General features: G+C 47.8%; 1 long non-coding RNA gene across 3 annotated transcripts; it reads left to right on the top strand.

The window, feature by feature from the left end:
* Window positions 1-53,961: 53,961 nt before the first annotated feature.
* LOC135051100 (uncharacterized) lies at window positions 53,962-122,968 on the top strand. 3 transcript variants are annotated; one of them, XR_010242035.1, is made up of 4 exons: window positions 53,962-54,010; window positions 121,959-122,151; window positions 122,421-122,548; window positions 122,824-122,968. It is a non-coding gene; the product is annotated as an uncharacterized LOC135051100 (long non-coding RNA). The 3 variants fall into 3 exon arrangements; XR_010242034.1 differs by lacking the exon at window positions 53,962-54,010 and adding an exon at window positions 54,052-54,220; XR_010242036.1 differs by lacking the exons at window positions 53,962-54,010; window positions 121,959-122,151; window positions 122,421-122,548; window positions 122,824-122,968 and adding exons at window positions 54,052-54,220; window positions 54,483-54,546; window positions 54,643-54,714; window positions 54,892-55,040.
* Window positions 122,969-144,179: the final 21,211 nt, after the last annotated feature.

Genomic DNA, 144,179 nt, shown 5'->3' with positions numbered 1-144,179 from the left:
ATATATATATATATATATATATATATAGCGCTCTGGTGTGTGCTGGCAAGCTCTCCCTCTGTCTCCCCAAAGGGCTAGTGGGGTCCTGTCCTCTATCAGAGCATTCCCTGTGTGTGTGCTGTGTGTCGGTACGTTTGTGTCGACATGTATGAGGAGAAAAATGATGTGGAGACGGAGCAGATTGCCTGTAATAGTGATGTCACCCCCTAGGGGGTCGACACCTGAGTGGATGAACTGTTGGAAGGAATTACGTGACAGTGTCAGCTCTGTATAAAAGACAGTGGTTGACATGAGACAGCCGGCTACTCAGCTTGTGCCTGTCCAGACGTCTCTTAGGCCGTCAGGGGCTCTAAAGCGCCCGTTACCTCAGATGGCAGATATAGACGCCGACACGGATACTGACTCCAGTGTCGACTGTGAAGAGACAAATTTGACTTCCAGTAGGGCCACACGTTACATGATTGAGGCAATGAAAAATGTTTTACACATTTCTGATAATACGAGTACCACCAAAAAGGGGTATTATGTTCGGTGAGGAAAAACTACCTGTAGTTTTCCTGAATCTGAGAAATTAAATGAGGTGTGTGTGATGATGCGTGGGTTTCCCCCGATAACAACTGATAATTTCTAAAATGTTATTGGCATTATATCCTTTCCCGCCAGAGGTTAGGGTGCGTTGGGAAACACCCCCTAGGGTGGATAAAGCGCTCACACGCTTGTAAGAACAAGGGCTCTACCCTCTCCTGAGATGGCCGCCCTTAAGGATCCTGCTGATAGAAAGCAGGAGGGTATCCTAAAATGTATTTACACACATACTGGTGTTATACTGCGACCAGCAATCGCCTCAGCCTGGATGTGCAGTGCTGGGTTGGCGTGGTCGGATTCCCTGACTGAAAATATTGATACCCTAGATAGGGACAGTATATTATTGCCTATAGAGCATTTAAAAGATGCATTTCTATATATGCGTGATGCACAGCGGAATATTTGCCGACTGGCATCAAGTCTAAGTGCGTTGTCCATTTCTGCCAGTAGAGGGTTATGGACACGACAGTGGTCAGGTGATGCGGATTCCAAACGGCATTTGGAAGTATTGCCTTATTAAGGGGAGGAGTTATTTGGGGTCGGTCTTTCAGACCTGGTGGCCACGGCAACAGCTGGGAAATCCATGTTTGTACCCCAGGTCGCCTCTCAACATAAAAGACGCCGTATTATCTGGCGCAGTCTTTTCGTGGGCAAGCGGGCAAAAGGTTCCTCATTTCTGCCCCGTGACAGAGGGAGAGGAAAAAGGCTGCAGAAATCAGCCAGTTCCCAGGAACAGAAGCCCCCTCCCGCCTCTGCCAAGCCCTCAGTATGACGCTGGGGCTTTACAAGCATGAATTTCAGCGCGCAGTGGGCTCACTCGCAAGTAGACCCCTGGATCCTTCAGGTGATATCTCAGGGGTACAAATTGGAATTCGAGACGTCTCCCCCTCGCCGTTTCCTAAAGTCGGCTTTACCGATGTCTCCTTCTGACAGGGAGGCAGTTTTGGAAGCCATTCACAAGCTGTATTCCCAGCAGGTGATAATCAAGGTACCCCTCCTGCAACAGGGAACGGGATATTATTCCACACTGTTGTGGTACCGAAGCCGGACGGCTCGGTGAGACCGATTCTAAATCTAAAATCTTGAACACTTACATACGGAGGTTCAAATTCAAGATTGAGTCACTCAGAGCAGTGATTGCGAACCTGGAAGAAGGGGACTACATGATGTCTCGGGACATCAAGGATGCTTACCTTCATGTCCCAATTTACCCTTCTCACCAAGGGTACCTCAGGTTTATGGTACAGAACTGTCACTATCAGTTTCAGACGCTGCCGTATGGATGGTCCACGGCACCCCGGGTCTTTACCAAGGTAATGGCCGAAATGATGATACTCCTTCGAAGGAAGGGAATTTTAGTTATCCCTTACTTGGACGATTCCCTGATAAGGGTAAGATCCAGGGAACAGTTGGAGGTCGGTGTAGCACTATCTCAGGTAGTGCTGCGGCAGCACGATTGGATTCTCAATATTCCAAAATCGCAGCTGATTCCGACGACTCGTCGTCTGTTCCTAGGGATGATCCTGGACACAGTCCAGAAAAAGGTGTTTCTCCCGGAGGAGAAAGTCAGGGAGTTATCCGAGCTAGTCGGGAACCTCCTATAACCGAGCCAAGTCTCAGTACATCAATGAAAGGGTTCTGGGAAAAATGGTGGCTTCCTACGAAGCAATCCCATTCGGCAGATTCCACGCAAGAACTTTCCAGTGGGACCTGCTGGACAAATGGTCCGGGTCGCATCTTCAGATGCATCAGCGGATAACCCTGTCACCAAGCACAAGGGTGTCTCTCCTGTGGTGGTTGCAGAGTGCTCATCTTCTAGAGGGTCGCAGATTCGACATTCAGGACTGGGTCCTGGTGACCACGGATGCCAGCCTGCGAGGCTGGGGAGCAGTCACACAGGGAAGGAATTTCCAGAGCTTATGGTCAAGCCTGGAGACATCACTTCACATAAATATCCTGAAGCTAAGGGCCATTTACAATGCTCTAAGCTCAGCAAGACCTCTGCTTCAAGGTCACCCGGAGTTGATCCATTCGGACAACATCACGGCAGTCACCCACGTAAACAGACAGGGTGACACAAGAAGCAGGAGGGCAATGGCAGAAGCTGCAAGGATTCTTCGCTGGGCGGAAAATCATGTGATAGCACTGTCAGCAAGTGGGGACTTCACCCAGAAGTCTTCCACATGTTTATAAAACTCGACAAGTATTGCGCCGGGTCAAGGGACCCTCCGGCAATAGCTGTAGACGCTCTGGTAACACCGTGGGTGTACCAGTCAGTGTATGTGTTCCCTCCTCTGCCTCTCATACCCAAAGTACTGAGAATTATAAGATGGAGAGGAGTAAGCACTATATTCGGGCTCCGGATTGGCCAAGAAGGACTTGGTAACCGGAACTTCAAGAGATGCTCACGGAGGATCCGTGGCCTCTACCTCTAAGAAGGGACCTGCTCCAGCAAGGACCCTGTCTGTTCCAAGACTTACCGCGACTGCGTTTGACGGCATGGCGGTTGAACGCCGGATCCTGAAGGAGAAAGGCATTCCGAATGAAGTCATTCCTATCCTGATCAAAGCCAGGAAAGATATAACCGCAAAACATTATCACCGCATTTGGCGAAAATATGTTGCGTGGTGCGAGGCCAGTAAGGCCCCGACGGAGGAATTTTCAACTAGGTCGATTCCTACATTTCCTGCAAACAGGAGTGTCTATGGGCCTGAAATGGGGGTCCATTAAGGTTCAAATTTCGGCCCTGTCGATTTTCTTCCAAAAAGAACTAGCTTCAGTCCCTGAAGTTCAGACGTTTGTGAAAGGGGTACTGTATATACAGCCTCCTTTTGTGCCTCCAGTGGCACCTTGGGATCTAAATGTAGTTTTTGGGTTCCAAAAGTCACATTGGTTTGAACCACTTAAATATGTGGAGTTAAAATATCTCACATGGAAAGTGGTCATGCTGTTGGCCCTGGCCTGGGCCAGGTGCGTGTCAGAATTGGCGGCTTTATCCTGTAAAAGCCCTCATCTGATTTTCCATTCGGACAGGGCGGAATTGAGGACTTGTTCTCAGTTTCTCCCTAAGGTGGTTTTCAGCGTTTCACCTGAATCAACCTATTGTGGTGCCTGCGGCTACTAGGGACTTGGAGGACTCCAAGTTGCTAGACGTTGTCAGGGCCCTGGAAATATAGGTTTCCAGGACGGCTGGAGTCAGAAAATCTGACTCGTTGTTTATTCTGTATGCACCCAACAAGCTGGGTGCTCCTGCTTCTAAGCAGACTATTGCTCATTGGATTTGTAGTACAATTCAGCTTGCACATTCTGTGGCAGGCCTGCCACAGACAAAATCTGTTAAAGCCCATTCCACAAGGAAGGTGGGCTCATCTTGGGCGGCTGCCCGAGGGGTCTCGGCCTTACAACTTTGCCGAGCAGTTACTTGGTCAGGAGCAAATACGTTTGTAAAATTCTACAAATTTGATACCCTGGCTGAGGAGGACCTGGAGTTCTCTCATTTGGTGCTGCAGAGTCATCCGCACTCTCCCGCCCGTTTGGGAGCTTTGGTATAATCCCTATGGTCCTTACGGAGTCCCCAGCATCCACTAGGACGTCAGAGAAAATAAGAATTTACTTACCGATAATTCTATTTCTCGTAGTCCGTAGTGGATGCTGGGCACCCATCCCAAGTGCGGATTGTCTGCAATACTGGTACATAGTTATTGTTACCAAAAAAAAAAAAAATTGGGTTATTGCTGTAGTGAGCCATCTTTTCTAGAGGCTCCTCTGTTATCATGCTGTTAACTGGGTTTAGATCACAAGTTATATGGTGTGGCTGGTATGAGTATTACCCGGGATTCAAAATCCTTCCTTATTGTGTACGCTCGTCCGGGCACAGTATCCTAACTGAGGCTTGGAGGAGGGTCATGGGGGGAGGAGCCAGTGCACACCAGGTAGTTCTAAAGCTTTACTTTTGTGCCCAGTCTCCTGCGGAGCCGCTATTCCCCATGGTCCTTACGGAGTCCCCAGCATCCACTACGGACTACGAGAAATAGAATTATCGGTAAGTAAATTCTTATTTTCGCTTGGGCTGTCTTAACCCGACGACCTCTGGGGCTGCGACAGTGACAGGTGAACATGAAATCCTACGGGGCAGAGATGGTTCAGGGGAAGGAACTTTCTGCAGGATTTCTTGAACCATTGGAGGTAAGTCCACTTTTCTTTCTTCTACTACTGCCTCAGCTCCAAGACGGACCTTTACCGGTCTTTCCTTTAGATCTTTCCGTACCCTTTCAGGCTTCCGACTCCACACGGGCGATATCTCCGTCGCCAGGGGATCTCAGGGTAACAGGTTGAAGCAGAGGCTCAGCATCCTCGGTCCAGTCTGATTTTAGGTCATCCTATACACCCACTACAGGTTAGACCTTCTTACCACCTGGAGGGTCCCAGGGTAGGCGCAGGTCAGTGGTCCCACGGGGAGAACTGAGAAGGCTTGGGCGGTTACAGACTAGATTTTGGAGTACAGCTGTCTCAGGAGTCCTTCGGCATGGGTCAGCCGATTTACAAGGACAAGAGAGTCATAATGCAGGCGGCGCTCCATATGCTTCTAACCGCAAAGGGTGTTGATCCCTGTTTCTTTATCATCCACTAGGGGTCACTGGAGTACTCTTGGGATATGGACGGGCTTCCGTAGGAACAGCACTGAATATTTAAATTTAGAACACTCCACCCCTCCATATCCCCGAGTACCTCTCAGTGTTTTTTCTGTGCTCGAAGTAGTAACAGCTCTGTGGCTCAGGTCACAATTACTTTGAATATTTTTATTTTTATATTTCTCTATTTTTATACATCCCTTTCCCCCTTCCAAAAGGCAGGGTCAGGGATAGTGCAGCTGCTGATAGCAGCAGGGGCGTGTCGGGCCTCTCTGAAAGAGCTCCCTCACTGCCACACACACACATCCTGCAGGCTGGCCGGCGCTTAACTAAGAAGCCCCGTCGGAGCCTCATCACAGACAACAATTGCAGGTATGTGAGGGGGGAGAACGGGGCGGTCAGCTTCCGCTGCCGCCCCGACGTGTGGGGAAGGCGCGCAGCGGCTCCGGCCGCAGGATAACATAGCCGCTCAACTGCTCTGGCCGCCGGGTCTCATAACGCGCTGCTCCGGCGCTTCTCACAGCCCATCCGCTCCCCGCGTCTCTGAAGTCGCCGCTGGTCCGGCCGCCGCTTCTCCCGATGCTCCGGCCGCCGCTTGTATCAGCTGCGGCCCGGTACATAGCGCAAACACGCGCTCCCAGTCTTCCAGGTCCCGGCGCAGGGGTGCCCGATGCCCGGCCCGCACTGCACGCTATGAGCAGATGCGAGGGGGGGGGAGAAGGGACAGCAGCAACATCAGGCTGTTGGTAGTATAGCACACATTTATATAGATATATAATGATATAAAATTGGGGGGATAGGGGTACCGGCGACGTGTGGCTAAAAACTATGTTTTTAAAGCTTAAAGTTAGGAGCCAAAAAATGTTTCTTTTAAAATTTAAAATTTTTTAATATATATGAGAGTAAAAACAGTTTCCAAGAATGGTTAAAAAACAAGCATAAAAAAACTTTTTGTCCATAAATAAGCAGTAAAAATACACTTAAAAGGATAGGAATTCAAAAAACTTAGCTTGTAAAATGTGGGTGGTCAGTATAGGCCCAACGCGTTTCGTCTCAACAGACTTCTTCAAGGGGGCCTATACTATTTTAAGTGTATTTTTACTGCTTATTTATGGACAAAAAGTTTTTTTTATGCTTGTTTTTTTAACCATTCTTGGAAACTGTTTTTACTCTCATATATATTAAAAAATTTTAAAAGAAACATTTTTTGGCTCCTAACTTTAAGCTTTAAAAACATAGTTTTTAGCCACACTCGTCGCCGGTACCCCTATCCCCCCAATTTTATACCTTTTTAACATTACCATACCAGTTTTGTATTTTTAGGGGTGGGCTGACACCTTTTTAAGGTTAAGTGGGCGTAAAGCTTTTATAACGGAAGTTTTTAAACACAATCGTATAGTTTTTACTGAGATTTTAACCTCACAAGTGGCGCTGTACTATCTCTTTTTTACAGATATATAATGATGTTTATGCTGGCAGGGAGACTGTTTATAAGATCAGTATGAAATGCACTGTGATTATATGTATAAGCATGGCAGCCATTTTAACCATGCTTCCTGTGTCTTCCTGCTGTGATTCCAGAACGTTCCAGTACTACATCTCTACTCCACCGGAGGCGCAGGGGTGTTAGTGGGAATTTTGGATCACATTTCATAGTACTGGCCACGTGTACTGCACTTGGCCAGATATATATACAGAGACACCTTACTGCTATTTTACTGAGTCGTGCAAGTGTCTGTTTTTGTGTATTGTATTGTCTGTCGCCATAATGAGTAAGGCACCAGCAAAAACTAAAAAGCATAATTGCAAAGTCTGTAGCAGTGTTACCGGATGGATCTACCACATGTACAGTATGTTTTGTGGATTCGGTTCAGAATACCATTTCTGCTCCAGTTTTACAACCAATGTCCTCACCGGACCCTCCGTGGGGTATGTTAGTAAATGTACTGGATAGGTTACAATCAGAATTGACCGCCGCTCGTCAGGAGCTGGAAACGGCAAGATCTGAGTCTAGGGTGAGACCGCCAGAACTATCGGAGGCGTCTCAGCCTTGCGTAAGGTCCAAATCCATTTTGGGTAAACGGGATAAATTTCATATGTCTTATGATTTTCCAATTTCTGCTATGTTGCATTCTGACGATTCCGTGCCAGACCTCACGGAACAAGATGAGGGTGAGGAGGGCGAAGTGGAGTCAGATGGCGAGGATTTTAACAGTTCCGGCATTGATGATCTCATCAGAGCGGTACGTCAGTCTCTGAAGTTAACTGAAACTGAAGAGCCTCTCACAAATGATCAGGTCGTATTTACGAAACGACGAAAAACGCCAATAAGTTTTCCTGTGTCGGAATCTCTTAATCAGATGTTAGTAGAAACACGACAGAATCCAGATAAACTGTTTTCTATACCTCGCAGATTTAAGTCTAGTTATCCGTTTCCAGACTCGGTAACGTGTACATGGGAGAATCCACCAATAGTTGATTCTTCAGTGTCCAAGCTTACCAAGAAATTAACCATACCAGTGCCAGCAGCTACTACGCTTAAAGACGCTTCAGATCGCAAGATAGAAACTATGCTAAAATCCATGTATGTAGCAGCTGGTGTGATGCTGAGACCTGGATTGGTTGGCATTTGGGTCACTAAGGCGCTCATAATATGGCTTACAGAACTCAAATCTGCTTTACATGACGAAAACCTGATACTTCTTGTAAATCAAATGAGTGAGGCTGTAGAGTATCTCTGCACAGCGTCTACTGACGTCTGTCAGCTCACTTCTCGTATTTCATCGTCGCTAGTAACGGCACGAAGAGCACTCTGGCTGCGTGCTTATCATGCGGAGGCAGAGGTCAAACGAGGGATAGAGGCGTTGCCTTACGATGGCAAGAAGTTGTTTGGTCCTGAATTGGACGCATGGATTGCTGAGGCTACGGGAGGTAAGTCTGTTTTCTTACCATTGCCTCCACCGGTAGCAAGAAGAAGGTACGCTGGACCTTCGTTCAAATCTTTTAGACCTCAGCCCTTTCGAGGACGTGGCAGAGGAACAGCCACGCCTGCTAGACGTGGTCGAGGACGTGGTTTTCAACAAACCAACACAACTCGCCAGGACGCTAAGGTTACCGACAAGCCAGTGGCATGACGGGCTACCAGCCCATCTCGGTTCTCCGATTGTGGGAGCACGCCTTCAGACGTTCCATTTGGCGTGGTTCCACACATCCGCGGATGGGTGGATCCGCAATTTAGTGTTAAAAGGTTACAAAATAGAGTTCGACTGTCTTCCGCCTCTGCGGTTTTTCAAGACAGGATTGCCTCTGTCGGACGACAAGAGGACGGTTCTGAAAATTGCCATTCAGTCCCTACTGGATTCGGCAGTTTTGATTCCGGTCCCTGTACACCAACAGGGTCAGGGTTATTATTCAAGTCTGTTTGTGGTACCGAAGCCGGATGGCTCAGTCAGACCAATATTGAACTTAAAAGGTCTCAATCAGTACGTAACTTACTACAGATTCAAAATGGAGTCTCTGCGTTCGGTGATTGCGGGTTTAGAGCCAAAGGAATTTATGATTGCGCTAGATCTCAAAGATGCGTACTTACACATTCCAATTTGGCAGCCTCATCAGAAATTCTTACGGTTTGCAATACGCCAGAAACATTACCAGTTTCAGGCTCTACCGTTTGGCCTGTCATCAGCGCCTCGGGTATTCACCAAAGTGATGTCTGTGATGATAGCTCATCTCAGATCCCTGGGAGTGACAATAGTTCCGTATTTAGACGATCTGCTCATCAAAGCTTCGTCTCAACAGATACTTCTCCAACATGCGCTGCTAACATACGATGTACTGGTTCACCACGGTTGGATTGTCAACTTCAAGAAATCACATCTAATTCCGTCTCAACGCCTTCAATTCCTAGGTATGATTCTCGATACGGTCAATCAAAGAATTTACCTACCACAGCAGAAAGTACAAATTCTACGCCATCTAGTACAATTAGTGCTCAAGCCATGCACAGTGTCGGTACACTTGTGCATTCGCCTCTTAGGCACAATGGTGGCAGCTTTCGAAGCGCTTCAGTTCGGAAGATTTCACTCGCGTCCATTTCAACTGAATGTGCTCGCCCAGTGGTCGGGCTCGCATCTGCAGATTCACCACAGGGTGAGGTTGTCGCCAAGGGCAAGAGTATCTCTGCTCTGGTGGCTCAAGGAACACCATTTAACCGCAGGAAGACGGTTCGGAGGCTGGAATTGGATAATTCTAACTACGGACGCCAGTCTCAGAGGTTGGGGAGCGGTAATTCAAAATTGTCAGCTCCAGGGTCTCTGGGCGGATCACGAAAAATTGCTGTCTATAAATGTCCTAGAACTCCGCGCAATTTACAATGCGCTACGACAAGCAGTGCACATGCTTCGCTCTCAGCCTGTCCAAGTGCAGTCGGACAATGCGACGGCGGTCGCATACATCAACAAACAAGGAGGAACAAGAAGCCGCATGGCAATGCGGGAAGTAGCTTGTATCCTCAATTGGGCGGAATGCCACCAGGTGATATTGTCGGCAGTGTTCATTCCGGGAGTGGACAACTGGGAAGCGGATTATCTCAGTCGTCGGGATTTTCATCCAGGCGAATGGGCATTAAATCCAGAAGTGTTTCACATGTTGGTTCAGAGATGGGGTTATCCTCAGGTGGACCTGATGGCGTCTCGACACAATCACCAAACGTCCCAGTATGTGTCCAGAACAAGAGATCCAAAGGCAGTGGCGGTGGATGCTCTCACTGTCGCGTGGCCGTACAGTCTTGTGTATCTGTTTCCACCGTTTCCGTTGCTCCCTCTGGTGCTAAAACGGATCAAAAGAGAGTCTGTCAGTCATACTAGTGGCGCCTCATTGGCCTCGGAGAGCTTGGTTCTCGGATCTCCGAGGACTACTCGCAGACGATCCTTGGCCGCTCCCACTGCGTCCAGACCTGTTACAACAGGGTCCGTTCCTTTACCCCGATTTAGCGCGGCTGCGTTTGACGGGGTGGCTGTTGAGACCGCCCTCTTAAGAAGAGAGGGCATAACAGATTCGGTTATACCAACCATGTTACGAGCTAGGAAGCCGGTTACGGCAGCTCATTATTACAGAATATGGCGTGCCTATATAGGTTGGTGTGAAGCTCGGAAGTTTCCGACATCATCTTTCAAGTTATCCCGCCTTTTGTTGTTTCTACAAACAGGGTTAGATGGAGGACTGCGTTTATCTACACTAAAGGTGCAGGTATCTGCTTTGTCAATTTACTTTCAAAGACGATTGGCTCTATTGCCGTCTATACGCACTTTTCTCCAAGGTGTCCTCAGAGTACAGCCTCCATTCATTCCACCTACAGCGCCATGGGACTTGAATCTGGTTTTTAGAGTTCTTACAGTCTTCATATTTTGAACCCTTACAGCAAGTGGATATAAAGTTTCTCACTTGGAAAACAATTTTTCTTCTAGCCTTAGCTTCGGCAAGGCGTGTTTCGGATTTGGGTGCCTTGTCATGCAAGTCACCGTATTTGGTATTTCATGATGACAGAGCGGAACTTCGGACGAATCCCGCTTTCTTACCAAAGGTAGTGTCATCTTTTCACATCAATCAACCAATAGTAGTTCCTGTGTTGACAGCACATTCTGGAACTCTGGATGTGGTACGCGCATTACGCGTTTATGTATCCCGAACGTCTTCAGTTCGTAAGACGGATACGTTGTTTGTTCTCTATGATGCTGCCAAGATGGGTTGGCCAGCGTCTAAACAAACCTTATCCAGATGGATAAAATTGACCATACGTCAGGCTTACCTTCATGCTAGGTTACAACCGCCTACGTCAGTAACCGCTCATTCCACACATTCTGTGGGAACTTCATGGGCAGCTGGTCGGGGAGCTTCTACGACGCAGCTTTGCCGTGCGGCTACATGGTCTTCAGTGCACACGTTTGTGCGCTTTTACAAGTTTGATACGTTTGCGGCATCAGCATCTAGCTTTGGCCGCCTAGTGTTACAAGTGCCAAACAGCTCTCCCGTCCACGGGGGAAGCTTTGGTACGTCCCAAGAGTACTCCAGTGACCCCTAGTGGATGATAAAGAAAATAGGATTTTGGTACTTACCAGGTAAATCCTTTTCTTTGAATCCATAGGGGGCACTGGACGCCCACCCAGAGCAGTTTTACCTAGTTGTGGTGAGTTCTGAGGATCTTATGGTAACACACTTTCACCGACTGGTTCAAATTACAAGTGCTGGTTAGGGTGTCAACTGTTTAGTTGTCAGTAACGTTATGTGTCAACTTCGTTATTGTCCATTATGTTATATGTAATAATCCAAACCTCTCTCTAGTTCCTGTTCAGGTCAGTAAAAAACACTGAGAGGTACTCGGGGATATGGAGGGGTGGAGTGTTCTAAATTTAAATATTCAGTGCTGTTCCTACGGAAGCCCGTCTATATCCCAAGAGTACTCCAGTGCCCCCTATGGATTCAAAGAAAAGGATTTACCTGGTAAGTACCAAAATCCTATTTTTTCACATATCATTTGAATCGGGACAGTTCTCAGGCCTTTGTTTTCTTTTCGTTCCGAAGCCAGTTGGCTCGACCAGGCCTATTTTGTCCTTAGAATCCTTTCAGTCTGTGATTGCTAGTTTAAAAAAAAAAGGGGTTTTACGCGTCCCTTATCTTCAGGGATGCCTGTTTACTGATTTCCGTTGGGTTTCCTCATCGGGCTTTTCTCAGATTCGCATTACAGGATACTCATTTTCACTGTCAGTCCTTTCCATTCAGTCTCTCTTCCGCTCCCACAGGGTTCAGGAAGATCACAGAATAACTCTTTTTCAAGGGAAGGAAGTGACGTTTGTTCCCTAATGGGACAATCTACTGCTACAATCCCACTCTGTACATTAGGTGGCTTCTGAATTTCCGGAGGATCCAGGAGCTTCTGGTTCGACACGGATCCAATTTATGCTCCTCGTAGACTTTTCTCAACACGGCCCGCCAGAGGATTTTTCATTCCTCGGCACCAGGTACTCTATTTCTTAAGTCAGATTGCGATGCAATGAGTGGTCGCCTACACTCCCCTCTGAGCGAAGGACAAAAATCTTCTTTCCAGGTCAAGCCGCCAGGTCAGACTCATGCGTGAGGGGACATTTCCCGGAGTTTTCTCAGCTGGTCCGCTGTTGGCGGAGATTTCGGATCGACCTCAGGGCGTTCTGTGTGACTCTTTAACCCTTTACTACTCTCGGACGTGAGCTCTGGCGGTAGTAGCCGAGGATGCCCTCAGGGCTCCTTGGAGTTTCGGGTTTTTCTATCCTGCCTCCTTTGTTTGTTCATACCTCACTTCGATAACACAGGACGGGAATATGCGCGCTAGTCCTCTTGGTGGCTCCGGTTGGGCCGCGCATGACTTGAAGATACAGCTACACCTGTTGTCAGTACAGGAGCCTTGGCTCCTACCTCGACTAGACTGTCTACTTCAACAGGGTCCTTTTCTTTGTTCATCTTAAACTGGTTTCGTTTAACCGTGTGACTGTTCACGAGACCTCAGAAGGGAGGAGTTCCCTAGTTCGGTTATGCCTACTGGGCCCCGATTTCTGAAGTCTGTTACCTCTTCTCGCTTTTGCCTCTTTTGGAAAACTTTATAGGGCATAGTGAGGATAACAAGGGTTTTCCCCTTCTTTCAGTTACCATTCAGCCGTCATCTTTGGTTTCTCTGGGAAGTTTTGCTCGGCTGCGCTTCAAAATACATTGACCTGAAATCTAGGTGTCTGCCCTTTCGGTTTTCTTCCAAAAGAGATCAGCCTGCCGGCCGTAAGTTCGGGCTCTCTTTCAGGGAGTACTCTATTGGCAACTCCCCCGGCTAAGCTTCAGACTCAGCGGTCGTTTCTTCCAGAGGGGATGTCCGTTTTTCCTACAAATCTGACCCCAGTGTTTTCGGCCCTCTTTGAAGGTGGTCAGGGCTCGCCGACTCTCTCTACAGAGATCTTAGGCTATTCGACGAATTTTTTCTTCCCTCTTCTGTACGATGCTCCCGTACTAAATAGCCGGGGTCCCAGCATACCCTGGGCCGTTGGATACATCTAACCATCAGACAGTCTTCTTGGCGGTTGCTCGGGAGCCTCCGTTTTCCATTTCAGCGCACTCTACGCGCGTTGTGGAACCTTCATGGGCGGCTGCCCGTGGGGTCTCCATGAATACTTTGTCGGGCGGCTACTTGGTCGGTCCGACATTCGTTTTGTCAAATTCTATAAGTTTGACACTTTTGCGGCCTCTGCATCACAGTTTGGCCGAGCGGTTTTTACAGGACTCTCAGCGCTCTCCCACCCGTTTTGGGTGCTCTGGGACGTCCCCATTGTAACCAGTGTTTGCAAAAACGCGCTATAGCGCGTTTTTTACCCGGTATTGATGTTCAGGGACTCACTTTTCCAACATGTGTGAGTCCTCTGGGACGCGCTCCGCTGCAGCCAATCGCTAGCCTGTCAGATTGGCGTGGCGGCCCGGCGGCAGGCTTTAAAAACAGGAGGTGGAGCCTTGCCAGTCAGGACATGACAGCGCAGCGTGGTAGCGATCCTCTGTGACATTGGGTAACCCGCGGCTGGGGAGGGGGTTTGGCTTCTGAGTGCTGCCAGTGGTCCGTGGCAGGGGAGAGGGGGGGGGGTCGGGTGCACGGTAAGAGCTCGTTATAAGTGGCGTGGGGAGAGGGGGGCTGTCTGTTCCCGCGGTGGGGGCTGGTTCAGGGACGGCATTACAATGAGTCTCACTGACTCATTAAATGCCGCGACCAGCGCTGCGCCTGTTCGCCCGCCCACCGCCAGTGTCCCAGAGCCTGTGTATGAAGACGGCCACTGCACAGCCAGTCACTCGGGTCCTGTCTCCCGGCCAGTAAAAGGTCCGCTCTTTCTCCTCCCACTCAAATGCTGCCTGTGTCTTACTGTACCTATTTTACTAATCTAAACTCCCCCTCTATTGCTGCTGACACGGACACCGGGCTGGAAGGGGAGGACTGGGGTCGCTCTCACAGCCCTTGCCTACTTCTATTACACCCCTGTCCTAACCGTCCCCGGCGCCAAAAGTCCGTCGGAGGAATGTGCAGAGGCACTGTCAGCCGTGTCAATGCACAGTAGCAGCCCTAGATTATATACACCACTGACAAGCAATGCTACAGTAGTACAAGCCCCTCTCTCAATCACTCCCTTTCCTCTGCCTCCATTTATCCCCTCTCTCTCTCTGTCTTTCCCCCCCTCTTTCCATCTCCCCCCTTTCTCTGTCCAATCTCCCCCCTCCCCTTTCTCTCTCGCTCTTTCAGTCTCGTTCCCTCTCTCGTTCCCTCTCTCTCTCTCTCTCTCTCTCTCTCTCTCTCTCTCTGTCCGTCCGTCTCGTTTCCTCCCTCTCTCTCTGTCCGTCTCCTCGTTCTCTCTCTCTGTCCGTCTCCTCGTTCTCTCTGTCCGTCTCCTCGTTCTCTCTCTCTGTCCGTCTCCTCGTTCTCTCTCTCTGTCCGTCTCCTCGTTCTCTCTCTCTCTGTCCGTCTCCTCGTTCTCTCTCTCTCTGTCCGTCTCCTCGTTCTCTCTCTCTCTGTCCGTCTCCTCGTTCTCTCTCTCTCTGTCCGTCTCCTCGTTTTCTCTCTCTCTCTGTCCGTCTCCTCGTTTTCTCTCTCTCTCTGTCCGTCTCCTCGTTTTCTCTCTCTCTCTCTGTCCGTCTCCTCGTTTTCTCTCTCTCTCTCTGTCCGTCTCCTCGTTTTCTCTCTCTCTCTCTGTCCGTCTCCTCGTTTTCTCTCTCTCTCTCTCTGTCCGTCTCCTCGTTTTCTCTCTCTGTCCGTCTCCTCGTTTTCTCTCTCTCTCTGTCCGTCTCCTCGTTCTCTCTCTCTCTCTGTCCGTCTCCTCGTTCTCTCTCTCTCTCTCTGTCCGTCTCCTCGTTCTCTCTCTCTCTCTCTGTCCGTCTCCTCGTTCTCTCTCTCTCTCTCTGTCCGTCTCCTCGTTCTCTCTCTCTCTCTCTGTCCGTCTCCTCGTTCTCTCTCTCTCTGTCCGTCTCCTCGTTCTCTCTCTCTGTCCGTCTCCTCGTTCTCTCTCTCTCTCTCTCTCTCTCTCTGTCCGTCTCCTCGTTCGCTCTCTCTCTCTCTGTCCGTCTCCTCGTTCTCTCTCTCTCTCTCTCTCTCTCTCTGTCCGTCTCCTCGTTCGCTCTCTCTCTCTCTGTCCGTCTCCTCGTTCGCTCTCTCTCTCTCTGTCCGTCTCCTCGTTCGCTCTCTCTCTCTCTCTGTCCGTCTCCTCGCTCGCTCTCTCTCTCTCTGTCTGTCCGTCTCCTCGCTCGCTCTCTCTCTCTCTGTCTGTCCGTCTCCTCGCTCGCTCTCTCTCTCTCTCTGTCCGTCTCCTCGTTCGCTCTCTCTCTCTCTCTGTCCGTCTCCTCGTTCGCTCTCTCTCTCTCTCTGTCCGTCTCCTCGTTCGCTCTCTCTCTCTCTCTGTCCGTCTCCTCGTTCGCTCTCTCTCTCTCTCTGTCCGTCTCCTCGTTCGCTCTCTCTCTCTCTCTCTCTGTCCGTCTCCTCGTTCGCTCTCTCTCTCTCTCTCTCTGTCCGTCTCCTCGTTCGCTCTCTCTCTCTCTCTGTCCGTCTCCTCGTTCGCTCTCTCTCTCTCTCTGTCCGTCTCCTCGTTCGCTCTCTCTCTCTCTCTCTCTGTCCGTCTCCTCGTTCGCTCTCTCTCTCTCTCTCTCTGTCCGTCTCCTCGTTCGCTCTCTCTCTCTCTCTGTCCGTCTCCTCGTTCGCTCTCTCTCTCTCTCTCTCTGTCCGTCTCCTCGTTCGCTCTCTCTCTCTCTCTCTCTGTCCGTCTCCTCGTTCGCTCTCTCTCTCTGTCCGTCTCCTCGTTCGCTCTCTCTCTCTCTGTCCGTCTCCTCGTTCGCTCTCTCTCTCTCTGTCCGTCTCCTCGTTCGCTCTCTCTCTCTCTGTCCGTCTCCTCGTTCGCTCTCTCTCTCTCTGTCCGTCTCCTCGTTCGCTCTCTCTCTCTCTGTCCGTCTCCTCGTTCGCTCGCTCTCTCTCTGTCCGTCTCCTCGTTCGCTCGCTCTCTCTCTCTCTGTCCGTCTCCTCGTTCGCTCGCTCTCTCTCTCTCTGTCCGTCTCCTCGTTCGCTCGCTCTCTCTCTCTCTGTCCGTCTCCTCGTTCGCTCGCTCTCTCTCTGTCCGTCTCCTCGTTCGCTCGCTCTCTCTCTGTCCGTCTCCTCGTTCGCTCTCTCGCTCTCTCTCTGTCCGTCTCCTCGTTCGCTCTCTCTCTCTCTCTCTGTCCGTCTCCTCGTTCGCTCTCTCTCTCTCTCTCTGTCCGTCTCCTCGTTCGCTCTCTCTCTCTCTCTCTGTCCGTCTCCTCGTTCGCTCTCTCTCTCTCTCTCTGTCCGTCTCCTCGTTCGCTCTCTCTCTCTCTGTCCGTCTCCTCGTTCGCTCTCTCTCTCTCTCTCTGTCCGTCTCCTCGTTCGCTCTCTCTCTCTCTCTCTCTCTCTCTGTCCGTCTCCTCGTTCGCTCTCTCTCTCTCTGTCCGTCTCCTCGTTCGCTCTCTCTCTCTCTCTCTCTGTCCGTCTCCTCGTTCGCTCTCTCTCTCTCTCTGTCCGTCTCCTCGTTCGCTCGCTCTCTCTCTCTCTGTCCGTCTCCTCGTTCGCTCGCTCTCTCTCTCTCTCTGTCCGTCTCCTCGCTCGCTCGCTCTCTCTCTCTCTCTGTCCGTCTCCTCGCTCGCTCGCTCTCTCTCTCTCTCTCTGTCCGTCTCCTCGCTCGCTCGCTCTCTCTCTGTCCGTCTCCTCGTTCGCTCGCTCTCTCTCTCTCTGTCCGTCTCCTCGTTCGCTCGCTCTCTCTCTCTCTCTGTCCGTCTCCTCGTTCGCTCGCTCTCTCTCTCTCTCTGTCCGTCTCCTCGCTCGCTCTCTCTCTCTCTGTCCGTCTCCTCGTTCGCTCGCTCTCTCTGTCAGTCTCCTCGTTCGCTCTCTCTCTCTCTGTCCGTCTCCTCGTTCGCTCTCTCTCTCTCTCTGTCCGTCTCCTCGTTCGCTCTCTCTCTGTCCGTCTCCTCGTTCGCTCTCTCTCTCTCTGTCCGTCTCCTCGTTCGCTCTCTCTCTCTCTCTGTCCGTCTCCTCGTTCGCTCTCTCTCTCTCTCTGTCCGTCTCCTCGTTCGCTCTCTCTCTCTCTCTGTCCGTCTCCTCGTTCGCTCTCTCTCTCTCTCTGTCCGTCTCCTCGTTCGCTCTCTCTCTCTCTCTGTCCGTCTCCTCGTTCGCTCTCTCTCTCTCTCTCTCTGTCCGTCTCCTCGTTCGCTCTCTCTCTCTGTCCGTCTCCTCGTTCGCTCTCTCTCTTGATAAAGCTAAATATTTATCTTCTATAAAACCCTTTATGAGGTCTAAGAACACTGTACGCTATTTACGTATGGAGTACCGTAAGGGTACGCTCGTTGCGTAACGATCGCTTAGCCGTGGTCGAGACGCTCAAGCGTCACGTTCGCTCACGGCCAAGAGATCACAGGCAGGCACGCTATTGGCTGCCGACTAACGTAATGATTCGCTATAGCGTAGCGGACGCTCGGGACCACGAGGAGATCACCAGCGGCGCTGACGCTCACAATGTTAAACCTTTGTATCTAAACCATAAACAGTGTATTGTGCAGTAAAACCTTAGTGTAATTGATAGAGTGTAAATGCAACACAGTATAACCTTATTACCTTTAAAGCTGTTCTAGCGTCACCGACGCTCTGAGAATACTTAACACTATAAGAAATACACAGATACCTGGGCTTAGGGTCCAACGCCTAATATATATATATATATTATGAATGATATACTTGCAAAAGAATTAATACAAATACAAATCATACACTACAATATAACATAGACTACCTAACCAGATAACTACACAGGAAATATAATACAATTACTATTTAAGGGAAAAAAAGAGGAGAAGAGAGAGAGAGAGAAATTGGCCCACAATAACAAGAAGATCAATATAGTTGCGGAGAAAAACTTACGCACAAAGGAAACGATCGCATGCGCCTCTGGACATCCAGCTCCCGATTTTCAGCAATGATAACCGTTGAAGAGTGAGAGCTGGATGTGATCGGCCTGTCTATTTATGCCCCACACACAATGCAATTCAATAGTCCCTACAATCTCATTGTTCATTGGACACAGGAATTCCTCCTCGCATTATAACAAAAGGTCATAGGTTGATTCATACAGGTGGGCCGTGACTATTTCCAACAGCTCAGGTGGGAAGGAAACTGGGTTTCCCGCCGCATGGATAAGTAAGTGCAAATACAGTAAATGTTCATAAACTTCTTATGTCCATAACTATTCGCACGAGCGATTAATCCGCTTCAAACCAACACCGGAATATTGCTAATTAAATACTCTTCCGATGGGTACTAAACACCACTGTATTACTCCTGTCTGACCCTTCGTATCAAACAAAGAGGGATTTCTCTGTTCACGAACATTCTATATTAACCAAACTTTCAGAATCTATCAAAGGGACCATGGTCTACAAAATACATTATATAGTGAAAATATGTAACGATTGAGTCGCACGCTACGATCACATAAACTCTACCGTAAATACGCATACCGTGCGCCTGCGGGTGCCCGCGACTGTGAGTATGCGCACGTACGGGAGAGCGTACGCATGCGCAGCACGGACCTGTGTGAGGTGCAAATATGGTAGTGTGCATAGAGATATTTTTCTGACTTTGACAGTCCACCCTTTGGCAGTCAACAATAACTGCCACCTTCTAAAACATTTCAAAAAGAGAAAAATATATGTCAGGGGTTAATACATTTACATGGTTGGGTAGGGGAGGAGAGGAGAAGGTAGGAAAAGGGTATGACCTAGTGAGATAGCAGAAGCATGTGTGTATGAATCCGTGCTTGGGGGTCATGTATCATCATGCCGTACGTGTTTTAAATCAAGCTTCGAGGTATTGCGAAGTATACATTTGAATTCCTTCTTATCCCGTGGTACGGGTCTGTGGATGGGCTGTCAAACTTTACCGAGCTCTTTTCGGCTTTGGTTGTAACAAAATTGGGGAGCACATTTTAGTTGATGATACATGAATGGGGGAGATATGTGATTGCTGATATCTGTGCCTGTATTCCCTATCGACTATGTGTGTCATTACCTGAGGGTTGTAGAAATGAAGAAAAGACATAATTACGGTAAATGCGGTGGTATTCTATGTCAGGTAAATGTACATTCGTCGATTGAGGTCTTGTTTGGTGTCTGTTGAATGCAGTCTTCTTTGTGCTTTTGCCCATAAGGTGCGAGCAAAAGCTGTCAATGTCCATAGATTTACAAAAGTGTTGGACTAGCGTAATTTTAAAATTTCTAGGGAAACTGGGGATCCATGGCATAGTTCATCAAAAATCTGTGTATCAGGTTGTCAAAACTTCTTCTTTAATCCATCTGTTGTCTGTATATCGGCTCATCAAACTCCTCGTCCAAGTGGGTCTTTTTACCTTGGAGGAAACGGAAAAACAGGTGAAAGAAACGGACCGTAGAAATCGCATTTTCATCACATCATTGTTTCTACCGTTGGGTCATAAATCAAGTCCATTGGAATTACAGTTTCCTCACTCCTCAAACTCATTACCCTGGTACGGTGTTTGCACTTCATTAAAGCCTGACCGCATCTAAATATCAAACCAATTGATATGACAACACCTAAGATACATAGGAGAAACTTCCCAACATCCATTATGACTCCTTGAGCCCAGTCTCCTAAACCAGAGAACCAATTTCGCGGGTTCAACCATGACACCCAACCAGTCAGCTCATTACCTACAGCAGCAAGAGTGAGATTGTGTCTCCTGCGAAATTCCCACTTCAGTTGGAGAATATCGTCCATCTTTTGGTCTATGACCTCGACCGGGTCCTCGGTGCTATTCGTAATATATGTGCAACATTTCACGCCGTATTGTGTTGCCAGTGTGACACAATATCCGCCTGTCACTGCTGTGAGGTAATTAAGAACCATTCTATGCTGTACCAGTTCTGTTTTATAAGCCTGAAGTTCTCTTCCAGTATACCTAAACGTGTCATCATACATTTCAGTGATATTATCTAACAAATTTGCAAGCGCAGATATGTATTTATAATTCAACACTCCTCTGGCGGTGCGAGTGATGTCTAACGCGATTAGAAACTGAATCCCGGTGGATTCATGGATCATGTCAGAGGCCGGATGCTCTGTTCTTTCTATCAGGTGCCGTTTAACTACGTGCTCGTAATGGGTGTGAGTATAAGGAGTTTGGGCAACACGGTGTATGTCTTTCATTTTGTCATGTGATAGTCATTACTTCAGGCAGTACTTTTCCAATATAACACAATCCTTCAGAGTTTGGGGCAAGCCACTTATACGCCTTTCTCCCGCATATGAAATATGCATCATCGGGGAGAACATATGGGACGGAGTAGGACATAACCATATTACACACCTTCCATGTGAAATCTCCTAACCCTAATTCTTCCATCTGCTTAGTACACGTATCAGGTTGTACGATATGTGCACAGTATCCTGGTGATACCTCTCCAACTCTCGTAATCCTATTTCCTAAGGTATACCTATATCGGAAAGATTTTCCTCTACTGGCTATGTGGCGTATAAGCTCTGTATCTGTAGGCATTCTATCTGCTCTATGCGAAAAGGTCATGGTTTGATTACTCCATGACACTTCCCAATTTCCCGGCTTTCGGGGATTGGAGATGTTAAAACATAATAGGGACCTATCCACATGGTATTGGTGGAGCTTCAAACTAGGAGGGCTGGAGATATTAAACCTCCTGTCCACCGGTCTCCCACCACTTAACTCAAGTACCTCCCCTAACGTTAAAGGAAATGGTACTAGCCCTGATTTGCTATGACCTTGAGGTACTTGAGAGCATACCCAACAATCTGTTTTATTTAACACACTACCCACTAAGGAGTGATAGTCGCTCAATGGATGCCGGTCCATATGGATATTAAAACTGGATTGGCATTTCTTTATGCACCCATCCTCAATGACATTGTTACAGAGCCGACAGATACAGTTTTCTTCAGCTAACAATCCTTCACAATTCCTTCTATGGTCAATGCTATCGGATCGTTTTCTGATACTCGCCTTTGCTTGTTGATTATGTTGTTCTTGGAAAACTACGCCTCCATCTCTGTCATCAGAACCCATTCCAGAACCTCTCTCGACCTCCATGGTACTCTCGCCGGAACAGACTGCTCTAGTCAACATCATGGTCAACAGGAAAATCCGGATCACAGTCTCTTGGGGCAAGTCCATCTTGTAGGAGGAAACGGAGAAGAATGAGAAGGGGGAAAAAATAATTTGAGGGAGAGGGGATGGGAAGTTGGAGAAAAACAATAAAAGGGAACAGGGGATCGACAACTGCTTTTGGTCTTGTGATTTTCAATGCTCAGGTGCCGCCTCAATCTTCCTGGAACAGACACTCCAGTGATACAACCTCTACCGTCTGTTCCTTATCACGGGACCTCTCTGGATCAGCAACCTTTTTACAGTTGGACGAATGAACCCAAGTCTCTCTCTCAGCAACCTTCAATGCTGTAGTGCTAGTCAATAAAACCTGGTATGGTCCTTCCCATCTGTCAATAAGGCAACCTGAGCGTAGAAAATTCCGTATCATTACATAATCCCCAGGTTCAATGTCATGACAATTACTATCTGGTAAATCAGGAATCACTAACTTCAGATTATCATTTTGATTCCTTAACTGTTTACTCATGTTAATCAAGTATTTTACAGTCACTTCATTGTTACACTTCAAATCATCCTGAGGGTTAATCATAACATGCGGTTGTCGACCAAACAAGATTTCAAAGGGAGATAGATTAAGAGGGGACCTGGGAGTGGTTCTGATGCTGTACAGTACAATGGGTAAAGCTTCTGGCCATGTCAATCCTGTCTCTGCCATCACTTTACTCAGTTTATTTTTAATAGTGCTGTTCACTCTTTCCACTTTCGCACTCGCCTGTGGACGGTATGGAGTGTGCAGCTTGCTATCAATTCCCATCAATTTACACATTCCTTGAAAGACATCACCTGTAAAATGGGTACCCCTATCACTTTCGATGATTCTAGGGATACCATATCTACATACAAATTCCTGCACAATTTTCTTAGCAGTAAACATAGCGGTATTTGTGGCCGCCGGAAATGCTTCGACCCAATTTGAAAAAACATCTATACAAACAAGTACATATTTCAAATTTCGACAAGGGGGTAATTGAATAAAGTCAATCTGTATTACCTGGAAAGGGCCGCCGGCAGGTGGGATATGAGATGGTTCTGTAGGTATTGCCTTTCCGATGTTCTTTCTCAGACAGGTAAGGCATGACATTGCCCTTTTACTCGCATGAGATGAAAATCCTGGGGCACACCAATATGCTCTTACCAACTTGCACATCCCTTCCTTGCCCAGATGAGTCAGCCCGTGAGCTGCCTCAGCTAAACATGGAAGGTATGCTCTGGGGGCCACTGGTTTACCGTGTCCATCCGTCCAGAGTCCTGAGGACTCCTGGCCATATCCTTTTGCCTTCCAGACTGCCTTTTCCTGTGTGGAACACAAATTTTGCATCTCACACAACTTCTGGGTGTTGATGGTATTAAATACCATCAGTTGTGTGGTGTCTGTCTGTCTGGGGGTAGCAGCTGCTAACTTAGCAGCTTCGTCTGCTCGGCTTTTACCAAGTGATACTGGGTCTTGGCTATATGTGTGTGCTTTACATTTGATAACAGCCACTCTGTCGGGTTCCTGTATCGCTGTTAGAAGCCTTTTTATGTGAGCTGCATGCGCTACCGGTGTACCAGCTGCCGTCATGAAATTTCTGAGGCGCCATAGGGCTCCGAAATCATGGACTACCCCGAATGCGTATCTAGAATCGGTGTAGATATTGGCTGATTTGCCCTTAGCCAATTCACATGCTCTGGTTAGGGCGACCAGTTCAGCAACCTGGGCTGAGTGAGGTGGGCCTAGCGGTTCCACTTCTATGGTGCCTTGGTCATCTACGACTGCGTATCCAGTACACAAGTCTCCCGAGTCTGACTGTCTATGACAACTACCGTCCGTGTAGAACGTAAGTTCTACATCTTCCAGTGGGTTGTCACTGATGTCAGGCCTTGCGGTAAAATTTTGGGTCAAATATTCCATACAATCATGTGTGTCTTCCTTTGTATTAAATCCTCCTTCCCCACCACTCTCATCCTCCACCCTTTGTGCCTGTCCAGGCACACCTGGGAGATATGTTGCAGGATTTAATGCACTGCATCTCCTTATGGTGATGTTTACGGGGGCCATTAGTGCCAATTCCCATCTTGTAAACCGCGCTGATGAGACGTGTCTGGTTTGGGCAGAATTTAACAAGGCTGACACTGCATGTGGTGTATGAATTGTGAGGTTGTGACCTAGCACAACGTCTTCGCTTTTCGTTACTAGTAATGCTATCGCAGCAACGCTTCGCAAGCATGTGTGGAGGGATCGCGCTACCGTATCTAGCTGAGCGCTGTAATATGCTACTGGCCTGCTGGCATCACCGTGCTTTTGGGTTAGTACGCCTGCCGCGCAACCAGCACTTTCTGTTCCGTATAGTTCAAAGGGTTTCCCATAGTCTGGCATACCTAATGCTGGTGCCTGCGTTAGGCACTGTTTAAGTCTCTCAAATGCTGTCTCAGACTCGTCTGTATGTATCAGGTTTGTTTGAGGAGACCATCTCCTGCAAGGGTAACGCTAGAATGGAAAACCCTGGGATCCAGTTACGGCAATACCCACACATTCCTAAAAATGTTCTGATCTGTTGCTGGGTTTGTGGTAGAGTCATGTCTCTAATTGCTTGAATTCTATCAGCGGTCAGGTGTCTCAGTCCTTGTGTTAGACAGTGTCCCAAATATTTTACCTTAGTTTGGCATAATTGCAACTTGTCTTTGGAAACCTTGTGTCCTGTGTCTGAAAGATGAAACAGGAGCTGTTTCGTATCCTTCAGGGATGCTTCCAATGAATCAGAACACAGTAGTAGATCATCCACGTACTGTATTAATACTGATCCACTCACTGGTTGGAAAGACTGTAAACAATCATGCAAAGCCTGGGAAAATATACTTGGACTATCTATGAATCCTTGTGGTAATCGAGTCCATGTGTATTGGACTCCTCTGTATGTAAATGCAAACAAATATTGACTGTCAGGGTGCAGAGGTACCGAAAAGAAAGCGGAGCAGAGGTCAATAACAGTGAAAAATTTCGCAGTGGGAGGGATTTGCATTAGGATGACAGCTGGATTTGGCACTACGGGGAACTGACTCTCAACTATTTTGTTAATCCCCCTTAGATCCTGCACCAGCCGGTAACCCCTCCCCCCACTCTTTTTAACAGGGAAGATGGACTATTGGCAGTGCTGGACGTTCTTACCAGAATGCCCTGTTGTAGCAAGCGCTCTATTACGGGATACACTCCTAACTCCACCTCTGGCTTCAGAGGGTACTGTGGGATTTTTGGAGCTATCCTACCATCTTTTACTTGTACAACTACCGGAGCTATGTTTGCCATTAATCCAGTGTCCTGTCCATCTTTAGTCCAAAGTGACTCTGGTATCTGAGATGTCATTTCTTCTACTTGGGAGGGAGTCCTATTTGTCATAATGGTATGTGACATTAATTTTGACGGGGAGTCTAACATGTCTCGCACTTCCTGAGCGTGATTCTCAGGTATGTCCAAGAATACACCTTCAGGAGTACAATAAATGACGCACCCCATTTTACACAGTAAGTCTCTTCCCAGGAGATTAGTCGGTGCCGATGCAGCCAGCAAAAAGGAATGCTTGGTATGTAAAGGCCCTACTGTAATCTCGGCTGGTTTGCTAACAGGGTAGTGCTGGACTACTCCCGTTACCCCTATGGCTGGAATTGTCTTACCAGTGGTTCTCATGCCCACTGTCGAATTTATCACTGATTTGGCCGCCCCTGTGTCTACAAGAAAGTTTAATGATTTACCAGCTACATTGATTGCAATTTCTGGTTCACTTCCAAGGCTTGCAATCAATTTTACTGGCTGCAGATTACAGGTATGGCCACACCCCTATTGGGTATGGTGACCTCCCTGAATCCCGCTGGCAGCAACTACTTGTGATGGAGTTAATTGGGAGCTACCAGAGGCTTGCCAGTCTCTGTTCGGGGGATATCTTTTTGTTTCCCCTGTATGTGGCTCATAACTCCGTTTCTGCGGACCCTGATCCCAATGTCGTGTGTCGTGTCGTTGTCTAGGGGGTTGGTATGAGTTTCGTGAATTCTTCACTCTACAATCTCGTGCCATGTGTCCCTGTTTATGACAAGAATAACAAGTAACCACATTTGACTTACCCACAGGGTTTGGTGATATAAACAAAGGCTGCCTTGTGGTCAGGGCCTGTATACTTACTGCCATTAACTTATCACCTTGTTGTTCCCTGTGTCTGGTGATGTTCCTATCGTGATCAATAGCAGCCTCTCTCAAAGTAGCCACAGACAGACCTCGCCAACATGGTTGTGTGGTCTGTACCCTAGTCTTCAATGACTCTTTTAAACCATCCATCAGTACCGATACTGCTACTTCTCGATGGTTTATGTTTGTTTTAATGTCCTCTATGCCTGTGTATTTTGCCATTTCTGATAATGCTCTGTGAAAATACTCTGCAGCTGTTTCTGACTCCTTCTGTTTAATGGAGAATATTTTGTTCCATTTAACTACGGCTGGGAAATACTCCTTTAACTGTAAACTTATTCTTTTTACATTGTCTTTGTTGTACACTTCTGTAAGAGGTACATCCTGATCTAATCCACAGTCAGCTAAAAATTGAGTTGCGTCAACATTGGAGGGTAAACATGCTCTCAGCAATATCTGCCAGTCTTTATTGTTGGGCTCTACAGTGTTACCTAGGTCTCTGATGTATTTTTGGCTGGCAACTAAGTCTTTTCTAGGGTCAGGGAATTCAGACACTATGGTCCTTAATTCCATTCGGGAAAATGGGCTATACATGGCAATGTTCCTAACAGGAGTGACTCCTGAAGTGTCTGTTTTCCCATTTGGAACTACTATTACCTTAACAGGATTAACTCTAACAACCTCATTCTGTGTAGATTCTACAGGCTGTGGTGAAATAGTTTCAGCATAGTGTATGGTGCCGTACTTACCCGTTGATACGACCTCACCTATCCCTCCGCTAGGGGCTTTCGTTACTAATCTCGGGGGTGGAGCTGTGCCTACTGTGGTCTCTGCTATGGTGGCTGCTAGAGAGAGCGCTGAAATTGTTGCCGATTCGTCCTCTTGATCACACTCCTGAGGAAAGTTCAAAACAGGGTACAACTTGCACGGGTTAATACTTGCATTGGTTAATTGGTTAACATTATCTTTAACATTTACACAGTTGCTAAGTGTTTGTTTGTTACACCTTAATGCGTCATTCTCCGCAACCAATTTTTCTCCCGATATATATGGTGGCGGTGGGGCCGTGGCGATCAGTTTCCTGATAGAGCCAGATCCCGCCGCCTGAGCCAATCCTCTCTGTATGTCACCCTCCTGTTGCCACAACTGTAAATAATCATAATGCTTGATTCGTCTCTTTGCTGATTTAATGAGACATATCCTTCTCCTTAAATTCGTTAACACTTCTGTGCTGAAGCTACCTACTCTTGGGAATTTCTCCCCGTCATGTACCGTCATTCTCTCCCATTCATCACATAAAGCTTCTGTGTGACTTCCGTATTTCTCACACATTACGTACCTTGCCGACCCGACTGGTCGGTTCACTGAATCAACCCGAACCGAGGTTGATCGCCCCCTACCTGAACAAGTGGCCCCCATAGTTCGAAGGTGTTGCTTTATTCAGCCAACCCTTACGCAAACCAAAATGTTCAAAATAGGCTGACGGTGGCGGTTTACCGAGTACCCCACTCACTCGCCCACGCCGACCAATACGACCTGATCACACTGATATAGTGCTGGCGTACTCGACCCAGGGCCCCTGCGACCTGAACCTCTATTTACTGGAACCTGCGAGGGTTATCCGAAGAACACTTACTCTTTCCAGTAACTATTGGTTGTTGGATAGTTCCTGAGTGAGCAGCGAACCTCCCTTAAAATAAAAAAAATTACAGAAATCACGTTAGAATGTACAAATAGCGTTTATGACCTTCGTACACAAATAGTACCGGTCAGGTTTACTAATGCACACAATTACGTGCGGTACAATCGTTCAGCACATAAGCAACTAATCTTATGTACGGAGCGACCAGTGGAATCGAAAATTACGGCTGCGAATTCCTTCAGCCAGAGCTTGTATGGCCTATATGGGTGTTGCACCAACCCTTTTAGGTGTTGTGCCTGTGGACTGTATAGCGGACTTCCTTGTCTGCTGTACCTGAACCTGCTGGTCTGCTATGACCTCCTGGTCTGTTACAGTATGACCTCCTGGTCTGCTACACTCTAATGCTCAAATTGTATGTTTTAACCAGGGATGCCTCCCTAGCCACCATGTACGTCACTTACACGCATGTACCTCACGAGAACTCGACTTTTCTTGTGGTTCAACCTCAAAAATTGTAAAAAACAAACACTCACTCACCACATATACACTTTTGTTTCTATTTCTATTTCTGCGCAGAAATTTTCTTTAGACCAGATGTGTTACCAATTAGGAGAAGGATCTGTTAATTTAAATTTCGAATGTTAAAATAGATTTGCGCGATTTATCGCCTTGCGTTATTTACCGCGTTGCGCTATTTATCGCGTTGAAATTTTTTTTAACACTTGTGATTTGAGTTACGTGGGCGTACCCGTACGCTCCGTTGCGTAATATACGCTGCGTGCGTCGGCCCTTGGGTTGCGTACGCAAGTCTCAGTCCTTTGTTAGAGACACGTGTACGCAAAGCAAAGATCCACCGTAACACAATTTATACGTTTATCAATGTAGATGATCCTTTATCATCTACCGCGCACCACACTGACTTCGCCTTGTCTCTCAGGCACAGCTGTGTTTGTCTATACTTTAACTATATTACCTTTTTACTCTTAAACTATAAAATAGCAGCAAATCTCTCTTAGCACGTTTTATCAATTATACAATGGCAAACAGGAGAGTGATATATGAAAATACACGAATGAAAAGAAATGCAGATATGCGTGCGTGTGTACGCAAGACAGAAATAAACAGTTTTAAAAAGACACTATTGTTTTGTTCTTACCTCCGGTTCCCGGATTCCTTCAGCACCCTTTACTAAGCGAAGCAGACGCTTATCCAAACAGCACTACGAGGAATATGATCTCCCGCCCTTTGCTGCTGGATAATGTCTGCTGAAATTACCTAGTGCAGATATGTGAAGGACGGGCGAGCCGCCAATTGATAAAGCTAAATATTTATCTTCTATAAAACCCTTTATGAGGTCTAAGAACACTGTACGCTATTTACGTATGGAGTACCGTAAGGGTACGCTCGTTGCGTAACGATCGCTTAGCCGTGGTCGAGACGCTCAAGCGTCACGTTCGCTCACGGCCAAGAGATCACAGGCAGGCACGCTATTGGCTGCCGACTAACGTAATGATTCGCTATAGCGTAGCGGATGCTCGGGACCACGAGGAGATCACCAGCGGCGCTGACGCTCACAATGTTAAACCTTTGTATCTAAACCATAAACAGTGTATTGTGCAGTAAAACCTTAGTGTAATTGATAGTGTAAATGCAACACAGTATAACCTTATTACCTTTAAAGCTGTTCTAGCGTCACCGACGCTCTGAGAATACTTAACACTATAAGAAATACACAGATACCTGGGCTTAGGGTCCAACGCCTAATATATATATATATATTATGAATGATATACTTGCAAAAGAATTAATACAAATACAAATCATACACTACAATATAACATAGACTACCTAACCAGATAACTACACAGGAAATATAATACAATTACTATTTAAGGGAAAATAAGAGAAAAAGAGGAGAAGAGAGAGAGAGAGAGAAATTGGCCCACAATAACAAGAAGATCAATATAGTTGCGGAGAAAAACTTACGCACAAAGGAAACGATCGCATGCGCCTCTGGACATCCAGCTCCCGATTTTCAGCAATGATAACCGTTGAAGAGTGAGAGCTGGATGTGATCGGCCTGTCTATTTATGCCCCACACACAATGCAATTCAATAGTCCCTACAATCTCATTGTTCATTGGACACAGGAATTCCTCCTCGCATTATAACAAAAGGTCATAGGTTGATTCATACAGGGGGGCCGTGACTATTTCCAACAGCTCAGGTGGGAGGGAAACTGGGTTTCCCGCCGCATGGATAAGTAAGTGCAAATACAGTAAATGTTCATAAACTTCTTATGTCCATAACTATTCGCACGAGCGATTAATCCGCTTCAAACCAACACCGGAATATTGCTAATTAAATACTCTTCCAATGGGTACTAAACACCACTGTATTACTCCTGTCTGACCCTTCGTATCAAACAAAGAGGGATTTCTCTGTTCACGAACATTCTATATTAACCAAACTTTCAGAATCTATCAAAGGGACCATGGTCTACAAAATACATTATATAGTGAAAATATGTAACGATTGAGTCGCACGCTACGATCACATAAACTCTACCGTAAATACGCATACCGTGCGCCTGCGGGTGCCCGCGACTGAGTATGCGCACGTACGGGAGAGCGTACGCATGCGCAGCACGGACATGTGTGAGGTGCAAATATGGTAGTGTGCATAGAGATATTTTTCTGACTTTGACACTCTCTCTGTCCGTCTCCTCGTTCTCTCTCTCTCTCTATCCGTCTCCTCGTTCTCTCTGTCCGTCTCCTCGTTCTCTCTGTCTCTCTCCGTCTCCTCGTTCTCTCCCTCTCTCCGTCTCCTCGTTCTCTCCGTCTCCTCGTTCTCTCTCTCTCTCCGTCTCCTCGTTCTCTCTCTCTCTGTCCGTCTCCTCGTTCTCTCTCTGTCCATCTCCTCGTTCTCTCCGTCTCCTCGTTCTCTCTCTCTCTCTGTCCGTCTCCTCGTTCTCTCTCTCTCTCTGTCCGTCTCCTCGTTCTCTCTCTCTCTCTGTCCGTCTCCTCGTTCTCTCTCTCTCTCTGTCCGTCTCCTCGTTCTCTCTCTCTCTCTGTCCGTCTCCTCGTTCTCTCTCTCTCTCTGTCCGTCTCCTCGTTCTCTCTCTCTCTCTGTCCGTCTCCTCGTTCTCTCTCTCTCTGTCCGTCTCCTCGTTCTCTCTCTCTCTCTCTCTCTCTCTCTGTCCGTCTCCTCGTTCTCTCTCTCTCTCTCTCTCTCTCTCTGTCCGTCTCCTCGTTCTCTCTTTCTATCTGTCCGTCTCCTCGTTCTCTCTCTCTCTCTGTCCGTCTCCTCGTTCTCTCTCTCTCTCTGTCCGTCTCCTCGTTCTCTCTCTCTCTCTCTGTCCGTCTCCTCGTTCTCTCTCTCTGTCCGTCTCCTCGTTCTCTCTCTCTCTGTCCGTCTCCTCGTTCTCTCTCTCTCTCTGTCCGTCTCCTCGTTCTCTCTCTCTCTCTGTCCGTCTCCTCGTTCTCTCTCTCTCTCTCTGTCCGTCTCCTCGTTCTCTCTCTCTCTCTCTGTCCGTCTCCTCGTTCTCTCTCTCTCTCTCTCTGTCCGTCTCCTCGTTCTCTCTCTCTCTCTCTGTCCGTCTCCTCGTTCTCTCTCTCTCTGTCCGTCTCCTCGTTCTCTCTCTCTCTCTCTCTGTCCGTCTCCTCGTTCTCTCTCTCTCTCTCTCTGTCCGTCTCCTCGTTCTCTCTCTCTCTCTCTCTGTCCGTCTCCTCGTTCTCTCTCTCTCTCTCTCTGTCCGTCTCCTCGTTCTCTCTCTCTCTCTCTCTGTCCGTCTCCTCGTTCTCTCTCTCTCTCTCTCTGTCCGTCTCCTCGTTCTCTCTCTCTCTCTCTCTGTCCGTCTCCTCGTTCTCTCTCTCTCTCTCTCTGTCCGTCTCCTCGTTCTCTCTCTCTCCCCACCTCTGTCTGTCCGTCTCTCTTCCCCTCTGTCAACCCGCTCTCAGTCAGTTTCTCTCTTCCCCCTACACCCACCTCACTCTCTTCCCACTACACCCAGTGATCACAAAATATGCGCTATAGCGCGTTTTACGCACTGCAAGCAGAGAGGTCTCTAAGTGACCAGTGTGTCTCTGCTAATAATACTGTTTCAGTGCCTCTCTTGCCATCAAATCACCACCGGTAGCTTCTCCCCATTCAATCGCGCTGCCAGCAGCTTCTCCCCGTCCAAAGTGTATAACGTGCTCTGCCTGGCTCAGTGTGTGTATAGGTGGTTCTACCTGGCGCAATGTATATAACGTGCTCTGCCTGGCGCAATGTGTATAACGTGCTCTGCCTGGCGCAATGTGTATAACGTGCTCTGCCTGGCGCAATGTGTATAACGTGCTCTGCCTGGCGCAATGTGTGTATAGCTGGTTCTACCTGGCGCAAAATGTATAATGTGCTCTGCCTGGCACAATGTGTATAACGTGCTCTGCCTGGCACAATGTGTATAGGTGGTTCTGTGCAATGTGTATAATGTGCTCTACCTGGTGCAATGTGTATAATGTGCTCTGCCTGGCGCAAAGTGTATAACGTGCTCTGCCTGGCGCAAAGTGTATAACGTGCTCTGCCTGGCACAAAGTGTATAACGTGCTCTGCCTGGCGCAATTTGTATAGCGTGCTCTGCCTGGCGCAATTTGTATAACGTGCTCTGCCTGGCGCAATTTGTATAACGTGCTCTGCCTGGCGCAAAGTGTATAATGTGCTCTGCCTGGCGCAAAGTGTATAACGTGCTCTGCCTGGAGCAAAGTGTATAACGTGCTCTGCCTGGCGCAATGTGTATAATGTGCTCTGCCTGGCGCAATGTGTATAGGTGGTTCTGCTTGGTGCAATGTGTATAATGTGCTCTACCTGGTGCAGTGTGTATAGGAGGTACTACCTGGTGCAACGTGCTCTGCCTGGCGCAATGTATATAACGTGCTCTGCCTGGCGCAATGTGTATAACGTGCTCTGCTTGGCTCAGTGTGTATAGCTGGTTCTACCTGGCGCAAAATGTATAATGTGCTCTGCCTGGCACAATGTGTATAACGTGCTCTGCCTGGCACAATGTGTATAGGTGGTTCTGCTTGGTGCAATGTGTATAATGTGCTCTACCTGGTGCAATGTGTATAATGTGCTCTGCCTGGCGCAAAGTGTATAACGTGCTCTGCCTGGCGCAAAGTGTATAACGTGCTCTGCCTGGTGCAAAGTGTATAACGTGCTCTGCCTGGCGCAAAGTGTATAACGTGCTCTGCCTGGCGCAAAGTGTATAACGTGCTCTGCCTGGCGCAAAGTGTATAACGTGCTCTGCCTGGCGCAAAGTGTATAACGTGCTCTGCCTGGCGCAATGTGTATAATGTGCTCTGCCTGGCGCAATGTGTATAATGTGCTCTGCCTGGCGCAATGTGTATAGGTGGTTCTGCTTGGTGCAATGTGTATAATGTGCTCTACCTGGTGCAGTGTGTATAGGAGGTACTACCTGGTGCAATGTGTATAAGCGGCACTACTGTGTGGTGTAATGTGAATTGGCACTATTATGTGGCCAAGCCCCTTCCCCACAAAGCCTTCGGCGCGCACTATCCATGCTTTGGAGTATGAGAGGGGGAGCACCAATTCACTTTCTGCCAAAAGGGCACCAAAATGTCTAGTTACAGCTTTGGTGCAGGATGTCCTGTATGCTACACAGCCCAGCAGCATCGTCATCCCATCCTCCCCCTTGCAACACTTTTGTTGTGTCCAAATCAAGTCCGTGTTTTTATATTTAAATCATTAATAAGAACCTTCATTCCGATGAGACCCAGAAAAGGACAGTTAGGACCCCAATTTTTAAAAGTGAGGGGTCCCTGGGACCCACTTTTTTTTTCGGTTCAGCGCGATCACTGGTAACTACGCTCCAGTGGCCCCTAGTGGATGAAGGAGAAATCAGGATTTTGGTACTTACCGATAAATCCCTTTCTCCGATTCCACAGGGGCCACTGGACGCCCACCCAGCGCTGTTCCTCCTTGTTTTTTGCTTAACGGTTTGCTGATCACCATATGACTGCTGGCTGAGTTTGGGCTAGCCTGTTGTTTGTTAGGTTCTGTTCCAGGGGTGGGTTGTGTTATCCTGGTTTACAGGGCGTCATTAACCTCCTCTACCTTAAGGTTTTGTTTATTCCAGCTCTCCTCGGGCACAGTTTTACGTAGACTGGCTTGGAGGGAAGATAGTGGGGGAGGAGCTAGCCACAGTGTGAGAGTTTTAAAGTGCCAGCTCCCAATTACTGCCTACTATTTCCCCATTGTAACTACGCTCCAGTGGCCCCTGTGGAATCGGAGAAAGGGATTTATCGGTAAGTACCAAAATCCTGATATATACATATATATATATATATATATATATATATGTATGTGTGTGTGTGTGTATGTATGTATGTATGTATGTATATATACATATATATATATATATATATATATATATATATATATATATATATATATATATATAAAATTGTGTGTGTATATATATATATATACACACACACACACACACACACACGCACACACACACACACACACACACACACACACATATATATATATACACACTGCTCAAAAAAAAAAGGGAACACTAAAATAACACATCCTATTGAATGAATGAAATATTCTTATTAAATACTTTGTTCTTTACATAGTTGAATGTGCTGACGACAAAATCACACAAAAATCATCAATGGAAATCAAATTTATTAACCCACGGACGTATGGATCTGGAGTCACCCTCAAAATTAAAGTGGAAAAACACACTACAGGCTGATCCAACTTTGATGTAATGTCCTTAAAAAAAGTCAAAATGAGGCTCGGTAGTGTATGTGGCCTCCACGTGCCTGTATGACCTCCCTACAACCCACACAAGTGGCTCAGGTAGTGCAGCTCATCCAGGATGGCACATCAATGTGAGCTGTGGCAAGAAGGTTTGCTGTGTCTGTCAGCGTAGTGTCCAGAGCATGGAGGCGCTACCAGGAGACGGGCCAGTACATCAGGAGATGTGGAGGAGGCCGTAGGAGGGCAACAACCCAGCAGCAGGACCGCTACCTCCGCCTTTGTGCAAGGAGGAACAGGAGGAGCACTGCCAGAGCCCTGCAAAATGACCTCCAGCAAGCCACAAATGTGCATGTGTCTACTCAAACGATCAGAAACAGACTCCATGAGGGTGGTGTGAGGGCCTGACACCCACAGGTGGGGGTTGTGCTTACAGCCCTACACCGTGCAGGATGTTTGGCATTTGCCAGAGAACACCAAGATTGGCAAATTCGCCACTGGCGCCCTGTGCTCTTCACAGATGAAAGCAGGTTCTCACTGAGCACATGTGACAGACGTGACAGAGTCTGGAGATACCAAGGAGAATATTCTGCTGCCTGCAACATCCTCCAGCATGACCGGTTTGGTAGTGGGTCAGTAATGGTGTGGGGTGGCATTTCTTTAGGGGGCCGCACAGCCCTCCATGTGCTCGCCAGAGGTAGCCTGACTGCCATTAGGTACCGAGATGAGATCCTCAGACCCCTTGTGAGACAATATGCTGGTGCGGTTGGCCCTGGGTTCCTCCTAATGCAAGACAATGCTAGACCTCATGTGGCTGGAGTATGTCAGCAGTTCCTGCAAGATAAAGGCATTGATGCTATGGACTGGCCCGCCCGTTCCCCAGACCTGAATCCAATTGAGCACATCTGGGATATCATGTCTCGCTCCATCCACCAATGCCACGTTGCACCACAGACTGTCGAGGAGTTGGCGGATGCTTTAGTCCAGGTCTGGGAGGAAATCCCTCAGGAGACCATCCGCCACCTCATCAGGAGCATGCCCAGGCATTGTAGGGAGGTCATTCAGGCACGTAGAGGCCACACACACTACTGAGCCTCATTTTGACTTGTTTTAAGGACATTACATCAAAGTTGGATCAGCATGTAGTGTTTTTCCACTTTAATTTTGAGGGTGACTCCAAATCCAGACTTCCATGGGTTAATAAATTTGCTTTCCATTGATAATTTTTGTGTGATTTTGATGTCCGTACATTCAACTATGTAAAGAACAAAGTATTTAATAAGAATATTTCATTCATTCAGATCTAGGATGTGTTATTTTAGTGTTCCCTTTATTTTTTTGAGCACGTACGTGTGTGTATGTATGTATGTATGTATGTATGTATGTATGTGTGTGTATATGTGTATATATATATATATATATATATATATATATATATATATATATATATATATATATATATATATATATATATATATATATATAATCTCCAGCAAATTGAATCAGAGGGCGCTCTCAATCACTTAAACTGGTTACCAACTAAAAATTGACCAAATGATTATGGCTTTACACAATTTATTAAAAGCAAAGTATTGCCCAATCTAGACAGAGGTAACCCTTTTTCACAATTACAGATCACAATATATGTCAAATGTACAATAGTGTAGGGTTTCTTTTCTCTGTCTTCAACCCTGACGCGTTTCGTCCTTCGTGGACTTCTTCAGAGGGATGGTCAACACAGCAAATGGTCAGTCCATGAAGCAACCATATATGAATTCAATGGGTTGAAACACACTAATGCTCAATAGTGTTGAACACTTTAGACTAAATTAGCAATGGACCTCTTTCCAAAAAACACGCTGGTCCAAATGGTATATGGGTAAATATCCCACTTTGGGTGAGCCTCAAAATAATGATGTGTGAGAGAAATAGGCCACAGATACAGCAGTAGTTCCTATGTGCTCTCCCAAGTGCAATTAGCACCATCTTGTCCAATTCCTCCTCCAGGAGGTCAGGTTGGCTGTTGATTCGAGCTGCCCTCATCATTTGGGATCTGGGAAGACCCAGTTTCAGTGATTGCGGATGGTGGCTATTGGCCCGCAGGAGAGTGTTTTTGTCGGTGGGTTTATTATATACGCTGGTTTGTAGACTGCCCGCCTTGATGGCAACCTGGACATCCAGGTAATTAATGGATGACATGGACCAGTGAAAGGTGATTTTGAGTGTCGAAGGTCTGTCATTGATGGATTCCAACAGTGATTTCAAAGCTGGTTCACCTCCTGTCCAAATGATGAACAGGTCGTCTATGTACCTGGTAAATAGTGTTATATAATGAACAATGGACTGATCTTGGAAGAACATGAGGACCTCTTCCTGGAACATGTACACGTTAGCGTATGACGGTGCCACGTTGCTTCCCATCGCGCACCCGGTTCTCTGTTGGTAGAATCGGCCGTCAAAAATAAAGTAATTTCGTGTAAGAGTTAATTCCAATAGTGTCATGAAGAGGTCCAGGTCGACATCCTCCATCTTCTCTTTCACCAGGAAGGTTCTCATGGCTTCTAGACCCCCGACATGCGGGATGCTGGTATACAGACTGCAGATGTCCACCGTGCAGAGGATTGCTCCCTCGGGGACTGTGCCATAGCTGTCCAATCTCTATATTTTTATATACTATCAGTGACGTACGGTTCACGGCCTCGCATGTTACCTGCCCATGTACACACAGGGTTGCTCCTAACGGGCTTATACAACCCACCCTTTCCCCCCCCCCCTCTCCCCTTTTTTCCTTCATTGTCAGGATTGGTTGTTTTTCATGTTACTCTAGATGCCTTTACTATGTCTTTCTAAGGGTCCTGGGGTGGTCGCTTTGCACTGATCTTTGTTATTATGCCCAGGTCACGTGCACGCATCCCGTCCTCGGCGTCCCGACTGCTGCCTAGCAACGGAGCAGCCACGTCATCACGAGCCGCGCACGCATGTCATCACACAGCACCGCTCTGCGCACCGGGAATATGGACGGTCACTCACTGGCGGTTTGGCGGGTTTCTTCGCTTTATAGGTAAGTCACCCACAGCACTTTTTTCACTCTCTCACATCTTGACAACGGGGTTAGATACCCCGAAACGTTGATGTTCTCTGCTATGTATTTTTAATACATCTTTATACTTATACAAGACCCTGAGTGCCGCAGTCTTTTTTCTGACTATCCACTAATATTGCTGAGGGCACCGGGGCGCTATGTTCAGAGGAGGAGTGCCGGGCCATACATGATAGATAGATAGATAGATATATATATATATATATATATATATATATATATATATATATATATATATATATAGTGTCACGGACGGCACTCCAGTAAACAAATAAAACCACAGAAGCCACTACACCAGTGGCTTCTGTGGTTTTATTTGTTTACTGGAGTGCCGTCCGTGACACCATATTCCTGCATTACCTTTTGGAAAGGCACCCAGACAGGTTGCTAGTGGCTGCATTGGAGTGCCGGACATCTTCTGGGTTCTATATATGTATGTATGTATGTGTATATGTGTGTGTATATATATATATATATATATATATATATATATATGCGCGCACACACGCTGTTTTGTCTGGGAATTTGGTTTCCAGGGTCAGTTAGCGCTGGGTATGTGCTGGCATACACTCTCTCTGTCTCTCCAAAGGGCCTTATTGGGGAACTGTCTCCATATGGATATATCCCTGAGTGTGTAGGGGTGTCGGTACGCGTGTGTCGGCATGTCTGAAGCGGAAGGCTCATCTAAGGAGGAGGTGGAGCAGATGATTGTGGTGTCTCCGTCGGCAACACAGACACATAATTGGATGGATATGCTGAATGTTATAAATGCAAATGTGTCTTTATTACATCAGAGATTGGACAAAGCAGAGTCCAGGGATAGAACAGGGAGTCGGTCCATGGCTTGGGCTGTGTCACAGGGCCCTTCAGGGTCTCAGAAACGTCCCCTGTCCCAAGTAGCAGACACTGATACCGACACGGATTCTGATTCCAGTGTCAACTACAATGATGCGAGGTTACACCCAAGGGTGGCCAAAAGTATTCATTATATGATTATTGCAATAAAGGATGTTTTACATATCACTGATGACCCCTCTGTCCCTGACAAGAGGGTACACATGTTTAAGGAAAAGAAACCTGAGGTAATCTTTCCCCCATCTCATGAGCTGAACGCGTTATTTGAAAAGGCTTGGGAAACTCCAGACAAGAAACTGCAGATTCCCAAAAGAATTCTTATGGCGTATCCTTTCCCTGCGCGGACAGGTTACGGTGTGAATCCTCACCCAGGGTGGACAAGGCGTTAACACGCTTGTCCAAAAAGGTGGCGCTGCCGTCTCCAGACACGGCCGCCCTCAAGGATCCTGCTGATCGCAGACAGGAAACTACCTTAAAATTTATTTATACACATACGAAGGTGAGGATTTATTTGGGGAAGGTCTCGCGGACCTGGTTTCCACAGCTACCGCGGGCAAATCTACTTTTTTACCTTATGTTTCCCCACAGCAAAAGAAAACACCGCAATATCAGATGCAGTCCTTTCGGTCGCTTAAGTCCAGAAGAGGTCGGGGCTCTTCCTTCCTCACCAGAGGTAGGGGAAGAGGGAAAAAGCAGCCTGCTACGGCTAGTTCCCAGGAGCAGAAGTACTCCCCGGCTTCTACGAAATCCACCGCATAACGCTGGGGCTCCACTGAGGGAGTCTGCGCCGGTGGGGGCACGTCTTCGACTCTTCAGCCACGTCTGGGTTCAGTCAGAGGTGGATCCTTGGGCAATGGAAATTGTGTCCCAAGGTTACAAACTGGAATTCGAAGAGGTGCCTCCTCGCCGGTTTTTCAAATCGGCCTTACCAGCTTCTTCCCCAGAAAGGGAGATAGTTTTAGCTGCTATTCAAAAACTGTGTCAACAACAAGTGGTTGTCAAGGTTCCCCTACTTCAGCAGGGGCAGGGTATTCAACCCTGTTTGTGGTCCCGAAACCAGATGGCTCGGTCAGACCCATTCTAAATTTAAAATCCCTAAACCTGTACTTGAAAAAGTTCAAATTCAAGATGGAATCGCTCCGGGCAGTTATCTCCAGCCTGGAAGGGGGGAATTTTATGGTGTTACTAGACATTTAAGGATACATACCTTCATGTCCCCATATATCCCCTTCATCAGGCATACCTGAGATTCGCTGTACAGGAATGTCATTACCAGTTTCAGACATTGCCGTTTGGGCTTTCCACGGCCCCAAGGATTTTCACCAAGGTAATGGCGGAAATGATGGTGCTCCTGTGTTGGCAGGGAGTTACGATTATACCGTACTTGGACGGTCTCCTGATAAAAGCGAGATCGAGAGAACAGTTGCTGAAAAGCGTGTCGCGCTCCCTGAGAGTGCTGCAGCAACATGGCTGGATTCTCAATCTACCAAAGTCACAGTTGGTTCCAACGACTCGGCTATCTTTCTTGGGCATGATTCTGGACACAGAACGAAAGAGGGTTTTTCTCCCGATGGAAAAAGCCCGGGTACTCCAGAACATGGTCAGAGACCTGTTGAAACCGAAAAGGGTGTCAGTTCATCAATGCACTCGAGTACTGGGGAAAATGGTGGCGTCCTACGAGGCCATCCCCTTCGGCAGGTTTCATTCGGGGACTTTTCAGTGGGATCTTCTGGAGAAGTGGTCTGGGTCCCATCTTCACATTCATTAGAAGTTCAACCTGTCCCCCAGGGCCAGGGTGTGTCTCCTGTGGTGGCTGCAGAGTGCTCACCTACTGGTGGGTTGCAGGTTCGGCATTCAGGACAGGGTTCTGGTGACCACGGACGCGAGCCTCCGAGGATGGGGAGCAGTCACGCAAAGAAAAAAAAAATTTTTTTCAGGGACTATGGTCAAGCCAGGAGGCTTGTCTACACATCAACGTACTGGAATTGAGGGCCATATACAATGGCCTGCGTCAAGCGGAGAATCTTCTTCGCGGCCTACCGGTTCTGATTCAATCAGACGTCACAGCCGTGGCTCATGTGAACCGACAAGGCGGAACAAGGAGCAGAGTGGCAATGGCGGAAGCCACCAGGATTCTTCGCTGGGCGGATAATCATGTAAGCGCTTTGACAGCAGTCTTCATTTCGGGAGTGGACAACTGGGAAGCAGACTTCCTCAGGAGATACGATCTCCATCCAGGAGAGTGGGGACTTCATCAAGAAGTTTTTGCAGAGTTAACAAGTCATTGGGGACTTCCTCAAATAGACATGATGGCGTCACGCCTCAACAAGAAACTTCAGAGGTATTGTGCCAGGTTGAGGGACCCTCAGGCAGTAGCGGTGGACGAAGGGCCTGGTATTCAGATCTTCAGGAAATGCTCACAGAAGATCCGTGGCCTCTTCCTCTCAGAGAGGACCTGTTGCAACAGGGGCCCTGCGTGTTCCAAGACTTACCGCGGTTACGTTTGATGGCATGGCGGTTGAACACCGAATCCTAGCTGGAAAAGGCATTCCGGAAGAAGTCATCCCTACTCTGATAAGGGCTAGGAAGGAGGTGACGGCAAAGCATTATCACCGTATCAGCAGAAAGTATGTATCTTGGTGTGAGGCCAAGAATGCTCCTACAGAAGATTTCCATCTGGGCCGTTTTCTCCTCTTTCTGCAGACAGGAGTGGATATGGGCCAGAAATTAGGCTCCATTAAGGTACTGATTTCGACCCTATCAATTTTCTTTCAGAAAGAATTGGCTTCTCTCCCGGAAGTCCAGAGTTTTGTAAAGTGAGTGCTGCACATACAGCCTCCTTTTGTGCCTCCAGTGGCACCATGGGACCTTAACGTGGTGTTACAGTTCTTAAAATCTCACTGGTTTGAACCTCTTCAAACGGTGAAATTAAAATTTCTCACTTGGAAGGTGGTCATGTTGTTGGCCTTGGCATCTGCAAGGCAGGTGTCCGAATTGGCGGCCTTGTCTCACGAGCCCCTATCTGATTTTTCCATGTGGATAAAAGGTCCTAAATTTTTGCCTAAGGTGGTTTCATCGTTTCATATGAACCAACCTATTGTGGTGCCTGTGGAGGATTCCAAGTCCCTTGATGTTGTCAGGGCCTTGAAAATTTATGTAGCCCGGACGGCTCGGGTTAGGAAAACAGAGGCTCTGTTTGTCCTGTATGCAGCCAACAAGGTTAGCGCTCCTGCTTCTAAGCAGACTATTGCTCGCTGGATCTGTAACACGATTCAGCAGGCTCATTCTACGGCTGGATTGCCGTTACCAAATTAGGTTAAGGCCCATTCCACTAGGAAGGTGGGCTCTTCTAGGGCGGCTGCCCGAGGCGTCTCGGCATTACAGCTTTGCCAAGTGGCGACTTGGTCGGGTTCAAACACTTTTGCCAAATTCTACAAGTTTGATACTCTGGCTGATGAGGACCTCATGTTTGCTCAATCAGTGCTGCAGAGTCATCCGCACTCTCCCGCCCGGTCTGGAGCTTTGGTATAATCCCCATGGTCCTTACGGAGTCCCCAGCATCCTCTAGGACGTAAGAGAAAATAAGATTTTAAACCTACTGGTAAATCTTTTTCTCCTAGTCCGTAGAGGATGCTGGGCGCCCGTCCCAGTGCGGACTAAATTCTGCAAGACTTGTATATAGTTTTTGCTTACATATGGGTTATGTGTCCGTTTTGATCAGTCTCGGGCTGATGCTGTTTTGTTTCATACTGTTAACTGGTTCGTATATTCCATGTTATTCGGTGTGGATGGTATGGGCTGGTATGAATCTTGCCCTTAGATTAACAAAAATCCTTTCCTCGTACTGTCCGTCTCCTCTAGGCACAGTTTCTCTAACGGAGGTCTGGAGGAGGGGCATAGAGGGAGGAGCCAGTGCACACCCATTCTAAAGTTCTTTATAGTGCCCATGTCTCCTGCGGAGCCCGTCTATACCCCATGGTCCTTACGGAGTCCCCAGCATCCTCTACGGACTAGGAGAAAAAGATTTAGGTTTAAAATCTTATTTCTCTAACGTCCTAGTGGATGCTGGGGACTCCGTAAGGACCATGGGGAATAGACGGGCTCCGCAGGAGACAGGGCACGCTAAGAAAGAATTAGGACTACTGGTGTGCACTGGCTCCTCCCTCTGTCCATCCTCCAGACCTCCGTTAGAATCTGTGCCCAGACGGAGCTGGGTGCATTTTAGTGAGCTCTCCTGAGTTTGCTAATAAGAAAGTATTTTGTTAGGATTTTTTTATTTTCAGAGAGATCTGCTGGCAACAGACTCTCTGCTACGTGGGACTGAGGGGAGAGAAGCAAACCTACTAACTGCGGATAGGTTGCACTTCTTAGGCTACTGGACACCATTAGCTCCAGAGGGATCGAACACAGGAACTCACCCTTGGTCGTCCGTTCCCGGAGCCGCGCCGCCGTCCCCCTCGCAGAGCCAGAAGACAGAAGCCGGCGAGTGAAGCAAGAAGACGTCAAAATCGTCAGCAGAAGACTCCTGTCTTCATATGAGGTAGCGCACAGCACTGCAGCTGTGCGCCATTGCTCCCACACTAACCCACACACTCTGGTCACTGTAGGGTGCAGGGCGCAGGGGGGGGCGCCCTGGTCAGCATTTCAGTACCTCTTGGCAGAAAATGAGCAGATATACAGTTGGGCACTGTATATATGCATGAGCCCCCGCCATTATTTTACACAAAATCGCGGGACAGAAGCCCGCCGCTGAGGGGGCGGGGCTTCTTCCTCAGCACTCACCAGCGCCATTTTTCTCTGCACAACTCCATTGAGAGGAAGCTCCCCAGGCTCTCCCCTGCAGAAACACGATAGAAGAGGGTGAAAAAGAGGGGGGGGGGGGAAATTTGGCGTAAAAACAATATATACAGCAGCTACTGGGTTAACACTAAGTTACTATGTGATTCCTGGGTCATATAGCGCTGGGGTGTGTGCTGGCATACTCTCTCTCTGTCTCTCCAAAGGTCCTTGTGGGGGAACTGTCTTCAAATAGAGCATCCCCTGTGTGTGTGGTGTGTCGGTATGTGTGTCGACATGTCTGAGGTAAAAGGCTCCCCTAAGGAGGAGATGGAGCTAATGTGTGTGAGAGGGTGTCTCCGTCGACAACGCCGACACCTGTTTGGATATGTGTAAGTGCTAAGGTGATTTATTGCACAAAAGATTAGAGAACAGACAGGAAATCGACCCATGTCTGTCCCTATGGCGCAGAGACCTTCAGAGTCTCACAATGCTCACTATCCAAAATAATAGACATTAATATCGACACGGAGTTTGACTCCAGTGTCGACTACGATAATGCAAAGTTACAGCCAAAATGGCAGAAAAGTATTGAATATATGATTATTGTAATAAAGATGATTTGCATATCACTGATGACTCATCTGTCCCTGACACAAGGGTACACATTTTAAGGGGAAGAAGGCTGAGATAAATTTCCCTCCTCTCATGAGGAAAAAGAGCGGGAATCTCCAGACAAGAGACTGCAGCTTCCCACAAAGAATTCTCAGACAGTATCCTTTCCCCACTAGGGCCAGGATGTGATGGGAATCTTCCCCTAGGGTGTCACGTTTGCCCAAAAGGTAGCCTTAGCTATTCTCAGGGATCCTGCAGATAGCGTGCACATTTTGGTACACTACTCAGACCGGCGATTGTGTCGGCATGGGTTTATAGCGCTGTGGCGGCGTGGACAGTACCTTATCAACAGAAATTGAGACCCTAGTAGATAGATATATATATATATATATATATATATATATCCAGGATTCCACAAAGTGGAAGGGGCACTAGGAGATCTAGGAAAGATATAGAACATGAAAAGACACACTCAGTGCCTCCCAGGCCCCGTTGTTGCAAAACAAACACTTAATTACAACTATATGCACAGTCATCCATTACACCTTAAGCCCAGTGAGTATATACAACCATACTGTTGTGGCCACCCATAATGCGTCAATACATCAAAGGCTTACATGAACATAACTCTCTCTAGGAGAAATCCAAGCGGCGCCTGTCCAATCAAAAAGTAGGCAATCTGCGGATCTCCAATGATATATTGGGTACAGGTGTATGATTATGCCTTTGCCTTATCCGACACCCATCTCTATACGAGTATCTGGTTAGGAGTAGAACTTTGGACACACTTGTGTGGTGTGTATTTAACGCCCTATATTCTTTGATCATCTACTTTTAGGGTAATCACCATTATGGCACAGGGAGGTACATACCTGTTGGATGATGGTTTATTATCTCAAGCAGAACAGGGGACCGTAACTTATACTGATGATGAAGAGGACAAATTGTTGTTTGATAAACTAGACTTTGATTCATTGCCGGCAGAGACTGCGGCTGATGTTTTCTATAAACTACTCAAACTCCGTCAACGCGAAGTTGAGCTGCAACTCCATGGCCAATTCCTTTCGGAATATCATAGGCGCAAGCAGATCCCACGGGGATTCCATTTGAATAACATACCTACCCTTGATAGAAACAACCCCGTGTTCTGCAGTAAGTGGTGTGGCATTTTGAATAAATGTTCGTTTGACCTTATTGCATTAGTCATCGAAGAAGTTGGGAGTGATCTCAAGAAAGTGAAAATTGACATTGAAACAGCCAATGCTACTACTGTACCCCTGTTACGTGATAAGTCTAGTAATTGGTTGGATAGACTGCAGACACAGATGGATACATTCCGTAACGAGTTGATCTCGTTTAAAAGGAAAAAATTAACAGCGGTGACGTTAGATTACCAGAACCATACGGTTTACCGTTGGCTGCTGGGGAATTCAGGACAGGAGGGGTATGACCGATATTACCGACCCCATTATAAACGCCGGTATACACCAGTTACCAACAACCCTGGATCATCTTACTCCACGTCTGACACACACACAGGGGAAGTACAGCAGGAGCGTACACATTTTTTAGGCGCAGGTATTCCTATGTCCACAGCACTTTTAGACGATCCAAGAGTCACCGGCCGCACACGAGGCGGGGTGGCCACTCGAAGAAGGAGACGACGTTAGATTCCGTGTTCAATCTATCGGATTATCGACTAAGTGATTCCGAAATTGCACTTTTGTCAAAGGGTCTGACGTTTGTCCCGACGACCAAACACAGCAAGTTCCAGAATACGGTTGAATTATATAGGTTTAGTCGTAATCTTAGGTTGAAAGAATTTTTTGGTAATAGACCACTAGACACTGAGGCATCAGTGTTTAGGCCTAAGTCGCAGTTTGACCCGGTGTCTGCCAATGCTAGTATTAAAACGTTTACACGTGTTGTCCAGAAGGACATCAATGAATGTCAGGTTCCAAGAATCTGACAATTTGTCCTCAGATGAGCGAGATGCTTTGAATAGACTATGAGACAATCCCCATATAGTTATCCGTCCTGCGGATAAGGGGGGAGCGGTGGTGGTCCAGAATTGGACCGATTATGATACTGAAATTTTGTCCCAACTTTCTGATTCTAATACTTACTTAAAACTTGATCATAACCCGGTGATAGGGATTAAGTCTCAAGTTGATGGTTCCTTGAAACGAGGACTCGATAGTGGATGGCTGGATCCAGAGTTATGTGTTTCTTACGGTTGATTTCCCAAAATGTCCCATTATTTATACCCTCCCTAAGGTACACAAAACCCTAAATAAACCACCTGGGAGGCCTATTATAGTGGCCGAGGGATCGGTATTACAACCGTTAGCCATATACATTGATAGTTTACTTCAACCTATAGTGTCAGAGAGTAAGAGTTATGTTCGAGACTCCAATGATTTCCTCAGGTCTATTCGGGCTTATACTCTGTTGGATGAACCATTGGTGCTGGCTACAATGGATGTGAGCTCTCTATACACAATTATCCCGCATGACATAGGTCTGGAGGCCGTGAGTGTTGCTTTACAAAAATCAATGAATCTGAAACAGCCTGTTGAATATATTTTGGAGCTGGTCAGACTTGTTTTAAGTCTGAATCATTTTTCATCTAAAGATTCATATTTTATGCAAAAATCAGGAACAGCCATGGGTTCGAACCTGGCACCGTCATATGCCAATATATATATGACACATTATGAAGAAACATACATTTACCCGAAATATGGAAGCTTTATACGCATGTATAAGCGATTTATTGATGACGTTTTCATATTATGGGCTGGTTCCGAACAGATGTTTGTTAGTATGGTCAAAGATCTAAATCGGTTGGCAAACCCTGTTAGATTTACATATACGGTGTCAACTGACGAGATCAGTTTTTTGGACATTAGGGTATTAGTCCGAGAGGGGAGATTAGTGACAACACTCTTTCGGAAGGCTACTGATCGGAACACTACACTGTTAGCTAGTAGCCATCATCCACCGTCATTAAAAGATAACTTGCCAGTATCTCAGTACCTCAGAGTTATGCGTATAAATTCAGGAGCGATGGATACACAGCTTGCAGAAATGACTGCCAGATTCATTGATAGGGGCTATAAGCACAGGGTTCTGAAGGGTTGCTTAAGGAAGGCAACGAGGATATTCAAAGGAGAAGTTGGAGCAAAACGAGCAAATACTAACAGAATGATATTCCCCACTACATATAATGGTATGTCTGGTTGCGTCCGAAGATCTATTAATAGACATTGGCCAATTGTGACTTCAGATGTAGCGTTGCCCTTTACCAATATGCCTAGACCAATGATGGCATATGGTAGGGGACCTAACTTAATACAACTCCTGATGCGCCCTACTTTATACCCTGGTGATAACTCTGACACGACCCTTATTATGAAAAAGAAACCTGATTGTTTCTCTTGCGGGAGTTGTGTGACCTGTAGGTCCATGGTGGTGGGTCCCAATATAATTCATCCTCAAACTGGGAAGAAAATACGGATCGCATATCACCTACATTGTCGGCTTGATCACGTTATTTATATATTAATTTGTCCCTGTGGTTTATATTATGTGGGGCTCACCACGAGGGCCTTTAGAGATCGAATGGCCAACCACCGCACCACCATACGTGCAGCTTTTGATGTCTGGTACTCTGATAAACCAGTGGCTCGACACTTTTTTGAGAACAGACATCAGGTCTCCAGCTTGAGATGTAAACTGATAGATTGGGTCTAACCTAAATTGGGTGGGGGAGACCTTAAATAGCGCGAGAGCTATTGGATTTACACTCTGGACACTGTCGCACCTAAGGGTATGAATGAATATAATCCACTGTATCTCTTTATTAAGAGGTAGACCCTGTTAGAGCTCATTTTGGTGATTGTATCCCATTATCTCTCTGTCTAATTTTGATATTTATAGACCAGTTGGTGCATCGACTTATTAGTTTAGAAGGGTAAAAGTGGTTGTTATGATAGTGAATCACCAACCGAGTATTATGATCCTATTCGGAGATGCATGTCCCTATTACATATGTCTCTGGTTTCACCCTCTGGTCCGATTTTTAAAAATTTTGATTATTGTATAATAAGGAATTGAATAGTATGGAATGATCTTATATGCTCATATTCTATGCAACATTAAATGTATGATTTATGTGTCACCCCCTGCTGGAATGTACACGGATTGTGATATATTAATACTGTATGTATAGTCTGTTTATTATGATTTTGTGTTTTTGATAATGTATTTTCCGTGTAAGGTTCTGGGGGGGTGTGAGACCCCCTTTGGGGATCTATGACCAGTGGATTATCTTTATGATTTTTCTGTTGCACAATGAATGGAATATTGATTATTATATGCATAATATTGATTTGAACTGTTAATCCTGTAGGTTTGGTCCAGAGGGCGGGACAGGCGGGAGGTATGCCCCACACTGAGTCCTCAGGTCCTATTGTTGCAATCTTTATGAATATCATAATATTTTATGAATAAAAAAAACGCATTTTTTTTCACAAACATTTCTCTATCGTCCTAGTGGATGCTGGGGTTCCTGAAAGGACCATGGGGAATAGCGGCTCCGCAGGAGACAGGGCACAAAAGTAAAGCTTTCCGATCAGGTGGTGTGCACTGGCTCCTCCCCCTATGACCCTCCTCCAAGCCAGTTAGATTTTTGTGCCCGGCCGAGAAGGGTGCAATCTAGGTGGCTCTCCTAAAGAGCTGCTTAGAGAAAGTTTAGCTTAGGTTTTTTATTTTACAGTGAGTCCTGCTGGCAACAGGATCACTGCAACGAGGGACTTAGGGGAGAAGAAGTGAACTCACCTGCGTGCAGGATGGATTGGCTTCTTGGCTACTGGACATCAGCTCCAGAGGGACGATCACAGGTACAGCCTGGATGGTCACCGGAGCCTCGCCGCCGGCCCCCTTGCAGATGCTGAAACATGAAGAGGTCCAGAATCGGCGGCAGAAGACTCCTCAGTCTTCTAAAGGTAGCGCACAGCACTGCAGCTGTGCGCCATTTTCCTCTCAGCACACTTCACACGGCAGTCACTGAGGGTGCAGGGCGCTGGGAGGGGAGCGCCCTGGGAGGCAAATGAAAACCTATTTGGCTAAAAAATACCTCACATATAGCCTCCGGGGCTATATGGAGATATTTAACCCCTGCCAGAATACACTAAAGAGCGGGAGACGAGCCCGCCGGAAAAGGGGCGGGGCCTATCTCCTCAGCACACAGCGCCATTTTCCTTACACAGCTCCGCTGGTCAGGACGGCTCCCAGGTCTCTCCCCTGCACTGCACTACAGAAACAGGGTAAAACAAGAGAGGGGGGGCAAAATAGTGGCAAAAATTATATTATAAAAGCAGCTATACAGGGAGCACTTATTATAAGGCTATCCCTGTCATATATAGCGCTTTTGGTGTGTGCTGGCAAACTCTCCCTCTGTCTCCCCAAAGGGCTAGTGGGGTCCTGTCTTCGTTAAGAGCATTCCCTGTGTGTCTGCTGTGTGTCGGTACGTGTGTGTCGACATGTATGAGGACGATATTGGTGTGGAGGCGGAGCAATTGCCAAATATGGGGATGTCACCTCCTAGGGGGTCGACACCAGAATGGATGCCTTTATTTATGGAATTACGGGATAGTGTCAACACGCTAAAGCAGTCGTTTGTCGACATGAGACGGCCGGACAATCAGTTAGTGCCTGTCCAGGCGCCTCAAACACCGTCAGGGGCTGTAAAACGCCCTTTGCCTCAGTCGGTCGACACAGACCCAGACACAGGCACTGATTCCAGTGGCGACGGTGACGAATCAACCGTATTTTCCAGTAGGGCCACACGTTATATGATTTTGGCAATGAAGGAGGCGTTACATTTAGCTGATACTACTGGTACCACTAAACAGGGTATTATGTGGGGTGTGAAAAAACTACCTATAGTTTTTCCTGAATCAGAAGAACTAAATGATGTATGTGATGAAGCGTGGGTTGCCCCCAATAAAAAGATGCTAATTTCAAAGAAGTTATTAGCTTTATACCCTTTCCCGTCAGAGGTTAGGGCGCGCTGGGAAACACCTCCTAGGGTGGATAAGGCGCTCACACGCTTATCTAAACAAGTGGCGTTACCCTCTCCTGAGACGGCCGCACTTAAAGATCCAACAGATAGGAGGATGGAAAATATCCAAAAAAGTATATACACACATACAGGTGTTATACTACGACCAGCTATAGCGTCAGCCTGGATGTGCAGTGCTGGAGTAGTTTGGTCAGAGTCCCTGATTGAAAATATTGATACCCTGGATAGGGACAATGTTTTACTGTCTTTAGAGCAAATAAAGGATGCATTTCTTTATATGCGTGATGCACAGAGGGATATCTGCACACTGGCATCACGGGTAAGTGCTATGTCCATTTCGGCCAGAAGAAGTTTATGGACGCGACAGTGGTCAGGCGATGCGGACTCAAAACGGCATATGGAAGTTTTGCCGTATAAAGGGGAGGAGTTATTTGGAGTCGGTCTATCAGATTTGGTGGCCACGGCTACAGCCGGGAAATCCACCTTTTTACCTCAAGCTACTCCCCAACAGAAAAAGACACCGACTTTTCAACCGCAGTCCTTTCGTTCCTTTAAAAACAAGAGAGCAAAGGGATATTCATATCTGCCACGAGGCAGAGGAAGGGGGAAGAGACACCAACAGGCAGCTCCTTCCCAGGAACAGAAGCCCTCCCCCGCTTCTACAAAAGCCTCAGCATGACGCTGGGGCTTCTCAAGCGGACTCGGGGGCGGTGGGCGGTCGTCTCAAGCATTTCAGCGCGCAGTGGGCTCACTCGCAGGTAGATCCCTGGATCCTGCAGATAATATCTCAGGGGTACAGGTTGGAACTAGAGACAGATCCGCCTCGCCGTTTCCTGAAGTCTGCTTTACCAACGTCCCCCTCCGAAAGGGAGACGGTTTTGGAAGCCATTCACAAGCTGTACTCTCAGCAGGTGATAGTCAAGGTACCTCTTCTACAACAGGGAAAGGGGTATTATTCCACTCTATTTGTGGTACCGAAGCCGGACGGCTCGGTAAGACCTATTCTAAATCTGAAGTCCTTGAACCTGTACATAAAGAAGTTCAAGTTCAAAATGGAGTCACTCAGAGCAGTGATAGCGAACCTGGAAGAAGGGGACTTTATGGTGTCCTTGGACATCAAGGATGCGTACCTCCACGTTCCAATTTACCCCTCACACCAGGGGTACCTCAGGTTCGTTGTACAAAACTGTCACTATCAGTTTCAGACGCTGCCGTTCGGATTGTCCACGGCACCTCGGGTCTTTACAAAGGTAATGGCCGAGATGATGATTCTTCTTCGAAGAAAAGGCGTATTAATTATCCCATACTTGGACGATCTCCTAATAAGGGCAAGGTCCAGAGAACAGCTAGAGAGGGGATTAGCACTGTCTCAAGAAGTGCTAAAACAACACGGCTGGATTCTGAATATTCCAAAATCCCAGTTAATGCCGACAACTCGTCTGCTGTTCCTAGGGATGATTCTGGACACGGTTCAGAAAAAGGTTTTTCTCCCGGAGGAAAAAGCCAAGGAGTTGTCCGAGCTTGTCAGGAACCTCCTAAAACCAGGAAAGGTGTCTGTACATCAATGCACAAGAGTCCTGGGAAAAATGGTGGCTTCTTACGAAGCAATTCCATTCGGCAGATTCCATGCACGAATTTTCCAGAGGGATCTGTTAGACAAATGGTCAGGGTCGCATCTTCAGATGCACCAGCGGATAACCCGGTCTCCAAGGACAAGGGTATCTCTTCTGTGGTGGGTGCAGAGTGCTCATCTATTGGAGGGCCGCAGATTCGGCATACAGGATTGGATCCTGGTGACCACGGACGCCAGCCTGAGAGGCTGGGGAGCAGTCACACACGGAAGAAACTTCCAGGGAGTGTGGACGAGCCTGGAAACGTCTCTTCACATAAACATTCTGGAACTAAGAGCAATCTACAATGCTCTAAGCCAGGCAGAACCTCTGCTTCAAGGAAAACCGGTGTTGATCCAGTCGGACAACATCACGGCAGTCGCCCATGTGAACAGACAGGGCGGCACAAGAAGCAGGAGTGCAATGGCAGAAGCTGCAAGGATTCTTCGCTGGGCAGAGAATCATGTGATAGCACTGTCAGCAGTGTTCATCCCGGGAGTGGACAACTGGGAAGCAGACTTCCTCAGCAGACACGACCTTCACCCGGGAGAGTGGGGACTTCATCCGGAAGTCTTCCACATGCTGGTAACCCGTTGGGAAAGACCAATGGTGGACATGATGGCGTCTCGCCTCAACAAAAAACTGGACAGGTATTGCGCCAGGTCAAGAGATCCGCAGGCAATAGCTGTGGACGCGCTGGTAACGCCTTGGGTGTACCAGTCGGTGTATGTGTTTCCTCCTCTGCCTCTCATACCAAAAGTATTGAGAATTATACGGCAAAGAGGCGTAAGAACGATACTAGTGGTTCCGGATTGGCCAAGAAGGACTTGGTACCCGGAACTTCAAGAGATGATCACGGAAGATCCGTGGCCTCTACCTCTAAGGAGGGACTTGCTTCAGCAGGGTCCCTGTCTGTTTCAAGACTTACCGCGGCTGCGTTTGACGGCATGGCGGTTGAACGCCGGATCCTAAAGGAAAAAGGCATGCCGGAAGAAGTCATTCCTACTTTGATTAAAGCAAGAAAGGAAGTAACCGTGCAACACTATCACCGCATTTGGCGAAGATATGTTGCGTGGTGCGAGGATCGGAGTGCTCCGACGGAGGAATTTCAACTGGGTCGATTCCTACATTTCCTGCAATCAGGATTGTCTATGGGTCTCAAATTGGGATCTATTAAGGTTCAAATTTCGGCCCTGTCGATTTTCTTTCAAAAAGAATTGGCTTCAGTTCCTGAAGTCCAGACTTTTGTTAAGGGAGTGCTGCATATACAGCCTCCTGTGGTGCCTCCAGTGGCACCGTGGGATCTCAATGTGGTTTTGGAATTTCTAAAATCTCATTGGTTTGAACCACTAAAAAAGGTGGATTTAAAATATCTCACATGGAAAGTGACCATGTTACTAGCCCTGGCTTCGGCCAGGAGAGTGTCAGAACTGGCAGCTTTATCTTACAAAAGCCCATATCTGATTTTCCATTCGGACAGGGCAGAACTGCGGACTCGTCCGCATTTTCTCCCTAAGGTGGTGTCGGCATTTCATCTGAACCAGCCTATTGTAGTGCCTGCGGCTACAAGTGACTTGGAGGACTCCAAGTTACTGGACGTTGTCAGAGCATTAAAAATATATATTGCAAGGACAGCTGGAGTCAGAAAATCTGACTCGTTGTTTATATTGTATGCACCCAACAAGATGGGTGCTCCTGCGTCTAAGCAGACGATTGCTCGTTGGATCTGTAGCACAATCCAACTTGCACATTCTGTGGCAGGCCTGCCACAGCCTAAATCTGTAAAGGCCCACTCCACAAGGAAGGTGGGCTCATCTTGGGCGGCTGCCCGAGGGGTCTCGGCATTACAACTTTGCCGAGCAGCTACGTGGTCAGGGGAGAACACGTTTGTAAAATTTTACAAATTTGATACTCTGGCTAAGGAGGACCTGGAGTTCTCTCATTCGGTGCTGCAGAGTCATCCGCACTCTCCCGCCCGTTTGGGAGCTTTGGTATAATCCCCATGGTCCTTTCAGGAACCCCAGCATCCACTAGGACGATAGAGAAAATAAGAATTTACTTACCGATAATTCTTTTTCTCGGAGTCCGTAGTGGATGCTGGGCGCCCATCCCAAGTGCGGATTATCTGCAATAATTGTACATAGTTATTGTTAACTAATTCGGGTTATTGTTAAGAAGCCATCTTTCAGAGGCTCCTCTGTTATCATACTGTTAACTGGTTTTGATCACAAGTTGTACGGTGTGATTGGTGTGGCTGGTATGAGTCTTACCCGGGATTCAAAATTCCTCCCTTATTGTGTACGCTCGTCCGGGCACAGTACCTAACTGGCTTGGAGGAGGGTCATAGGGGGAGGAGCCAGTGCACACCACCTGATCGGAAAGCTTTACTTTTGTGCCCTGTCTCCTGCGGAGCCGCTATTCCCCATGGTCCTTTCAGGAACCCCAGCATCCACTACGGACTCCGAGAAATAGAATTATCGGTAAGTAAATTCTTATTTTATATATAAATAAATAATTATGAAAAATTACAATAAAGCATAAAATCATGCATGGTTTATTAAGTATACATTCCCTTTTTGGAATGTAATGCTTATTTTATTGGTATAGCATCCTCTGAGCCCAGTTAGTATACTTGAGTGTTTCAGCACTGATCTACATTTCGTTTTGTTATGGTGATCCTGGTATTGGGTTTGTTTTGTTGCTATGTAAGTGTAGATAATGGCCGGTAAAACCCATGTGAGTAACTTTTGCCTCTGGCTTTAGCTTATTGATTGTGAAGGGAGCGATGCGTCTCACCGTTTTTCGGTGGAACGCATGATTTACTTCCGGGAGGCGGAACGCATGACGCGTCCCGGATCACGTTGAGAGTGATATTTTCGGTCCGTGGAACGCATAGTGCGTCTCGGACCGTGACACTGCTGGACCCGATGAAAGGGTAGGTTACATTGGAGGGATCTATATCACGGTGGCTGGCGGCATTGTCTAAGAGGTGAGGAGTTGGCCCAGTTGATATGTGATGGACTATTTGAGAGATCGAATGAACGGAAGTGACGTCTCCGCTTCCAGGTGCTCGGGTTTAAAACTCCTGGCGCCGGGATAGTGTTTATGTAGCCATGTGCAGGAGGACAGTTTTGACTTCAGCTGTGTGAGTATCCACTTTAGTGGTGGTGTTTATTATTTGTCGTTCTATCTCTGGTATTTAATGGCTAATATATAGTGTTTTATATTTCTAGTGTTCCCTATGACCTATTTGAGGACCCACTAAGTTGCTAGCTTGGATCTATGCAAATGTGGTCTGATTAGGCCATGTTAATATAGTGCGTGAACGTCTATTATTAGCATTTTTTATGCTTATTGTGTATATACATTTAGTGATTGGCTAATCGTATTCCCTCCTTTGTTCTTAGAGAGAGCCTATAGTAGTAATTAGAGGAACAATAGGTTGACTGATGAAGAAGCACGGCTATCACAGTATGTGGTCTTTTATGTTTATCTGATTTATTGCAATTTAGTGATGTCCTCTTTATACATAGCTGACCCTTTTATTTATGTATACATTGATTGCAGAAGTCTGCGGATTGCCTACTTTTTGATTGGACAGGCGCCGCTTGGATTTCTCCTAGAGAGAGTTATGTTCATGTAAGCCTTTGATGTATTGACGCATTATGGGTGGCCACAACAGTATGGTTGTATATACTCACTGGGCTTAAGGTGTAATGGATGACTGTGCATATAGTTGTAATTAAGTGTTTGTTTTGCAACAACGGGGCCTGGGAGGCACTGAGTGTGTCTTTTCATGTTCTATATCTTTCCTAGATCTCCACTGATGTTGTAACATTTATGTCTGTGAACTCTTTGAATCTTCACCGAATCTGCCTATCTTGAAAAAGACCCAGGATTAGGGTCGAAACGTCGATTAAAGGGCGAGTTGGTGTAATAGAAGATCCAACTATTAAACTATGATAGTTTATGAAATGTGATTTTTTTTTTTTGTATGATTTTGAGATTGTGAGTGCCCCTTCCACTTTGTGGAATCCTGGTTCTGTATTTGTGGCTGACTTAGTCAGTTCCACTGGGTGCACCCAAGCATGTGTATATTTTATTTTTGATGTGAGTGCGGATCTCCAATGAGAGATAGATAGATAGATATAGATATATATATATATATATATATATATATATATATATATATATATATATTTATTAGAGAGAGAGATATATATATAGATATAGAGATGCTGTCTTAAGAAATATATATCATAAAACATGCCCAAAGAGACATGAGTATACTGGGTCCTAGAGTCAAAGCTATGTCGATTGCTGCTTGATGTATCCTGTAAAAAATGCAATGGACAGTTGATGCCAACTTAAGTGGCATATGGAAGGCTGAGGATTGTGTAGAAAAGGGTTCTCGGACCTGGTCTCCACAGCTATAGCTGGTAATCCTGATATTTCTCTGACGTCCTAGTGGATGCTGGGGACTCCGTAAGGACCATGGGGAATAGCGGCTCCGCAGGAGACTGGGCACAGCTAAGAAAGATTTAGGACTACCTGGTGTGCACTGGCTCCTCCCACTATGACCCTCCTCCAGACTTCAGTTAGAATCCTGTGCCCGGCTGAGCTGGATGCACACAAGGGGCTCTCCTGAGCTCCTAGAGAGAAAATATATTTTAGGTTTTTTATTTTACAGTGAGATCTGCTGGCAACAGACTCACTGCAGCGAGGGACTAAGGGGAGAAGAAGCGAACCTACCTAACTGGTGGTAGCTTGAGCTTCTTAGGCTACTGGACACCATTAGCTCCAGAGGGATCGACCGCATGGAACCGGCCATTGGTGTTCGGTCCCGGAGCCGCGCCGCCGGCCCCCTTACAGAGTCAGAAGCAAGAAGAATCCGGAAAATCGGCGGCAGAAGACATCAGTCTTCACCAAGGTAGCGCACAGCACTGCAGCTGTGCGCCATTGCTCCTCATACACACTTCACACTCCGGTCACTGAGGGTGCAGGGCGCTGGGGGGGGCGCCCTGAGCAGCAATAACACCTTGGCTGGCAAATATATCACAATATATAGCCCCAGAGGCTATATATGTGATAAATAACCCTGCCAGAATCCATAAAAAAGCGGGAGAAAAGTCCGCGAAAAAGGGGCGGAGACATCTCCCTCAGCACACTGGCGCCATTTTCTCTTCACAGTGCAGCTGGAAGACAGCTCCCCAGGCTCTCCCCTGTAGTTTTCAGGCTCAAAGGGTTAAAAAGAGAGGTGGGGCACTAAATTTAGGCGCAATATTGTTTATACAAGCAGCTATTGGGGGAAAAATCACTCAGTTATAGTGTTAATCCCTGCATTATATAGCGCTCTGGTGTGTGCTGGCATACTCTCTCTCTGTCTCCCCAAAGGACTTTGTGGGGTCCTGTCCTCAGTCAGAGCATTCCCTGTGTGTGTGTTGTGTGTCGGAACGGCTGTGTCGACATGTGGGATGAGGAAGGTTACGTGGAGGTGGAGCAGAGGCCGATAAATGGGATATCGTCCCCTGTGGGGCCGACACCAGAGTGGATGGATAGGTGGAAGGTATTAACCGACAATGTCAACTCCTTACAAGGCTGGATGACGTAAAACAGCTGTGGGACAGCCGGCTTCTCAGCCCGCGCCTGCAATGCCATCAGATGGCAGACACAGATGTCGACACGGAGTCTGACTCCAGTGTCGACGAGGTTGAGACATATACACAATCCACTAGGAACATCCGTTACATGATCTCGGCAATGAAAAATGTGTTACGCATTTCTGACATGAACCCAAGTACCACATAAAAGGGGTTTTATTTTTGGGGAGAAAAAGCAGCCAGTGTTTTGTTCCCCCATCAGATGAATGAATGAAGTGTGTAAAGTAGCGTGGGTTCCCCCAATAAGAAACTGGTAATTTCTAAAAAGTTACTGATGGCGTACCCTTTCCCGCCAGAGGATAGGTCACGTGGGGAGATATCCCTTAGGGTGAATAAGGCGCTCACACGTTTGTCAAAAAAGGTGGTACTGCCGTCTTAGGATACGGCCACCTTGAAGGAGCCTGCTGATAAAAAACAGGAGGCTATCCTGAAGTCTGTATATACACACTCAGGTTATATACTGAGACCTGCAATTACCTCAGCATAAATAGTGCTGCTGCAGCGTGGTCTGATACCCTGTCAGATAATATTAATACTCTAAGACAGGGATAATAGTTTGCTAACATAGAGCATATTAAAGACGTTGTCTTATATATAAAGGATGCACAGAGGGATATTTGCCGGCTGGCATCCAGAATAAATGCAATGTCCATTCTGCCAGGAGGGTATTAGAAACCCGGCAGTGGACAGGTGATGCTGCCTATAAAAGGCACATGGAGATTCTGCCTTATAAGGGTGAGGAATTGTTTAAAGATGGTCTCTGGGACCTCGTATCCACAGCAACAGCTGGGAAGGAAAAAATTTTACCTCAGGTTTCCTCACAGCCCAAGAAAGCACCGTATTTTCAGGTACAGTCCTTTCGGCTTCAGAAAAGCAAGCGGGTCAAAGGCGCTTCCTTTCTGCACAGAGACAAGGGAAGAAGGAAAAAGCTGCACCAGCAGCCAGTTCCCAGGATCAAAAATCTTCCCCCGCTTCCTCTGAGTCCACCGCTTGACGTTGGGGCTCCACAGGTGGAGACAGGTGCGGTAGGGGCGCGTCTCGGGAACTTCAGGGACCAGTGGGTTTGCCCACAGGTGGATCCCTAGGTTCTGCAAATAGTATCACAGGGATACAGGCTGGAGTTCGAGGCGACTCCCCCTCGCCGTTACCTCACCTCAGCCTTGCCTGCTGCCCTCGGAGAAAGTTAGTACTGGCGGCAATTCGCAAGCTGCACTTCCAGCAGGTGAAATCAAGGTACCCCTCCTTCAAGGCCGGGGTTACTATTCCAAAATGTTGTGGTACCGAAACCAGACTGTTCGGTGAGACCCATTCTAAAATTGAAAGCCTTGAACACTTATATACGAAGGTTCAAGTTCGAAATGGAATCGCTCAGGGCGATTATTGCAAGCCTGGAGAATTTCATGGTATCACTGGACATCAAGGATGCTTACCTGCATGTCCCTATTTACCCTCTTCACCAGGAGTACCTCAAAATTGTGGTACAGGATTGTCATTACCAATTCCAGACGTTGCCGTTGGTCTGTCCCCGGCACCGAGGTATTTACCAAGGTAATGGCCGAAATAATTATCCCGTACTTGGACGATCTCCTTATAAAGGCGAGGTCCAGGGAGCAGTTGTTCGGCGGAGTAGCACTATCTCGGGAAGTGCTACAACAGCACGGCTGGATTCTGAATATCCAAAGTCGCAGCTGGTTCCTACGACGCGTCTACTGTTCCTGAGTATGGTTCTGGACACAGAACAGGATAAAAAGGGTTTCTCCCGGAGGAGAAGTCCAAGGAGTTGTCGTCTCTAGACAGAGACCTCCTAATATGTATACAGGTGTCTGTGCATCAGTGCACGCGAGCCCTGGGAAGGATGGTAGCTTCTTACGAAGAAATTCCATTCGCCAGGTCCCATACAAGGATTTTCCAGTGGGATCTGTTGGACATGTGGTCCGGGTCGCATCTTCAGATGCATCGGCGGATAACCCTGTCTCCAAGGGCCAGGGTGTCGCTGTGGTGGCTGCAGAGTGCTCATCTTCTAGGGGGCCGCAGATTCGGCATACAGGACTGGGTCCTGGTGACCACGGATGCCAGCCTTCGAGGCTGGGGGGCAGTCACACAGGGAAGAAACTTCCAAGGCTATGGAAAAGTCAGGAGACTTCCCTACACATAAATATTCTGGAACTAAGGGCCATTTACAATGCCCTACGTCAGGCTAGACCCCTGCTTCAACACCGGCCGGTGCTGATCCAGTCAGACAACATCACGGCGGTCGCTCATGTAAACGACAGGGCGGCACAAGAAGCAGGATGGCGATGGCAGAAGCCACAAGGATTCTCCGATGGACGGAAAATCTTGTGTTAGCACTGTCAGCAGTGTTCATTCCCGGAGTGGACAACTGAGAAGCAGACTTTCTCAGAAGACACGACCTCCACCCGAGAGAGTGGGGACTTCATCCAGAAGTCTTCCAAATGATTGTACACCGTTGGGAAAGGCCACAGGTGGACATTATGGCATCCCGCCTCAACTAAAAGTTACAAAGATCTCAGAGGACCCATGGCCTCTGCCGCTCAGACAGGACCTGCTGCAGCAGGGGGCCTGTCTGTTCCAAGACGTGCCGCGTTGGACGGCATGGCGGTTGAACGCCGGATCCTGAAGGAAAAGGGAATTCCGGAGGAAGTTATCCCTACGCTATTTAAAACTAGGAAAGAAGTGAACGCTAACCATTATCACCGCATATGGCGGAAATATGTTGCGTACTGTGAGGCCAGGAAGGCCCCAAAGGAGAAATTTCAGCTAGGTCGATTTCTGCACTTCCTACAGTCAGAGGTGACTATGGGCCTACAATTGGGTTCCATTAAGGTCCAGATTTCGGCTCTATCGATTTTCTTCCAAAATGGAACTGGCTTCACTGCCTGAAGTTCAGACTTTTGTTAAGGGAGGGCTGCATAGTCAGCCCCCGTTTGTGCCTCCAGTGGCACCGTGGGATCTCAACGTGGTGTTGGATTTCCTGAAGTCGCATTGGGTTGAGCCACTTAAATCCGTGGAGCTATAATACCTCACGTGGAAAGTGGTCATTCTGTGGGCCTTGGCGTCGGCCAGGCGTGTATCAGAATTGACAAAAGCCCTTATCTGTATTTTATATGGGAAAGGCGAAATTGAGGACTCGTTCCCAATTCCTTCCTAAGGTGGTATCAGTTTTTCATGTGAACCAACCTATTGTGGTGCCTGCGACTACTTGGGACTTGGAGGATTCCAAGTTACTGGACGTAGTCAGGGCCCTGAAAAGTATATGTGTCCAGGACAGCTGGAGTCAGGAAGACTGACTCGCTATTTATCCTGTATGCACCCAACAAGCTGGGTGCTCCTGCTTCTAAGCAGACGATTGCTCGCTGGATCTGTAGCACGATTCAACTTGCACATTCTGCGGCTGGACTGCCGCACCCTAAATCTGTAAAAGCCCATTCCACGAGGAAAGTGGGCTCTTCTTGGGCGGCTGCCCGAGGGGTCTCGGCTTTACAACTTTGCCGAGCTGCTACTTGGTCAGGGGCAAACACGTTTGCAAAATTCTACAAATTTGATACCCTGGCAGAGGAGGACCTTGAGTTCTCTCATTCGGTGCTGCAGAGTCATCCGCACTCTCCCGCCCGTTTGGGAACTTTGGTATAATCCCCATGGTCCTTACGGAGTCCCCAGCATCCACTAGGACGTCAGAGAAAATAAGACTTTACTCACCGGTAAATCTATTTCTCGTAGTCCGTAGTGGATGCTGGGCGCCCGTCCCAAATGCGGACTGTCTGCAATACTTGTATATAGTTATTGTTAACTACAAGGGTTATTGTTGAGCCATCTTTTGAGAGGCTCTGTTGTGTTCATACTGTTAACTGGGTATATTATCACGAGTTATACGGTGTGATTGGTGTGGCTGGTATGAGTCTTACCCGGGATTCAAAATCCTTCCTTATTGTGTCAGCTCTTCCGGGCACAGTATCCTTACTGAAGTCTGGAGGAGGGTCATAGTGGGAGGAGCCAGTGCACACCAGGTAGTCCTAAATCTTTCTTAGCTGTGCCCAGTCTCCTGCGGAGCCGCTATTCCCCATGGTCCTTACGGAGTCCACAGCATCCACTACGGACTACGAGAAATAGATTTACCGGTAAGTAAAATCTTATTTTTGCCTTATATTCCTCCACAGCCTAGGAAAGCACGTCATTATCAAATGCAGCCTTTCGAACAAAGAAACAAGAAAGTCTGAGGTGCGTCCTTTCTTGCCAGAGGCGGGGGCAGAGGAAAGCAGCTGCACAACACAGCTAGTTCCCAGGAACAGAAGTCCTCTCCGGCCTCTACGAAAATCCACCGCATGTCGCTGGGGTTCCACAGGCGGAGCTAGGCCCGGTTGGGGCACGCTTTCGTAAGTTCAGTCACAAGTGGGTTCACTCCCTGTTAGATCCCTGGGCAATAGATATTGTGTTTCAGGGATACAAGCTGGACTTTGAGAAGATGCCTCCTCACTGACGGCCCTGCCGGCTTCCCCCCAGGAGAGGGAAACAGGCTTAACTGCAATTCACAAATTGTATCTGGAGTCAGGTACAGTGGTCAAGGTTCCCCTCCTTCAACAAGGAGGGGGTTATTATTCGACCATGTTGTAGTCCCGAAACCAGATGGTTCGGTCAGACCCATATTGAATTTAAAATCCCTGAACATATACTTGAAAAAGTTCAAGATGGTATCGCTCAGAGCGGTCATAGCAAGGGAGGGGGATTTTGTGGTGTCTCGGGACATAAAGGATGCTTACCTTCATGTCCCCATTTATCCACCTCATCAGGAGTACCTCAGGTTTGTGGTACAGGATTGTCATTACCAATTCCAGACGTTGCCGTTTGGCCTGTCCACGGCACCGAGAATATTTACCAAGGTAATGACAGAAATGTTGGTGCTCCTGCGAAAGCAAGGAGTCACAATTATCCCATACTTGGACGATCTCATAAGGGCGAGGTCCAGAGAGCAGATGCTGATCAGTGTAGCACGCTCTCGGGAAGTGTTACAACAACACGGCTAGATTCTGAATATTCCAAAGTCGCAGCTGATTCCTACGATGCGTCTGCCCTTCCTGGGCATGATTCTGGACACAGACCAGAAGAAGGTTTTTCTCCAGACGGAGAAGGCTCAGGAACTCATGACACTGGTCAGAGACCTCTTAAAACCAAAACAGGTGTCGGTGCATCACTGCACGAGAGTCCTGGGAAAGATGGTGGCGTCATACGAGGCCATTCCCTTCGGCAGGTTCCATGCGAGGACCTTTTCAAGGAGATCTGTTGGACAAGTGGTCCGGATCGCATCTACAGATGCATCAGCTGATCACCCTATCCCCCAGGGCCAGGGTGTCTCTTCTGTGGTGGCTGCAGAGTACTTATCTTCTCTAGGGCCGCAGGTTCGGCATTCAGGACTGGGTCCTGGTGACCACGGATGCAAGCCTCCGAGGGTGGGGAGCAGTCACTCAGGGAAGAAGTGTCCAGGAGCTGTGGTCAAGTCAGGAGACTTGCCTTCACATCAATATCCTGAAACTAAGGGCCATATACAACGCCCTAAGTCAAGCGGAGACCCTGCTTCGCAACCTATCGGTGCTGATTCAATCAGACAACATCACCGCAGTGGCTCATGTAAACTGCCAAGGTGGCACAAGGAGCAGGGGGGCGATGGCGGAAGCCACCAGAATTCTTCGATGGGCGGAGAATCACATACGAGCACTGTCAGCAGTGTTCATTCCGGGAATGGACAACTGGGAAGCAGACTTCCTCAGCAGGCACGACCTCCACCCAGGAGAGTGGGGACTTCATCAAGAAGTCTTTGCGCAGATTGTAGGTCGGTGGGAATTGCCACAGGTGGACATGATGGCATCCCGCCTCAACAAAAAGCTACAGAGGTATTGCGCCAGGTCAAGAGACCCTCAGGCGATCGCTGTAGACGCACTGGTGACACCGTGGATGTTCCAGTCGGTTTATGTGTTTCCTCCTCTTCCTCTCATACCCAAGGTGCTGAGAATCATAAGAAAAAGAGGAGTAAGGACAATACTCATTGTTCCGGATTGGCCAAGAAGGACTTGGTATCCAGAGCTGCAAGAAATGCTCACAGAGGGACCCATGGCCTCTGCCTCTAGGGCAGGATCTGTTGCGGCAGGGACCTTGTCTGTTCCAAGACTTACCGCGGCTGAGTTTGACGGCATGGCGGTTGAACGCCGGATCCTAGTAGAAAAAGGGATTCCGGATGAGGTTATTCCTACGCTAATAAAGCCTAGGAAGGACGTGACTGCTAAACATTATCACCGTATACGGCGAAAATATGTTGCTTGGTGTGAGGCCAGGAATGCCCCTACAGAGGAATTCCAGCTGGGCTGTTTCCTTCACTTCCTACAGTCGGGAGTGACTTTGGGCCTAAGATTGGGGTCCATTAAGGTCCAGATTTCGGCCCTATCCATTTTCTTTCAAAAAGAACTAGCTTCTCTTTCTGAAGTTCAGACGTTTGTAAAGGGAGTGCTGCATATTCAGCCCCGTTTGTGCCTCCAGTGGCACTTTGGGATCTTAACGTGGTGTTGAGTTTCCTGAAATCACACTGGTTTGAGCCACTTAAAACCGTGGAGTTAAAATATCTCACGTGGAAGGTGGCCATGCTATTAGCCTTGGCTTCGGCTAGGCGTGTGTCAGAATTGGCGGCTTTGTCACATAAAAGCCCCTATTTGGTTTTCCATATGGACAGGGCAGAATTGCGGACTCGTCCGCGATTTCTGCAAAATGTGGTGTCATCTTTTCATATGAACCAAACTATTGTGGTGCCTGTGGCTACTTGTGACTTGGAGGATTCCGAGTTACTGAATGTAGTCAGGGAATTGACGGTTTATGTAGCCAGAACGGCTAGAGTCAGGAAAACTGAGTCGCTGTTTATTCTGTATGCATCCAACAAGCTGGGTGCTCCTGCTTCAAAGCAAACTATTGCTCGCTGGATCTGTAACACGATTCAGCAGGCTCATTCTGTGGCTGGATTGCCGCATCAAAGATCTGTAAAAGCCCATTCCACAAGGAAGGTGGGCTCTTCTTGGGCGGCTGCCCGAGGGGTCTCGGCATTACAGCTTTGCCGAGCAGCTACTTGGTCAGGTTCGAACACTTTTACAAAGTTCTATAAGTTTGATACTCTGGCTGAGGAGGAACTTGTGTTTGCTGATTCGGTGCTGCAGAGTCATCCACACTCTCCCGCCCGTTAGGGAGCTTTGGTATAATCCCCATGGTCCTTACGGAGTCCCCAGCATCCACTAGGACGTTAGAGAAAATAAGATTTTACTTACCGGTAAATTTATTTCTCGTAGTCCGTAGTGGATGCTGGACGCCCGTCCCAAGTGAGGACTTCGTCTGCAATACTTATATATAGTTATTGCTGCAATAAGGGCTATGTTATTGTTGAATCAGGGTTGTCTGATGCTCCGTTGTTGTTCATACTGTTGACTGGGTAAGTTTATCACGAGTTTTACGGTGTGGCTGGTATGAGTCTTGCCCTGGGTTCCAAAATCCTCTCCTTGTAATGTCCGCTCTTCCGGGCACAGTTTCCTTAACTGAGGTCTGGAGGAGGGACATAGAGGGAGGAGCCAGTGCACACCAGATAGTACCTAATCTTTCTTTTAGAGTGCCCAGTCTCCTGCGGAGCCCGTCTATTCCCCATGGTCCTTACGGAGTCCCCAGCATCCACTACGGACTACGAGAAATAGATTTACCGGTAAGTAAAATCTTATTCCCCCCCCCCCCCCTTTTTTTTTATATATATACTTAGGGAGTATACACCCCCACCCTTCATTCCCCAGTGTCCATAGGCCCCATTTATTGGTGATAAATTGTCGAGCTCCTATTCCTGATATAGGTCATGTGTATTAGATTGTAAATTGTCACAGAAAAAGTCAGGTGTGCTACTGGAATACATATATGCCAGCGGTCACATGACTGACCAGGGCACCCCCACACTGAAAATCCTGACATCAGAGGAGTTAAGTATCTCTACCCACCCTGTCCCCTAACCGTGGGGGGTGGTGGCTAGGGCTAACCCTGCCTTACTCCCTCCAGTGCTTAACCCTAACTCCCCTAGTGCTCAGACACCCCCTCCCTAAGCCTGAACCCTGATACCTTTGTGATGTTGGCTGTCTGATCCAGCGCTGGTGTCCTGATTGGCGTTGGTCACATGACTGCTGCCAGCATCCCGACAGGATGCTTGAAGCATCCTGTGCTACCTACAACTGAGTGTAAGTTTAAACATTCTCCTCTTGTTCAAATGTAAGATTTTGTAGTTGAAGAAAAAATTGTATTATGTTGGTAGGGTAGAAAGATAAAAACCTTTCAGGGCTGACCACTGCAGTGAACCTGTCAGTTTCCACACAGCATATAAAATGGATTCTACCAGACAGTGCAAAACGGGGTTGCACCCCCTTTAGTATATAAACTCTCTGAGAGGGCTTTCTTTCCTTGTATTCATTCTTAGCACTACTCATGCCATAAGTGCTACTAGTCTCCATGCCCCATGCAGTGATTCTGACACTGTGCTTATACCCTCAAGAACTGCTTTCCATCTTTACTTGCCTGTCCAGGTAAAGTGAGTTACTCTACCTTCATATATGTCATTCTACCTACCGTAATTACTTTTGTTGCTCAGTTTCTCCAAATATGTGTTCATTTAAGTTTACTGTACGCATGTCAATTTACATTTACTATGGAAGTTCCCTGTACTTTGCTGTGAACACTTTGCACTAGAGCATAAACATGATAGCAGTTAGACATTCTTTTAACATGATGCAACTTTGACGCAAGCACTCTTTAAAAGAAAAAGTTGTAGACTATATCAAATCCACCAATTGACAGGATCCCAAACAGCATGGGTTCACTGTAGGAAGATCATGTCAAACAAACCTTATACACTTTTTTTGACTGTATGACTAAAGTAATCGATAAAGAGGCGGCCTTAGTATATGGCTATTCTAGTCTTTAGTAAGGCTTTTGACACTGTCCCACGTGCCAGACTTCTAAATGATCTCAAATGCATGGGATAGAAGACTAAAGGTGTGTACATACGGTGAGATCCTTGCTATGCCTGATTTTGAGTATGCGATATCCCTTGCACTCCCCTCAGATAGCACAGATTTTGACTATCTGTACTTTCAATTTGTCTATGTACGATTTTAGACTAAGTGACAATTTTGACTATACTTTGTACGGGTATGGGTCATTAGTTCGACCACTATTGGTCGACATGGTAAATAGGTCGAAGTGAGGGTTTTTTGTTTCCTTACGTCCTAGAGGATGCTGGGGACTCCAAAAGGACCATGGGGTATAGACGGGATCCGCAGGAGCTTGGCACACTGAAAAGACTTAAAACTGGGTGTGAACTGGCTCCTCCCTCTATGCCCCTCCTCCAGACCTCAGTTAGACTTTGTGCCCAGGACTGACTGGACACTCACTAGGGGAGAAGTTGGGTGAGTATGAGAAGATCAGAAGACTTCAGGACGACAGAAGACTTTGCTAACCAGGTACAGCGCAGCGGTAACGCTGCGCTCCATGCTCCCACACACGTTCACTGACGGCACTCACAGGGTGCAGGGGGGGGGGCGCGCCCTGGGCAGCAGGTTACTGGGGTCCGCGAAGCTTTCAAAAGCTTTTTCGGTGCCTCGGCACAGATTCTCAGCCCCCGCCGGCATTTTCAAATCTGGCGCGCCGAAGCCCGCCGGGAAGGGGCGAAGCTTAGCGCGCGGCTCACCAGCGCCATCTTTTTCTCCTCCACGCGGCTGAAAGACGCTGGGCGGGACCTCCATCTCTCCTCACAAGTGACGGGGAGATATTTCGGGGGGGGGCGCAGTGTGGTGCAGTTGTTACTATTATTTATAGCAGCGCTGGTCATATATTTCCCTTATAGGGATATGTGGGCACTGGGGTGTGAGCTGGCATACTCCCTCTGGGTCCTCTGTCTGGGCATCACTGTGGGCCTGTCCCCTAGCTGAGACATTCTGAGTGGGTGTTGGTGTGTCGATTACACGTGTCGGCATGTCTGAGGCTGAATGTGATTCGTCGGAGGAGGAGGTTGTTGGAGGAGTGGTTGTGGGTCTGGATTTAGGCCTGTCGGCGCAGCCGACACCTGATTTTCTCACATTACTAAGTACAATCAATACGAATGTAACTTCTTTATCAAAGAGGTTAGATAAATCTGAGTCACAGACGTAGGTGTGGAAAAAGTCCATAGAGGAGGCTTTGTCTCAGGTACAGACCCCATCGGGCTCGCAAAAGCATCCGTTTACTGAAGTGGTAGATACTGATACCGACACGGACTCTGATTCTGAGGTCGATTTTTCTGAGGCTGCTTTGCATCCACGTTTAGTGAAGAGTATTCAGTACATGATTGTGGCTATAAAGGATGTTTCTCTAACGTCCTAGAGGATGCTGGGACTCCGTAAGGACCATGGGGATAGACAGGCGCCGCAGGAGACATGGGCACTTTAAGAAAGACTTTGACTCTGGGTGTGCACTGGCTCCTCCCTCTATGCCCCTCCTCCAGACCTCAGTTTGATACTGTGCCCAGAGGAGATGGGTGCACTGCAGGGAGCTCTCCTGAGTTTCCTGCTAAGAAAGTATTTTAATTAGGTTTTTTATTTTCAGGGAGCACTGCTGGCAACAGACTCCCTGCATCGTGGGATTGAGGAGAGAGAAACAGCCCTATTTCTCTGAGTTTCAAGGTCCTGTTTCTTAGGCTACTGGACACCGTTGGCTCCAGAAGGGAGTCAGAACACAGGTCTCACCCTGGAGTTCGTCCCAGAGCCGCGCCGCCGTCCTGCTCGCAGAGCCAGAAGATAGAAGCCGGGTGAGTATGAGAAGTAAGAAGGCTTCAAAGGCGGCAGAAGACTTTGTGATCTTCACTGAGGTAGCGCACAGCACTGCAGCTGTGCGCCATTGCTCCCATACACCTCACACACTCCGGTCACTGTAAGGGCGCAGGGGGGTGCCCTGGGCAGCAATATAAACCTCTATTATGGCCTAAACACACATATACATGTACAGCTGGGCACTGTACATGTATATAAAGAGCCCCCGCCATGTTTTTGAATAATTTGAGCGGGACAGAAGCCTGCCGCCGAGGGGGCGGGGCTTCTCCCTCAGCATTCACCAGTGCCATTTTTCTCCACAGCACAGCGCTGAGAGGAAGCTCCCCGGACTCTCCCCTGCTTACTGAGGCGACGGTGGGTTTTTCAAGAGGGGGGGGGGCACATAATTGGTGAAAAACGTGTTATTTCAGCGCTACTGGGGAAACATTCCGTGTTTTGCCTGGGTTATATAGCGCTGGGGTGTGTGCTGGCATACTCTCTCTCTGTCTCTCCAAAGGGCCTGGTGGGGAACTGTCTTCAGATAGGAGCTTCCCTGTGTGTGTGGGGTGTGTCGGTACGCGTGTGTCGACATGTATGAAGTGGAAGGCTCACCTAAGGAGGAGGGGGGGTGTATGAATGTCAGATCTCCGTCGGCAGCGCCGATACCGGACTGGATGGAGATGTGGAATGTCTTGAGTGCTAGTGTAAATTTATTACACAAGAGGTTAGACAAGGCTGAGGCTAGGGAACAGTCAGGTAGTCAGACCATGCCTGTCCCTGTGTCACCGGGACATTCCGGGTCTCAGAAGCGCACATTGTCCCAAATAATGGACACAGATACCGACTCAGATTCCAAAAGTGGCTAAGGGCATTCGATATATGATTATTGCAATAAAAGATGTTTTGCATATCACAGAGGAAACCCCTGTCCCTGACAAGAGGGTTCACATGTATAAAGAGAAAAAGCCTGAGGTCACTTTTCCATCCTCGTATGAGCTGAGCGAGCTGTGCGAAAAGGCTTGGGAATCTCCAGACAAGAGGCTGCAGATTCCCAAAAGGATTCTTATGGCGTATCCTTTCCCGCAAACGGATAGGATACGATGGGAGTCTTCTCCTAATGTGGACAAGGCTTTAACACGTTTATCAAAGAAGATAGCGCTGCCATCCCAAGATACGGCTACCCTCAAGGATGCTGCTGATCGCAGACAGGAGGTTACCATGAAGTCCATTTACACACATTCAGGTACAATTCTTAGACCGGCAATGGCGTCGGTCTGGGTTTGTAGTGCTGTCGCAGCATGGACAGACTCCTTATCTACGGAAATTGAGGCCCTAGATAAGGATACCATTTTAATGACCCTAGGGCATATAAAAGATGCTGCGTTATGAGGGATGCTCAAAGAGACATTTCTCTGGCTGGGTCCACAGGATTATCTACAGGATAACATCGGGATATTGTCGAGCGACAGTGAAAATGGCACCAACACGGTCACGAGCTTTCTGGCCTCCCAGGATGCATTGGGGCCTCCACTATATAGTCCCGCCCACTGACTCAGATCAGTTTTTTGCTTGGTGCGGCAGGAAGCCGCATGGTCACAGGGCTGCTGTGAAAGCAGCCTCAAGTTTTCATTACTTTATTTTTATAGACTTACTATAATGTTTTTTTAGAGCAACTTCTCTTAACAGCGTCTTAAACGCATATTAGAAAGAGTTGCTCCAACAACTCCCCACCGGGTCGCAACAACGCTTACTTTCGGGTATCAGTGCTGTCTCGACTGGCGTCTGTGTCTGATGTTCTAGCAGGTCCAGCAGACGTAACAAGGCTGTGGCCGGAGCATGGGGAGACGGTGAGTCTTTGGACTTCCTCTTACTAGAGGGGTCAGGACACAGCTACACTGATTTGGTGGAGACTACAAACAGTGTGTTGATGCGGAGAACATCTCGAGTGTGACAGCGCTACGCTCCGGGGATCATAGGCGCCAGGACTAGGTAGAGGCCGCGATCCTGGGAGTTTAAGTCAATGGGGGGATTCAGATGCTCTCCTGGCCGTCCCTCCGAGTTCATGGCCAGTTCCCGCGTGTCTCTCGTTTCATGAACCGAATGACCTCACTTCCGGCTCAGATGCTACCACGAGGATACTCGGTTGCAGCTTAGACGCTGCGGTCGTGTACACTGGAGATAAAACCCGCCAGACCAAGTCGCAGGCCTTAGCGTCTGCATACACGTGGAAGTCGCTCAGCGACCGTGTCCGTTGGTGAGCATCCGTGTCTGTTATCAGTTACCAAGAGCGGCAGTGTACACCAGTAGCGTCTGAATCCACTCAGCATCTTACGAGCGTATTTGCTTGGATATGGAAGTGTGGTGAGTCTCCCTGTATCCCACTCTCCGGAGGCAGGGTATACAGTACTAAAAATTCCTTCTACTTTTTAGTATGCATTGTTCATTTTAGTACCTATTGCATATGAGACCTGTATATTACGGTGTTTTCTGCATGTTATGTTGAAAAAAAAGCCAGTTAAAACAGAAGTACAATTTTCCTACTTATGTATAAGTTGTTATGGAGGTTGTATTCGCATATGACAATGTCTAATGCTTTAACATGTGACTGACTGCTAGTATGTGTGCTGACTTTTCTGTGTAATGTCAGTCCTGTTCTGACCCTCAAATCAAGTGTACTGTGGTCAGATTGATCTCACCTCTATATACTGACATATAGGGTGTTTTTCAGTCACAAAATTGTGTAGTCAATAACAGATTATTACCATGTCTGTGAGCGGCAAAAGTGATGAGGAGAATTTATCAAGCACTCCTATAGCCCTAACATGCTTATCTTGTAAGTCAGGGGTAATTGATATGAATCAATTGGTCACTTATGAGGGTTTGTGTGCAAACTGTTTCGCTTTTTGGCGAAGTAAAAGACAGGAGTTGGTTCAACCACCATGGAATATGTTCGCAAAGACTCTATCTTCTATAGCGGACAAGTTAACTACAGTAGCACCACCTCAGGAGTTAGGTTACACTATGAACCCATACATGCAGCTCCCTTCCTACGGCTTGGTTCCAGTAGCCTCTACAAGCAACCAAGAGACAGTTAAGACTAAGACAGATACGTCTGTGTGGCAGACTACACAAGATGATACATCGGACGATGAGACAATAGATTCGACTCCGTATGATGATCAGTCGCAGTGTTTTAGTTCAGATGATGTAGTTGAATTTATTAATGCTGTGAAAGCTGTTCTCTCGTTGGAAGAGCCAGCCAAGACAGTGTTAAAATCTAAAGCACCTGTATTTAAACGAACAAAATCAGTGAAAGCTGAATTCCCAGCGTCAGATGAGCTGACAGAAATGATGGATGAGTCTTAGGCAGCGCCCAGTAAAAAGTATAAGATTCCTAAGAGATGGGATTCTTATTATCAATTTCCAGCTGTGGATTGTTCGAAAAGTGAAGTTCCTCCAAAAGTAGATGCACATGTTCTGCGACTCGTGCATAAATCTGCTTTACCACTGTCATCTACCTCACTAAATGATGTCACAGACAGAAGGGTAGATAGCCTTTTGAAAAATATTTTTCTCTAACGTCCTAGTGGATGCTGGGGACTCCGTAAGGACCATGGGGAATAGATGGCTCCGCAGGAGACTGGGCACTCTAAAGAAAGATTAGGTACTATATCTGGTGTGCACTGGCTCCTCCCTCTATGCCCCTCCTCCAGACCTCAGTTAGAATCTGTGCCCGGCCAGAGCTGGATGCACCTAGTGGGCTCTCCTGAGCCTGCTAGAAAAAAGAATTTGTTAGGTTTTTTATTTTCAGTGAGCTTCTGCTGGCAACAGACTCACTGCTACGAGGGACTAAGGGGAGAGAAGCAAACCTACCTGCTTGCAGCTAGGTTGCGCTTCTTAGGCTACTGGACACCATTAGCTCCAGAGGGATCGAACACAGGCAGCGGTCCTCGATCGTCCGTTCCCGGAGCCGCGCCGCCGTTCCCCTCGCAGAGCCAGAAGCACTGAAGTCCGGAGAAGACCGAAGACGTCGAAATCGGCGGCATGAAGACTCCTGTCTTCAATAAGGTAGCGCACAGCACCGCAGCTGTGCGCCATTGCTCCCACAGCACACCTCCAAACTCCGGTCACTGTAGGGTGCAGGGCGCTGGGGGGGGGGGCGGCGCGGGGGGGGGGGCCGGCGCCCTGGGCAGCAATTTGAGTACCTTTTGGCATAAATATGCATATATGCAGTTAGACTGTATATATGCAAAAAAAAACGCAATTTTTACACAGGAGAAGCGGGACAGAAGCCCGCCGCTGAGGGGACGGGGCCTTCTTCCTCCGCACACCAGCGCCATTGTTCCTTCACAGCTCCGCTGGAAGCAGCTCCCCAGGCTCTCCCCTGCAGTATCCAGGTACAAGAAGGGCAAAAGAGAGGGGGGGCACATAAATTTAGGCGCAAAACAGTATAAATCAGCAGCTATTGGGTAAACACATATTATAGTGTAAATCCCTGGGTTATATAGCGCTGTGGTGTGTGCTGGCATACTCCTTCTCTGTCTCCCCAAAAGCCTTAGTGGAGTCCTGTCCTCAGTCAGAGCATTCCCAGTGTGTGTGTGCGGTGTGTCGGTACGTCAGTGTCGACATGTTTGATGAGGAAGGGTATGTGGAGGCGGAGCAGGTGAATATGAATGTGGTGTCGACGCTGGTGGCGCCGACACCGGATTGGATGGATATGTGGAAGGTGTTAAATGATAATGTAAACTCTTTACCAAAAAGGATGGACAAAGCTGAAGCCTTGGGACAGTCAGGGTCTCACCCAGTGCCTGATCCCACAGTACAGAGGCCGTCGGGGTCTCATAAGCGTCCACTATCCCAGTTAGTCGACACAGATGTCGACACGGAGTCTGACTCCAGTATCGACGATGATGAGACTAAATTGCAGCCTAAAATGACTAAAGCCATCCGATACATGATTATAGCAATGAAGGATGTATTGCACATTGCTGAGGAAATCCCTGTCCCTGACAAGAGGATTCATATGTTTGGGGAGAAAAAACAAGAAGTGACTTTCCCCCCTTCACATGAACTAAATGAATTATGTGGAAAAGCCTGGGAATCCCCTGAAAAGAATGTAATAATTCCCAAAAGATTACTTATGGTGTATCCTTTCCCGCCAATGGACAGGTTACGCTGGGAATCCCCTCCCAGGGTAGACAAGGCGTTAACGCGCTTATCTAAGAAGGTGGCCCTGCCGTCTCAGGATACGGCCGCCCTAAAGGATCCTGCAGATAGAAAGCAGGAAGCAATCCTGAAGTCTGTGTATACACATTCTGGTACTCTCCTGAGGCCAGCCATCGCTTCGGCATGGATGTGCAGCGCAGTAGCAGCATGGACAGATACTCTGTCGTAGGAGTTAGATACTCTGGACAGGGATACTATCTTGCTGACCCTGGGACATATCAAAGACGCTGTCCTATATATGCGGGATTCCCAGAGGGACATTTGCTCACTGAGTTCTAGGGTAAGCGCAATGTCCATTTCTGCCAGAAGGGTCTTATGGACTCGGCAATGGATAGGGGATGCTGATTCTAAAAGACATATGGAAGTTTTACCATATAAGGGTGAGGAATTGTTTGGGGACGGTCTCTCGGACCTGGTTTCCACAGCTACAGATGGGAAGTCAAAATTCTTGCCTTGCGTTTCCTCACTACCTAAGAAAACACTGTATTATCAAATACAGTCCTTTCGTCCCCAAAAGAGCAAAAAGGCCAGAGGGGCATCTTTCCTTGCCAGAGGTAGGGGAAGAGGAAAAAAGCTGCAGCATGCAGCCAGTTCCCAGGAGCAAAAGTCCTCCCAGGCCTCCTCTAAATCTACCGCATGAAGCTGGGGCTCCACAGGCAGAGCCAGGAGCGGTGGGGGCGCGTCTCAAGAATTTCAGCCACCAGTGGGTATGTTCACGGGTGGATCCTTGGGCGATACAAATTGTGTCTCAGGGGTACAAGCTGGAATTCGAAGAGACGCCTCCTCAACGTTTCCTAAAATCTGCCTTGCCGGCTTCCCCCATGGAGAGGGAAGTAGTGCTGGCGGCAATTCACAAACTATATCTCCAGCAGGTGGTGGTAAAGGTTCCCCTACTTCAGCAGGGAAGGGGTTACTATTCCACTATGTTTGTGGTACCGAAACCGGACGGTTCGGTCAGGCCCATTTTGAATTTAAAGTCCCTGAACATTTACATAAAAAAATTCAAGTTCAAAATGGAATCGCTCAGAGTGGTCATTGCAAGCCTGGAAGAGGGGGATTTCATGGTGTCGCTGGACATCAAGGATGCTTACTTGCATGTCCCCATTTATCCTCCTCATCAGGAGTACCTCAGGTTTGTGGTACAGGACTGTCATTACCAATTCCAGACGTTGCCGTTTGGCCTGTCCACGGCACCGAGAATATTTACCAAGGTGATGGCGGAGATGATGGTACTCCTTCGGGAGCAAGGAGTTAGTTATCCCGTACTTGGACGATCTCCTCATAAAGGCGAGGTCCAGGGTGCAGTTGCTGATCAACGTAGCACACTCTCAGGACGTGTTGCGTCAGCACGGCTGGATCCTGAATATTCCAAAGTCGCAGCTGATTCCTACGACACGTCTGCCCTTCCTGGGCATGATTCTGGACACAGACCAGAAGAAGGTGTTTCTCCCGGAGGAGAAGGCTCAGGAGCTCGTGACTCTGGTCAGAGGCCTCTTAAAACCGAAACAGGTATCGGTGCATCACTGCACGCGAGTCCTGGGAAAGATGGTGGCGTCATACGAAGCCATTCCCTTCGGCAGGTTCCATGCGAGCAAGAGATGCTCTCAGAGGACCCGTGGCCTCTGCCTCTCAGACAGGACCTGTTGCAACAGGGGCCCTGTCTGTTCCAAGACTTACCGCTGCTGCGTTTGACAGCATGGCGGTTGAACGCCGGATCCTAGCAGAAAAGGGCATTCCGGAGGAAGTTATTCCTACGCTAATAAAGGCTAGGAAGGACGTGACAGCAAAGCATTATCACCGGATATGGCGAAAATATGTTGCTTGGTGTGAGGCCAGGAAGGCCCCTACAGAGGAATTCCAGCTTGGGCGATTCCTACACTTCCTGCAGTCAGGTGTGACTATGGGCCTAAAATTAGGGTCCATAAAGGTCCAGATTTCGGCCCTATCTATTTTCTTTCAAAAGGAACTGGCTTCACTGCCTGAGGTTCAGACATTTGTTAAAGGAGTGCTGCATATTCAACCCCCTTTTGTGCCACCAGTGGCACTGTGGGATCTTAACGTGGTTTTAGATTTCCTGAAATCCCACTGGTTTGAGCCACTTAAGACAGTGGAGCTCAAGTATCTCACTTGGAAAGTGGTTATGTTGTTGGCCTTGGCTTCGGCTAGGCGTGTGTCAGAATTGGCGGCTTTATCATGTAAAAGCCCCTATCTGATTTTCCATGTAGACAGGGCAGAATTGCGGACCAGTCCGCAATTTCTGCCAAAGGTGGTGTCATCTTTTCATCTGAACCAACTTATTGTGGTGCCTGCGGCTACTCGTGACTTGGAGGACTCCAAGTTACTGGACGTAGTCCAGGCTTTGAAGATTTATGTTTCTAGAACGGCTGGAGTCAGAAAGACTGACTCTCTGTTTATACTGTATGCACCCAACAAGCTGGGTGCACCTGCTTCAAAGCAAACTATTGCTCGCTGGATCTGTAACACGATTCAGCAGGCTCATTCTGCGGCAGGATTGCCGCATCCAAGATCAGTAAAAGCCCATTCCACAAGGAAGGTGGGCTCTTCTTGGGCGGCTGCCCGAGGGGTCTCAGCATTACAACTTTGCCGAGCAGCTACTTGGTCGGGTTCAAACACTTTTGCTAAGTTCTATAAGTTTGATACCCTGGCTAAGGAGGACCTTGAGTTTGCTCATTCGGTGCTGCAGAGTCATCCGCACTCTCCCGCCCGTTTGGGAGCTTTGGTATAATCCCCATGGTCCTTACAGAGTCCCCAGCATCCACTAGGACGTTAGAGAAAATAAGAATTTACTCACCGGTAATTCTATTTCTCGTAGTCCGTAGTGGATGCTGGGCGCCCGTCCCAAGTGCGGACTTTCTGCAATACGTGTATATAGTTATTGCGTAAAAAAGGGTTTTTTGTTATGAGCCATCAGTTCAGTGAGGCTCAAGTTATGTTCATACTGTTAACTGGGTAAGTTTATCACAAGTTGTACGGTGTGATTGGTGTGGCTGGTTTGAGTCTTACCCTGGGTTCCAAATCCTTTCCTTGTAATGTCAGCTCTTCCGGGCACAGTTTCCTTAACTGAGGTCTGGAGGAGGGGCATAGAGGGAGGAGCCAGTGCACACCAGATATAGTACCTAATCTTTCTTTAGAGTGCCCAGTCTCCTGCGGAGCCCGTCTATTCCCCATGGTCCTTACGGAGTCCCCAGCATCCACTACGGACTACGAGAAATAGAATTACCGGTGAGTAAATTCTTATTTTTCTCTAGTAGGAGCAGTGGTAAGACCTGCTATGGCTTCGGCCTGGGTAGCAAAGGCAATGGGCGAATGGATAGAGGAACTAGAGAATGACATCCCTTCTCCTACTAGGGAGCAAGAGGATCGTTTTTGCCGGTTAAGACAATCTGCCCAGTATTTGGAAGAAGCAGCAATTGATGTAGGCACAGTTGCTTCTAAAGCTTCAGCCTTGACAGTAGTCGCTCGCAGAGCAGTTTGGCTACGGACCTGGAAGTCGGATGCGGAGTCCAAGAAAGAATTGGAAGCATTGCCTTTTGTCGGTAATATATTACAGGCTGAGTATCCCTTATCCAAATTGCTTGGGACCAGAGGTATTTTGGATATTGGATTTTTCCGTATTTTGGAATAATTGCATACCATAATGAGATACCATGGTGATGGACCTAAATCTAAGCACAGAATGCATTTGTTACATATACACCTTATACACACAGCCTGAAGGTCATTTTAGCCAATATTTTTTATAACTTTGTGCATTAAAAAGTGTCTACATTCACACAATTCATTTGTTTCATATACACCTTATACACACAGCCTGAAGGTCATTTAATACAATATTTCTCTATCGTCCTAAGTGGATGCTGGGGTTCCTGAAAGGACCATGGGGAATAGCGGCTCCGCAGGAGACAGGGCACAAAAAAGTAAAGCTTTTACCAGATCAGGTGGTGTGCACTGGCTCCTCCCCCTATGACCCTCCTCCAGACTCCAGTTAGATTTTGTGCCCGAACGAGAAGGGTGCAATCTAGGTGGCTCTCCTAAAGAGCTGCTTAGAGAAAGTTTAGCTTAGGTTTTTTACTTTACAGTGAGTCCTGCTGGCAACAGGATCACTGCAACGAGGGACTTAGGGGAGAAGTAGTGAACTCACCTGCGTGCAGAGTGGATTTGCTGCTTGGCTACTGGACACTAGCTCCAGAGGGACGATCACAGGTACAGCCTGGATGGTCACCGGAGCCGCGCCGCCGGCCCCCTTGCAGACGCTGAAGAGAGAAGAGGTCCAAAATCGGCGGCTGAAGACTCCTGAGTCTTCATAAAGGTAGCGCACAGCACTGCAGCTGTGCGCCATTTTCCTCTCAGCACACTTCACACAACAGTCACTGAGGGTGCAGAGCGCTGGGGGGGGCGCTCTGAGAGGCAAATAAAAACCTTATTAGAGGCAAAAAATACCTCACATATAGCCCACAGAGGCTATATGGAGATATTTAACCCCTGCCTAACTTCAAAAATAGCGGGAGACGAGCCCGCCGAAAAAGGGGCGGGGCCTATCTCCTCAGCACACAGCGCCATTTTCTCTCACAGAAAAGCTGGAGAGAAGGCTCCCAGGCTCTCCCCTGCACTGCACTACAGAAACAGGGTTAAAACAGAGAGGGGGGGCACTGATTTTGGCGATATTGTATATATATAAAAGATGCTATAAGGGAGAAACACTTATATAAGGTTGTCCCTATATAATTATAGCGTTTTTGGTGTGTGCTGGCAGACTCTCCCTCTGTCTCCCCAAAGGGCTAGTGGGTCCTGTCCTCTGTCAGAGCCTTCCCGGTGTGTGTGCTGTGTGTCGGTACGTGTGTGTCGACATGTATGAGGACGATGTTGGTGAGGAGGCGGAGAAATTGCCTGTAATGGTGATGTCACTCTCTAGGGAGTCGACACCGGAATGGATGGCTTATTTAGAGAATTACGTGAGAATGTCAACACGCTGCAAGGTCGGTTGACGACATGAGACGGCCGACAATCTATTAGGACCGGTCCAGGCGTCTCAGAAACACCGTCAGGGGTTTTAAAAACGCTCATTTACCTCAGTCGGTCGACACAGACACAGACACGGACACTGAATACAGTGTCGACGGTGAATAAACAAACGTATTTCTCATTAGGGCCACACGTTAAGGGCAATGAAGGAGGTGTTACGTGTTTCTGATACTACAAGTACCACAAGAAAGGGTATTATGTGGGAGTGAAAAAACTACCTGTAGTTTTTCCTGAATCAGATAAAATAAAATGAAGTGTGTGATGATGCGTAGGGTTACCCCGATAGCAAATATTGGCGTTATACCCTTTCCCGCCAGAAATTAGGGTACGTTGGGAAACACCCCTTAGGGTGATAAGGCGCTCACACGCTTATCAAGTGGCGTTACCGTCTCCAGATACGGCCGCCCTCAAGGAGCCAGCTGATAGGAAGCTGGAAAAATATCCTAAAAAGTATATACACACATACGGTGGTTATACTGCGACCAGCGATCGCCATCAGCCTGGAGATGCAGTGCTGGGTTGGCTTGGTCGGATTCCCTGACTGAAAATATTTTATTCATGTAGAGCATTTAATAGGATGCATTCTATATATATGTATGTGAGATGCACAGAGGGATATTTGCTCTCTGGCATCAAGATAAGTGCGTTGTCCATATCTCCCAGAAGATGTCAGGGACACGACAGTGGTCAGGTGATACAGATCCCATACGGCAGATGGAAGTATTGCTGTATAAAGGGAAGGAGTTATTTGGGGGTCGGTCCATCGGACCTGGGGACCACAGCAACAGCTGGGAAATCCAACCTTTTTTACCCCAAGTTACATCTCAGCTAAAAAAGACACCGTCTTTTCAGCCTCAATCTTTCCTTTCCCATGAGGGCATGCAGGCAAAAGGCCAGTCATATCTGCCCAGACATAGAGGTAAGGGAAGTAGACTGCAGCAGGCAGCCCTTTCCCAGGAAAAGAAGCCCTCCACCGCGTCTGCCAAGTCCTCAGCATGACGCTGGGGCCGTGCAAGCGGACTCAAGGTGGGGGGGTAGTCTCAAGAGTCTCAGGGCGCAGTGGGATCACTCGCAAGTTGACCCCTAGATCGTACGAGTATTATCCCAGGGGTAAAGATTGGAGAGTCGAGACATCTTCTCCTCGCAGGTTCCTGAAGTCTGCTTTACCAACGGCTCCCTCCGACAGGGAGGCAGCATTGGAAACAATTCACAAGCTGTATATCCAGCAGGTGATAATCAAAGTACCCCTCCTACGACAAGGAAAAGGGTATTATTTTTCCACACTATATTGTGGTACTGAAGCCAGACGGCTTGGTGACACATAGTCTAAATCTAAAATGTTTTGAACACTTACATAAAAGGTTCAAATCGAGATAAAGTCACTCAGAGCAGTGATAGCGAACCGGAAAAAAGGGGACTATATGGTGTCCCTGGACATCAAGGATTACCTCCATGTCCAAAATTTGTCCTTCTCATCAAGGGTACCTCTGGTTCGTGGTACAGAACTGTCAATATCAGTTTCAGACGATGCCGTTTGAATTATCCACGGCACCCCGGGCCTTTTTACCAAGGTAATGGCCGAAAAGATGTTTCTTCAAAGAAAAAAGGCATCTAAATTATCCCTTACTTGCACGACCTAAAAAGGGCAAGTTCCAGAGAACAGTTGGAGGTCGGAAGAGCACTATCTAAAGTAGTTCTTCGACGGCACGACTGGATTCTAAATATTCCAAGAATCGCAGCTGTTTTCCGACGATACGTCTGCTGTTCCTAGGGATGATTCTGGACACGGTTCAGAAAAAGGTTTTTCTTCCCGAGGAAAAAGCCAAGGAGTTATCCGACCTGTCAGGAACCTCCTAAAACCAGGAAAGGTGTCTGTACATCAATGCACAAGAGTCCTGGGAAAAATGGTGGCTTTTTACGAAGCAATTCCATTCGGCAGATTCCATGCAAGAATTTTCCAAAGGGATCTGTTGGACAAATGGTCAGGGTCGCATCCTCAGATGCACCTGCGAATAACCCTGTCGCCAAGGACAAGGGTATATCTTCTGTGGTGGTTGCAAAAGGCTCATCTATTGGAGGGCCGCAGATTCGGCATACAGGATTTGATCCTGGTGACCACGGACGCCAGCCTGAGAGGTTGGGGAGCAGTCACACAAGGAAGAAACTTCCAGGGGGTATGGACGAACCTGGAAAAGTCTATTCACATAAACATTCTGGTACTAAGAGCAATCTAAAATGCTCTAAGCCAGGCGGAACCACTCCTGCAAGGAAAACCGGTGTTGATTCAGTCGGACAACATCACGGCGGTCGCCCATGTAAACAGACAGGGCGGCACAAGAAGCAGGAGTGCAATGGCAGAAGCTGCCAAGATTCTTCGCTGGGCGGAGAATCACGTAATAGCACTGTCAGCAGTGTTCTTCCCGGGCGTGGACAACTGGGAAGCAGACTTCCTCAGCAGACACGATATACACCCGGGAGAGGGGGGTCTTCATCCAGAAGTCTTCCACATGCTAATAAACTGTTGGGAAAGACCAATGGTAGACATGATGGCGTCTCGCCTCAACAAGAAACTGGACAAGTATTGCGCCAGGTCAAGAGATCCACAGGCAATAGCTGTGGACGCACTGGTAACACCTTGGGTGTACAAATCAGTATATGTGTTTCCTCCTCTGCCTCTCATACCAAAGGTATTGAAGATTATACGGTGAGGAGGAGTAAGAAATACTAGTGGCTCCGGATTGGCCAAGAAGGACTTGGTACCCGGAACTTCAAGAGTTGGTCACGGACGACCCGTGCCCTCTACTTCTGAGAAGGGACCTGCTACAACAGGGTCCCTGTCTCTTTCAAGACTTACCGCGGCTGCGTTTGACGGCATGGCGGTTGAACGCCAGATCCTAAAAGGGAAAGGCATTCCAGAAGAAGTCATTCCTACCTTGATTAAGGCAAGGAAGGAAGTCACCGCGAAACATTATCACCGCATTTGGCGAAAATATGTCGCGTGGTGCGAGGATCGGAGTGTTCCGACGGAGGAATTTCAACTGGGTCGTTTCCTACATTTCCTACAATCAGGATTGTCTAGGGGTCTCAAATTGAGATCTATTAAGGTTCAAATTTCGGCCCTGTCAATATTCTTCCAAAAAGAATTGGCCTCAGTTCCTGAGGTACAGACTTTTGTTAAAGGAGTACTGCATATACAGCCTCCTGTGGTGCCTCCGGTGGCACCGTGGGATCTAAATGTAGTTTTAGATTTCCTCAAATCCCATTGGTTTGAACCATTGAAAAAGGTGGATTTTAAATATCTCACATGGAAAGTGACTATGTTACTGGCCCTGGCTTCCGCCAGGAGAGTATCTGAATTGGCGGCTTTATCTTATAAAAGCCCTTATCTAATCTTCCATTCGGATAGGGCAGAACTGAGGACTCGTCCGCATTTTCTCCCTAAGGTGGTATCAGCGTTTCACCTGAACCAACCTATTGTGGTGCCTGCGGCCACTGGCGACTTGGAGGACTCCAAGTTGTTGGACGTTGTCAGAGCCTTAAAAATATACATTTCAAGGACGGCTGAAGTCAGAAAATCTGACTCGCTGTTGATACTATATGCACCCAACAAGTTGGGTGCCCCTGCTTCTAAGCAGACGATTGCTCGTTGGATTTGTAACACAATTCAACTTGCTCATTCTGTGGCAGGCCTGCCACAGCCTAAATCTGTTAAGGCCCATTCCACAAGGAAGGTGGGCTCATCTTGGGCGGCTGCCCGAGGGGTCTCGGCATTACAATTCTGCCGAGCAGCTACGTGGTCGGGGGAAAACACGTTTGTAAAATTCTACAAATTTGATACCCTGGCAAAAGAGGACTTGGAATTCTCTCATTCGGTGCTGCAGAGTCATCCGCACTCTCCCGCCCGTTTGGGAGCTTTGGTATAATCCCCATGGTCCTTTCAGGAACCCCAGCATCCACTTAGGACGATAGAGAAAATAAGAATTTACTTACCGATAATTCTATTTCTCGGAGTCCGTAGTGGATACTGGGCGCCCATCCCAAGTGCGGATTATCTGCAATACTGTACATAGTTATTGTTAACAAATTCGGGTTATATTGTTAAGGAGCCATCTTTAAGAGGCTCTTTCTGTTATCATACTGTTAACTGGGTTTAGATCACAAGTTGTACGGTGTGATTGGTGTGGCTGGTATGAGTCTTACCCGGGATTCAAATTGCCTCCCTTATTGTGTACGCTCGTCCGGGCACAGTACCTAACTGGAGTCTGGAGGAGGGTCATAGGGGGAGGAGCCAGTGCACACCACCTGATCTGGTAAAAGCTTTACTTTTTTGTGCCCTGTCTCCTGCGGAGCCGCTATTCCCCATGGTCCTTTCAGGAACCCCAGCATCCACTACGGACTCCGAGAAATAGAATTATCGGTAAGTAAATTCTTATTTTTTAATAACTTTGTGTATTAAACAAGGTTTGTGTACATTGAGCCATCAAAAAACGAAGGTTTCACTATCTCACTCTCACTCAAAAAAAGTCCGTATTTCGGAATATTCCGTATTTCGGATTATTTGGATATGGGGATACTCAACCTGTATTTGGAAAACCTTTATCGGATATCCTAGAATCAGAGGCTGAATCGAAAAAGGTCAGATTTCCGGCTGCTTATAACCCTAAGTCCAAGGATTTAAAATTTTGCTGGCAAAGCAAAAGCTAAAGAGGAGCCTAAGCAACCCCAGTTTAAATCCAGGGGTAGGAAGCAGTGGGCTAGCAAAAAGCCAGCTTCCAAACCTGAACAGAAACCATCAGCCTGAAGAGACGGGCCTCCTCCTGGAGGATTCCAGGGTTGGGGGCCGACTCCTTCAATTTGCACACATATGGCAACAGTCAACAGCACATGTAAAGGGATGGTGATGTACCTTGGGTGCCTACCCTTTCTGTGGACTTATGAGAGGTCCAAAACTATGGTCACCTTATAATAATGGTAGATGTATATGTGCAAGTGTGATTTGAAAACTGATAACGTACAGTGTAATATAAAATAAACACATATTTAATACACAATAAAATAAAACAACTTATAAAGCGTACCAATAAGGTAAGCTAGGAGCCGCAGGTGTTAAATAGGGCAGGGTGGTCCAAGCTTCACCCTGCTCTGGCTCCTAAGCTTATTAGTGGGTCGGTATCCCCGGATGGATGACAATACTCGTACAATTTTGTTCAAACAAAGCAGAAACGTACCAGTGAGGTAGCTGAGGAGCCGCAGGTGTTTAAGATAAGCAGGGTGGTCCAGACTTCACCCTGCTCTGGCTCCCAAGTTTACCACAGGTCGGTGTCAGATGGATGAATAATCGAAATTCCTTCTTTGGTCCAGTAGCCGTAGATCAGATAGCACACGCGTTTCGAGATATATAATCTCTTCCTCAGGGCTTGATGGTTCCTTTCCTCTTCAAACTTGGCTTTTAAAGATGGTGGAGGATTAGTTCCAGGTCATGGGTCACTGGGACCGGAAGTACTTGGATGGAGTCCCAAAACGGTTTATAAACAATTGAAATTGCCTATTATTGATGTGATGGCAATATTAATAGGGATGTTAATCTTAAATAAGGAGGTAGGGACTGTGTATTTAAACTGAAAGTCCGGTTAGGCAACCGGAAGTGAGTTGCGCCGGAAGTCTTTAACCGGAAGTGACGTGCCGGGACGAGCGGCCGCAAACGGAGTGATAAAATAAATCCAAAAGGATGCTAATGCCTTAACATGCGTATTTAGTACCTATAGTTAAGTACTAAAGTGAAGAAAAAGGAGGATGCAGGTAATGATTAAATTCCGGGAGCCGTGACGGGAAGTGACGCTGTGTTATGCGTGTCACCGGCCGGAAGTGACGTAGCGGTGATAGGGCAATGAGTAATTAACAGGAGCTGGCAGCCAAAACATGAAAAGGAGATGATTGTAAGAAGTCCTGTGGCGAGGGTGTTAGAAAGTATGCAGCTGGATAATTCAGTATCTAACGACGGAGGCTGCAGTAAAAAGTTCTGATTTTTGAAACCGTAAGTGACGCCATCACATGCGGTTCAAAGGCCGGAAGTGAGGGACGGGTAGTGATATTAGAGGGCTGTGAACCGCAACTAACTGTGGGATAATAGAATGTGACTTATATAGAATAGGATATAGGTAGGAAGTATTGCATGAGAGTTTGAGGACTGTGAGCCGCAAGATGAAGAAATAAAACAATCTGTTAAACAGGATATGGGCAATAATAACAGTATTAATCACTGATCACGATAAGGTGACTGAAATAACTAGTTCGGCCCTTGATCGAATGAGGGAGAAGTGACTAAAAACTCTCATTAATGGTACATGGTATTTTCGGATCAATGGGATAATGGAAAGTACATAACTTAAAAATATTATAGTCCAATGTTTAAAGAATCAGTCAAAAAAGTCCAAAGTCTCCATAAAATGTGCTTGATCGATGTTCGTAGTTGGTATTCGGTTGATTGAATAGTCATAGGACCCCGAAAAGAAAAAATGGGGAGAACAGAAATGTATGCGTTATGACGAATCCCGTTGATCGTTAACTTAACATTGGACTATAATATTTTTAAGTTATGTACTTTCCATTATCCCATTTATCCGAAAATACCATGTACCATTAATGAGTATACTGAATTATCCAGCTGCATACTTTCTAACACCCTCGCCACAGGACTTCTTACAATCATCTCCTTTTCATGTTTTGGCTGCCAGCTCCTGTTAATTACTCATTACCCTATCACCGCTACGTCACTTCCGGCCGGTGACACGCATAACACAGCGTCACTTCTGGTCACGGCTCCCGGAATTTAATCATTACCTGCATCCTCCTTTTTCTTCACTTTAGTACTTAACTATAGGTACTAAATACGCATGTTAAGGCTTTAGCACCCTTTCGGATTTATTTTATCACTCCGTTTGCGGCCGCTCATCCCAGCGCGTCACTTCCGGTTAAAGACTTCCGGCGCAACTCACTTCCGGTTGCCTAACCGGACTTTCAGTTTAAATACACAGTCCCTACCTCCTTATTTAAGATTAACATCCCTATTAATATTGCCATCACATCAATAATAGGCAATTTCAATTGTTTATAAACCGTTTTGGGACTCCATCCAAGTACTTCCGGTCCCAGTGACCCATGACCTGAAACTAATCCTCCACCATCTTTAAAAGCCAAGTTTGAAGAGGAAAGGAACCATCAAGCCCTGAGGAAGAGATTATATATCTCGAAACGCGTGTGCTATCTGATCTACGGCTACTGGACCAAAGAAGGAATTTCGATTATTCATCCGTCTGACACCGACCTGTGGTAAACTTGGGAGCCAGAGCAGGGTGAAGTCTGGACCACCCTGCTTATCTTAAACACCTGCGGCTCCTCAGCTACCTCACTGGTACGTTTCTGCTTTGTTTGAACAAAATTGTACGAGTATTGTCATCCATCCGGGGATATCGACCCACTAATAAGCTTAGGAGCCAGAGCTGGGTGAAGCTTGGACCACCCTGCCCTATTTGACACCTGCGTTAATTATTTATTAATTATTGGTATTACTCCAAGCTTACCTTATTGGTACGCTTTTATAAGTTTTATTTTATTGTGTATTAAATGTGTTAATTTTATATTACACTGTACGTTATCAGTTTTCAAATCACACTTGCACATATACATCTACCATTATTATAAGGTGACCATTGTTTTGGCCCTCTCATAAGTCCACAGAAAGGGTAGGCGCCCAAGGTACATCACCAGCCCTTTACATTTGTACTTTTTGGGGTAAAGAAGGAAAACCCCATAGGTGTATCCCAGGCTGCCTGGTTCCCTTCTAGCGCCCAATAAGTTTTCCCACACCCTGCAAGTACTTTGAGTCAACAGCAGATGCCTGGGTGCAGAAGGTAGTATCTCAGGGGTATGGGTTCCCATTCAGGAGGCAGCCTCCTCAAAGTTTTTTTTGCACCAGCCCATCTCGTATAGAGTCGAAGGCCAATGCCCTGCAAGAAGCAGTCCAAAAATTACTGCAGTCAGTTGTGATTGTCCCAGTACCTCCATCACAAAAGGGACAGGGGTATTACTCCAATCTATTTCTAATCCAGAAACCAAATGGGTCATATCGACCAATTCTAAATCTGAAAATGTTGAACAAATACATATGGATCCCGAAGTTCCACATGGAGACGTTACGCTCCATAATGTTGGCTATGGAACCGGGAGATTACATGGTATCTCTGGATGTACGGGATGCTTACCTACATGTGCCTATAGCACTGTCACATCAGTGTTACCTCAGGTTTTCCATCCTCCAGGAACATTTCCAGTTCCAAGCTCTGCCTTTCGGGCTAGCTACAGCACCCAGGGTGTTTACCAAGATCATGGTGGTTATGGCAGCTTGTCTGCGCAAGCAGGGGATAAGAATATTCCCATACCTCGACGACCTGTTAATCTTAGCACAGACGCAAGATTTACTGTTGAGCCATCTTCAACAGATGATAGTTTGTGTACAGAGACACGGGTGGCTCATAAATTGGGAGAAGTCGTCTCCTGAATCCGTCACAGCGGATGGTTCATTTGGGGGCCATATTGGATTCGGACCTACAGAAAGTTCTCTTACCAGAGAAAAAGATAGGCAAGGTGCAGGTCATGGCTCAGGAAGCGTTGCAAGCCCAGACAATGTCAATCCATGCAGCAATGCGACTGTTGGGTCTGATCGTATCAACCTTCGACATGGTGGAATATGCGCAATTCCACTCCACATCATTGCAGCACCTTATTCTGACTAAATGGAACGGAAATCATCAGACGATAAAGAAGCAGATGATAAAGATTCCAATAAATGTAAAAAGGTCTCTAGCGTGGTGGCTACAGACAGACCATTTAAACAAGGGGAGACCCTTTTGGATAAGAGTTCCAAGTCCGGACAACAGATGCCAGCCTGCAGGGCTGGGGGGGCGGTACTCGGAAGCCTATGGTTCCAGGGAAAGTGGACCGCAAGGGAAAGTCACCTGCCGATAAATCTGTTGGAGATAAGGGCCGTTTACTTGGCTCTAGTTCAGGCAAAGGACAGGAAGACCAGTCCAGATCTGCTCAGACAATGCGACGGCAGTAGCATACCTCAATCATCAAGGAGGAACTCACAGCAAGAGTCTGATGGAGGAAGTAACTCCCATTCTAAAATGGGCGGAACTCCATCTCCCGGCATTGTCAGCAGTATTTGTCCCGGGTGTACTAAATTGGGAAGCGTATTTTCTCAGTCGGCACACCATTCAGGAAACCGAATGGGCACTACACCCAGAAGTGTTTCAGACACTGGTGAACAGATGGGGTCTACCGGAGATAGACCTTATGGCGTCTCGTCTAAACAACAAAGTTCCGAGGTACGGATCAAGAACAAGGGTTCCCAGGAGCGGTCCTGGTAGACGCACTGTCAGTAGAATGGAGGTTTCAGCTGGCATATCTGTTCCCTCCAATATCTCTGTTATCCAGAGTAGTGAGAAAGATAAAACAGGCAAAAGGAGCAATTATTCTAATAGCTCCAGCTTGGCCAAGAAGGCATTGGTACACAGATCTGTTGAGAATGTCAGTGGAAGCACCGATACTGCTCCCTCAACGTCCAGATCTGTTAATGCAGGGTCCTTGTTATCACAGTCATCTGGATCGCCTATCTTTGACGGCGTGGCTGTTGAAACCTCTATCTTAGAGGCTAAAGGATTTTCAAAACAAGTAATCCAAACCATGCCAAGAGCAAGAAAGCCTTCTTCGGCCTGTGTGTATCATAGAATATGGCAAGCCTATATTCACTGGTGTACTGGAAAAAATTACAATCCGAGATCTATTAAAGTAGCTAGGATTTTGGATTTCCTTCAGGCAGGATTGGATAAAGGATTGAAAGTTGCTTCCTTGAGGTTGCAAGTCTCGGCGTTGACTGTATGGTTTCAGCAGAAGATTGCTGATTTACAGGATGTACGTACATTTTTCCAAGAAGTAGTACATATTCAACCTCCATTTGTTCCTCCTGCAGCTCCCTGGGATTTGAATTTAGTTCTTAAATTTCTCCAGGGTCCTTTATTTGAACCACTTGAGAGAGCAGATCTTAAGTGGTTAACGGTTAAAGTTCTTTTTTTACTGGCAATGGCGTCAGCCAGAAGAGTGTCAGATTTAGGAGCATTATCATGTAAGTCTCCTTTCCTAAGTTTTTTTCCAGACAGAGCAGTTCCCAGAACGAGATCTAGCTATCTTCCAAAGGTGGTATCAAAGTTTCACCTGAATGAAGAAATTGTAGTCCCAGCTTTTCAGATATCTGGACTATCTGCGGGAGAAGCGTCGCTGGACGTGGTCCGGGCTTTAAGAATCTACATAGATCGTACTAGTGCCATCAGGAAAACAGATTCTCTCTTCATCCTCTACAGATTCCATAGGAGAGGTTGGCCTGCTAGTAAACAGACGCTGGCGAGATGGCTCCGAATGGTAATATCAGAAGCTTATTCTCATGCAGATCTCCCTATTCCGGCTAATGTCTCTGCACACTCTACACGTAAGGTAGGTCCTTCTTGGGCAGCACAGCAGAGTGCTTCAGCAGAACAGATATGTAGGGCAGCCACATGGTCTTCCATAAACAAATTCATCAGACATTATGCCTTGGATACTTTTGCCTCTCATGACGCAGACTTCGGGCGAAAGGTCCTCCTGGGCAATCAGGAGTGTCCCCACCACTAAAATGGCTTTGGGAATCCCAATGTTATCCTATGGATAATCCTGTGGACCCAGCCAGAGAAATATACGTTATGGTAAGAACTTACCGTTGATAACGTGATTTCTCTTATTTCCACAGGGATCCCACCCTGACGCCTCTGATTTGAGGATCTAGACAATCACTAAACCTCTTCGTTCTTGTATGGAAGGGTGTGCATGTGTGTTCTTATCGCCTGTACAGGTCTCTACCTAATGTTCCTGCCTAAAATCGCTGTGGAAAGAACTGATCTAACTGAGTCAGTGGGCTGGACTATATAGTGGAGGCCCCAATGCATCCTGGGAGGCCAGAAAGCTTGTGACCGTGTTGGTGCCATTTTCGCTGTCGCTCGACAATATCCCAATGTTATCCTGTGGATACCTGTGGACATAAGAGAAATCACGTTATCAACGGTAAGTTCTTACCATAACGTATATTTGTTTGCTAAGTTCCAGAATAAACGCTATGTCTGTTTCTGCTAGGCGAGTCTTATGGACCCGACAGTGGACGGGTGATGCCGACTCAAAGAGACATATGGAGTCTCTGCCTTACAAAGGTGAGGAGTTATTTGGAGAAGGCCTCTCGGACCTCGTCTCCACAGCTACGGCAGGTAAATTTAATTTTTTGCCTTATGTTCCCTCACAGCCTAAGAAAGCGCCTCATTATCAAATGCAGTCCTTTCGTTTGAATAAAAGCAAAAGAGTACGAGGATCGTCCTTTCTTGCCAGAGGTAAGGGCAAAGGAAAAAAGCTGCACACAGCTAGTTCCCAGGAACAGAAGTCCTCCCCTGCCTCTGCAAAATCCACCGCATGACGCTGGGGCTTCCCTGGGGGAGTCCGCTCAAGTGTGGGCACGTCTTCGACTTTTCAGCCACATCTGGGTTCATTCACAGGTGGATCCCTGGGCAATAGAAATTGTTTCTCAGGGATACAAGCTGGAATTCGAAGAGGTGCCTCCTCGCCGGTTTTTCAAATCGGCTCTACCTGCGGCTCCCTCAGAGAGGGAGTTAGTGTTGAATGCAATACAAAAATTGTATCTTCAACAGGTAGTGGTCAAGGTTCCTCTACTGCAGCAAGGAAAGGGTTATTACTCAACCCTGTTTGTGGTTCCGAAACCGGGCGGTTCGGTCAGACCCATTTTGAATTTAAAATCCCTGAACCTATACTTGAAAAGGTTCAAATTCAAGATGAAATCGCTCAGGGCGGTTATCGCCAGCCTGGAAGGGGGGGATTTTATGGTTTCCCTGGGACATAAAGGATGCATACCTTCATGTTCCAATATTTCCTCCTCATCAGGCGTTCCTGAGATTGGATGTACAAGATTGTCATTACCAATTTCAGACGTTGCCGTTTGGGCTTCCAACGGCCCCGACGATTTTCACCAAGGTAATGGCGGAAATGATGGTGCTCCTGCGCAAGCGAGTGGTCACAATTATCCCATACCTGGATGATCTCCTCATAAAAGCGAGATCTCGGGAGAAGTTACTGGACAGCGTGTCTCTGTCTTTGAAGGTGTTACAGCAACACGGCTGGATTCTCAATATCCCGAAGTCACAGTTGTTTCCTATGACGCGTCTGACCTTCTTGGTCTTGATTCTGGACACAGACCAGAAGAAGGTTTTTCTTCCAATGGAAAAAGCTCAGGAACTCATGACTCTGATCAGGAACCTATTGAAGCCAAAACAGGTGTCAGTGCATCACTGCACTCGAGTCCTGGGGAAAATGGTGGCATCGTACGAAGCCATTCGGCAGGTTCCATGCGAGGACCTTTCAATGGGACCTACTGGACAAGTGGTCCGGGTCACATCTACAAATGCATCAGAGGATCACCCTGTCCCCCAGAGCAAGGGTGTCTCTCCTGTGGTGGCTGCAGAGTGCTCCCCTCCTTGAGGGTCGCAGATTCGGCATTCAGGACTGGATCCTGGTGACCACAGACGCAAGTCTCCGAGGTAGGGGAGCAGTCACACAGGGAAGAAATTTCCAAGGTCCTTGGTCGAGTCTAGAGACTTGTCTCCACATCAACATCCTGGAGTTGAGGGCCATATACAACGCCCTACATCAAGCGGAGGCATTACTTTGCGACAAACCGATTCAGTCGGACAATGTCACCGCAGTAGCTCATGTAAACCGCCAAGGCGGCACAAGGAGCAGGGTAGCAATGGCGGAAGCCACCAGGATTCTTCGCTGGGCGGAAAATCATGTAAGCGCACTGTCAGCAGTGTTCATTCCGGGAGTGGACAACTGGGAAGCAGACTTCCTCAGCAGACACGACCTGCATCCGGGAGAGTGGGGACTTCATCAGGAAGTCTTCGCGCAGATCGCAGGTCGATGGGAACTGCCCCAGATAGACATGATGGCGTCCCGTCTCAACACAAAGTTAAAAAGGTATTGCGCCAGGTCAAGAGATCCTCAGGCGATAGCTGTGGACGCCCTGGTGACACCGTGGGTGTTTCGGTCGGTCTATATGTTTCCTCCTCTTCCTCTTATACCCAAGGTGTTGAGAATAATAAGACAAAGAAGAGTGAGAACATTGTTCCAGATTGGCCACGAAGGACTTGGTATCCGGATCTACAGGAATTGCTCACAGAAGATCCGTGGCCTCTTCCTCTAAGACAGGACCTGCTGCAGCAGGGGCCCTGTCTGTTCCAAGACTTACCGTGGTTGCGTTTGACGGCATGGCGGTTGAACGCCGGATCCTAGCGGAAAAAGGTATTCCGGATGAGGTCATTCCTACGCTAATAAAGGCTAGGAAGGACGTGACATCAAAACATTATCACCGAATATGGAGAAAATATGTTTCTTGGTGTGAGGCCAGGAATGCTCCTACGGAGGAATTCCATCTGGGTCGTTTCCTTCACTTCCTGCAAACTGGAGTGAATTTGGGCCTAAAATTAGGCTCCATAAAAATTCAGATTTCGGCCTTATCCATTTTCTTTCAAAAAGAATTGGCCTCTCTACCTGAAGTACAGACTTTTGTAAAGGGAGTACAGGTTGAGTATCCCATATCCAAATATTCCGAAATACGGAATATTCCGAAATACGGACTTTTTTGAGTGAGCGTGAAATAATAAAACCTTTGTTTTTTTGATGGCTCAATGTACACAAACTTTGTTTAATACACAGTTATTAAAAATATTGTATTAAATGACCTTCAGGCTGTGTGTATAAGGTGTTTATGAAACATAAATGAATTGTGTGAATGTACACACACTTTGTTTAATACACAAAGTTATAAAAAATATTGGCTAAAATTACTTTCAGGCTGTGTGTATAAGGTGTATATGAAACATAAATTAATTCTGTGCTTAGATTTAGGTCCCATCACCATGATATCTCATTATGGTATGGAATTATTCCAAAATACGGAAAAATCCGATATCCAAAATACCTCTGGTCCCAAGCATTTTGGATAAGGGATACTCAACCTGTACTGCATATTCAGCCTCCTTTTGTACTTCCGGTGGCGCCTTTGGACCTTAACGTGGTGTTAAGTTTCCTTAAGTCACATTGGTTTGAACCACTCAAAACGGTGGAGTTAAAATATCTCACTTGGAAGGTGGTCATGTTAGCCTTGGCTTTGGCTAGGCTAGTTTCGGAATTGGCGGCTTTATCACATAAAAGCCCCTATCTGGTTTTCCATATGGATAGAGCGGAATTGCGGACCCGTCCTCAATTCCTACCTGAGGTGATCTCATCCTTTCATATTAACCAACCTATTGTCGTGCCTGTGGCTACTCATGACTTGGAGGATTCCGAGTCCCTTAATGTGGTCAGGGCTTTGAAAATTTATGTGGCCAGAACGGCTAGGATCAGAAAAACATAAGCACTGTTTGTCCTGTATGCAGCCAACAAGGTTGGCGGCCCTGCTTCAAAGCAGACTATTGCTCGTTGGATCTGTAACACGATCCAGCAAGTGCATTCTACGGCAGGATTGCCGTTGCCAAAATCGGTTAAGGCCCATTCCACTAGGAAGGTGGGCTCGTCTTGGGCGGCTGCCCGAGGGGTCTCGGCACTACAGCTGTGCCGAGCTGCTACTTGGTCGGGGTCAAACACCTTTGCAAGTTTTATAAGTTTGATACCCTGGCTGAGGGGGACCTCATGTTTGCTCAATCGGTGCTGCAGAGTCATCCGCACTCTCCTGCCCGTTTGGGAGCTTTGGTATAATCCCCATGGTCCTTACGGAGTCCCAGCATCCTCTAGGACGTTAGAGAAAATAAGATTTTAAACCTACCAGTAAATCTTTTTCTCGTAGTCCGTAGAGGATGCTGGGCGCCCGTCCCAAGTGCGGACTACTTCTGCAAGACTTGTATATAGTTATTGCTTAAATAAGGGTTATGTTATAGTTTCATCGGTTTTGAACCGAAACTATGTTGTTTTTCATACTGTTAACTGGTTAGTTTAACACAAGTTATACGGTGATTGATGTGGCTGGTATGAATCTTGCCCTTGGATTAACTAAAATCCTTTCCTCGTACTGTCCATCTCCTCTGGGCACAGTTTCTCTGAGGTCTGGAGGAGGAGCATAGAGGGAGGAGCCAAAGCACACCCAGAGTCAAAGTCTTTCTCAAAGTGCCCATGTCTCCTGCGGAGCCCGTCTATCCCCATGGTCCTTACGGAGTCCCAGCATCCTCTACGGACTACGAGAAAAAGATTTACCGGTAGGTTTAAAATCTTATTTTTACACATTTCTGATGAACCTGCGGTGCAGGAAACAAGGATTTGTTTGTTCAAAGGGAAAAAACCTGAAGTGAAGTTTCCCCCCTCTCATGAAATGAATACTCTTTGTGAAAAAGCTGGGAGTCGCCAGATAAGAAGTGGCAGATTCCCAAGAGGATTTACATGGCCTATCCTTTCCCCGCTGATGACAGGGAAAAATGGGAGTCGTCTCCAAATGTTGACAAAGCTCTATCTCGTTTGTCTAAGAAGGTGGCGCTACCGTCTCCTGACACGGCAGCTCTCAAGGATCCGGCGGATCGCAAGCTGGAGACGTCTCTGAAGTCCATTTTCGCTAATACGGGTGCATTGCTCAGGCCTGCAGTGACGTCGGTGTGGGTGAGTAGTGCTATTGTTAAATGGGCTAAGAATTTAGCTGCTGATATGGATACCCTTGATAAAGATAATGTTCTTTTGACTCTTGGTTATATCAAGGACGCTGCAGATTACCTGAAGGATGCGGCGAGGGATGTTTGTCTCTTGGGATCAAGAGCCAATGCCATGTCAATATCGGCAAGGAGGGCGTTGTGGATCCATCAATGGAATGCGGATGCCGACTCCAAGAGAGCTATGGAAGCTTTACCCTTCAAAGGTAGTGTCTTGTTTGGGGACGGCTTGGTGGACCTGGTCTCTACCGCGACGGCGGGTAAGTCCTCTTTTCTTCCCTATGTTCCCACACAACACAAAAAGGCACCACATCAACAGATGCAGTCCTTTCATCCCAACAAATACAGGCATCGAAAAGGTTCATCCTTCCTCGCTTCAAAAGGTAAAGGAAGGGGTAGGAAGTCGCCTGCCGTGTCGGGCGCCCAGGACCAAAAGTCCTCCCCTGCCTCTACCAAGTCCACCGCATGACGCTGGGGCTTCCCTGGGGGAGTCCGGACAGGTGGGGGGCCGTCTCCGAGTCTTCAGTCAGGTGTGGATGCATTCAGGCCTCGATCCTTGGGTCCTATAGATTGTATCTCAGGGATACAAACGAGTTTCGGGAGGTGCCCCCTCACCGGTTTTTCGTTTCGCCCTTACCAGCGTCTCTTCCGGGCAGGGAGCTGGTGCTGGCAGCAATACAAAAATTGTGTCAGCAGAGGGTCATTGTTCCCGTTCCCCCCTCGCAACGGGGGGAGGGGTTCTACTTGAGCCTATTTGTTGTGCCGAAGCCGGACGGTTCGGTCAGACCGATTCTGAATCTAAAATCCCTCAATCCATACTTGAAAGTTTTCAAGTTCAAGATGGAATCTCTTCGAGCTGTGATTTCCAGCCTGGAAGGGGGGGATTGTATGGCGTCAGTCGACATAAAGGATGCCTACTTACACGTCCCGATATTTCCTTTGCATCAGGCCTTCCTCAGGTTTGCGATACAGCATTCTCATTACCAATTTCAGACGTTGCCGTTTGGCCTTTCCACGGCCCCGAGGGTTTTCACCAAGATCATAGCAGAAATGATGGTTCTCCTTCGCAAACAAGGGGTTTCGATTATCCCGTACTTGGACGATCTCCTGATAAAGGCGAGGTCCAAGGAAAGATTGCTAAGGAGTGTAGATTTGGTGCTGTTGGTGCTGCAACAGCACGGTTGGGTGCTAAATTTGCCAAAAACTCAGTTGATTCCGACCACCAGGCTGTCTTTTCTGGGCATGATTCTGGACACGGAGTTACAGAGATTATTTCTTCCACAGGAGAAGGCTCTAGAACTCCAGTCGATGGTCAGGGAGCTTCTGGGGCTGAAGACTGTGTCCATACATCAATGTATGCGGGTTCTGGGGAAGATGGTTGCGGCGTACGAAGCCATTCCGTTTGGCAGGTGTCATGCCCGGGTGTTTCGGTGGGACTTGCTGAGCAAATGGTCCGAGTCTCGCCTGCACATGCACCGGAAGATAAGTCTATCTCCCAGAGCCAGAATTTCCCTCCTGTGGTGGCTACAAAGTTCTCACCTCCTAGAGGGACGCCGGTTCGGTATCCTGGACTGGGTACTTCTGACAACAGATGCAAGTCTCCGGGGCTGGGGTGCAGTCACCCAAGGCAGAAACTTCCAGGGGAGATGGTCGCTCCAGGAAGCTGGTCTCCACATAAATGTTCTCGAGTTAAAAGCCATTTACAACGGCCTGCTACAAGCAAGAAGCCGCCTTCAGGGTCGATCTGTCCTGGTACAGTCAGACAACATCACAGCGGTGGCACATATAAACCGTCAAGGCGGAACAAGGAGCAGAGCGGCAATGGCGGAGACCACAAGAATCCTTCGCTGGGCGGAACAACACGTGAGCGCCCTGGCAGCAGTCTTCCTTCCGGGAGTGGACAACTGGGAAGCGGATTTCCTCAGCAGACACGATCTCCATCCGGGAGAGTGGGCTCTTCACCAAGAGGTTTTTGCGGAGGTGACGAAGCGTTGGGGAATTCCGTTGATCGACAGGATGGCGTCTTGTTTCAACAAGAAGCTCCCGAGGTATTGTTCCAGGTCAAGAGACCCCCCAGGCCAGTGCGGTGGACGCCCTGGTGTTTCCGTGGGTGTTCAAGTCGGTGTATGTGTTCCCTCCACTTCCTCTCATTCCAAAGGTACTGGGGATCATTCGTCGAGCAAGGGTTCAGGCGATTCTCATCGTTCCAGATTGGCCAAGAAGGGCCTGGTATCCGGATCTTCAGGAATTGCTTGTGGAAGATCCTTGGCCGCGTCCTCTAAGAGAGGATCTGTTGTTGCAGGGTCCATGCGTGTTTCCAGACTTACCGCGGCTGCGTTTGATGGCATGGAAGTTGAGCGCCAGATCTTAGTTCGTAAGGGTATTCCCGGGGAGGTCATTCCTACTCTCATTAAGGCTAGGAAGGAGGTTACGGCGAAACATTATCACTGTATTTGGAAGAAGTATGTTTCCTGGTGTGAGACTAAAAGGGCTCCTGCGGAAAATTTTAATTTGGGGCGTATTCTCCATTTTTTACAGGCAGGTGTAGATGCAGGCCTGAAATTGGGCTCCATCAAAGTGCAGATTTCGGCATTGTCTATTTTCTTTCAAAAGGAATTAGCTGTCCTCCCAGAGTTTCAGACGTTTGTGAAAGGAGTTTTGCATATCAATCCTCCGTTTGTGCCTCCTGTGGCCCCATGGGATCTTGACGTGGTCTTACAGTTTCTCATGTCTTCCTGGTTTGAGCCTTTGCGTAAGGTTGAATTGAAGTTTCTCACCTGGAAGGTAGTCATGCTGTTTGCGCTGGCGTCTGCCAGGCGAGTGTCAGAGTTGGCGGCCTTATGTCATCAGAGCCCGTACTTGATTTTTCATTCAGATAGGGCAGAATTGAGGACTCGTCAACAATTTTTACCGAAGGTGGTATCTTCGTTTCACATTAACCAACCTATTGTGGTACCGGTGGCTACGGATGCTGTGGCAGTTCCAAAGTCTTTGGATGTGGTGAGGGCTTTGAAGATCTACGTCGCCCAAACGGCTGTTGCCAGAAAAACTGAGGCGCAGTTTGTCCTGTATGCTTCTAACAAGATTGGTCATCCTGCTGCAAAACAGACTATTGCACGCTGGATTTGTAGTACGATTCAGCAGGCTCATTCTTCGGCCGGGTTACCGGTGCCGAAGTCAGTGAAAGCCCATTCTACCAGGAAAGTGGGCTCGTCTTGGGCGGCTGCCCGGGGCGTCTCTGCTTTACAGCTTTGCCGAGCGGCCACCTGGTCAGGTTCAAACACTTTTGCTAAGTTCTATAAGTTTGATACCCTGGCTGATGAGGACCTTGCGTTTGCTCAGTCGGTGCTGCAGAGTCTTCCGCATTCTCCCGCCCGGTCTGGAGCTTTGGTATAAACCCCATGGTCCTTTTGGAGTCCCCAGCATCCTTTAGGACGTAAGAGAAAATAGGATTTTGGTACTTACCGGTAAATCCTTTTCTCCTAGTCCGTAGAGGATGCTGGGCGCCCATCCCAGTGCGGACTGTTACTTGCAGTGTTTTCTTGTTGGTTCACTTGGTTTATACACGGGTTGTGTATTTCTGGTTTCAGCTTGTTGCTGTTGTTTATTCATACTGTTATCTGGTTTACTGATACTCCGGTTGTACGGTATGGTTGTGGTGTGGGCTGGTATGTTTGTAGCCCTTAGTTTACACAAAAAATCCTTTCCTCGAAATGTTCGTCATAGGGGCATAGAGGGAGGAGCCAGTTCACACCCAGTTTTAAGTCTTTTCAGTGTGCCCAAGCTCCTGCGGATCCCGTCTATACCCCATGGTCCTTTTGGAGTCCCCAGCATCCTCTACGGACTAGGAGAAAAGGATTTACCGGTAAGTACCAAAATCCTATTTATTTATTTTTTACTGTTTTCGGTGTTTTCTCCGTAAAGTGACGGGGAACCCCAATTTCTCTTACGTCCTAGAGGATTCTGGGGTCCAAATTAGTACCATGAGGTATAGACTGGTCCACCAGGAGCCATTGGCACTTTAAGAGTTTAACAGTGTGGGCTGGCGCCTCCTGCTATGACCCTCCTACCAGACTACCGGAGGAGCCGGTCACAGCTAGGGGAGCTCTACAGCGCTTTTCTAGTAAAGTTTATCTTTATTTTTTTTACAGGAGGCTGTTGGCAACAGCCTGCCTGCAATGAGGGACTGAGGGGGGGAGCAGTGTCCGCCCTGCGGGGTCTGAGCCACTGTGTCCGCTGACTGAACATTGAGCTCCAGAGGGAATAGATCGTGCCCTGCCACAGGGGAACGCTCACCCTAGCAGCAGGCCGCCACCCCCTTGCAGAGCTGAAGTGTGGCAAGTAAGTCACCGTCCCCCTTAACAAGCGGGGGGTCGGTGTGAAGTTGGCGGCTTCAGGGTAGGGGCGCAGTTAGGAGCGCAGTATTAACTGCGCTCCCGGATGGATCAGCGGTACTTCGGTGCGGCGCTGTGAGGAGCGCCCTGAGCCAGCACCTGACCCTACACTGACCAAACAAGCCTGTCGGGGTCTGTGGATATCAGCCAGGACAAAATCCTCAGGCCAGTATAATCTCCGAAGAGCGGGAAGACAGCGCCATTAAGGGGGCGGAGCTTCTCAGAGCGGACCCAGCAGCGTTTCAGCACCATTTTCCTGCCTGCAGTCGGATGCAAATGGAAGATCAGTCCCTCCAGTGCAACTCCAGCTATCTGTACGGTACCAGGGGGTTGTAGAAGGGAGGGGAAGCTGTGTAAAGGCTGTGTCACCTATTAAGGGACACAGTCAGCGCTGGTTTAGGGTCTCCCTATACCTATAATAGCGCTGTGTGGGTTGGTTCCAATCACTCTGTCTGCCTAGTACCCTGTGTGTATGTGGGGTGATTGGTGTATGTTTGCAAACTTGTCTAGAGACTCTGTTTCATATGCTGCAGAGAATTTATCTTCTCGGGAAGATCCCATCTCATGTAATCAGGATTGCACTGTTGTAGCGCAAATCCCAGCTAGAGTGCCGGAGAATGGTTAGCCTCTCTTAGGGAGACTATTTCTCAGATTTCTGAAAGGGTTGCTAGAACTGAGCATGCCACTCAGGTACTGCAATCCTCTACGGTTGTATGGTCTGATACTGCTCCCTCAGGGCCCCCTGCGGTACATTCTCACAAACGTGCACTTGCCAAAATTATGCAGGATGACACGGACACCGATTTTGACACTGCAGACGGTGACAGGGATGTGTCGAGGGGAACGGCATCACTTGCTAAGGGGGTGCAGTTGATGATTGAGGCCGTACGGGAGGTGTTGCACATTTCTGACACAACTCCTGAGCAGGTTGAGGAGCCCCCCCCCCCCTCACCTTCCCAGCATCCAAGGAATTAAATGCGATCTATGAAAAAGCCTGGGAAAATCCAGAGAAAAAAATTCAGATCCCTAAGAGGGTCTTGGTTGCTTTTCCCTTTCCAGATGAAGATGGGAAGAAGTGGGAGTCTCCGCTGATAGTTGACGCCTCTGTCTCCAGGCTGTAAAAACAGATGGTTTTACCAGTCCCGGGATCTACCGCGTTGAAGGACCCAGCAGATCGCAAGGTGGATGCTATGCTAAAATCCATTTGCACGGCTTCTGGGGCTATACTGCGGCCTACTATTGCCAGGTGGTCAATCACTCTGCAGGAGGACTTGACTATGATGGATAAAGGTGATGTTGATTTGTGTTTACGTAATATTCAGGATTCTGCAGGGTTCCTGGTAGATTCCATGAAGGACCTGGGTTCCATGGCTGCGGGGATCTCCTCCATGTCTGTCTCGGCTTGCAGGGGTCTCTGGCTGCGCCAATGGTCTGCGGACGCGGAATCCAGAAAGTGTGGATGGTCTACCATATACGGGTCAGGCTCTCTTTGGGGAGGCGCTGGATGCGTGGATTGCCACGGCTACCGCGGGTAAATCTTTTTCTCCCCTCAGCTGCGCTGGCTACGAAGAAGCCTTTTACACCTTCAGAGGTGGTCGTGCTAAAGGAAAGAAACCTGTTCCCAAGACCCAAAGTCCTCCGCATGACTAAGGACAGCTCAGCCTGGAGGAAGGTCGGGTGGGGGCAGGACTCCGGCATTTCAGCCACATCTGGATGTCATCAGGCCTGGACCCTTGGGTACAAGACATTTGTGTCCAGGGGATACAGGCTGGAGTTTCAAACGCTCCCACCTCACTGTTTCTTCAAATCAGGCTTGCCAGCTCTGCCGGCAGACAGAACAATTCTTCTGGAAGCTATCCGAAGATTGGTAGTGTCCAAGGTGATTGTTCCAGTTCCACCCCATCATTGGAACAAGGGTTACTATTCGAACCTTTTCGTGGTACCGAAGTCGGATGGTTCGGTACGTCCAATTCTGAACTTAAAATCTTTGAACCCTTATCTCAAGGAGTTCAAATTCAAGATGGAGTCTCTGAGAGCTGTCATCTCAGGACTGACCGAGGGGGAGTTCCTGGTGTCCCTGGACATCAAGGATGCGTACCTCCATATTCCCATTTGGTCGCCACATCAGGCATATCTCAGGTTTGCACTGTTCGCCTGAAACCGATAGTGATCGTCCTTGTCATTCAGCCTCTCCACAGCACTGAGGGTCTTCACCAAGGTGATGGCAGAGATCATGGTTCTCCGCAAGCAAGGGGTGAACATAATTCCGTATGTGGATGACCTCCTAATCAAGGTGTCGTCCAGGGAGAAGTTAAGATCCATTGCTCTCACGACACAATTGCTCAAGGAGCACGGTTGAATCCTGAACCCTCCAAAGTCCCATCTGGAGCCGAAAAGGAGGCGGCTGTCTTTCCTGGAGATGATCCTAGACACGGAAGTGCAGAGGGTGTTTCTACCAGTGGAGAAAGCATTGGTGATTCATACAATGGTCCGGGTTGTCTTGAGGCCTACCTGGGTATCGGTTCATCAGTGCATCCGCCTTCTGGGGAAGATGGTTGCCTCCTACGAGGCTCTCCTGTACGGAAGGTTTCATGCTCGATCCTTTCAGCTGGATCTCTTAGACCAGTGGTCGGGATCTCGCCTACACATGCACCAGAGGATACGTCTGTCACCGAAAGCCAGGATTTCGCTCCTCTGGTGGCTACAACTACCACACCTTCTGGAAGGCCGAAGGTTCGGAGTTCAGGGCCGGATCCTTCTCACCACAGATGCAAGTTTAAGAGGTTTGGGAGCAGTCGCTCAGGGAGAAACTTTCCAAAGAAGGTGGTCGAATCAAGAATCCCTTCTTCCAATAAACATCCTGGAGCTAAGAGCCGTGTACAACGGCCTTATGCAAGCAGCATACCTTCTACAAGATCGGGCTGTTAAGGTGCAGTCGGACAACGTGACCACAGTGGCCTTCATAAACCGACAAGGCCGAACGAAGAGCATGGCTGCCATGTCAGAAGTGTCAAGAATCCTCTGGGCAGAAAGGCACGCGGTGGCGATGTTAGCAATCTTCATTCCGGGAGAAGACAACTGGGAAGCAGACTTCCTCAGCAGACATGATCTTCATCCAGGAGAGTGGGGCCTCCATCCAGAGGTGTTCGAGGAGGTAACCAGTTGGTGGGGGGGTTCCTCACATAGACATAATGGCCTCCCGCCTCAAGAAGAAGCTGCGGGAGGTACTGTTCCAGGTCGAGAGACCCACCGGCGGTGGTTGCAGGGCCGATACTAGGGTGTTCGGCGCCCTCCTGCAAACTATAAAATTGCGCCCTCCCTCCCTTAACTCATAAAGGGTCAGTGTGCATCACAAAAGAGGGGGATTTACAGGGAGAGTGAAGGCAGGGGCACTGACAGTGAGTGACAGGAAGAGGGAAGGCAGTTACAGGGAGGGTGAGGGCAGGGACACTGAAGGGTGGTTACAGGGAGGGCGAGGGCAGGGACGCTTAAGCGTGGTTACAGGGATGGTCAGGGCAGGGACGCTGACGGGGAGTTACGGAGAGGGTGAGGGCAGGGATGCTGAGGGAGAGTTACAGGGAGGGTGAGGGCAGGGACGCTGACGGGGAGTTAGAGAGGGTGAGGGCAGGGATGCGTTCTGTGCAGTGGCGGAACTAGAGAATAGTGGGCCCAGGTGCAACAATATGCATTGGGCCCCAACGCATATTAAAAATAGGGAAATGGCATCCCTCAAAATATGGTTTGTCTCACTAACAAGGGGTGTCACCACACAATAGTACTCCCAATTCAAGTTACACCACACAGTAGAGAGCCTTATACACCGTATGCCACACAGTATAGAAGCTTAAACACGGTACCCCACTCAGTAGAGAGCCTTATACACGTTGCGCCATACAGTAGAGACCCTTATACAGGCTACGCCAGACAGTAGAGAAGCTTATACATGGTACACCACACAGTAGAGAGCCTTATACATGTTGCGCCACAGTTTAGAGCCTTATACAGGGTATGCCACACAATGGAGAAGATTATACATGTTACAACACATAGGGGCGTATTCAATTATTGCCAGATTTTTCGACCAGTCGAAAAATCTTCAGTTTTTATGGCGAATTAGATTCGCCCTATTCAATGCCTGTGCCGATTTTTCGACTTGTTGAAAAGTCCGGCACTGGCAAAAAACCACATGAATCTGTGAATTTGCAGTCGATCTACAAGTTTTGTCGAATTTGGGGCGTTTTCGCCCATGCCAGTTCGACAAAAAAAAGGGGGAAAATTCATGGGCGAAAAGGGATTCAAAATCGGGCTCAAAACACCCGCAATTGAATACCCATGGTCCAATTTGGCGCGTAATTGAATACCCCCTATAGTAGAGAAGCTTATACACGTTTCGCCACACACTACAGAAGCTTATACACGGTACGCCACACAGTACAAAAGCTTATACACGGTACGCCACACAGTACAAAAGCTTATACACTGTACGCCACACAGTACAAAAGCTTATACACTGTACGCCACACAGTAGAGAGCCTTATACACGTTGCGCCACACAGTAGAGAGCCTTATACAGGGTACGCCACACAGTAGAGAAGATTATACATGTTATAACACAGGGGGGTATTCAATTATTGCCGGATTTTTCGCCCAGTCGAACAATCGGCAATTATCAGCCGATTTAGGGCGGATTAGATTCGCCCTATTCAATGCCTGTGCCAATTTTTCGACTTGTCGAAAAATACGGCACTGGCAAAAACCACGTGGATCGGCGAATTTGCCACCGATCCATGTGTTTTGTTGAATTTGTGAAAACACCTGCAATTGAATACCCTTGGTCGAATTTGTGCCATTTTTTCGGCTAGCCGAAAAAACAGCACAAAATTGAATACCCCCCATAGTAGAGAAGCCTATACACGTTACGCCACACAGTTGAGAGACTTGAATACGGTACATCACACAGTAGAGAAGCTTATACATGGTACGCCACACAGTAGAGAGCCTTATACACGGTACGCCACACAGTTGAGAGACTTGAATACGGTACATCACACAGTAGAGAAGCTTATACATGGTACGCCACACAGTAGAGAGCCTTATACACTGTACGCCACACAGTAGAGAAGCTTATACATGGTATGCCACACAGTAGAGAGCCTTATACACAATACGCCACACAGTAGAGAGATGCACACGTCAACATATACTACCGGGAATGTGAGATAGATAGATAGAGATGTGGCCTCATTGTTGCCGCAATGTGTAGGAACCGGCATACGCATCACGGCAAGCAGCAGTGAACGCCGTGCTGTGGCTATTCGCAGCCTCCATTCACTCCATAGAAGTACACATGCGCGCTTCATAGACATGGGCACACTAGTGGCGCCATCCATGCCGCGATGCGTACGCATCACGGGGTGGATGACTGTGGCTACATCTGTAGATATAGATATATACACACATAGTAAAACACACACAGCAAAACACATATACACAGACACCTAAACAATAAATATACATACAGCTAAACACATAGCAAAATACATATACAGTATACACAGAAAAACACACACATAGCTAAACACACACACACCTAAACAGACATAGGAAAATCCATATACAGTATATGCAGAAACACACACACCCATAGCTAAACACACACTCTTTACTTTACATGTGTTTTCTTTTTCCACACTCTGCACCTCCTGGCTCTGGCAAGGCTCCTCACTGCAGGGGCTGAGTGCACTGACTCGCTCTTCTGTACACACACCACAGACTGCTGCCATGACACCTCCCTCCCCCGTATGTCCCAGCATGCAGTGGAGGGCCAACACGGAGACCAGGAAGCTGAGAGCTGCAGCAGCAGTGCGGTGCAGAGAAGAAGGGTGATGTGACTGATCACCCTCTCACTGGCGCCGGGGACCGGCGCCAGTGAGGCTTTCTCTGTCAGAACTTGTAGCTCAGTGGGGGCAGCGTGTAATGAGTCAGTGTGACTCACTACACTGCTGCCTGCTACGGGCCCCTTCACAGCGCTGGGCGGCTCCATCAGTGAGGAGGCAGGGAGAGGGATGCTGCTGGCAGCCGGCATCAATAGCGCACATCAGAGCAAGGTCGCAGAGCGAGGAGAGCGCCTCTCTGACCCAGCGCCTCCTTGCTGAGCGGGTAGCGCCGGGCCTGGGTGGACGCACTGCTGACACCGTGGGTGTTCACATCTGTGTATGTGTTCCCTCCACTTTCTCTGATACCAAAAGTTCTTCAACTGGTAAGAACAAAGGTTCTGGCAATCCTCATTGCTCCAGACTGGCCAAGGAGAGCTTGGTACGCAGATCTACTGGATCTTCTGCTGGAAGATCCACGGCCCTTACCTCTTCAGGAGGATCTGCTGCTGCAGGGGCCATTCGCTTATCAAGACTTACCATGGCTACGTTTGACGGCATGGCGGTTGAACGCCAGATCTTAGTTCAAAATGGTATCCCGAGTGAGGTTATTCCTACCCTGATACAGGCTAGGAAGGGGGTAACGTTTAAACATTACCATCAAAGTTGGAAAAAATGTGTTTCTTGGTGTGAATTCAAGAAATTTCCTACGGTGGAGTTTCAACTTGGACGTTTTCTCCTTTTCCTGCAAGCAGGTGTGGATATGGGACTGAGATTGGGCTCCATCAAGGTCCAGATCCCTGCTTTGTCCATTTTCTTCCAAATACAATTGGCTGTCCTCCCTGAGGTTCAGACCTTTTGAAAGGGGTTCTGCACATTCAGCCTCCCTTTGTGGTGCCAACGGCACCCTGGGATCTAGGTGTGGTGTTGCAGTTCCTACAATCGACTTGGTTTGAGCCTCTACAGGAGGCTTACATAAAGTTTCTCACGTGGAAGACGGTCACTTTGTTGGCCTTGGCTTCTGCTAGATGTGTGTCGGAATTGGGGGCTTTGTCTTGTAAAAGTCCCTATCTGATCTTCCATGAAGATAGGGTGGAACTTAGGACTTGTCCGCAGTTCCTGCCTAAGGTTGTATTGGCTTTCCATGTCAACCAACCTATTGTGGTGCCAGTGGCTACTGACTCCTCAATTCCTTCAAAGGCCTTGGATGTTGTGAGGGCTTTGAAGATATATGTGAAGAGGATGGCTCGTCATAGGAAATCTGACTTTGTCCTCTATGATCCCAAGAAAATTGGTGTCCTGCTTCTAAGCAGTCGATTTTGCGCTGGATCAGGTTCACCATCCAGCATGCGTATTCTACGGTAGGATTATAGTGTCCAAAATTAGTAAAGGCCCACTATACTCGTAAGGTGGGCTCTTCTTGGACGGCTGTCCGGGGGGTCTCGGCTGTACAGCTTTGCTGAGCGGCTACTTTGGGTCGAACACGTTTGCTAAGTTTTTCAAGTTCGATAGTTTGGTCAAGCAGTCTTGCAGGAGCCTCCGCGCTCTCCCTCCCGTTCTGGGAGCTTTGGTACATCCCCATGGTACTAATATGGACCCCAGCATCCTCTAGGATGTAAGAGAAAATAGGATTTTAATTACCTACCGGTAAATCCTTTTCTCGTAGTCCGTAGAGGATGCTGGGCGTCCGCACAGTGCTTCGTTTTCCTGCATTGGTTTGTAGTTCAGTACTGCCTGGTTCTTAGGTAAGTTCTGCGTTATTTACTGTTTCAGAGCTGTTGCTGAGTTTTCCGGCATGTTAGCCGGATTATCCTGTTGTGTGAGCTGGTATGAATCTCTCCACTATCTGTGTATTTCCTTCTCTCGAAGTATGTCGTCTCCTCGGGCACTGAGTCTGGTAGGAGGGGCATAGAGGGAGGAGCCAGCCTACACTGTTAAACTCTTAAAGAGCCAATGGCTCCTGGTGGACCCTTCTATACACCATGGTACTAATATGGACCCCAGCATCTGCTATGGACTACGAGAAAAGGATTTACTAGTAGGTAATTAAAATCCTATTTAATAAACTGTGTCCCCTCGCATAGTAAAAAAAAAAAAAAAAAGGTGAAAAACTTATGTCGACCTAATGACTATAACTCCTTTGTACTAGATAGTCAAGATTGACTTGCCTGCACAGTCTATCTAGCCTTACGCTACCGACCCCACGGGAGTGCGCATAGGTATCGCAAGCTGCCTAACACCTTGAGATGTGCACTAGCTTTCCTTAAGATTTTGACTATATAGTCAAAATCTTACAGATTTATCTCTGTGTACACACCTTTAGACGGTTGAGTGGATTAGGTCTTGGTTGCTGGATAGAAAACAGTTGTATTAAAGGGAGTGCAGAACACAATGTATCAATTAGAAAATACACTACAGGTGCATGAAAGGGAGGGGTTAGTCTAAGCAAGAAATACGCTAGCACACCAAGCTGTACCTGTAACATGACTATCCACAGGATAACATTGGGATATTGTCGAGCGACAGCGAAAATGGCACCAACACGGTCACAAGCTTTCTGGCCTCCCAGGATGCATTGGGGCCTCCACTATATAGTCCCGCCCACTGACTCAGTCAGATCAGTTTTTTGCTTGGTGCGGCAGGAAGCCGCATGGTCACAGGGCTGCTGTGAATAAAGCAGCCTAAAGCTTTTATTATTTTATTTTTATAGACTTACTATATTTTTAGAGCGACTTATCTTAACAGCGTCTTAAACGCATATTAGAAAGAGTCGCTCCAACAACTCCCCACCAGGTCGCAACAACGCTTACCTTCGGGTATCAGTGCTGTCTCGACAGGCGTCTGTTTCGGATGTTCTAGCAGGTCCAGCAGACGTAACCAGGCTGTGGCCGGAGCATGGGGAGACGGTGAGTCTATGGACTTCCTCTTACTAGAGGGGTCAGGACACAGCTACACTGATTTGGTGGAGACTACAAACAGTGTGTTGATGCGCCGAGAATCTCGAGAGTGACAGCGCTACGCTCCGGGGATCATAGGCGCCAGGACTAGATAGAGGCCGCGATCCTGGGAGTTTAAGTCAACAGGGGGTTTCAGACGCTCTCCTGGCCGTCCCTCCTCCAAGTTCATGGCCAGTTCCCGCGTGTCTCTCGTTTCATGAACTAAATGACCTCACTTCCAGCTCAGACGCTACCACGAGGGTACTCTGTTGCAGCTTAGACGCTGCGGTTGTGTTCACTGGATATAAACCCGCCCAGACCGAGTCGCAGGCCCTTAGCGTCTGCATACACGTGGAAGTCGCTCAGCGTCCGTGTCCGTTGGTGAGCGTCCGTGTCCGTTATCAGTTATCAAGAGCGGCAGTGTACACCAGTAGCGTCTGAATCCACTCAGCGTCTTACGAGCGTATTTGCTTGGATATGGAAGTGTGGCTCTCTGGAGGCAGGGTATACAGTACTAGAAATTCTCTCTACTTCTTAGTATGCATTGTTAATTTTTAGTACCTATTGCATATGAGACCTGTATATTACTGTGTTTTCTGCATGTTATGTTGAAAATAGAACCAGTTAAAACAGAAGTACAATTTTCCTACTTATGTATAAGTTATTATGGAGGTTGTATTCTCATATGACAATGTCTAATGCTTTAACATGTGACTGACTGCTAGTATGTGTGCTGACTTTTCTGTGTAATGTCAGTCCTGTTCTGACCCTCAAATCAGGTGCACTGTGGTCAGATTGATCTCACCTCTATATACTGACATATAGGGTGTTCTTCAGTCACAAATTGTGTAGTCGATAAAAGGTTAATACCATGTCTGTGAGCGGCAAAAGTGATGAGGAGAATTTATCAAGCACTCCTATAGCCCTAACATGCTTGTCTTGTAAGTCAGGGGTAATTGATATGAATCAATTGGTCACTTATGAGGGTTTCTGTGTAAACTGTTTCGCTTTTCAGCGAAGTAAAAAACAGGAGTTGGTTCAACCACCAACAGAGCCACCATGGAATATGTTCACAAAGACTCTGTCTTCAATAGCGGACAGGTTAGCTCCGGTAGCACCTCCTCAAGGGTTAGGTTACACTATGAACTCATACATGCAGCTCCCCTCCTATGGTTTGGTTCCAGTAGCCTCTACAAGCAACCAAGGGGCAGGTAAGACTAAGACAGATACGTCTGTGTGGCAGACTACACAAGATGATACATCGGATGATGATGAGGAAACAATAGAATCAACTCCGTATGATCAGTCGCAGAGCTTTAGTTAAGAAGATGTAGCTGAACTTATTAATGCCGTGAAGGCTGTGCTTTCTTTGGAAGAGCCAGCCAAGACGGCGTTAAAAGCAAAAGCACCTGTATTTAAACTAACAAAATCAGTGAAAGCTGAATTTCCAGCGTCAGATGAGTTGACGGAAATGATGGATGAGTCTTGGACAGCACCCAGTAAAAAGTATAAGATTCCTAAGAGATGGGATTCTTATTATCCATTTCCTGCTGGGGCTTGTTCGAAGAGAGAAGTTCCTCCAAAAGTAGATGCACATGTTCTGCGACTCGTGCATAAATCTGCTTTACCACTGTCATCTACCTCTTTGAATGATGTCCGAGACAGAATGGGTAGAGAGCCTTTTGAAAAATATTTTTTCTCTAGTAGGAGCAGTGGTAAGACCTGCTATGGCTTCGGCCTGGGTAGCAAAGGCTATGGGCGAATGGATAGAGGAACTAGAGAACAGCATCCCTTCTCCTACTGGGGAGCAAGGGGATCATTTTTGCCGTTTAAGACAATCTGCCCAGTATTTGGAAGAAGCAGCAATTGAAAGTAGTCGCTCGTCGAGCAATTTGGCTACGTACCTGGAAGGCAGATGCGGAGTCCAAGAAAGAATTGGAAGCATTGCCTTTTGTGGGTAATATATTATTTGGAAAACCTTTATCGGATATCCTAGAATCAGAGGCTGAATCGAAAAAGGTCAGATTTCCAGCTACCTATAACCCTAAGTCCAAGGGTTTAAAATTTCGCTCATTTCGCTGGCAAAGCAAAAGCTAAAGAGGAGCCTAAACAACCCCAGTTTAAATCCAGGGGTAGGAAGCAGTGGGCAAACAAAAAGCCAGCTTCCAAACCTGAACAGAAACCCTCAGCCTGAAGAGACGGGCCTACGCCTGGAGGATTCCAGGGTTGGGGGCTGACTCCTTCAATTTGCACACATATGGCAACAGTCAACAGCAGATGCCTGGGTGCAGAAGGTAGTATCTCAGGGGTATGGGTTCCCATTCAGGAGGCAGCCTCCTCAAAGATTTTTTTGCACCAGCCCGTCTCGTATAGAGTCGAAGGCCAATGCCCTGCAAGACGCAGTCCAAAAATTACTGCAGTCAGGTGTGATTGTCCCAGTACCTCCATCACAAAAGGGACAGGGGTGTTACTCCAATCTATTTCTAATCCAGAAACCAAATGGGTCATATCGACCAATTCTAAATCTGAAAATGTTGAACAAATACATATAGATCCCGAAGTTCCACATGGAGACGTTACGCTCTACAATGTTGGCTATGGAACCGGGAGACTACATGGTATCTCTGGATGTACGGGATGCTTACCTACATGTGCCTATAGCACTGTCACATCAGTGTTACCTCAGGTTTGCCATCCTCCAGGAACATTTCCAGTTCCAAGCTCTGCCTTTCGGGCTAGCTACAGCACCCAGGGTGTTTACCAAGATCATGGTGGTTATGGCAGCTTGTCTGCGCAAGCAGGGGATAACAATATTCCCATACCTCGACGACCTGTTAATCTTAGCACAGTCGCAAGATTTACTGTTGAGCCATCTCCAACAGACGATAGTTTGTTTACAGAGACACGGGTAGCTCATAAATTGGGAGAAGTCGTCCCTGAATCCGTCACAGCGGATGGTTCGTTTGGGGGCCATATTGGATTCAGACCTACAGAGAGTTCTCTTACCAGAGAAAAAGATAGTCAAGGTGCAGGTCATGGTTCAGGAAGCGTTGCAAGCCCAGACAATGTCAGTCCATGCAGCAATGCGACTGTTGGGTCTGATGGTATCAACCTTCAACATGGTGGAATATGCGCAATTCCACTCCAGACCATTGCAGCACCTTATTCTGACCGAATGGAACAGAAATCATCAGACGATAAAGAAACAGATGATAAAGATTCCAGTAAAGGTAAAAAGATCTCTAGTGTGGTGGCTACAGACAGACCATTTAAACAAGGGGAGACCCTTTTGGATAAAAGAGTGGCAAGTCCTGACAACAGATGCCAACCTGCAAGGCTGGGGGGCGGTACTCGGAAGCCTATGGTTTCAAGGAAAGTGGACCGCAAGGGAAAGTCGCCTGCCGATAAATCTGTTGGAGATAAGGGCCGTTTACTTGGCTCTAGTTCAGGCAAAGGACAATCTACAAGGAAGACCAGTCCAGATCCGCTCAGACAATGCGACGGCAGTAGCATACCTCAATCATCAAGGAGGAACTCGCAGCAAGAGTCTGATGGAGGAAGTAACTCCCATTCTAAGATGGGCAGAACTCCATCTCCCGGCATTGTCAGCAGTATTTGTCCCGGGTGTACTAAATTGGGAAGCAGATTTTCTCAGTCGGCACACCATTCAGGAAACCAAATGGGCACTACACCCAGAAGTGTTTCAGACACTGGTGAACAGATGGAGTCTACCAGAGATAGACCTTATGGCGTCTCGTCTAAACAACAAAGTTCCAAGGTACGGATCAAGAACAAGGGACCCAGGAGCGGTCCTGATAGACGCACTGTCAGTAGAATGGAGGTTTCAGCTGACATATCTGTTCCCTCCAATATCTCTGTTACCCAGAGTAGTGACAAAGATAAAACAGGCAAAAGGAGCAATCAGTCTAATAGCTCCAGCTTGGCCAAGAAGGCATTGGTACACAGATCTGTTGAGAATGTCCGTGGAAGCACCGATACTGCTCCCTCAACGTCCAGATCTGTTAATGCAGGGTCCTTGTTGTCACAGTCATCTGGATCGCCTATCTTTGACGGCGTGGCTGTTGAAACCTCTATCTTAGAGGCTAAAGGATTTTCGAAACAAGTAATCCAAACCATACTTAGAGCAAGAAAGCCTTCTTCGGCTCGTGTGTATCATAGAATATGGCAAGCCTATATTCACTGGTGTAGTGGAAAAAATTACAATCCGAGATCTTTTAAAGTAGCTAGGATTTTGGATTTCCTTCAGGCAGGATTGGATAAAGGGTTGAAAGTTGCTTCCTTGAGAGTGCAAGTCTCAGCGTTGACTGTATGGTTTCAGCAGAAGATTGCTGACCTACAGGATATACGTACATTTTTCCAAGGAGTAGTACATATTCAACCTCCATTTGTTCCTCCTGCAGCTCTCTGGGATTTGAATTTAGTTCTTAAATTTCTCCAGGGTCCTCTGTTTGAACCTCTTGAGAGAGCAGATCTTAAGTGGTTAACGGTTAAAGTTCTTTTTTTACTGGCAATGGCGTCAGCCAGAAGAGTGTAAGATTTAGGAGCATTATCATGTAAGTCTCCTTTCCTAAGATTTTTTCCAGACAGAGCAGTTCTCAGAGCGAGATCTAGCTATCTTCCAAAGGTGGTATCAAAGTTTCACCTGAATGAAGAAATTGTAGTCCCAGCTTTTCAGAAATCGGGACTATCTGCAGGAGAAGCGTCGCTGGACGTGGTCCGGGCTTTAAGAATCTACATAGATCGTACTAGTGCCATCAGGAAAACAGATTCTCTCTTCATCCTCTACAGATTCCATAGGAGAGGTTGGCCTGCTAGTAAACAGACGCTGGCGAGATGGCTCCGAATGGTAATATCAGAAGCTTATTCTCATGCAGATCTCCCTTTTCCGGCTAATGTCTCTGCACACTCTACACGTAAGGTAGGTCCTTCTTGGGCAGCACAGCAGGGCGCTTCAGCAGAACAGATATGTAGGGCAGCCACATGGTCTTCCATAAACACATTCATCAGACATTATGCCTTGGACACTTTTGCCTCTCATGACGCAGACTTCGGGCGAAAGGTCCTCTGTGCAATGGCTTTGGGAATCCCAATGTTATCCTGTGGATAATCCTGTGGACTCAGCCAGAGAAATATACGTTATGGTAAGAACTTACCGTTGATAACGTGATTTCTCTTATGTCCACAGGTATCCACAGGGATCCCACCCTGACGCATCTGATTTGAGGATCTAGACAATCGCTAAAACCTCTTCCTTCTTGTATGGAAGGGTGTGCATGTGTGTTCTTATCGCCTGTACAGGTCTCTACCTAATGTTCCTGCCTAAAATCCTGGGAGGCCAGAAAGCTCGTGACCGTGTTGGTGCCATTTTCGCTGTCGCTCGACAATATCCCAATGTTATCCTGTGGATACCTGTGGACATAAGAGAAATCACGTTATCAATGGCAAGTTCTTACCATAACGTATATTTTTATATATATTGTATATATAAAATCTCCACATAGATACATATATTTGCAAATAAGCCATCAGGCCCCAACATGGCTCCTCTGATGACTGGTAGTCCCTAATACTAGGTGTAAGCCTGGGGTGCAGAACCCTACAAATCAGCAAAGGCCAGCCACCTGAGGATAGCACACATGCCAGAAGGTAATGTGTTAATAAAATGAAAGCAAAATCTATATACAAAAGCTGATATACTGTATTTAGTGATTGTGTAATTTAGACCTAAAGGATTAATGAAAGTTAAGGGAGTGCTAAATTAGATCTCTTAGTGTGCTGCCCTGATGAAACCCAGCCACACCAATCTAAGGGGGACTGCACCCCAGACTCACCCCAGGTACTAATAATAACAACCATTCTGGGTAATATAATGCCACATAATAATGGCATCTAAACAAATGTATCCAAATTGAGAGCTAAGTTACCTGAAGATACCCAGGATCTCCAACTGGCACTACTGGAACCAACATACCCTCCAAACACTAGTCCCATCTCTGCCCCCTCATACTAGAACAGTGATGGCTAACCTTGACACTCCAGCTGTTGTTGAACTACACATCCCAGCATGCCCTACATCAGTATTAGCAAGGCCAAATAGCAAAACAGTAGCAGGGCATTCTGGGATGTGTAGTTCAACAACAGCTGAAGTGTCAAGGTTAGCCATCACTGTACTAGAAGAACAAAATGTAAGTTGCTCATAATAATTAGAAAGTATGCTACAGGTGCATTAAAGGGAGAGGTTAGTCTAGGCAAGAAAGAGAATGGTGGTTAACCCCCGGTGTCCCCCAGCACACCAAGCTGTAACATGACTTGAAAAACGATATAATAAATATCCAGAGGTCTTAGTTACATATATGCCCTGTTAAATAAACTTGAAAACATGGGCTTGGATACCAAGATGGTTGAATGGATAAAATCTTGGTTGCAGGATCGAAAACAGAGTTGTAGTTAATGGAGTGCATTCACAGGAGGGACATGTTACCAGTGGAATACCCCAGGGATCTGTATTTGAACCAGTGCTTTTTAATATCTTTATTGGTGACATTGCAAATGGTATTAAAGGGAAGGTATGCTGTTTTTCAGATGACACAAAGGTATGCAACAGGGTAGACACACTAGGAGAGGTAAAACAAATGATTGATGATCTAGGAAGACGAGAGGAATGGTCAAGCGCATGGCAATTACACTTTAATGCACTTGGGTCTCAAAAATCCATGGCAATTACACTTTAATGCACTTGGGTCTCAAAAATCCTTGGCAATTACACTTAAATGCACTTGGGTTTCAAAAATCCAAAGGCTGAATATAGTATTAATGCTGGAAATTACTGAGGAGGAAAGGGATCCAGAAGGTACTATTTCCGGTGACTTAAAAGTAGGTAAGCAATGTAACAAATCAATGAGGAAGGCTAGTCAGATGCTTGGTTGCACAGGGAGAGGAATTGGCAGGAGAAAGAAAGTAATGAACTGTATAGGTCATTGGTACAGCCTCATCTAGAATACTGTGTTCAATTCTGGAGGCCATATCTTCAGAAGGACATTAATATATTTTAGACTGTACAAAGAAGGGCACTGAAATGGTGCGTGGCCATTGATTGCTAAAACATGTAATGGCGTGTTTTTTACCCGAAAATTGATGGTGGGGACTCAAAAATAAAAAAAAGCAGGATCCCTCAGGACGCGCTCTGAGCGGCAGCGCTGTCAGTCCGTTTCCGTCTTCACAGTAGCAGAGGGACGAACTTGGAAGGGGAGGAGATCATGGAGATTATGTTCTCCCGCCCCGCCACCCTTCACCGTATGCTCTGTGCGCATATGACCGGGATCATCCTGCTGTCACAGCAGTCAGTGACAGCAGCGGTTTGTGGTGTAACAGACGCCGGCTCCGCTCTGGCTGCCTGCTGCGATCGGAAGTCTCCGATCCCGCGACAGAAGGGGCGGGGGCAGAACTAGCCGCAATGAAGTGCCCGCGGGCGGCATGCAAGATATCAAGGTACTACAGTGAGTCAGCCTGACTCATAGTGCGCTGGCATGTGTCTGCACCGCAGACCATCGCTGAGGGAGGAGGAGATGCTGTCCGGCCGGAGGAATGTACCTTTCCCCTTCTCCATCCCCCATCATGATTGGACGCTTTGTGCCTCCTGGATGGCTGTATCCACCATTGGGACCAGCCACCCTATTGAGTATACAGTGCGATTCACTTCTGGCCGGGGAGTGAGAGGAGGAGGAGGATCTGAGTACTATTCTGGCTGGAAACCACCACCGTCTCCGCTGCAGGCAGCCAGGGAGGGGGGGAAGCACCAAGCCTAGCCCAGTCTGCACTGCCCCTAGTACACCCAGTGCATGCTGCGATTTGCGGGTAATTAGAGGGTGGAGCTTAATGCAATGAACTGCCTGCCCCCATCAGAGACCTGTGCCTGAGCTGCTGTAGTTGGTATTGTATAATGCTCTCTCTCATGCACCTCCCTCTCCCTGACACTCATGCTCCTCTCCCTTACACTCTGACTTGCTCCTCTCTCGTGCCACTCCATCTCTCCCTAATGCTCTCTCATGCACCTCCCTCTCCCTGACACTCTCATGCTCCTCTCCATCTCTCTCCCTGACATTCTGTCTTGCTCCTCTCATGTGTCTCTCCCTGACACTCATGCGCCTCCCTCTCCCTGACACTCTCATGCGCCTCTCTCCGACACACTGTCTTGCTCCTCTGATGTGCCTCTCCCTGACACTCTCATGTGCCTCCCTCTCCCTGGCACTCTCATGCTTCTCTGCCTGAAGCACTCTTTCATGCACCTCTCCCTGAAACTATCTTGCTCCTCTCTTTCTCCCCCTGACACCCTCTTAAATGCCCCTCTGTCTCTCCCTGACAAGCTTTCTTTCTTACTCCTCTCTCTGACACACTAACTCGCTCCCCTCCCTCTCTTGCTCCTCCCCCTCTCTTTAAAACCCTCCAGTGATCGCAAAATACGCGTTATAGCGATTGACCCAGTTTTTAAAAATAAGCGGGGCCTGCAGGAGGCGTGATGCCTGCGTGCTCTGTGTTAGCCAATAAGATTTCAGTGACCTGCTCCACTTGTCTGCCCTGATACGCTGACAGTGGCCAGCCGCATCAGAGCGGCCTAACCCCACTGCCTCACAGTAACAACCCGCGCAACAGCTAGCGTACCTCCTGAGCAGCGGAATGTATTTCCTCATCCTTCACCCTCTCCCTGTGACAGAGCGATCGGCTGAGCTGTCGCGCGGGGCTGTCTCATGAGTCCCGAAAGGAGCATCTGACGAACACCGGACATCGCCTCCTAGATACTGACCGTCACCCCTCCTAAACACCCCGCGCTTCAGCATTCTCTCTTTGGCTGCAGCTCTGCTGACCAGGATGCCATCATTGGAGAGTGCCCACACACAGCTGCGGCAACTTCCTCAGCCTTACTTCCCACACTCGGCACCTAGTAATATGTGTATAGTACTATAGGGGTCCTGTCCTATACGCCCGCTGCCAGCCACACGTGTGTAGAGGTCGTGTCTTCGCTACCCCAGCAGCCATCTACCCTTACCCTACCCCCAGTACTTCCTGCCTCTAACCCCCTCCTTGCCCCCTATCCCCAGTATATGCCCATTCCCTACTCCCAGTACTTCCCATAACCCCTCCTTGCCCCCCCAGTACTGCCCCAGCTACCCCCTGCATCTACCCATGCCCTCTCCCTTCCTCCAGTACTTCCTGTCCCTAACCCCCTCCTTGTTCCCAGTACTGCCCCAGCTAACCCCTACCCACAGTAACCATGCCCCCTTCCTACCCTCAGTATCCATGCCCCCTCCCTACCAGTACTTCTGCCCCTAAACCCCTCCTTGCCCGCAAGTATTGCCCCAGCTGCTATCTACCCAAGCCGCATCCCTACCCCCAGTATTGCCTGCCCCTAACCCTCTCCTTGCCACCCTGTACCGCCCCAGCTATCTAACCATGCCTCCTCTATACCCCCAATACTACCAGCCCCAAACCCCCTCCATGCGCCCACTATTGCCCACCTGCTATCTAGCCATGCATCTTTCCTACCCCCAGTACTTCCTGCCCCCAGTACTGCCACAGCTGATATCTACAATTAACCCCTAACTACTCCCAGCACTGCCTGCCACTAGCTGCCCCAACACTGTTCCAACTGCTGTCTTAACTTACCTTCTCCCTACCCCCATCGCTGCCTGCCTTTACAGCCCCCTTCTACTCCCAGCTCTACTCCAACTTCTTCCTGCTTCTGCCCCAACTGCTAGTTGCTCTTTACCCCTCTATCCTAAATGCTACCTCAGCACTGTTATAAGCTGCCACCTGGCCCCCACACTGTCCCAACTGCTGCCTTCCCTCACCCTTCATAAAGTGTGATGGGACCCAGAAACAGTGGAGTAGGATCACAATTTTTTATAATGAGGGGTCCCTAGGACCCACAAATTTTTTTGCTCAGCCTGATCACTGAGGGCCTACATCACAAAACACCCAGAAAGACTACAAAATATCAATATGTATCATTTGGAATAGAGAATGGAAAGGGGGGGACATGATTTAAACGTTCAAATATATCAAGGGTTTTAACGAAGTCCAGGAGAGAAACATACTTCAAATGAAAATATACGTTATGGTAAGAATCTTACTGTTGATAACGGTATTTCTCCTATGTCCACAGGTTTCCACAGGATAACATTGGGATATGATGGAGCGACAGCGGATTGGCACCAAACGATCACAAGCTTTCTGGCCTCCCAGGATACAACGGGCTCGTCCATATAATCCCGCCCACTGACTCAGTCAAATCAGTTGTTTCCATGGCATTTAGGCAGGAGCATTATGTAGAACCCTATTCAGGCGAGAAGAACACACATGCACACCCTTCCACGCAAGAGGGAAGAGGTTAGCGAGTATAAAGATTCTCAAATCAGGTGCGTCAGGGAGAGATCCCTGTGGAAACCTGTGGACATAGGAGAAATACCGTTATCAATGGTAAGTTCTTACCATAACGTATATTTCTCCGGCAGGGTCCACAGGTTATCCACAGGATAACATTGGGACTTCCCAAAGAATTTTTAGTGGTGGGGACGCTCCTGATTAGACAGGAGAACCTTTTGCCCGAATTTAGCGTCATGAGAGGCAAAAGTATCCAAGGCATAATGTCTAATGAATGTGTTAATGGAAGACCATGTGGTTGCCTTACATATCTGTTCTGCTGAAGCACCATGTTGTGCTGCCCATGAAGGATCTACCTTTCGTGTAGAGTGAGCAGAGACATTAGCCGGAACAGGGAGATCAGCTTGAGAATACGCTTCTGAAATCGTCATTCAAAGCCATCTTGCTAGCATCTGTTTAGTAGCAGGCCATCCCCTCTTGTGAAATCCGTAGAGAATGAAGAGATAATCTGTCTTTCTGATGGCACTGGTACGATCTACGTAGATTCTTAATGCCCGGACTACGTCCAGCGACGCTTCTCCCGCAGAAAGTCCCGATACCTGAAAAGCCGGGACTACAATTTCTTTGTTAAGGTGAAACTTCGAGACCACCTTCGGAAGATAACCAGACTTAGTTCTGAGAACTGCTTTATCTGGATAAAAAAATCAGAAAATGAGATTTACATGACAGCGCTCATAAATCTGACACTCTTCTAGCTGATTCCACAGTCAGTAGAAAGAGTACTTTAGCTGTCAACCATTTAATATCCACTTTCTTAAGTGGTTCAAACGGAGCCCCTAGAAGGGCTTTGAGAACCAGACTTAAATCCTAAGGTACTGCAGGAGGAACAAAAGGTGGTTGAATGCGCAGCATTCCCTGGAAAAAAGTACGCAATGCTGATACTTGAACTCTCAAGGAAACCACCTTCAAACCCTTATCCATTCCTGCCTGAAGGAAATCTAAGATTCTGGATACTCTGAAAGATTTTGGATCCATACTTCTTTCACTACACCAATGAATATAGGCTTGCCATATTCGGTGATAAATGCGAGCTGAGGAGGGTTTCCTTGCTCTGAGCATAGTTTTAATTACCTGTTGTGAAAAACCTCTTGACTTCAGGATAGAGGTTTCAACAGCCACGCCGTCAAAGACAGCCGATCCAGATGCCTGTGGTAACAAGGACTCTGCATTAGTAGATCTGGACATTGAGGGAGTAGAATTGGAGCATCCATCGACATCCTCAGTAGATCTATGTACCAATGCCTTCTGGGCCAAGCCCGAGCTATTAGAATCACGGCACCCTTTGCTTGCTTTATTTTCCTCACCACCCTGGGTAACAGGGTGATCAGAGGAAACAGATGCCACATGAAAGTCCCATTTCACTGACAGTGCGTCCACAAGGGTCGCTCCGGGGTCCTTTGTTCTTGACCCATATGCCGGAACTTTGTTGTTCAGACGGGACGCCATGAGATCTATCTCTGGCAACCTCCACTTGTCTACTAGAGTCTGAAATACTTCTGGGTGTAGAGCCCATTCGGTTGCTCGAATGGTGTGTCGACTGAGAAAGTCTGCTTCCCAGTTTATGACTCCTGGAACGAACACTGCGGACAATGCTGGAAGATGGAGTTCTGCCCACTTTAGTATGTGACTTACATCCTTCATTGCTCTTTGGCTGCGAGTTCCTCCCTGAGGGTTGAGGTACGCTACTGCCATTGCATTGTCCGAGCGGATCTGGACTGGTTTTCCTTGCAGAGTGTCCTTTGCCTGAATCAGTGCCATGTATATGGCCCGAATTTCTAACAGGTTTATTGGCCGTCGACTTTCTTCTGTGGTCCATTGTCCTTGGAACCACAGTCTTTCGGACACTGCTCCCCAGCCCTGAAGACTGGCATCCATTGTCATGATTTCCCAATCTGATATCCAAAGGGGTCTCCTCTTGTCTAGATGGGATGTCTATAGCTACCAGGCTAATGACCTTTTTACCTTTACTGAAAGTACCATCATTTGTTTCTTTATTGTCTGATGTACTCCATTCCATCTGGCCAGAATCAGATGCTGCAGAGGTCTTGAGTGGAATTGTGCATATTCCACCATGTCGAATGTTGACACCATCAACCCCATCACTCGCATTGCTGCGTGAATTGATATTGTTTGACTGTGCAACAATTCCTGAGTCATTAAATGCACCTTGGATATCTTTTCCAAAGGTAAAAATATTTTCTGCAGACTTGAAACCAATACAGCCCGCAAGTGAATCATCCGTTGTGACGGAATCAGAGACGACTTTGCCCAATTTATGAGCCATCCGTGTTTCTGTAAACAAGTTATTGTCTGTTGGAGATGGCTCGAGCAATTCCTGGGATTGTGCCAGGATTAAAAGATCGTCGAGGTATGGGAAAATCCTTATCCCCTGCTTGCGGAGATAAGCTGCTGTAACCACCATGATCTTGGTAAATACTCTGGGGGCTGTGGCTAACCCAAAGGGTAATGCCTGGAATTGAAAAATAGGATTTTAATTGCCGAACGGTAAATCCTTTTCTCGTAGTCCGTAGAGGATCGTGGGGTCCATTTTAGTACCATGGGGTATAGACTGTTCTGCAGGAGCCTTCGGCACTTTAAGACTTTTCAACAGTGTGAACTGGCTCCTCCCTCTATGCCCCTCCTTCAGACCTCAGTATAGGAACTGTGCCTGAGGAGACGGACAACTTCGAGAGAAGAATTTACATTAAACTAGTGGCGAGATTCACACCAGCTCACACCATACAAAACATGCCGCCTAACATGGCTTTCAACATAACCCATGCTATCGTGCATGCATAACGCAACAGCTGTTAACATCGTAACACATGAGAACTTGTGTGAAAAGATAAAGGGGTATATGCAATTGCGGTCGAATTGACGCGAAAGTCGAAAAACGGGACATTTTTGTCAAAATAAACATGTCGAATTGGATTCGTCAATGCAATACAGTACTTTTCGACAAAATATCTTCTGTTTCAGACTCGACTTTTTGCAAATCGACATTTTCAAAATTCGACATGTCTGCAATGGTCAAAATGCGGCTTTTCGACAAAAGTATATTCAATTGAAGAATGACTATTCTACAACAGTGCTTTTCGACAGCAAATCCGTCATTTTCAGTCCGCCTCACTTTGCTGGCGGGATCTAATAAAAAAATTTAAAAAAAAGATTTTTTTTTTTTATTGCTAATAGCATATCTATTTATATTTGAAGGGATTATCTACTTGGTTTGTCTTTTTTGACTCAAGTATTATTTAATTGATTTTTTAAAATAAGATTTTTTTTCTTCACTCTGCTGAGGGAAATGTACCCATGATTCCACAGTTTTACCCAGGATACACTTCTGCAAAGCCCCTCCTATCTCCTCACTCCCGGTTTTTTGAGACTTCAGGGAGAAGGAGCCATTTACAGTCAGCTTTGTTGTGGAATCGTTTTTTTTGGACAATCCCTGCGTTTTAAAACACATTTATATCCTATTTTTGTACTTACTACAATAATGGAGCCTTTTTCTGACCAGATTGTGATGTTCATGCTGGCTGCAAGCATGGAGGAAGAAAGGGTTGGTGGACATCAGGATCAAGGTCAGCAAATGTCTGCATTGGGTGAGCCAGTATTGCGGGTTTCATTTCCACGTCCACGCCAGTATCACACTAGGTGTGAACTGGAGGATCTCAGCGAGTTCGAGGTGATTCAAAATTATCGCTTATCGACTCGCGACATATATTCGCTGTACGCTCAGTTGGAGGCCGACCTGGAACCTCGGGCACGGACCAATCGCGCACTCAGCGGTTTCCAGAAACTGCTGGGTACGTTAAATTTTTGGGCGTCAGGCACATTCCAGCCTACACTGTCTCAAACATGCGGTTTTTCACTGTCGCGCTGTATAACCCAGGTCATTATGGCTTTCCGCAAATTGACGATCCAGTTCATCACATTTCCAGAGACGGACAGCGAATGTCGTGAGATCAAATTAGGCTTTTTTACCAAATACAAATTTTCCAATGTTCTGGGCGCGATTGATTGTACCCATGTGCAGATCAGACCGCCACGGAATTCGGAAGAATGTTTTCGGAACCGAAAACATTTCCATTCCATGAATGTACAGGCGGTCTGTGATGTCAACATGAAATTTTTGAATATTTTTGTGGGATTTCCTGGATCGTCTCACGACTCCTTCATCATAAGTCAGTCATCGCTGTTTGAGAAGTTCGAAACAGGAAATATGCCGGGTGGCTGGCATCGAGGCAAATAATTGAACGTGCCTTCGGTGTCCTTAAAAGCCGGTTTCGATGTTTAGACACTTCCGGCGGTGCTCTTTTGTATTCACCGGGAAAGGTTTGCGGCATGGTAAATACATGTTGTATTTTACACAACATGTGTCGCAAACCGTTTGCCGGTGACTCTTCGTCGCAGTGCTTTCCGACGCGGGAACCGTTCTTCTGCTCTACCGGTGGGTATGGACGAAGGAGATGATTCCCGACGGACATTGATCCAAAGCTTTTTTTTCCACTGCCTGCGAGTATACTTGTAACATTTGTATTATCGTGTAAACTGAGATTGTAATATTCTAAAAAAACATCTTTATTTATGTATTTCAGAGTTTTACGTCCTGTTGACGCACCTTCCCAGGCCTGTGTTCAAAGTTTCGTCCTGTTGACGACCTGTTACCCCCTGTTTTCTCCTGTTGTTGGGTTGCCGCAAATATTGGACATGTTTATCCAACTCTACCATGGGCGACCTACTTGTGATGTGGACCTGACCCTCCGCCATGTAGCAGACAACCCCCCTCAGGTGAGATGTATTGCCCAAAACTCCCTCCTGTCCAAGTCACCCCTGCATGTCCAAAGTGCAGCCCTCCGGCATTTGCAAAACTGCACATCCAATCATGCCCTGATGCTTACACTGTGTGTCAGGGAATGTTTGGAGTTACGCAAGTGCCGGAGGGTTTGCATTTGGGGCCACTGTAACCTGCTTGTGTCGTGTTGCTTGTACCTTGTCTTTTCCGTACCAGGGGGACACTATTACCAATAGCTGGAACCTCATACTATTCTCTTCCACAGGTCTTGCGGAGTATCCTTCCCAAGTGGCGTGGATGTGGAGAGACACAACATTTCTCCTGATGTACCATGGGCGACCTACTGGTGATGTGGACCTGACCCTCCGCCATGTAGCAGACAACCCCCCTCAGGTGAGATGTATTGCCCAAAACTCCCTCCTGTCCAAGTCACCCCTGCATGTCCAAAGTGCAGCCCTCCGGCATTTGCAAAACTGCACATCCAATCATGCCCTGATGCTTACACTGTGTGTCAGGGAATGTTTGGATGTGTAGTTACGCAAGTGCCGGAGGGTTGCATTTGGGGCCACTGTAACCTGCTTGTGTCATGTTGCTTGTACCTTGTCTTTTCCGTACCAGGGGGACACTATTTACCAATAGCTGGAACCTCATACTATTCTCTTCCACAGGTCTTGCGGAGTATCTTTCCCAAGTGGCTTGAATCCTCATGGATGAAGGGGGACACAACAGTTCCCCTGCTTGTACCATGGGTGACCTAACACAATTCCACTGCATCTGATATTTAACATTGTATTTACTAATAATTTAAATAAAACCACAGAAAACTTCTCATTTTAAAAATTTATTGAAGAAAAATTGTGTTTTATTTTTGAAATAAAAAATGAAATGTAATAAAACAAAAAAATAGTTTGTTCTTCTTTACATTCTTTTCTTGTGTAGATATCTGTGGGGGGGAAAAAAAGAAGCATATTAAGTAAAGACACTAATGTCATGTTCATTCCTTTCCCAAGAACATTTGTGGAACCATACAGCCCAGCATGACCCATTGCTGGGCTGTGTGGTTCCACAAAGGCAGGCGGTCCAAAGTGGAATAGTGGTGTCGGTGTTCAGCACTTTGACACGCCTGCACTTGTGGAACCACACAGCCCAGCATGACCCATTGCTGGGCTGTGTGGTTCCACAAAGGCAGGCGGTCCAAAGTGGAATAGTGGTGTCAGTGTTCAGCACTTTGACACGCCTGCACTTGTGGAACTACACAGCCCAGCATGACCCATTGCTGGGCTGTGTGGTTCCACAAAGGCAGGCGGTCCAAAGTTTCTTGAATATATACATTAAAACATGGCTCTACTCACCTTGGTACGCACAACACGAACGTATGCCGTCCACTTCAATTTTCCACCCAATCCTATGAATAAGCCAAAAACAAACACTAGTGAATAGTAAATTCACACAACAGTGAAAGCCTATAGTACACCAATACAAAAAGTTTTTTTTGGGTAAAAAAGTGGTATCAGAATAGCTCTTTGGCCCATCATACATGTAGCCACAAGGAGCTTTCATCCGTTACCACACGCCCCCGAATACATGCCCGCGCATGTATGCCTAGACCTAAAGCTCCTTGGTAGTACCCGGTCACTGGTGGGGGAGCCCAACACATATAAGACAATAGTAAGAAAAAAAAAAAAAAACTAATGGGAGTGGGAGAAAGGGATACATGAAAAACATAACAGTAAATAAAACAATACGACCGGGCTCATGGAGGATGTCTGTCCGGATCCTCGTCTTCCTCCTGATGGGGCGTCGATGTCCTGGGCGGCTGGGTAGTGGGTTGACTTGGCCTCGGTTCCCGTGCGGGTGTAGATGTTGCGGCCGGTGTTGGTGGTGGAGGCATCTGGTGGGTGGGGTACATCCCTGTATATCCTTGGTACAGCTGTGACCGTCTATACCAGGATTGTGGTGGAGGAAGGGAAGGAGGCGTCCATGTGGCTTGTGATGGCGGAAGTGGTGGATCACCAGCGTGTTGATGAGCTGGTTCTGGGAGCTTATCGTACATCATCTGCAGTGTGGTTGCGATGATCTGTTGGCTGGCTGCCGAGTGTCGTGGGCTCTCCGACATGTTGTTAGTGCTGTGTGCCAGGCATGTTGTGTTCTCCACCAGCCGGTTGATGGATGTGGCCAGAACTTGAAGGATGTCCATAGTCTCCCTGTGATCTTCTCGTCTGGTCTTTTGAATTTCGGCCACGCTGTCGGCATGAGCCTTCTGCATTTCAAGCAGACCGTTTGCCATCTTATCCATTGTCCTCTCAATGGCGTCCAGTCTGCTTCCAACGACAACCCGAAAACTATCCTGGCTGACATTCATCTCTGCTGCCAGGGTGTGTACCCTCTGAACATTTGAGGGATCCTGCCCTTCCTGGACGTCTGCCACCAATTGCATTTGTGCAGCTGAAAAGAAAATTAGAAATTATTATACACATTCATCATACATTTGTTTGAAGGCTCACAATTCGATATTTACTCACACAGGGATGTAGAAACAGCAGGCTGCTGCACTTCCACCTCGTCATCCTCTGACGAATCCTGTAGGAGATCCGGCCTGAAGAATGAACCAATCCCCGACGCAAGTCCGCTACTGGTCCGTGGCACCTCTGTTTGCAAAAGAAAAATTTTTTTAAGTTAATAAACTATACAAAAATGGTACCCCTCCCATCCCCCCCCCCCAAAAAAAAAATACAAACCTTCTCCATCCGGTGGTGCCGCTGCTCCAGGAGCTTCACTTGTCCTCAATTCTGGAGACTTTTCAAGGGTCTGGCTGGATACTTCTGCACGGCTGTCTTCAAACCCAAGAAAAGTCTCATCCGTTAACACTGTAGACTCAAACAGTTCGGGTGATGGGTCCACAAGGGTAGTGTCTTGTTGAGACTCTTCGGTCACAGTCCCAGAGCTCCTGGAGAGATGACGATCTGGTGATGGCCTGTGCGCAGGAGCTGTAGCTTGGCGCCCATCTGGTGGTGTGGTCGCCGATGGTGTCTGGCGCACAGGTGACGTTCTGCGCGCTGATGTCTGGCGCGCAGGTGATGGTCTGCGCGCTGACGTCATCTGGCGCGCAGGTGACTTACTGTGCGATGACGATGTGTGGCGCGCAGGTGATCTGCGCGCTCATGATGCTTGCTGCACAGGTGATGGTCCGCGCGCTGCTGCCGATGCCTGCTGCGCAGGTGATGGTCCGCGCGCTGCCGATGTCCTGCGCGCAGGTGATGTCCTCTGGGCAGGCGTGTCTGTGAAAAAAAAAACACATTAGCAAATACAAACATTTTTTTTTATAGTACAGCTCATCTGAATGTATTCTTACCATCAGGCCTCCTTTTGGACTGCTTGTCTCCCGCCGTCTTCCGTCTTCTGGGCGGTTCTTCCTCCTCTGGAAAGCCAGCAGGACGGCTAGAGTCCACACCTCCGCGAACTCCTTCGACCATGGCAGGGTTCATGCGCCTTTTAATAACTTCCTCCCAGGGTAGCCACTTCAGATTGAGAGCCGGACCACCTCCCGTAGCTGTCTCATGTCGGCGCTGAATCCCCATCTTCTTCTTGATCTGTCTGCGGCAATCACTGTACCGCTTCATGCAGTTTCTGGTGCTCCGGCGGTTTCCAGATACTGCAGTGACTTGTCTCGCGATGGCATCCCAGATGTTTAGCTTGGTCTTAGCTGCTGTGGTCTGTGCCCTTGGTCCATACAGAACGTCATAGGACCTGTCGACGCCATCCACTAGGGCACAGTTTTCCGCCTCAGTGTATCTGGGTCCACGCGGCTTCTTTGGTCCTGCATCTTCACCAGAGGCTTCCTCCTCCGACTGCTCCTCTGGCTGGCTTCTTGCCTTTAGGGATTAAAAAACAAACAAACATGCATTTACTAAGATCGGTATGTACCTGTGAGTGTCAGTATCCCTGGTAGTGCGCAAAGATACCTGTAGGTGTGCATGGCAGTGCGCAAACTAGGGTGTGTCAAGTTGGATGCTATTGTGTCTGCAGGTGTTGTCAGTACCTTTCTAGGCTTTTTCTTTGACTTCTCCATTTGGTCCCTTGACGACCGCAGCTGGTCACTGCATGCCTGGTCGGTCGTATTCTCCTCCTGGGTCGGCTCCCACTCCTCGTTGCTATGCAGGGAAAGTTCTTCTGAGGGGTGGGGGGAAGGGGGGGATCGGGGCCGCTTGTCCCTGGTCATCTCTGTTGTATAAAGAAAAAAAAATATATATATATTTTTACAAATTTAACACACATTACACAATTACATGCAACCACACGTCATGCTGCTGGGACCCCAGTTCTCAAGCAGGACCAAACACAAAAAAATACAAAAAATGTAAAAAAAAGAATAGAAAAAAAAAAAGCCAAATAAGCCAAAACCCCCGTACAAGCATCCCTGCATGGAGGTCAACCAGTGCTAACACAAAATGGCTGACTGACACAAACAAAATGGCTGACAGTCACCCCAAACTAGCCAAACAGCTTCCCTGCACATTCTGGAGGTACACCAGTGCTAAAATAGGAGGGAAAAAACATGTTTGGCAAACAAGCGACATGACATGTCGACCGCGTGGCTGACACAAACTTGCTCCAAATCACCCCAAACTAGCCATAAAGCATCCCTGCACATTCTGGAGGTACACCAGTGCTAAAATAGGAGGAAAAAAACCTGTTTTAGCAAACAAACGACATCACATGTCGACCACATTGATACCGACACACACTAAAATCACCCCAAACAAGACAAAAAACATCCCTGCACATGCTGGAGGTACACCAATGCAAAAGCATGACCCAAAAAGTAATTTTAAGAAGAAAAAAAAACGTGAAAAACTACCCCAAAACACAAAACTCCCCCAAAAAATGCAGCAATACAAGCAGGAGCTATACACATACCTGCACACATATATATACATACCCCAAACACCTCATGGCAACCCCCACTACACAAACGCATACATGCAACACCAGACCCACATGTGGTACTTACCTAAAAATGTAGAAATAGCTCCAAAAACTACTCTCCTCCGGGGTAACAGGTATCCTCCTGTCTGTCCTGGATTAAAGCCTGCTGGGTGTCCAAACGATACCACAGCAAACAACCAATTTGCTGGCTCTGCACCTCCTCACACCTCTCTGCAGGTTCACAAAATGGCACAAAATGGCTGCTGAGCACGCAGCAGCTGAAAACGGCGGGAAGTCTAATTCAGGACGCCCACTACTCGACGATTGGTCCGTTATTCGCCAAGGGGAGTGTCGAATGCGTTTTGTATTGCATATGGTGAATTCATGGTCCCGGCGGGAGGGCTGCGGCTGTCGAGTACAGTCGAATTTTTAAACTGACGGAAAAAAGGCGCAATTCGTCCGGAATTGCATATACCCCTATATGTAATTCTGCAGGAAAAATGAGCACTGGGCGGGTGCCCAGCATCCTCTACGGACTACGAGAAATGGATTTACCGGTAGGTAATTAAAATCCTATTTTCTCTTACATCCTAGAGGATGCTGGGATCCATTTTAGTAATGGGGATGTACCAAAGCTCCCAGTACAGGCGGGAAAGTGCTAATGTTCCTGTAGAACTGACTGATCAAACTGAAGGTCGTCAGCAGCCAAGGTGTCAAACCTGTAAAACTTAGCAAACGTGTTTGCCCCTGACCAGGTAGCTGCTCAGCAAATTTGCAACGCTGAGACACCCCGGGCAGCCGCCCGGGAAGAACCCACTTTCCTTGTAGAGTGGGCCTTTACCGAACTTGGTAACGGCAATCCTGCTGTGGAATAAGCGTGCTGAATGGTACCTCCAATCCAGTGCGCAATAGTCTGCCTAGAAGCAGGACCCCCAATCTTGTTGGGGTCATAGAGGACAAACAAAGATTCTGTTTTCCTTATCCGAGCTGTTCTTGAAACATAAGTCCTTAACGCTCTGACGACATCCAAGGACTTTTGAAACGGCTGAGGTGTCAGAAGCCACTAGCACCACCACAGGTTGGTTGATATGTAAATGAGACACAACCTTTGGAAGAAAATGCTGACACGTCCGCAGTTCAGCTCTATCTTCATGAAAAATCAAATAAGGACTCTTGTGTGACAGAGCCCCTAATTCAGACACTCGTCTGCCTGAGGCCAAGGCCAACAGCATGACCACTTTCCAAGTGAGAAACTTCAACTCTACCTTTTGTAGAGGCTCAGGCCAGTCCGATTTAAGGAACTGCAACACCACATTAAGATCCCATGGCGCCACAGGGGGCACAAAGGGTGGTTGGATGCGCAGAACCCCCTTCACGAACGTCTGGACCTCAGGAAGGGAAGCCAACTGTTTCTGAAAGAAAATGGACAAGGCCGAAAATTGGACCTTGATAGACCCTAACCTCAAGCCAGCATCCACACCCGCCTGTAGAAATAGGAGAAGACATCCTAATTTAAACTCCACCGCAGGAGACTTGGATTCACACCAAGATACATATTTTCTCCAAATACGATGGTAATGTTTGGACGTTACCCCTTTCCTGGCCAGAATAAGTATGGGAATGACTTAATTGGGAATACCCTTGCGGTCTAGTATCTGACGCTCAACAGCCATGCCGTCAAACACAGCCGCGGTAAGTCTTGATAAACAATCGGCCCCTGCTGAAGCAGGTCCTCGCGAAGAAGAAGAGGCTGAGGATCTTCCAGTAATAACTCCTGAAGATCTGGATACCAAGCCCTCCTTGGCCAGCCTGGAGCAATGAGAATTGCTCGAACCCTTGTTCTTCTGATGATCTTGAGAACTTTTGATATTAGTGGAAGTGGAGGGAACAGATACACTGACTGAAAATACCCACTGGGTCACCAGTGCATCCACTGCTATTGCTTGTGGGTCTCTTGACCTGGAACAATATTTCTGAAGCTTCTTGTTGAGACGTGATGCCATCATATCTACTTGAGGAACGCCCCAACGATCTGCTACCTCTGCAAAGACTTCTGGGTGGAGGCCCTATTCTCCTGGATGGAGATCGTGTCTGCTGAGGAAGTCTGCTTCCCAGTTGTCCACTCCCGTAATGAAAATTGCCGACAGAGCTTTTGCATGTCTTTCTGCCCAGAGGAGTATCTTTGTCACCTCTGCCATTGCCGCTCTCCTTTTTGTTTCTCCTGGCGGTTTGTGTAAGCTACTGCCATTACATTGTCTGACTGGATCTGTATGGGATGACTTTGAAGAAGGTGTGCCGCTTGATGAAGGCTGTTGTACACGGCTCTCAATTCCAGAATGTTTATGTGAAGGAGTACTTCTTGACTTGACCTTCGTCCTTGGAAGCTTTCCCCTTGCGTGACTGCTCCCCAACCTCGGAGCCTTGCATCTGTGGTCACCAGGATCCAAGTCTGAATCCCGAACCTGCGTCCCTCCAGGAGGTGAGAACTTTGAAGCCACCACAAGAGTGAAATACTGGCTTTTGTTGACAGGATTATCCTCCGGTGCATGTGTAGGTGCGATCCGGTCCACTTGTCCAGTAGGTCCCATTGGAACACCCTGGCATGGAATCGTCCAAATTGTAGAGCCTCGTAGGCCGCTACTATCTTCCCCAGCAGGCGGATGCACTGATGAATCGTTGCGCATGCTGGTTTTAAAACTTTTTTGACCATCCTCTGGATCTCCAGAACCTTTTCCACCGGTAGGAATACTTTCTGTGCTTCCGTGTCCAATATCATTCTCAGAAATGATAACCTCCTTGTGGGTTCCAATTGTGATTTTGGAAGGTTTATGATCCAACCGTGTTGTTGAAGCACCGTGTGCGAAAGTGCAATGTTCTGCACTAGTTTCTCCCTGGATCTCACTTTTATGAGGAGATCGTCCAAGTAAGGGCTGACTTTGACTCCTTTCTTGCGAAGAAGAACCATCATCTCCGCCATCACCTTGGTGAATATTCTCAGAGCCGTGGAGAGCCCGAAAGGCAATGTTTGGAACTAGTAGTGGCAGTCCTGCACCGCAAACCTCAGGTATGCCTGATGCGGCGGGTAGATGGGAACATGCAAATAAGCATCTTTGATGTCCATCGATACCAGAAAATCCTTTTCCTCCAAGCTGAAGATCACCGCTCTCAGGGATTCCATCTTGAATTTGAACCTTTTCAAATAAAGGTTCAGAGTCTTTAGGTTTAAAATCGGTCTGACTGAGCCATCCGGTTTCAGCACTACAAACAGGCTTGAATAAAACCCTTTTTCCTGTTGTGACACAGGAACTAAGGTAATTACGTTGTCTTGACATAATTTCTGTATTGCATTCAGCACTTTTGCTCTGTCCTGAACAGAAGCTGGTATGGCTGATTTGAAAAATCGGCATGGGGGAAGGTCCTGAAATTCCAATATGTACCCTTGGGATACTATCTGCAATACCCAAGGATCCAGATCTGAGTGAACCCAGACCTGGCTGAAAGACAGTAGACGTACCCCCACCCGATCGTTCTCCCACAGGGGAGCCTCAGCGTCATGCTAAGGTTTTAGCAGAAGTAGCTGTTGACTTCTGCTCCTGCGAGCCTGATGGTGTTGTAGATTTTTGACCTCTTCCTCGACCTCTTCCTGCGAAGAAGGGGGTACCCTTTGCCTTTTTGGACTTGTTGGGCCGAAAGGATTGCATCGTATGAGAATGAAATCCTTTCCTAGGTGGAGCAGCTGCGGAAGGCAGAAATGCTGACTTGCCTGATGTAGTTGTTGAAATCATGGCATCCAGTTTGTCTCCAAAGAGGGCTTCTCCATTGTAAGAAAGCACCTCAATATTCTTTTTTGATTCCGCATCAGCATTCCATTGGCAGATTCACAGCGCCCTGCGGGCTGAAATCGCCATAGCGGAGGATCTTGAACTCGGCAACCCAATATCCTTCATAGCTTCAACTAAGTAACCTGCAGCATCTTTGATATGGCCGAGAGTTAGGACTATTTCATCCCTGTCAACTGTGTCTATGTTGACAAGCAAGTTGTCGGACCATTTTTCCACAGCGTTACCTACCCACGCACAAGCAATGGTGGGCCTGAGCACCGTTCAGTTAGCCGTATATATGGATTTTAGGGTGGTTTCTAATTTACGGTCAGCTGGATCTTCTAAAGAGGCTGAACCAGGGGCAGGCAAAACTATTTTCTTAGACAGCCGAGAAACTGAGGTGTCTATAATTGGGGGTGTCTCCCATTTGTGTCTGTCTTCCTCAGGGAAAGGGTACGCTACACGTATCCTTCTGGGAAGGGTAAATTTCTTCTCTGGGTTAGCCCAGGATTCTTCAAAGAACGCTTTCAAATCCTTTGAAGGAGGAGAAGTCACAACCTGCTTTTTATTTAATTTAAAATAATCCTTTTCCTCAGGGACCAGTGTTGTTTCAGGAAACTCCAACACTTCCTTTATAGCAACTATCATACATTGTATGCTTTTGGCTAATTTAAGGTCTACCCCTCTCAAATCCCCACTGTCGACGTCAGAGTTGGAATCTGTGTCTGTGTCCCCTTGCATTATCTGGGCCAGAGACCTTTTCTGGGAACTGGATGGGACCCGAGTGGATGATATGGAGGGGTCAGTAAATCGGGCATCCTCCACAGACTGCCTCCAATATTTAGTCTGTTGTTCAGACTCAGATAATTTCTTTGCAAGCATTGACATATTCTTTTACAACATTCTCACCCACTAAAGTCTGTCAGAGAGACACAGAGGGATCTGCCAGTCCACACACTGTGCCTTATTCTGAATTGTGGAAATATTACCCACTTACAGTGCATATACCAATAATAGGCCCACAGACCTAATTATAATGAACACTCTCTGCCCCTTCTATAACACCTTGTACTTGTATTAGCGTTGTCAGGAGGAGAAACAGCATTCAGGAGCTTCACACTGGAGTTTCTGCAGGAGAAAATGGCACCCAGTGAGTGTTTTGGCAAGTCTGAGGTGAAGCCCCGCCCTTCAGCCTCAGTAATGTAATATTTATACTGGCTGGGGATTGCACATCAGCGGCTGTACATGTATGTACCCTTTTTGCCAGTGAGAGTAAGGTTTTAAAACATGCCCTCAGAGCGCACCCCCTCTCCCCCCCCCCTTGTGCTGAGAGACATGGCGCGTGCTGCACGTGTACCTGTATGCCGCCAACGATGACTGGAGGATCCCCTCTGCAGGACTCCGGTAATATACTCACCAGCCTTCTGACTTCTGGCTCTGTTAGAGGGTGGCGGCAGTACTGTGGGAGTGAACGCTGGCCAGGCTTGGGCTGTGTTCAGTACCCTTCAGGAGCTAATGGTGTCCTGTCAGTGGAAGCAGAACCATTAACTAATTGAGAAGTTGGTTCCTACTTCCCCGCCCTAAGTCCCACGAAGCAGGGAAGCTGTTGCCAGCAGCTTCCCTGTAAAATAAAAAACCTAAGAGAGTATTTCTCTGACGTCTTAGTGGATGCTGGGGACTCCGTAAGGACCATGGGGAATAGATGGGCTTCGCAGGAGACTGGGCACTCTAAAAGAAAGATTAGGTATTATCTGGTGTGCACTGGCTCCTCCCTCTATGCCCCTCCTCCAGACCTCAGTTAGAATCTGGGCCCGGCCAGAGCTGGGTGCTCCTAGTGGGCTCTCCTGAGCCTGCTAGTTAAAGAAAGTATTAGGTTTTTTATTTTCAGTGAGCTTCTGCTGGCAACAGACTCACTGCTACGTGGGACCGAGGGGAGAGAAGCAAACCTACCTGTTCACAGCTAGGTTGCGCTTCTTAGGCTACTGGACACCATTAGCTCCAGAGGGTTCGAACACAGGCAGCTGTCCTCGATCGTCCGTTCCCGGAGCCGCGCCGCCGTCCCCTCGCAGAGCCAGAAGATCAGAAGCTGGAAGAAGGTCAAATCGGCGGCTGAAGACTCCTGTCTTCATTTAAGGTAGCGCACAGCACCGCAGCTGTGCGCCATTGCTCCCACTGCACACCTCACACTCCGGTCACTGTAGGGTGCAGGGCGCTGGGGGGTGGGGGCGCCCTGGGCAGCAATTAGAGTACCTTTGGCATAAATCTACACATAATACAGTCTGGTACTGTATATGTGAAAAATCCCCCGCCATTTTCCTGTCACAGACAGCGGGAGAAGCCCGCCGCTTTCTTCCTCAGCACACCAGCGCCATTTTTCTTCACAGCTCCGCTGGAAGGACGTTCCCCAGGCTCTCCCCTGCGGTCTCCTGGAAGCTAGAAGGGTAAAAAGAGAGGGGGGGCACATAAATTTAGGCACAAAAGGTGTTTATTAATCAGCTATTGGGAAATCACTTCTTGTGGTGTGTATCCCTGAGTTATATAGCGCTGTGGTGTGTGCTGGCATACTCTTTCTCTGTCTCCCCAAAGTCCTTGTGGGGTCCTGTCCTCAGTCAGAGCATTCCCTGTGTGTGTGCTGTGTGTCGGTACGGCTGTGTCGACATGTTTGATGAGGGTTACGTGGAGGCGGAGCAAGTGCAGATAAATGTGGTGTCGCCGCAGTCGGTGCCGACTCCTGATTGGATGGATATGTGGAAGGTCTTAAATGACCATGTAAACTCATTACACAAAAGGTGTGATGATGTTGCAGCCGGGGGACAGCCGGGCCCTCAACCCGGGCCTGCCCAGGCGCCTCAGAGGCCGTCAGGGTCTCAAAAACGCCCACTATCTCAGTTGGTTGACACGGATGCCAACACGGAGTCCGACTCCAGTGTCGACGATGATGAGGCACAATTACAGCCTAAAATGACCAAGGCCATCCGATATATGATTATTGCAATGAAAAATGTATTACACATTTCAGAGGTTGACCCTGTCCCTGACAAGAGGGCAAATATGTTTGGGGAGAAAAAGCAGCCAGTAACTTTTCCCCCGTCACATGAATTAAATGAGTTATGTGAAGAAGCGTGGTCTTCCCCTGATAAGAAAGTGGTGATTCCCAAAAGAATACTAATGGTGTACCCTTTCCCGCCAACGGATAGGTTACGTTGGGAATCCTCCCCTAGGGTATACAAGGCCCTGATGCGCTTATCTAAGAGGGTGGCCCTGCCGTCTCAGGATATGGCCACCTTAAAGGAGCCTGCGGATAGGAAGCAGGAAGGTATCCTGAAGTCAGTGTATACACACTCTGGTACTCTACTGAGACCGGCTATTGCTTCAGCCTGGATGTGCAGTGTTGTAGCAGCATGGACAGATACTCTGTCGGAGGAGTTAGATACTCTGGACAGGGATACCGTATTGCTAACCCTTGGCCATATTAAAGACGTTGTCTTGTATATGCGGGATGCCCAGAGGGACATTTGCCTGCTGGGCTCTAGAATAAATGCAATGTCCATTTCTGCCAGGCGGGTCTTATGGACTCGGCAATGGACAGGGGATGCAGACTCTAAAAAACACATGGAGGTTTTGCCTTATAAGGGTGAGGAGTTGTTTGGGGACGGTCTCTCGGACCTCGTATCCACAGCGACAGCTGGAAAGTCAACTTTCTTGCCACAGGTTTCCTCACAGCCTAAGAAAGCACCGTATTACCAAATGCAGTCCTTTCGTTCTCAAAAAAGCAAGAAAGTCAGAGCTGCATCCTTTCTTGCTAGAGGCAGGGGTAGAGGAAAGAAGCTGCACCATGCAGCCAGTTCCCAGGAACAAAAGTCCTCCCCGGCTTCCACCAAGTCCACATGACGCTGGGGCTCCACAGGCGGAGCCAGGAGCGGTGGGGGCGCGTCTCCGACACTTCAGCAATCAGTGGGTTCGCTCACAGGTGGATCCTTGGGCTATACAGATTGTATCGCAGGGATACAAGCTGGAGTTCGAGGTGACCCCCCCTCACCGTTACCTAAAATCTGCCTTGCCAGCTTCTCCCACGGAGAGGGAGGTAGTCCTGGCGGCAATTCACAAGCTGTACCTCCAGCAAGTGATAATACTGGTACCCCCCCTTCAGCAGGGAAAGGGTTACTATTCCACACTGTTCGTGGTACCGAAACCGGACGGTTCGGTGAGGCCCATTCTAAATTTAAAATCCTTGAACATTTACATGAAAAAGTTCAAGTTCAAAATGGAATCGCTCAGAGCGGTCATTGCGAGCCTGGAAGAGGGGGATTTTATGGTATCGCTGGACATCAAGGATGCTTACTTGCATGTCCCCATTTATCCACCTCACCAGGAGTACCTCAGGTTTGTGGTACAGGACTGTCATTACCAATTCCAGACATTGCCGTTTGGTCTGTCCACGGCACCGAGAGTATTTACCAAGATAATGGCGGAAATGATGGTACTCCTTCGGAAGCAAGGAATTACAGTTATCCCGTACTTGGACGATCTCCTCATAAAGGCGAGGTCCAGGGAGCAGTTGTTGATCAGCGTAGCATACTCTCAGGAAGTGTTGCTATGGCACGGCTGGATTCTGAATATTCCAAAGTCGCAGCTGAGTCCTACGACGCGTCTGCCCTTCCTGGGTATGATTCTGGACACAGAACAGAAGAAGGTGTTTCTCCCGGAGGAAAAGGCTCAGGAGTTAGTGACTCTGGTCAGAGACCTCCTAAAACCAAACAGGTATCGGTGCACCACTGCACGCGAGTACTGGGAAAGATGGTGGCATCATACGAAGCCATTCCCTTCGGCAGGTTCCATGGCAGGATCTTTCAGTGGGATCTGTTGGACAAGTGGTCCAGATCGCATCTTCAGATGCATCGGCTGATCACCCTGTCCCCGAGGGCCAGGGTGTCTCTTCTGTGGTGGCTGCAGAGTGCTCATCTTCTCCAGGGCCGCAGGTTCGGCATACAGGACTGGGTCCTGGTGACCACGGATGCAAGCCTCCGCGGATGGGGGGCAGTCACTCAAGGAAGAAACTTCCAGGGCTTGTGGTCAAGTCAGGAGACTTGTCTGCACATAAACATACTGTAATTAAGGGCCATATACAATGCCCTGAGTCAAGCGGAGCCCCTGCTTCGAGACCAACCAGTGCTGATTCAGTCAGACAACATCACGGCAGTCGCCCATGTAAACCGCCAGGGCGGCACCAGAAGCAGGGTGGCAATGGCGGAAGCCACAAGGATTCTGCGTTGGGTGGAGAATCACGTGCAAGCACTATCAGCGGTGTTCATTCCGGGAGTGGACAACTGGGAAGCAGACTTCCTCAGCAGGCACGACCTCCACCCGGGAGAGTGGGGACTTCATCAAGAAGTCTTCGAGCAGATTGTAAATCGGTGGGAACGGCCACAGGTGGACATGATGGCGTCCCGCCTAAACAAAAAGCTAAAAAAATATTGCGCCAGGTCAAGGGACCCTCAGGCGATAGCTGTGGATGCACTAGTAACACCGTGGGTGTTCCAGTCGGTATATGTGTTTCCTCCTCTTCCTCTCATACCCAAGGTGCTGAGAATAGTAAGAAAAAGAGGAGTGAGAACAATACTCATCGTTCCGGATTGGCCAAGACGGACTTGGTACCCAGAGCTACAAGAGTTGATCACAGAGGACCCATGGCCTCTGCCTCTCAGACGGGACCTGTTGCAACAGGGACCCTGTCTGTTCCAAGACTTACCGCGGCTGCGTTTGACGGCATGGCTGTTGAACGCCGGATCCTAGCGGAAAAGGGTATACCGGATGAAGTAATACCTACGCTGATAAGAGCTAGGAAGGATGTGACAGCAAAGCATTATCACCGCATATGGCGGAAATATGTTGCTTGGTGTGAGGCCAGGAAGGCCCCTACAGAGGAATTCCAGTTGTGTCGTTTTCTGCACTTCCTACAGTCAGGTGTGACTATGGGCCTCAAATTAGGGTCCATAAAGGTTCAGATCTCGGCCCTATCCATTTTCTTTCAAAAAGAACTGGCTTCACTGCTTGCGGTTCAGACTTTTGTAAAGGGAGTGCTGCATATTCAGCCTCCTTTTGTGCCACCAGTGGCACCTTGGGATCTTAACGTTGTGTTGGATTTCCTGAAATCCCACTGGTTTGAGCCACTTAAGACCGTGGACCTAAAATATCTCACGTGGAAAGTGGTCATGCTGTTGGCCTTAGCATCGGCTAGGCGGGTGTCAGAATTGGCGGCTTTGTCATGTAAAAGCCCCTATCTGATCTTCCATATGGACAGGGCAGAATTGAGGACTCGTCCCCAATTTCTCCCTAAGGTGGTATCATCGTTTCATTTGAACCAACCTATTGTGGTGCCTGCGGCTACTAGGGACTTGGAGGATTCCAAGTTGCTGGACGTAGTCCGGGCTTTGAAAATGTATGTTTCCAGAACGGCGGGAGTCAGAAAGTCTGACTCGCTGTTTATTCTGTATGCAGCCAACAACGTTGGCACTCCTGCTTCGAAGCAGACTATTGCTCGCTGGATCTGTAGTACGATTCAGCTGGCTCACTCTGCGGCTGGATTGCCGCATCCAAAATCAGTGAAAGCCCATTCCACAAGGAAGGTGGGCTTTTCTTGGGCGGCTGCCCGAGGGGTCTCGGCTTTACAGCTTTGCCAAGCTGCTACTTGGTCGGGTTCAAACACATTTGCTAAGTTCTACAAGTTTGATACCCTGGCTGAGGAGGACCTTGAGTTTGCTCATTCGGTGCTGCAGAGTCATCCGCACTCTCCCGCCCGTTTGGGAGCTTTGGTATAATCCCATGGTCCTTACGGAGTCCCCAGCATCCACTAGGACGTCAGAGAAAATAAGAAATTACTCACCGGTAATTCTATTTCTCGTAGTCCGTAGTGGATGCTGGGCGCCCGTCCCAAGTGCGGACTTCTTCTGCAATACGTGTATATAGTTATTGCTTAATAAAGGGTTATTGTTATGAGCCATCCGTTGACTGAGGCTCAGTTGTTGTTCATGCTGTTAACTGGGTATGGTTATCACAAATTGTACGGTGTGATTGGTGTGGCTGGTATGAGTCTTACCCTGGATTCCAAATCCTTTCCTTGTAGTGTCAGCTCTTCCGGGCACAGTTTCCCTAACTGAGGTCTGGAGGAGGAGCATAGAGGGAGGAGCCAGTGCACACCAGATAGTACCTAATCTTTCTTTTAGAGTGCCCAGTCTCCTACGGAGCCCGTCTATTCCCCATGGTCCTTACGGAGTCCCCAGCATCCACTACGGACTACGAGAAATAGAATTACCGGTGAGTAAATTCTTATTTTTTCCAGCAAAGCTCTGTAGAGCTCCACTAGTGTGCATCCAGTCTCCTGGGCACATTTTCTAAACTGAGGTCTGGAGGAGGGGCATAAAGGGAGGAGCCAGTTCACACTGTTGAAAAGTCTTAAAGTGCCGAAGGCTCCTGCAGAACCGTCTATACCCCATGGTACTAAAATGGACCCCAGCATCCTCTAGGACGTAAGAGAAATTTTGTTGGAGGATAGCGAACCTGAGGTAACACTGATGGGACAATGCTATTGGCACATGCAGGTAAGCATCCTGTATATCCAGAGATACCATGTAATCCACTGGTTCCATGGCCAAAACTATGGAGCGTAATGTCTCCATGTGGAACCGTGGGACCCAAATGTATTTGTTTAACATTTTGAGATTGAGAATGGGCCGAAATGACCCATTTGGCTTCTGGACCAAAAATAGTTTGGAGTAAAACCCCTGCCCTCGTTGTGCCGGGGGTACTGGAATGATTACCCCAGACTGAAGCAATTTCTGAACTGCTTCTTGCAGGGCTCTGGCCTTCGGCTCTATATGAGATGGGCTGGTGCAAAAAAAACCTTCGAGGAGGCTGCTTCTTGAAAGGGAAAACATAACCCAGAGATACCACTTCTTGTACCCAAGTGTCTGTTGTCGACTGCTGCCATATGTGTGCAAACTGAAGAAGACAGCCCCCTACCTTGGAGTCCCCCAGGTGGAGGCCCGCACCATCAGGCTGATGCTTTCTGTTCTAGTTTAGCAGCTGGCCCTCGGTTGGCCCATTGCTTCTTTGCTTTACCAGACTTATTGTACTGGGTTTGCTTTGATTAATTTTTACCTTTTGTTTTACCTTGTCACCGAAATCCCAAACCCTTAGGCTTAGGGTTATAACTGGCAGGAAACCTGAACTTCTTGGATTCAGCTTCTGACTCCAGAATATCTGTCAGTTCCTTCCAAAAAAAATATTCCCAACAAAAGGCAAAGCTTCCAGAACCTTCTTGGATTCTGAATCAGCTTTCCATGTACGTAGCCAAATTGCTCTGCGAGCAGCTACCATTAAGGCTGATGCTTTAGAAGCAATCGTACCCATATCCATTGCTGCTTCTTCTAAGAATAGTGCAGCCTGTTTCATATGGGCTATATGGGACTCCTGCTCCCTAGTAGGTGCTGAGAGCCCATTTTCTAGTTCTTCAGCCCATTCAACTACCGCTTTTGCCATCCAGGCTGAGGCAATAGCTGGCCTTATGACTGCCCCTGACAGAGAAAATATGTTTTTCAATAAACCATCAACTCTTCTGTCTGTGACATCATTTAATGACGTAGATAGCAAAGGCAAAATAGATTTTCACACTAATCGAATGACGTGCGTATCTACCTTTGGAGGTACTTCCCTTTTTAAACAGTCCCCAGCTGGAAAAGGGTAGTAAGAATCCCATTTTTTTTGAAATTCTATATTTTCTATTAGGCATAGCCCAAGGTTCCTCTATAATTTCCATCAGTTCCTCTGACCCTGGAAATTCAACCCTAACTGTTTTGGGACGTTTAAACACAGGTGCTTTAGTTTTTATTATTGGCTCAGCTGAATGCTCTAGAGACAGAATAGCCTTCATTGCTCCAATTAACTCAGCTATATCCTCTGAGCTGAAACCTTCTACCTGTTCTTCATATGGTGAAGTAGATTATATGGAGCTATCATCATCTGTGTAGCCTGTGAATTTGATGATATATTTACCCTTGTTTTATCAGCTTGTTGATTTGTAGAAGCTGTTGGGACTATACCATAAGATGGCAGCTGCATGTATGGGTTAATAGTGTACCCTATTCCTGAGGTTGAAGCTGCAGGGACCAACCTGTCAGCTATATTGGATAAGGTTTGTGCAAACACAGCCCAAGGAGGATCTACTTGTCATTGAACAGGGATCTGCCTTGCAATCTGCTGAAACGCAAAACAATTTGCACATAACCCATCGTGTGCCAGATGTTGAGCTGATAACCCCACCTTGCAGGATAAACATGTTTTGAGTGGTGGTGTTACTGTCAATGTAAAGTGGTTTCGTTGTTCCACTTGAACCAACCTAATGTGGTGCCAGTGGCTACTGACGCCTTGCTGGAATCAAAGTTTCTCGATGTAGTAAGAGCTTTTGAAAATTTATGTCGCCAGAACGGCTCAGTTTAGGAAAACAGAGGCTCTGTTTGTCCTGTATGCTTACAATAAAATTGGGGCTCCTGCTTTAGAGCAGACTATTGCGCGCTGGATCTGTCATACGATTCAGCAGGCTCATTCTACGGCTGGATTGCCATTACCGAAATCGGTGAAGGCTCATTCTACCAGAAAGGTGGGCTTGTCCTGGGCGGCTGCCCGGGGGGGGTCTCGGCATTACAACTTTGCCGAGCAGCTGCTTGGTCGGGTTCAAACACCTTTGCGAAGTTCTACAAGTTTGATACCCTGGCTAATGAGGACCTCATGTTTGGTCAATCGGTGCTGCAGAGTCATCCGCACTCTCCCGCCCGTTCTAGAGCTTTGGTATAACCCCATAGTTCTTGATGTGACCCCAGCATCCTCTAGGACGTATGAGAAAATAGGATTTTAATACCTACCGGTAAATCCTTTTCTCTTAGTCCGTAGAGGATGCTGGGCGCCCGTCTCAGTGCATACTGTATCTGCAGTTATTAGTTGTGGTTACACACATGATGTGTTACGTTTATAGTCAGCTTGTTGCTGATGTTGTTCATGCCGTTGACTTGCGTTGTGTTAAATGCTATGTTGTACGGCGTGCTTGAGGTGTGAGCTGGTATGTATCTCACCTTAGTTTAACAATAAATCCTTAACCTCGAAATGTCCATCTCCCTGGGCACAGTTACTATAACTGGAATCTGGAGGAGGGGCATAGAGGGAGGAGCCCGTTCACACCCCTTTGAAAGTCTTAAAGTGTCCATGTCTCCTGTGGATCCCGTCTATACCCCATGGTTCTTGATGTGACCACAGCATCCTCTACGGACTAAGAGAAAAGGATTTACCGGTAGGTATTAAAATCCTATTTTCTCTTACATCCTAGAGGATGCTGGGGTCCACATTAGTACCATGAATTATAGACGGGTCCACTAGGAGCCATTGGCACTTTAAGAGTTTGAGAGTGTGGGCTGGCTTCTCCCTCTATGCCCCCCCTACCAGACTCAGTTTAGAAAATGTGACCCAAGGAGCCGGTCACAGCTAGGGGAGCTCTACAGAGCTTCTTTAGTAAAAGTTTATTTTAGAGTTTTTTATTTTCCAGGGAGGCTGCAGACAACAGCCTCCCTGCTTTGTGGGACTAAGTGGGGGGAGTCTTGTCCGCCCTGTGAGGTCTGAGCCACTATCTCCGTTGACGGGACACTGAGCTCCTGAGGGGATAGAACGTTCCCCGCCACAGGGGGATCGCACACCCCGGCAGCATGCCGCCGCCCCCTTACAGAGCCAGAAGATCGATGGCAAGTTAGTCACCGGCCCCCCCTAGCAAGCAGAGAGCCGGTGTGAAGATGGAAACAGGGTATGGAGCGCAGTACTAACTGCGCTCCGGGGCTCAGCAGTACATAGTGCGGCGCTGTGAGGGGTGCCCTGGGCCAGCGCCTACACCCTACACTGTCCTCTCAAGCCTATCAGGGTCCCGGGATCTCTGCCAGTATAAATCCTCAGGCCAGTATAATCCTATGAAGAGCGGGAAGACAGCGCCATTAAGGGGGCGGAGCTTCTCAGAGCGGACCCAGCAGCGTTCAGCGCCATTTTCCTGCCTGCAGAAACGCTGTCAGTGATGTACAGTCCCTCCAAAGCAACTCCAGCTATCTCTTATGGTACCAGGGGTTTGTAGAAGGGGGGGGGGGGGGGGCTGTGTAATGACTGTGTAACCTACTAAGGTACACAGTCAGCACTGGTTTAGGGTCTCCCTATACCTGGAAGGTGCTGTGTGTGGTTTGGCTCCAATCTCTGTCTCTCTCTTGCCATTCTTGGGGGTGAAACTCTGTCCTCCCCTGTGTGTGTGTGGAGTGTCTGTGTTCTCCACTAAGCTATGTCCAGGGACTCTGTGTCATATGCTGCAGAGGATATGTCCTCTCAGGCTGATCCCATTCCATGTAATCAGGATTGCACTGTTTTAGCACAGATACCAGCAAGGGAGCCTGAATGGTTATCCTTTATCAAATCCATGATTTCTCAGATTTCTACTAGGGTTGCACAGAATTAATCTGCAACTCAGGTTTTACAGAACTCTATGGCAGTTTGGTTCAGTTCTGTTACCTCAGGGCCCCCCTCAGGAGGTTCCCATTAATGTGCACTTGCACAGATTATGCAGGATGACACGGATACTGACTCTGACATGGCAGACGGTGATGGGGATGTGCTTAGGGGGGCCGCATCTCTTGCAAAAGGGGTGCAGTTGATGATAGAGGCTATTGAATATTGCAGATACAACACCGGAGCAGGTTGAGGAAGCTTACTTCACTGACAATAAGAAAGCCTCGCTAACCTTCCCTGCGTCCAAAGAATTAAATGCTATATTTGAGAAAGCATGGGAAATCCCAGAGAAAAAATTCCAGATCCCTAGAAGGGTTCTGGTTGCTTTTCCCTTCCCTGAGGAGGATAGAAAAAAATGGGAAAACCCACTCATAGTGGACGCATCTGTATCCAGACTCTCAAAAAGGTGGTTTTAACCTATTCCAGGATCCTACCGCCTTAAAGGAGCCGGCTGATCGCAAAATTGATACTACGTTTAAATCCATATACACGGCTTCAGGGGCGATACTACGGCCTACTATTGCCTGTGCATGGATTTCCAAAGCTATAGTAAAGTGGTCAGGCACGTTACTTGAGTATTTGGATACTATGGATAAAAGTGACGTAGAATTGTTTTTACGTAACATTCAGGATTCTGCAGGATTTATGGTGGAATCCAGGTCGGCCAAATTCCAAGAAACCTGCTGCTGTAAGTTCCCAGGAACAGTAACCTGCTTCTGGTACACCAAAGTCCTCAGCATGACTGTGAACAGCGCGGTCTGGAGGTGGGGGCGAGACTCAGACATTTCAGTCACGTATGGGTGTCGTCCGGCCTGGATCCCTGGGTACTAGATATTGTGTCCCATGGGTACCGGCTGGAATTTCAAGATCTCCCTGCTCACCGATTCTTCACATCAGGCTTGCCGGCTTTGCTGGCAGACAGGGCTATCCTACAGGAAGCCATCCAGAAGCTGGTGGAGACACAGGTTATCGTACCAGTTCCTCCCCAGATGCAAAACAAAGGTTACTATTCGACCCTTTTCGTGTTACCAAAACCGGATGGTTCGGTGTGGCCAATTGTGAACTTAAAGTCACTAAACACCTTTCCTGAGGGAGTTCAAGTTCAAAATGGAGTCTCTAAGGGCAGTGATATCAGGTCTGGAGGAGGGGGAATTCCTGGTATCCCAGGATATCAAGGATGCGTACCTCCACATTCCGATTTGGCTGCCGCATCAAGCTTATCTTCGATTCACACTGTTGGACTGTAATTTTTCATTTCCAGGCTCTGCCATTCGGCCTCTCCACAGCACTAAGGGTATTCACCAAGGTGATGGCGGAAATTATTGTTCTCCGCAGACAGGGGGTAAACATATATCCATATCTGGACGATCTGCTGATAAAAGCATCATCCAAGGAGAAGCTGTTACGGTCTTTAGCTCTCAAGACCCAGCTTCTCAGGGAACATGGTTGGATCCTGAATCTTCCAAAATCACATTAGGAACCAACCAGAAGGTTGTCCTTTCTGGGAATGATCCTCAACACAGAAGTGCAGAGGGTGTTTCTTCCAGAGGAAAAAGCGTTGGTGATACAAACAATGGTCCAGGATGTCCTGAAGCCAACCCGAGTGTCGGTTCATCAGTGCATTCGCCTTCTGGGGAAGATGGTGGCCTCTTACGAGGCTCTGCAGTATGGGAGGTTTTATGCTCGGTCCTTCC

This window comes from Pseudophryne corroboree, chromosome 2, assembly GCF_028390025.1.
Source record: "Pseudophryne corroboree isolate aPseCor3 chromosome 2, aPseCor3.hap2, whole genome shotgun sequence".
Lineage (NCBI taxonomy): Eukaryota > Metazoa > Chordata > Amphibia > Anura > Myobatrachidae > Pseudophryne > Pseudophryne corroboree.
Note: the sequence above shows the minus strand (reverse complement) of the source record. Positions and strands in the feature narration are given on the sequence as shown.